General features: G+C 50.9%; 4 protein-coding genes across 9 annotated transcripts; 1 reads left to right on the forward strand and 3 right to left on the reverse strand.

Annotated features, from left to right (window-relative positions):
• Positions 1-6,982: 6,982 nt before the first annotated feature.
• IL17B (interleukin 17B) lies at positions 6,983-13,095 on the forward strand. Its single transcript, XM_005298027.3, has 3 exons — positions 6,983-7,215; positions 9,696-10,030; positions 10,520-13,095. The coding sequence occupies exons 1-3, from the start codon at positions 7,117-7,119 to the stop codon at positions 10,779-10,781; spliced, it is 696 nt and encodes a 231-aa protein (XP_005298084.2). The 5' UTR covers positions 6,983-7,116; the 3' UTR covers positions 10,782-13,095.
• A 515-nt stretch (positions 13,096-13,610) lies between these two features.
• On the reverse strand, positions 13,611-24,073 carry PCYOX1L (prenylcysteine oxidase 1 like). Its single transcript, XM_008179555.4, has 6 exons — positions 23,649-24,073; positions 22,093-22,299; positions 20,805-20,979; positions 20,390-20,601; positions 20,022-20,162; positions 13,611-15,531 (listed from the first exon to the last, which is right to left on the reverse strand). Exons 1-6 carry the CDS (start codon positions 23,767-23,769, stop codon positions 14,873-14,875), a joined length of 1,515 nt encoding a protein of 504 aa, XP_008177777.2. The 5' UTR covers positions 23,770-24,073; the 3' UTR covers positions 13,611-14,872.
• Positions 24,074-30,768: 6,695 nt separating this feature from the next.
• On the reverse strand, positions 30,769-58,286 carry GRPEL2 (GrpE like 2, mitochondrial). Of its 3 annotated transcripts, none has more exons than XM_005298029.4 (4): positions 57,826-57,986; positions 40,408-40,564; positions 36,539-36,620; positions 30,769-34,808 (listed from the first exon to the last, which is right to left on the reverse strand). In XM_005298029.4, exons 1-4 carry the CDS (start codon positions 57,900-57,902, stop codon positions 34,453-34,455), a joined length of 672 nt encoding a protein of 223 aa, XP_005298086.1. In that variant the 5' UTR covers positions 57,903-57,986; the 3' UTR covers positions 30,769-34,452. The 3 variants fall into 3 exon arrangements, with proteins under 3 accessions (XP_005298086.1, XP_065411006.1, XP_065411005.1); XM_065554934.1 differs by having other exon boundaries at positions 40,408-40,543; positions 57,826-57,970; XM_065554933.1 differs by lacking the exons at positions 30,769-34,808; positions 36,539-36,620; positions 40,408-40,564 and adding exons at positions 45,860-46,471; positions 47,470-48,668 and having other exon boundaries at positions 57,826-58,286.
• Positions 58,287-60,088: 1,802 nt separating this feature from the next.
• On the reverse strand, positions 60,089-120,225 carry AFAP1L1 (actin filament associated protein 1 like 1). 4 transcript variants are annotated; one of them, XM_008179554.4, is made up of 20 exons: positions 120,021-120,225; positions 118,149-118,194; positions 86,198-86,326; positions 82,767-82,850; positions 81,956-82,053; positions 81,464-81,575; positions 80,122-80,220; positions 79,088-79,299; positions 78,110-78,289; positions 76,534-76,629; positions 76,019-76,103; positions 75,343-75,495; positions 72,198-72,409; positions 70,991-71,136; positions 70,117-70,195; positions 69,785-69,896; positions 68,897-69,061; positions 67,302-67,480; positions 66,103-66,231; positions 60,089-65,194 (listed from the first exon to the last, which is right to left on the reverse strand). In XM_008179554.4, the coding sequence occupies exons 3-20, from the start codon at positions 86,250-86,252 to the stop codon at positions 65,171-65,173; spliced, it is 2,220 nt and encodes a 739-aa protein (XP_008177776.3). In that variant the 5' UTR covers positions 86,253-86,326; positions 118,149-118,194; positions 120,021-120,225; the 3' UTR covers positions 60,089-65,170. The 4 variants fall into 4 exon arrangements, with proteins under 4 accessions (XP_008177776.3, XP_008177774.3, XP_008177775.3 ...); XM_008179552.4 differs by lacking the exon at positions 118,149-118,194; XM_008179553.4 differs by lacking the exon at positions 118,149-118,194 and having other exon boundaries at positions 86,198-86,366.
• Positions 120,226-120,937: the final 712 nt, after the last annotated feature.

Consider the following 120,937-nt stretch of genomic DNA (forward strand, 5'->3'; position numbering starts at 1 on the left):
CTCTCAACTTGGCTGATATCTAATGTCTTTTGTCCAAGGATCTCAAAGCAATTTACAAACATTCATAAGCATGAGGTCAAACCTCACATCTCTCCTGTGAAATAAGCCAAAGTTCCAGATAGGCAGAAGCAGTAACATCCCAATTGCACAGAAGCAAATTAGACCACAGGGAGGTTTAGTAATTAGGCCAAGATCATACAGCAAGTTAGTGGCAGAGCCAGAACGGGAACCCAGGAGTCCTGGAACCGAAGCCCCCTGTGCTAGTTGCTAGGCACGCTATCTCCTTAAAAGGGCATCACACACTCAACGACTACAGTATGTTTAAAGCTCTGCTACTCAAAGTTTGTGCATTAACTAAACAGCAACAACATTAAGGCCAAAGATAAAGTGATACTAAAATCCAATGGAAATCGCATGGGAAAAGCCTTCCTGTTGTGGGTGGGAAGCACTGGGGAATGCTGCTGTAGGCAACGGGACTTGAACCCCTACCCCATTGCACTGACGAATGCCATGGGGAGGGCACAGAGAGGGCACTGACCTCGACCAAGTGCCAGTAACAAATTCCTGGCTCCCCCTCCAGACGGGACATGTCTCTGTGTTTATGTAACTCAAGGAGTCGGCAGAATTAAGCGCTTTGCCTTTTTCCCTTTTTTGAGAACAGGGAGTTTAATTCCCACCAAACAATGTTCTTGTCCAACAAGTTTAAAATAAGCTCTTTTGGCCAGGGCTTCTCGCGAGTGCTAGCACGTCAAGCAGCAGTTTGTGCAAATATGGACTTGAGCAAAGAGCCCCAAGGCTACGCGGGCTAGGCCAGCTAGTACCTGCTGGGGGAGGATGGTCAGGCAATGACTGGGACAGCTGAAAAGTCTCTGCAATGCCCCAGGTCTTCCTCCTCCCCACCCAGCCGGCTGCTCCTTTCATGGAGTGGGATTCGCTCCGGTGGATGCTGCTGTTAGATGAAACATATGTGGGGGTCTGATGGATGGAAAATGTTATTCATGGAGCAGATGCGGGGGCCTCTCAGCTCCTGCACTGGTATAGGTGAGAGCAGGGCTAGGCACCTTGTCTGTTAGCCCTCTCTCATTTCTCTTCTTGTGCACTGGGAGGTTTGCGCCTTCCCCCAGTTTAGTCCTTTAACCTGCAATTACAAGTTCAAAGCCCAGAGGGGACTGACTGAGCCTTCAGTTTGCCAAAACAGAGGAGACAATTGCAATTTACTGTCGGAGGGTCTCAAAAAACACAAGGTCCTGGCCCTTGCTGTGGGCACAAACGATCCCAGCACACGTCTCCCGAGGGTGGGGAGGGAGGGTGTGCCCTGATTGCCTGGCTAAAGCTGGTGCACTGGCTGATCCCCTCATCCCCAAAGCATGAGTAAGAACATACGAATGGCCATACTGGGTCAAACCAAAGGTCCATCTAGCCCAGTACCTGTCTTCTGACAGTGGCCAGTGCCAGGTGCCCCAGAGGGAATGCACAGAAGAGGTAGTCATCAAGTGATCCATCCCCTGTCGCCCATTCCCAGCTTCTGGCAAACGTAGGCTAGGGACACCATATGTGTTTCTGCGCACTGGGTGCATAGCACTTTGGGCTCCTTTGGCGTGAATGGCCCGTTCAGATTGGGAGGCGGCTGGATTCAGATCCTCTCTCTCCCACAGCCCCCTGCCCAATAACCACCCCACAAGTCTCTCCACCCAATCTATGTCCAGCTGCTCTCTGAATTCTAGTTCTCCTGAGACTCCACACCTACAGCTTACATGCTTTTCTCAGGAATACCCTGGCCAGTTCCTTCCCGATCAGCCATCACAATGGTACTTTGCCTTCCTACCAGGGGTGCTGGAACAATTTGTATAGTGGGGGTGCTGGGAACCATTGAACCAAACTGTAAACCCTGTATATGATGAAAACCACTTCAAGCCCGGGGGTGCGGTAGCACCCCCAGCACCCGTACGTCCAGCACCTATGCTTCCTACTCCCATTGACTGAGATTTAATGTTGGAGTCTTAGAACGGCATGTGGAACTATGGTCTCTGCATGCAGAGCTGCATTAACTGCCCATGGATTCTCAGTTGGTGCATGTGTACCACAGACACTGTGCACATAACTGCACATGCAAATTACACCCAAGTATTTTTGCCCATGCAGTTCTGAAAATCTGGGCCTTCCTCACTAATACTAATCATCCTGCTGCCTGGTGGGCACTGGCCGGTCTCACTAACGCCATCTCCCTCCTCCTGGGTTGGCCATGCCTCTACGCCTTTACCCCCACTGCACCGGCTATGGCCCCATAAAGGTACCTCTGGTCTGCAGAGGTGTCAGCACTTTCTCCTTTGGGTGAACCCCCAGCTAGAACAGAGAGTCCCCAAAGGCCAAAGCCACTATAACGCCCACTATTGGTGGAGTCATCAGAGGCAGAGTTTCCCTTTCCTAGGGGGATCAAGGCTTCTGCTACCCTGTGAGGTTGAGCTAGGATGACCAGATGTCCCGATTTTATAGGAACAGTCCCAATTTTGGGGTCTTTTTCTTATATAGGCTCCTATTACCCCCCACCCCGATTTTTCACATTTGCTGTCTGGTCACCCTAGGCTGAGCAGAGGAGGCCGGGCCCAGCTCAGGGGACAGGCCGGAGAGGAGATTTGGATCTGCATGTCCCCAGAGTTATGGGATGTTCAGACCTGGGGGCCTGATTTGGGCCCCTCCCTAGCCTTGAGGGATGGTGACTTTTACCTTTCCATTGTCACATATCCTCTCAAGCTAGGCTGTCCTCAGAACTCACTAGCTAAGTAAGGGGCAGGGGAAAAGGCCAGGGTGTTTTGTGTATGAGATGGAGTGGAAACCCTAGTGCCCTGGGCAAAGACCACATTTACATCCCACCTTCCTAAAATCCTCACCTGCAGTTTCAAGTTATTCCTCACTTCCCCTTCTCAAAATGGCCATTACTGATGGAAAATGGCTGCTGCATCCTACCCTAGGGACGGCTGCATGGTAGTGGGGGGCAAGTGATTCCTGTAGACACCATTTGTAAAGTGCTTTGGGATCCTCCAGGAGAAAAAGCACAATGTGTGTGTGAAATTATTAGTTTGTTAATCACAGATCTGAAACAAACCTTTCTACAGAACTAGAACCCAGATGTGGAGCTCACCCTGGACTGTCATTAAATTAAGCGACAAATAGCACAGGCAATATGCAAATTGGGTTACAGGATGGGAGACGCACACTTGACTTTCTTTCTTCACCTCTCCTCTTTCTTCATTAAAATTCTCGAGGTTGGTTCTTTGTTTTCAGAAGGGTCATTTTAGCTGATTTCCATGGGGACCCCTAGTTTATTTGATTTCCAAGGGAACCTCAAAGGCAGCATCAGCTTTTCCACAGGCTGGGGGGAGGGGGAGGCAAATGGAAAGTCAATAGGAATGGGTGGAAACTAGGAAACCACAGTAGTGGGTGATGATGGGGACAAGTTTATGTAAACAAATTAAAACAAACAAGAGCTTTGACTGGGATCTTACGCCCCAGCTTTGGGGCACACACTGATCTCTAACTATTGGGTAGAAGGAAACTTTCCAGCGGGGTATATTACCCCATAATCGCCTTCTCTAGGTTCTCTAGGTTTGTTTATCTGAAGGACCTGGTGCTGGCTGCTCTTGGAGACAGGATACTGGGCTAGATGGACCTCAGGTCTGACCCAGTCTGGCAGTTCCTGAGAGCAATGGAGCGTGCGGCAGGACAAGGGCGGCTAAGCACGGCCTGGGAGAGTAACTGCCAGGAGTCTGGTGGCACCTCCAGAACGCTGAGTGGGCAACAGGCACCGGCAGGTCTCAGCAGAACTTTGCAAAGCTGAATTCTCCCGGTCCGTGGCCTCTTTGCTCTGGTTGTAGGGCTGTGGGGCAGTGGCGCCGCACTGCAGAAGTGGGTTCCCTCCTAGAATGCAGTAGTGGAGCAGCCCTGTGAGTCCATCCAGCCCATCTCCTTGCTGGGGCTGGGCTCAGCCCCGCTGCCCCCTCACCCATGCCTTTTAAACATCACCCCGGGGTTTCCACCACTTTTCCCTGCAGACTCTGGGCCAAATTTGGTCCTGGGATAAGCAGTGATGACTCCACCTGAGTTTCACCTGCTTACAGTAGGCCTACACTTGGCCCATTCCTCTACACTGCTGCTCTCGCTCGCTCGGGTGCAGAGAGCAGCAGACAGCCCCGCCCAGCCCAGCAGTGCCAAAGCCCTAGCCCTGGCTGGAGAACGGTCCCTCCCGCAGAGCTAGGCTTTGGCCGCGGCCAGGCGAAATGGCCCCTTTTCTTCTTTAAGGAGAGTGGGAGAAACCACCAGCCCAGCTTATCAAATTTGGCCATGTCTGAAAAGCCCTCATTTCCTTTTCACCAAAAAAGATCAAAACCGGGTAATTGGCTCCCAGTGCAGATGCCTCTGAGCCTCTCTCATGTGTAAACAGCATTTCCAAGTGTTGATACAATCCAGACTGCTGCCGCTGCAAAAGCATCCCAAGTATTCCCAAGGCGCAGATGACCGCAGAATGGCTGCAGGCTCTGGGGCTGCTGTAGGAACTTGCCCTGGGCAATGGGATGAGGAGCCTGTGCCCCGATGTGATCCCAAGGTGCCAGCGGTGGGTCCTCCTGGTGGGGCCTATTCAAACACCTCCTCCTCCAGCGGTCTTGGACAGGGATGGTGGCCGGGGGTCTGGGATCATATGCTGGAGCCTCTCTAGGGGCTAGTCCCACGAGCATCTGGGTGTTAAGAGACAGGATGCACTTGGAGCCATATCCCTGAGTGTGCTACAGCCCCGGGGACCGTTTCCTCAGTGACCTTCCTGCAGCATCCCCTATTGGTAGATACCTAGTGCTAACACCTGGTTGACATGTCACCAGCTGATGACCAGGAACAGCTGCCAGCCTTTGAGCTAGATAAGGGTTTGAGCCCCAGATTTCGCAGCGCTCCAGATTGAGGGGTGTTTGGGTTCAGGCATCTGTCTTAGCCCATTAGAGGCAGAGGGGCCCGCTACAAAGTCCGGCTCTGATTTGAGTTCAGACTCTAGCGTTTGGGGGCATTTGCTATGGGACCCAGTTCTGTGTTAACAGTCCCCTCTGCTCTTGTGCGCCTTGCAATAAGAGAGGACCACGCAGCAGTGCCCTGGCTGGCTCTAGCCCTCATGGGTCCAGAGAAAAGCTTGAACATGTGACCTGAGTGCAGCTCAGGAACTGGAAGGCAAAGAAAAAGAACAACGTGTTGCTTTGATAAAATCTCCTGACTCCTAGAACGCTTAGGGCTGGTCATGCTGGGAGAGTCCCTCGTAGCCCAAAGGCCGCAGCCTGTGTTTTGGGAGCAGGCTATCTGGGTTCCAGCCCTGCAGTTGGTACAAAGTTTGAAGCAGTCCGGGTCTGCAGCAAAGTGACAGGGGGCTCAGTTCTGTCCAGGTCCACTTGGAGCTGGGAAAGTGCTGGGGTGAAAGGTGCTTGAGGCACATCAGCTCTTGCTTATCATTGGGGGTGTGGGTGAGCAGGGAAGGAGGGAGAAGGGAAACCCCAAGGGACATAGAAGAACCCCACCTCTGCTCTCCAGCATCCACGCTAGGCTGAGGGAGAGGGCTGGGGATGATCGCCAGCGGGTGTCAAACCATTTGGCTTTAGGACAACACCATCTCGTGGCAAAACCCAGACATGACAACTGTGCACAGTTGTAGCGCTGCTGGAAACCAGACCCAGGGTCGTAGAGGGAAAGAGAACCTGCCCCACCCCAGGGTACAAATTCAGACCCTAATTCCTGGCCTGGCGGGAGCCGTGGTGGAAGGGACTCCTGGCCACGCTGCACCGCATGGCAGAGCACAGTGCAGAGACTGATACAATTGTCATGAACACACAACCAACCAAGCCAGTTCCTCCTGAAAAGGGCTGTGAAGACTTCTCACTGGGTCACGCAGCCAAGGGGGTGCTCCCACTCCCTGTGGTTGGCATTAGACATTTATCTATCATCATCCAGCATTAAACTCACTGAGGAAGATACAGGGCAGCTTTCCTTACTCTCTGTCCTGAGGCCCCTGGGGACCCCACTTCTGCCTTGCTTGTTCCCCTGCAAACAGACTGGCACGACTCTGGAGGGCTCCAGCCCTTATGCACCATGAGCGTGTGTGTTTGTGTGCTGCCACAGCCACGACGGCCCAGAACACCGCACGGGTGCTGCTTACCGGCAGCTCCAAAGCCAGCCCAGCCTCTCTGCCCTGCTGCTGGGTGCACAGACAGGCTTCTGCTGTGCCCTACAAACACCTGCATTTCCTCGGGCAGATCCACTCCATTGGCTGCAAAGCCCTGGGGGAAGGGAAGGGCGGGGAGGTTTTCAGAGAAGCCACTGATATGTGTGGTGGAAATGAACAATAATGTCACCTAGCCACTTCTCTGCCTCAACTGACTTGAGCTGGAAAGGTTGGAAGGCCTGGAGCCAGCTCTCTGCCCCTCTCATCAGTCAGCCCAGGGGGCACCGTACCTCTAGGCAGGAACACTGGTGCCGCTCTGGGACCTCTGCTCATCAGAGGAGGAAAGCAGCTGGCCGGCCAAGCTCTCGAGCTGTGTCATGCACCAGGAGCCATCTCTCCAGGCCTGTCCTTTTAGGGCAGCTGGGACTGAGCTGTGACCCCCCCAATATCTCACACAGGCCACCAAACAGCTTCCAGATGAGACCTTCCACTAGCTACTCATCAGCTGAATCCAAACCCTCGGCCTAGAGAGGAACCTCCACATCCCGGGAAGGGGCGCCATGGCTGCAGTGTCCAGAGCCAGGACTAGAACTCAGGGCACCTGCTCCCTGCCCTGTGTTCCTGCCACTGCCCTACCCAGCCTGCACAAAGCACACCACAGCCTCTCTGCATGGCACATCTACCCTTTCCAAAGCGCTCCCAGGGGACTTTGCCTTCAGCCTGCCCCGGTGCTGGGGCTGCAGGTATTTAAGCAAACACAGCCCGTAAGCTCATGCTGTCAGCAAGGTGCACGTGGGTGGCCCACGTTCGCCTGCAGCACCAGACAACATCAGCCATTGTCCCTCTGTCAACACCCGTGCTGGCACCTGGGGGAAGCTCATTGTGCTGCCAGACCCACCCCCAGGCACTGCAGAGATTAGGGGCTGATGCTTTCCTTTTTAAATCGCCTGGCTCATCCTGTTCCCGTCACACTGCGGCGAGGAGTCTGTGAGTCGCCCTCTGCCATGGACTGGGCTCCATCCCTGGTAGGTGTCTGGGCTGCTTTCACTAAACTTGGTGCTTTTTATTTACGCTCGGTTTATTAAGGGCTGGGTGGGTTTGTTTGCTTTGGAAACAGGCGCTCTGCCTGGATGAGTTATTGCTCCCCACGCCTGGCATAGCTGGGACAAAACAGCCACAGAGCCTGTGGGCTGCAGAGATTCCAGTGCAAAGGGACCAGCGCGATAGCTTCTGCCTGGAGAACGACTTGCATTTAGAGAGCTCCTTTCAGCCCCAAGGATCCCAAGCACTCTGCACATGTAGGAATCATGGCACCCAGCAATGAAATGCAGCCACCTCTGGGCTGGGGCCTGGCAGCTGTTTATCTGGGCACGCCCCATGAGTTTAGGACAGGGAGTGAAGAAGATTCCTGTGTCCAGTTGCAACTGGGGACTATATGTAGAAACGGTGGCTTTGTTTGCTGTTGGGAAGCTTGCCCTATTCTTTAAGGATGGAGCAGGCTCCTGCAGGGAGAAGTGTGAGAGACATTGCCAGAGAGCCCTGCCCTATGACTGGGCCAGAGACAGGAAGGGAGGGAGCAGAGGTGAATGGCCAAAGGGCAAAGCACTGGCTCACAACAGGCAGAGGAGAGACAACTCAGGTCATGTACTGTGCCAGGAGAATGGCATCTTTACAGGGCAGGTACCTCAGTAGCCCAGTTCCTGGGGGCTCAGGTACTCTGGCAGCCCCCTGACACCACAGGGAACAACCACGGAACGGAGTGCTGGGGAGACAAGGGGTCATGGTGGGAGGAAATCCAGGAGGGTTTGGCTAATGATTACATTATTCAGTATTTCTGCTCTAACGCACCTTTCAGTCCAAATGGTCTGCAAGCCCCTACACACATACAAGTTCCCTACAGCAATGCAGCCACCTCTGGGGTGGGGGGCAGACAAATAGTCCACCCAACAAAGCACAGCAGTAAGCTGGGGAGGGGAAGAGCATTTTAGTCAAGGGGTGGGGGGAATGGAAATACCTTCTCCTAGCGTGGCTATAACACCCATACACAACAAACAGGGGCTGGGGGGCTAGCACTGAAGACACAGGAAGCTGCACACCTTCGAGAGATGAGGGCTCTGTCAGCCTCCCCTGGGGGTGCGGGCACTGTCCCTATCAGGGTTTGCACTAGTGGCTCCAGAAGGTTGGAGTATCCCAGGCTAAGCCTCCACTCAGAATACCGCAGTGGCACAGTGCTTCAGCTTAGACACATACTGCAGCAATGGGAGGGGTTCTCCCGGAGCAAATCCACCTCCCCCCCAGGGGGTAGCTAGGTCAACAGAAGACTCATCCATCAATCTAGCGCTGGCTACACCGGGACTTAGGTTGGTTTAACTACGTCGCTCGGGGTGTGGATCCTTCACACTCTTGAGTCATCGAGCTGAGTTGATCTAATGTTCTGCTGTAGCCCCGGCAGGTACAACACCCAGAATCCCCCTCCCCACTTTTCATGACAAGTGGCCCGCTAGAGATGGCATCAGGGTGGGAATTGCAGATGTGCACCACACATCCCTGTGTCACTACCAGCCTTTGGCACGGCAGGGCATTCACCACTGACTTGCCGTGGGGGGTTTACCCTTTTGCATTTCACCAGTGAAGCTAGACTGGCCGCTGTCGCTCCATAATCATTTCCTCCTCCAGGTCTCTGCCATGCCAGCCCTGCAAACGGTGGCTAAGGAAACAAACAGACCAAAGCTCTGTTTGCATTAGTCTTAGGGGAAAAACAGAGAGAAACCTTTCTACCCCATTAATAAACTGACCCGACATGGGGGCTAGTCCCCTCCCCCCAGCCTGTCCAGCTCACTAGAGAGTTTGTCTTGACTTTCTGCAAACGGCCTCCCCCCTCCATCATTTCAACACTCAGGGCACTTGCAACAAGCAGCTATTCAGCCAGCCTAGCTTTGGAACTGCCATCATGGTGCTCTCCCCACTAGCACGCTGGAAATGCTGCCAGCTGCTGGCAATTAGGAGCAAGGCTGAGCCAGTCAGCTGCCCCATGTACCCAGCCAGCATAGGGGGCACCTGAGGTTGCCACCTTACAGGATGTGCCTACAAGAAACGCCACCCCCAGGAGCTCAGATTTCACAGGGCAATCTCCCCGCAGACGTGATCATTGCTGGAATCCCCACCTGCGAGCTGTTACAAAGGAGAACCTGTCTCATTTGCCCCACTTTACTGAAGCACAGAAAGGTTGAGGTCTCACCCAGGGTCACCCAACAAGGCCGTGGCACTTAGGAATGGAACACAGGAGTCCTGCTGCCCTAGCCTGTTTTTAGCACTAGACGCCATACTGCCTCCCTGCACTGATGCCCCTCTGGGACGTTCCAGCCCTGGTAGGGTTGGCGATTCCTACGATAGAATATTGTTCCCTTTGAACATAACCTCCCTGGGCCCCAGCCCCAGCCCAGTATGGGCTGGGCGGAAGCATTCCCAGTGCTGGCGTCACGCCCTGTCTTGGCTTCCTTCTCAGCTTCTCTTCTGCGCTCTCTCCGTCTCCCTCACGTGGGCTGCTACCACCGAACCCAAGGACCAAAGCAAGGGAGCGAAAGGGAAGAGGAAAGGACCGGCTAGGGACAAGGTTCAGCTGCCGGAGGCCCAGGCACCCAGCCCCGACCCCATGCTGAAGAGGAACTCCATGGCCTCAGCGGCGGACAGCCCCTACACCCTGCTGGAGGATTACGAACAGAGCATCCAGGAGATGGTGAGCCAGCTGCGGAACAGCTCAGAGCCTGCCGACAGCAAGTGTCAGGTCAACCTGAGGCTCTGGAGGTCCAATAAGAGGAGTCTGTCTCCATGGGCCTACAGGTGAGACTGCAGGGCAAAGCACCCCTGGGGACTGGCACTTCCAGGGTAGGGCTCTCACCAGCACCACAAAGGAACAGGGCAGGGCTCTGCTGTGAAGGGAACCTAATGGGCACTAACCAAGTGGGGAACGCTTATGGATGCTGTTCCATTGGGCAGTGATTGCACTGGGTGAGTGATCTGCATCCCTGAGCATCCATGTGTCCATTGCCCTATATGACCCTATTCCCCCATGTGTGGGCATTGCAACATGGGTGCCCACTGATTCATGCATGGGCATCCCCCCCATGCACAGGCAGAGCCCGGTGCAGGCTCATTTCTCCACGTGTGCATTATTGCAGCACGTATTCCCCCTTCCCTGTGTGCAGGCACCGCTCCCTCACAAACACACACTCGTCCAAGGCGCCTCCGAGTGGAAGTGACCTGTACTCCGGCCCGTGTCCCCGCTCCCCCTACAGACTCTGTCAGCCTCACGCTCTCCCTCTTCTCTAGTATAAACCACGATGCAACGCGGATCCCAGCAGACATCCCAGAGGCGCAGTGCCTCTGCACTGGCTGCATCAACCCCTTCACCATGCAGGAGGATCGCACCATTGTTAGCATCCCTATCTACAGCAAGCTGCCCGTCCGCCGGCTCCTGTGCCACCCCCCTGAGGGCTCGGGAGCCAAGACCCGCAGGAAGAAGAAGAGGTGCCACAAGGAATACAAGATGGTCATGGAGACCATTGCCGTGGGCTGCACCTGCATCTTCTGAGGACAAGAGGGTCCTCTCACCCTCACTCCATGCTGGCAGCACCAAACCCCCGGCCTCTGTTTATGGACACCAGCTCCCGTCTAACCAGCCTCCTTCTCTTGCTGGATCCATTTGGCAAGGGCCCCAGCCAGTGCCCACCAAGCCTCTCCCACAAGGAGGGGTGGTCAAGGCACAAGCAGTGTGTGTGTGTGGTGGTGGTGGTGGTGAATCTGAAGCAAGGAGGCAGCTGTTTAGACTAGAGATGGTTTTCCCCTTTGCACCCACATATCCCTATCTGGCTCCAGCATGAGCAACTGCTGCAAGGCCCTGCTCTTTGGGGTGCCCAGTGTGCTGTGCCAGCTCTACAGTTTGCAGCAGGGCCCTGGAAGGAAAGCCATTCTGCACCCCCCTAGCCCCAAGCTCGCTCCTCAAGCAGAAGAAGGAGGGGAAGGGGGGGAGAGAAGATGGAGATGTCTGCCATGCAGGGCTCCACTTCTGCAAGGCTTGGGAGCTGTGAATGGCAACTGCCACTCCCACTCCCCATGCCCCTCAAGACAGCACTTCAGCCCCATTGGCTGCCGCCTGTCACCTACTCCCCTTGCTCAGCAGCCGCTCGGTTCTGGGCTCGCGTCCGCACACTTGCACTGCTGCACAGCCATTCGGGCTAATTGTCCCACCAAGTCCAAGGGGCCGCCCCTTCTCACAGCCAGGCAGCATGACCAGGGAGGCAACACCTCATGGGCACCTCAGGCAGAGGCCGGGAAAGGAAGCCACTCCGGGCCTGATTTCCCCCTATAGCTCCCAGCAGTGCTGGCACAGGAGATCCACTCTGTGGCCAGGCTAGCCTGCACCCGCCCCAGGTCTGCAGGGAGGGTGGTAGTTGATGGTGAGTACAATGCGCCCTGACCCCAGCTCCCTGCAGCTGATTCCACGACTCTCTGACCTGTCAGGTATTGGTGAACACACAAGCCAGGGCTGCTGTGGGCCACTGCCGGCAGCTGATCATTGGGGAGGGGGCACGTCTGCTGAACCTAAGCCCCCAGCAGCAGATGCTGCCTGTGAAATTCCAGACTCCCTGGCCCCTGCCACCCATTGGGCTGCACCCAGCTGAGGAATGTGCCTTATCTCAGTGCCACCGGGACGGGGCCTGGCCCCACTAGAACACCCGATAGCAGCGTCCGGGTTGGAGCAGGAAGCCTGGCTGGGTGCCAAGGGCCTAAGGGCTTCTGATGCCTTCCAAGGGCAGCGCAGTGGGAAGCCCACCATAGAAATCACCCCTTGGGGAGGGGCAGCGCCCCCTGGAGAAGGCTGCCATGTCCAGCTATGCATGGAGCATAGTAGCCCCCCAGGAGCAGGGCAGGCGAGGGTGGGGTCAGAAGACAGCTGGGAGTGGAAGGGTGGGGCACAGCGTTGGTCTCTCACCCCAGGGAAGCCTGGTTCAGGTACGGAGCCAGGCAGCACAGGGAAGGGGCTGGTTCCTGGCTGGTCTTTGGGCACTACACCAGGACTGCCCTCGGCACAGTGGGAGTGTCAATCCCTCCTCCCCTGGCTGATCAGAGCCCATCTCCCCTTTGCCAGCCTCTCTAACGCCCTCTGCTGCATCCATCAACAGAACAATGGCATTGACCCTGCTACTGCCCCCTCACAGAGCAGAGGGTCTCCTGCAGCTACCACTGCTGCTCATGGAGAGGATACTGAAAAACAGACGAAATCTGGCTGGGCCTGGTTCAAGTGGCAGTGTCTGTAGGATGAGCCTGAGCTGGGCTAACCTTCAGCAGCACCACAGCCCTTCACACACACTGACCAACTCAGCCTCACAACCGGTATTGCGGTACCCATTGTACACACGGGGAAACTGAGGCAAAGAGGTGGCAAGGCTTGGCCAGTGCCCCGGTCCAGGCAGTCCTGGTACAGAGCACTAGCTCCCTCTGTTTCTACTGAGGAAAGTATTTCTCCCCCAAGGAAGGGGTGATAGTCACCACCCTATCCCCACCTCAGCCAGCCCAGCTCCTCTGGGTACAGCAAGTAAGCCGCCAACCCCAACAGCTTGGGAGCTTTAACAGGGAAGGTCAGAAGGGAGGCAGGGCCCCTCATGCCTTGGCCCTGCTGGAGCTGTGGTTGGCGGGTTACCTGCTCTGCAGTTCAGAGACAGCACTGGAGGCTGACAATAGAGCGAATCCCTCACCACAATCTGCTGGTCACCGCTCCTCAGCCAAACCAACCTGGCTCCTTGGCATTTACTTCCCATTGCACCAGCCCCAGCGCACGGGCCACCCTCCCACAGTGGGGCTGGCCATTCCTCAAGGAGCCAGAAGGGGGTGCTAATGCTTTTCTTCTAGTCCCAAAAAACTGAACTCATCACCTCCCCCCCCCCCCCACAACTATTCCTCAGCCCCCCTCCATTGGGGATGCTGCTGGCCAGTTTCCATCTCTGTTACCACAGGGCCTATCCAGCCACCCAGCAGAGCAGTCTCAACTCATCGGGGCCACAGGGCCACCATGGGCTGGTGGTTAAGACTAGGGAGGCCACATGGCTCTGGGCAAGGAGAGCTTTCACTCAGCTCACAAGCAGCTCTCAGCCAGGGGGCGCCGCACATCAAATTTCTAGGCAGCACCAACAGTCTTTCCCTTCACTCATGGGGTCACAATGCCACCGATTGAAGTCTGGCCCAGCCATCCCTGTCTGACAGAGCGGCATCCGGGCCCAATTTCAGTGCGTGTTGTGATGGGGCATACGGGGTCTTCAATGCTGAAACTGAGAAATACTGCCCTGAACACTGGGTGGATATTAAGGGACATGCTTTTAAAAGGTTTTCTAGCCTTTGCACAGTTGGACAGCAGATCAAAGGATTGATTTACTTCAAGTAGAATCCCCTTTATTGGAATCAATGTATTAATGGCCCCAGTTCCCTCTAGATTACTCTGTTGGGTTTTTTTAAGGTTCAGGGGACATGATTCAAGAAAGGTTGAAAACCCGTCTTAAACCGAGCATCAATCCCTCTGCCCCAGGGAACCTGCCAAGGACCGCCAGCCGCTACAGCGCTTCCTGAGTGTGCGTTCAATCTGTGCCCAAATCATGGGCTTAGAGAGGCTAGCAAAGCCCAAAGGGGTCAGGGTTAGCGCTGGGAAAGGGGTTTGGACGTCATGCTTGTATAGAGAAGGAGGTGAGCGGGCCTTGTGTCTGCTGCAGCGTTGGCCCCTCTAGCTGGCAGCTCCCCCCAGTCCCTGCCCTGCCTGCGTTTAGAGGGGAGCTGATGGGCTTGGTTAACAAAGCAAGAGCAGCTCTGGGTGAGAAGCTGAGAGGGACCCACTAGTCATACGGACTCACAGCACAGACATGGTCGCAGCTGGAGCACCACATACCTGCCAAGACCTGAGCGTTGGGTCCAGTACTGGCCTTGCAAGGACTGAGGACAACCCCAGCAGCTAGAACCAGGAGTCCGACTGCACTGCCAGCCAGGGGAGTCCTGCACAGGAAATGCTGGGGCCAGGCAGTTGTCTAGACTCAGCACTGCTCTATAGGATAGCTGGGTCATACTAGAAGGTCCATATCCACATCTGGATCTGTGCCCATGGTACATGGCCCCATATGGGTCAGGGCCCAAGGCACGTGGCCACGTATTTTAGGCCCCATATCTGCTCTTGCCATCATCAGGTCTTACCCCTTGAAAGTCTCATGGGATCCCACGCTTGAGTCCTAGCAGGTAAGTGACCAGAGAATGGATTTGCACATCCCACCTCCACCCCATCCTCAGCACTGGCCATTGTTAAGGATGCACAGCCCCAGCCCAATTTAGGATCTGAAATGGGCCCTGGCTGGCAGTTCCCTGGCAATGAGCTTAGGCTCCCTCCTCATCCCCCCACCCCCACCCCGGCGCTGGCTGGGTAGGGAGGAAGCCTGAGCATTGATGCCTGTAGCAGGCAGCTGGCATTAGCGCCACAGGGTGGTGCAGGGACGGCGTTACTGAAGGCAACAACATACAAGGAACTCATTGGCCAGACCCTCCCCTCCTCTTGGCCAGAAATCCAGTGGTCTCTCCCCCAACGATAAATCCTCAGCAGGCTAGTAAATGAAGAGGCTCCTGGCCGGCTCCCCAGCAGCCCCCGTCATGTCACAGTTCAGTCTTCACCTTGTGCATCAAGTCCTTCTGGTCAATCTTCTCCAGGTCCTGGTACCACCGGTTGTACGCCAGGAGCGCCACGTTCTTAGCTGCCACGGAAGCCATTTCCATGGAGCTGGCCACCCACTCCACACTGTTGAGGTAGAAGAGGTTGTCGTGGAGGATGATGGGCGGGATACTCTTGGTAGAGTCATAGTGGGGGTAAGCCTGCCATTCCGTCACCTGGACTGAATAGTAGGAGCGGAAGAGGGTCTTCAGCTGTTGCTTGTCCAGGGGCTGCTGGGAGAGGACCCGCCAGATGGCAGCCTCCTGGGGCTGCTTGCGCCGGAAGGCGCCTGAGATGTTGACGGGGCAGATGTTGTCCATGGCGTTGAAGAAGAGGTCGGGGGAGTCAGTGGTGAGGACGCTAGCGAAGGGGAAAAGCTTGGGGTCAGGGAAGCCGAAGTAGGAGGAGTTGAGGTAGCCGTGGACGACGGAGGTGATGGTGGGATGGAAGGAGCCTGGGAAGTCAGTGATGGGGGGGTCAAAGTTCTCAAAGGTGATGTTGCTCCTGCCGGAATGCAGCGGCGTGGCAATAACCACCATGTCATAAAAGGCCGAGCCTTGGCCTTCGTCATCCTCATAGCGCACCTGGTACAGGGCTTTCCCATCTGCAAAGGGACAGCACGGAGACTCAGTACAGCCACCAGCCCAAGGCCCAGAGCATTGTTTGCCAACAGCATTGGAGTCACCACTCAGGAAGGTGGGGGCACCGAGAGCACAAGCCATAGCCAGGCAAAGCATTAGGCACGCTCCCCCCTCTCCATCCTGCCCTGCAGCCCACCTCAGCTCTGCCCTGCAGCTCCCGGCTATTCCAGTCCAGCCCCCCCGGACTCCCACTGTATCTCACTATTAAACTGCAACATCCCTCCCCCGCCCCCCATGTCCCCATTCCAGTCCTGGGGAGTCACCTGGCAGATGGCAGAGCTGTCGGGCAACACAGGGTCACTGAGTAAAGGAGAAACTGCGGCTGATCAATAAACATTCCCTTTCCCATGGCAGCAGATGGGGATGGGGCAACAGTCTCCCTCCCCAGCACAGACTGGAGAAACGCCGGCTGCCACAGAGATGCCAGAGCTCTCCAGTATTTCAGCGCAGAGCTTTGGATCCACACGCTGGCCTCACTGCACCCTCTGGTGTGAGAGGTCTGAACTGCAGTCTCCCATTTCACGTCTCCCTTGCCATACACCTGTCCAGCCACACCCAGCTCGGTCTGGTTCAACAGACAGCCACAGCCAAAAGAAGGGCACCAGTGAAGTAGTAGGTCGTGCCAAAAAACCAGGTGGGAGTCAGAGCAGAGTCTCACCCAACAGGCCAGGCTGATTGTCACACTGGTAGAGCAGCTCACCTGTGTATGACCCATAACAACTGAACTAGAGGCATTACAATTGTATCAGGACAATTCACTTATATGTGAATTACAAAGGGTACATCTTCACTACCCGACGGATCGGCGGGTAGTAATCGATCCCCGAACGCGCTCCTCGTCGACTCCTGAACTCCACCAGAGCGAGCAACGGTAGCGCCGCAGCCGTCGATCCCGCGCCGTGTGGACCCCCAGGTAATTCGATCGTAGATACTTCGACTTCAGCTACGCTATTCGCATAGCTGAAGTTGCGTATCTTAGGCCTGGTCCCCACTAAGCCCCCACTTCGGACTAAGGTACGCAAATTCAGCTACGTTATTAACGTAGCTGAATTCGAAGTACCTTAGTCCGAACTTACCGCGGGTCCAGACGCGGCAGGAAGGCTCCCCCGTCGATGTCGCGTACTCCTCTTGGCGAGCTGGAGTACCGGCGTCGACGGCGAGCACTTCCGGGATCGATCCGGGATCGATTTATCGCGTCTTAACCAGACGTGATAAATTGATCCCAGAACATCGATTGCCTGCCGCCGGACCCTCCGGTAAGTGAAGACGTACCCTGTGATCGATTCCGCCCCCCCAGTGTAGACCAGCCCAAAGAGATGTACTAGACCAGCAATCACCAACTCATTCATTTGTAGTAATAGAAATCCAGGGCAGATGCTAAATGTGTTTGAGTACCTGTGCCCTGTTAGAAGTTTAACAATGTAACCAAATTAGTTTGTAGATGCTAATTCCCCTTTCATGTTGTAATTGCCTTATATTATGTACACGGCCGTGTTCAGTTAATCTTAAGTTCAAAGATGTGAGACACTGCAGGGAACTAATAATATTACTTATGTTGTCTTCAGCTTATCTGTCTCTGTTATAACGAATGATCGGCTGTTGTCTTATAGTGTAACTAGATTACCTGTGTATGTATAGGAAAGAGAAAATTAACTTCAAAGCAGTGGTTCACAAAATACCTGCATTGCCTATTCTTCGTCGGGGGAAAGCCCTGCTGTGACAATTTCTGCGAGGAGGCTTCTCGGCTTGCTAGAGAGCTAAAAAGAGAAATCTCTGGCTGATCCTTTCATCTCTAGTCTGCCGAACTTTGAACAGGGAAAGTTTAAGTCGTGGGACTTAATGTAACCAAATCACTATTTGGAAGACCCTGGAAAATGCCTGGAAAGACTATCAGACTTTACATCTAAGCTGCATTTGAATTCTAACCTTTTGGGATGATTCCAGAGAGACTTTTACAAGCCAGCAGATAACACATCACTGCTATGATTCTGATGTAGGAACACTGAAAATCACTTGAATGTAGACGATTCCTTAACCATTCAATAACTCTCTTCTTTTCTTAATAAATCTTTTGTTAGTTTACTAAGGATTGGCTGACAGCGGGATATTTGGGTAAGATCTCAATTATATTTTGACCGGAGGATAAGTGTCTGATCCTTTGGGATTGGTAGAACCTCACATATAGTGAAATGGGTTTTCAGTAACCCCTCACTATATTCGAGTTGGTTATCTGGCAGGGAGCCAAAGGGGACTGTTTGGCTTCTGGTTAACCAGTGCGGTGCTACAGAAGCTCTTGTTACTGGCTTGGTGAATCTAATTATAGAATAAACTAGGGCTGTCGATTAATTGCAGTTAACTCAAAAAAAAAAAAAAAAACCTGCGATAAAAAAATTAATCACATTGTTAAACAATAGAATACCAATTGAAATGTATTAAATATTTTTGGATGTTTTTCTACATTTTCAAATATATTGATTTCTATTACAACACAGAATAAAAAGTGTACAGTGCTCACTTTATAGTATTTTTATTACAAATATTTGCACTGTAAAAATGATAAAAGAAATAGAATTTTTCCATTCACCTCGTACAAGTATTGTAGGGCAATCTCGTTATCATGAAAGTGTAACTTACAAATGTAGATTTTTTTTTGTTACATAACTGCACTCAAAAACAAAACAATGTAAAACTTTAGAGCCTACAAGTCCACTCAGTCCTACTTCTTGTTCAGCCAATTGCTAAGACAAATAAGTTTGTTTACATTTACGGGAGATTCTGCTGCCTGCTTCTTATTTACAATGTCACCTGAAAGTGAGAACAGGTGTTCGCATGGCACCTTTGTAGCCAGCATTGCAAGGTATTTACATGCCAGATGTGCTAAACATTCATATGCCCCGTCATACTTTGGCCACCATTCCAGAGGACATGCTTCCATGTTGATGATGCTCATTAAAAAAATAATGTGTTAATTAAATTTGTGACTGAACTCCTTGGGGGAGAATTGAATGTCTCCTGTTCTGTTTTACCCACATTCTGCCATATATTTCATGTTATAGCAGTCTTGGATGATGACCCAGCACATGTTAGTTTTAAGAACACTTTCACAGCAGATTTGACAAAACGCAAAGAAGGTTGTGAGATTTCTAAGGATAGATACAACACTTGACCCAAGGTTTAAGAATCTGAAGTGCCTTCCCAAATCTGAGAGGGATGAGGTGTGGAGCACGCTTTCAGAGGTCTTAAAAGAGCAACACTCCGATGCAGAACCTACAGAACTCGAACCACCAAAAAAGAAAAATCAACCTTCTGCTGGTGGCATGACTCAGCTGATGAAAATGAGAATGTATCCGTCTGCTCTGCTTTGGATCGTTATCGAGCAGAACGCGTCATCAACATGGATACGTCTTCTGGAATGGTGGTTGAAGCATGAAGGGACACATGAATCTTTAGCGCATTTGGCACATAAATAACTTGCAATGCCGGCTACAACAGTACCATGCGAACGAACGCCTGTTCTCACTTTCAGGTGACATTGTAAACAAGATGTGGGCAGCATTATCTCCTGCAAACTGTAACCAAACTTGTTTGTCTGAGCAATTGGCTGAAGTAGGACTGAGTGGATTTGAGGGTTCTAAAGTTTTACATTGTTTTATTTTTGAATGCAGTTATTTTTTGTACATAATTCTACATTTGTAAGTTCAACTTTCATTATAAAGAGATTGCACTACAATATTTGTATTAGTGTAGTGGGTGAATTGAAATATACTATTTCTTTTGTTTTTTTACCGTGCAAATATTTGTAATAAAAAATAAATATAAAGTGAGCACTGTACACTTTGTATTCTGTGTTGTAATTGAAATCAATATATTTGAAAATGTAGAAAAATATCCAAAAATACTTAAATAAATGGTATTCTATTATTGTTTAACAGTGCGATTAATTTTTTTAAATTGAGTGATTAATTGCGATTAATTTTCTTAATCGCTTGACAGCCCTAGAATAAACCACCAGTTTTGGGGAGTGTCTGCCCTGTGTGTGGCATTCTCAGCGTGACCCATCCCAGGCACCCTCACATCGATGCTTTACGATACCATGACAGCACAGGGAGAAGGCATCCACCCAAACCTAACAGACGCAAATGGGCAGAGCAGGGGGAAACTGCAAAGGCAGAGGGCTGGGGGATGGCAGAGAAGGGAATCTGAGGCCTCTCGGCCCGCCTCATCCTGCCATCAGATCTGCTATTTTCTGCTCTCTGCTTTCCCCCATTGCTCTGCTCATGCCCCTCAATCCAGAGGCAAGAGGGGAATACACTAGTCCTAGAGATATCCCTACCCCACTGAGGCCCCTAGCCCTACAGACTCAGCCCCCCACTGGCAGATATACAATCCCCAGTGTCCACTTCCCCTCCCCACCCCCCACGCAGGTAGGAGCCAGAAGGCCCAGCTGGCTCACCTGAGCTGTGCAGAGAGACACCTGTCACCCTGGCCTGGATCACGTTGGCTTTAGTTAGCTTCAGCAAACCCGAACATACCAGCTTGTTGCCGCCTTCCACAGCCCACGTATTGCCCTGAGCCCCTGCCAGCGACATGGCCCCTGGGAAAAGGAACAGTGGGGATTAGACTCCATTTGCGGAAGGGATGCATTTCCCCAGGACGCCTGCTCCCGGGGGAGATGCATGCTTGTCTTTGGCTTCAGATGTCCCAAGGGCAGAGCGTCCCCGAGTCCACTGAGCAGCACCAGCTGCTGGCTCCAAGGAGGCTCCTGGGGCCCTTGCAGGGCAGAGCATGAAGGTGGCACTGGCATGACCAACCGGGCCTCACCTGCAAAGGCGGGCACAAGCACTGACTGGCCGTAGCTGGAGCGCAGGACGGCTGCGATGACGTCGTCAATGAAGCGCTGCGTGACGCCCACCTCCAGCAGGGACTCGGCCACAGAGCGCTGCGTCATGTTGATGAAGGTTTCGCCACCCAGCGAGCGCAGGAGCTCCTCCAGGTTGGAGAAGGCATAGCCATGTGCCTGGTACTTGTAGATCCTGCAGGAGGGGAGTAGAAAGGGAGTCAGGAGCAGCGCACACACCCATCCTGGCCCCTGTACCGAGCCTCTCTCATCTTGGCCACCTGGTGACCGAGTCCCTTGGGGGATCGGGCATAGCATCCAGCCTGGGGCCGAGAGGGGGAAGGCCACACCCGCTCCCTCCCCTCCCAGAAGCACTGATGCTGCCGAGCCGTCCCATACCTCATGAACTTCTCCATCACCTCCTCCACCCACATCTGCAGGCGCAGGAAGCTGATTCCATAGTGCCACCAGAGCCGGAAGAGGTTCAGCAGGTACCAGTCCGTCTCCTCCAGGACAAACTGCTCCCCACTGAAGATGGCGCTCTTCCCTGCCACCTCTCGTCGGTGCTTCAGGCCTGCAGAGGGCGACAGAGAGAGAAGCTAAGTGAGCCATTCAGAGCATGGGGGGGGAGGGGGGCACGTGACGACAAGCCTTCGCTGTATGCACTGATACTGCTGATGGGCCCAAGTGCTGGCAAGCCCACAGCAAAACAACCCGGGGGGGGGGGGGGCAGGGATGGTGTGAAGTGTCAGGATGTAGATCCAGATCTGGATTTTGTCACTGGCTCTTCTCTCTATCATGAGCTGAACCAAACCCTAGGTCCTAACAGCCCCAAACTCAGAGAACTAGAAATCTGGGTGGGCCCAACCCTAATTACATGCACAGTGTGAAATTCCATGGGCTCTTTTAGGATCCAGGCTCCCTGGACAGACATGACCTGCCATGAATTAGAGGCACACACTGCTTCTGGGTTGGCTGAACAGAACAGATCATGACTCTTAGCCACAGTGACAGAAACTCCTGTTCCTCAGTCCTCAAGCATTGCTCCCACTGATACTGCACCCAGAGACTGGCTTCTATCAGGTTCACTGCAATGCTCCTTGATCCTGCCCACAGCCCCTGTTCCTCCAAGCCCAAGCCCAAGTCCCACAGGGCCCCTGTCGTGCCCCTCTGCTATCCCAGTCCTGAGCCCTGTGATGTCCCTCAGGACGAGGGAGCGATAGGGCTCGAGTGTAACAAACACAGAGGGCAAGCTGTTGGCCACTCTCCGGCCCTGCAACTCCCTGGTCCTCTAGCTCAGAATGAGGGACACAGCTCACGCCAGGGTCTATCTACGCTCTGCTTTGGGTCGAGCAATCAGGAGAGCCGACGACACCAGCCCTTTCTGAAGGGGATTCAGATCATCACGTTGGGATGTCACATCGGCCTGGTGGGTTTGGCAACGCTGAGCCCCCCATCCTCACCGCACTCATGATTGGGAGCTAAGCTAGGTGGAGGCCTAGCTGTTTGGAGGGGAGGGGAATTTGTGCTGCAAACACCCCAGCCCTGCAGGCTGGAGCAGAAGGTTTCTCCTGAGGAGCAGGGTCAGCACCAAGCATCTTCTCTTCCCAAGCTCCAGGGAAGGGGTAAGGACAGAGGGGTTCCCGCCCACTCCCTGTGTGCACCAGAGGGGAGGGGCAGCACTCACCCAGGAGCTTGACGAAGTCCTGCATGTGCAGGCTGAGCGAGTGGATAGAGGCGCCACCGCACTCGTACTGCTGCTTGTTGACGATGATGGTGGCCAGTCGGCCCCCCTCACTGCCCTTCTCGTATACGTCCAGCTGCACCTGTGGGCCAAAGTGCTGCTGCAGGAAGTAGGCCACCGCCGAGCCACCTATCCCGGCGCCCACCACAGCTGCCAGGGGGGAGGCAAGGGAAATAGGCCTGTTAGACACGATGAACATACCCACAGCTTTCTCCACGGTCACAACAAAGCAGAGTAGCACATCTGCAGGAGGCTGCTTTCGCAGAGAGACGCAGCGTGGGCTATCCCCACACACCGCATCAGATCAAGAAAGCACAGCCTCTGTAACGTGAGACCTTGGGACGGGCTTGAGCAGTGGCTAGGACTCCCCAGGCAGCAACTCTAAGGTACTCAGCTCCTAGTGAGCCGGCAAGAAGGCTGGGATCAAAATAAAACTGGTCCCAGACCTGGGAAGGGCCGAGGAACCTGAGTGATGGGGATAGAGGAGGGAAACTCCATGTGAGGGGACAGCAAGGGTCAGAGGGGTCCGTTACCAAATGCCAGACACACTCAAGTGCGACAGAGCAGCATCAGCACAAGCCATCAACAGCCCTAGGGCCTTTCCCATCTAGAGACTAATTCAGCTAAACAACTGCCTGGACACATGCTACAAACCAGCCCTGACCTGGGGAGGGGGGGGACGACAGACATACACAGGAGCAAACTGCCACCAGGTGGGCATATGTCATAGGTCATCTGCCTGGGGCACACTCAGCAGATCAATCCCAATCTCCTGTACAGCTCAAGGGCTAGTTTTGCCACAAGCACAACCCTTGTGAAGGGCACTAAGCCAACCCGGCTCGCCAGGTCCGTGGCACCCTAGCCCCCTGAGAACTGGAATGCTCTGAGTTATTTCTTCTTTTACCCCACAGGTGAAAGGAGTGGATTCAGGATGAGGGAGAGACCCGCTGCCTGGAACCAAGCACAGCACAGGCGAGAGCTGGGCAGGCTTCACCCACGCATCTCAGTCCTGACCAGCTGCATCCATGGATGTAGTTTGGGTGGGGCATGGAGAGCTTTGCCCCCCTCCAAATTGAAAGCCTCAGGCAGGTGCAGAATCCCCCCCCCCCCCCCACACACACACAGGGCCCCATTGGCCTGGCTGGAGCTGCCCCCTCCATATAGAAGTCAAACTAAACCAATGGCTGCACACCCTCGCCGGACAGCTCTGAAGGCCACAGCTCTGCAATGCTTCACCACCCTGATCTCAGCAGCCCTTGTTGCTCCTGAATCCTGGCCCTCAGCACCCGCTGCTCTTCCAAGGCTGGGTTCTGTCCCCCCGCCCCCAGCATTGCCAATGCCTCTTAGCCCCCCCGACCTGCAGATTCATAAGCCCTGCCACTCCTTGGTCTCTTCTGATCAGTGGCTGGCTGGCTGGCCTCCCCACCCCATTCATCTTTTCTACTGTCGTGATCTCAGTGACTCTCCTCCATTCTCCAGGGAGAAGGAGCAGCGCCTACCTATTTTGCCAGGCGGGGCATCCCCTGCTGCAGCTGAGGAGGGACCTGCCAGCAGCACCCCCATAGCGATAGCTGAAAGGAGCCACATTGCACAGAACAGCGGCTGCGGCTCAGCCATCATGGATGCCGGGGGGGAGCAGGAGGCTGCACCTAGCAAGAGGAAGAGAATGCGAAAATACAGCGCGTGCAATCAGATCATCGCCAGCCACGCTGCTGCCGGCCCAAGGGGGAGCAGCCACACCCCAGCGGGCTGAGCACGGGGCCCTCCGTACGTCTCGCTGCTCCTGCCAGAGGCTGCGCGGCTCCAGGTGCGGGAAAGGCAGCCCAGCGCCCCCCGCTCCGTGCGGCTGATCCCAGGGTGCACTAGCCCCGGAGCCTGCGGAGGGGCCTTCTTAAAGGGACCGCGCACCGAGAGCAAACGCACTGCCGTGCCTGCCTTAGGAGAGCGCCCGGGCTCGGTCCCGCTGCAGGTCAGCTGCCAGTCCCACCGAGGCGCTTGGCTCCCTTGTGTCCCTCTCCAGCTTGCTGCGAGCCCCGTAGAATTCAATGGGGATGGAGCCGGCTGCTAGCTAGAGAAATGCACCTGTGGCCCTGATCCTGCACTGAGCTACCTGGGGACACGGGGCCATTGCAGTGGAGCTCAATGGCAGATAGGAGCCTATGAGAGAGGGCTTTCTTCCCCCCCCCCCCCCAAGCCAGATCCTGCAGCTAGATCCCCGTGGGTGGACCCCTGAGTCCATGTAGATCGGGGGACCAGCTGTCCTGATTTTATAGGGACAGTCCCCATATTTGGGGATTTTTCTTATAGAGGTGCCTATTACCCTCCACACTCTGTCGTGATTTTTCATACTTGCTATCTGGTCACCCTACATGTAGAGCCCCAGAGAAATCATTGACCCGCTATGCTGCAGCTAGCACAGGGCTCTACCTACCCACATCCAGTTGAAAGATCAGGGCCTTCTGTTCTACAGTGACATCCCCTTTCCCTTATGTGCATAGTCAGTTTCACCAATTGCACCTCTTGGTTTGCAAACATGACAGGGGAACCTGCAAAATAAATAAATCAAATTAAAATAAACAAATAAATAAATACAAAGTTTTCATCAGAATTAAGAGAAAAGGAAAAGGAAATACAGCAACGTCCAATTATCCGAATTCCCTTAATCCCCAAATTCTAGTTATCCCAATCCACAGTGCGTCCCCCATGTAGCCCTCTGTTAGTTAATAGCCCTTCCAGGTATCTGACTGCGTGGTTACCCAACAGTTTGGGATGACCCCGAGCACATACGGAGAAACGGCAGTGTACTGAATGTCTTGGGTTGGGGTCTGTACAGTCTGAACATACTTAGACCTGTCTCTTCAAAGTAAAAATGATGCAAAGAAAATGACGTGTTAAGAACGCCCGAGGCGTTGTGGGGCACTCTGGGAAGTAGCGGCTGGAGCCACCCCACACCCTCCTCTGTGACCAGCTCATGATTCCACATGCACTCCCAGCTGCTTCGTGCCTACACTTCCATTCATGCTGTGGCAAACGTCCCCTCTCCCCTTTCAGGTGATGGTCCTGGCAAGTCAGAAGGTAGAGCCAGCATCCACCTTTCCGAAGGGACACTAGGGACAGGCAGTCAGGAATTCAGTGTGTACAGCAGCAGCCCCCTAGCACCAGTCAGGCACTCAGGCAGGGGAGTTGAGAGCAACATGCATCCCTATGGGGCAGGTGCCCTATACAGCCTGTGCTCTGCTGCTGCAATTCTGGACTGATAGGCAATGCAGTAGGCTACCCCCCAACTTTTGTCTTTGGAGAGCAGCTTCTAGGCCAGCAGTGAGATGAACTGGGCCGGGTTAGTGGACATTTTATTCCCTGCCTCCACACACAATTGGGTCATTTTAGCCTGATTATCAATCTCTGCCCCAATGAGACTCAGAATGATAGTGACAGGGTGAGAGGAAGTATGGCAAGAGGGAATTATTCCTCCCTCTCTCTAAGGTATTTAGAGGCTCCAGTCTCTATAGCATCAAGGCAATACATTGAAGGTGTGCTACAATAGACAGGTTCAGATCCCTTTGTCTCTGGGAGCAGGGAGAATGTCTCTGCAGCAAACCCCACCCTTTACTTACAGCTGACTGAAAGACTCCAGCTTACTTACAAGCCTCCATGAAGGAGAGATGTCTGTTCTCAAAGCTCTGCCCAGAACAATTAGCATGTATCTGACCAGCAATGGCAGTTGGGACTTGCTGTCAGAGCAGCAGCTAGGTTAGAACATTCATCTTTCTATCTGCTATCATAATACTCCTTCCAAAGCACAGAGCATCTAGTGCTCTGCTGCCCTCTACAACCCTTCTCTGGAAGGACAGCCTTGATTCACTCCATGTCATCAGAAGTCAGAGTAGTGGTTGACAAACTTGGACATCAACCTTTAATGTTCTTTCCAAGTTGCCACACAAAAGAGCCATGGGTGGAGAGCTCCAGCTTCCACCTGCCATACTTGTAAAGCCAGATAGGGGAAGAGAGACATACCCCTAGCAACAGGCCACGCAACTCCACACCCTCCGGTCACCTTACCCATCTCTCCCATTCATGAGGCCCACTGCTAGGGCCAGAAGGAACTTAACCCAAAACCACACAAAGGAAATGGAGATTGAAAAATGTTAGATTTCCATGTCCTTCCTTCTCGGTCAGGTATGCGGCTCTGGGGGTGTGGCTGTTGGAGGAGAGTCACTGATGTTTATAGGGGGACTTGAAATGTTGAGAGGGTAGGAAAAGAAAGTTACCTGTAGTACAGAAAGCACTATCCCAAACCTTCCTTTCCCACCCCTTTGCTACTGAAATCTGGTTGAGGAAAATTGAGGCAGTTCATGTGGTGGGGCCCTGGATATTGTTTTCCCAGTCTCCTAGGGGCTGTACAATACTTTTTATCTTCAGAAAGACATGGTGTGAATTCAGCACTTTGTGAAGATGCCAGATTGACAGCCCTGGAGACAGAACAAGTTCAACTTGAAGAGGGGCAGCTTCGATCACACTGTCCCCTGCCTCCTTCCCAGCATAGGAATCAACTCCAGCTGGGCAGAAAGGGGAGTCCTGTCTCCATGGCTCATTGACCTTTGGCTTCTTTGATATTCTTATTGGCAGTCTCAGCAATCAGTGCACATTGTGGTGTGTGAACTGGACCCATGTCCACTAGCTACTAGACAGACTCCCCTGCATTACTCAGACATCACCCCAAACTCCTATTACACAGGCCATCAATCAGCCATCAGATGGGAACAACTTGGTGGGCTGGGCCTGGCAGCCAACCTGACTTTGAACTAGTGATTGAAAGTGAGTGCACCCCCCTTGAACGCCTCTATGTCACAGAAACATCTCTATGCCTTCATCGGCATGGCCCTTACACATGGAATGGTCTTCATTATGGCTGCTACCCTCTCCCCCTTTAAAATCCACTTCTACTGCTATGCTTCTAAGAAGTCAGACAGGCAATGCAGCTATCAACAACTCTGTAACTCCCGACTGTATTCTCATTCATGTCCTCCCTCCCCACTTCTCTACGGTTCGATGCATTCCCTAGAGTTATTTTTAATTAGACTACAAGCTCACTGGGGTAGGGACTGTGGGTCTGTACAGTGTCTGCCATAGTGGGACCCTGCTCCCAATAAGGCCTTTGGCTGCTACCACAACACTAATAGTGAAGGCCTGTTTGCATGCCCATTAACCCTGCAGATCCCAAAGCCCTGTGAGATAGAGTGCAAGCTGGATTCTAGAGTGACTCATGCAACAGTGGCATTGCTGACTAAGTTTCAATTGTACACTCCACCCTAGGCAAGTCAATGATCCAGTTTCTATCCCATAGATAGCTCAAGGGTGGGGGTGGGGTCGGCACTAGGAGTTGGAATTTCTAAACTGGAGCCACTGGATAGGAATCAGTGCAACAACCAATCAGGACCCTGCAGCACCATGTTTATATCATCATTACAGTGCCTAGACGGAGCAGTACACCACACTGGAGGCATGGCATGGCCACCCAGGGATAGCACTTTGCACTGAGAGGCGGGAGTCTCAAGCTCCACTCACAGCCACACCATCTATAGTCTGGGTGTTGCTCTATAGCGAGATGGTTGGTCTCTGGAAGGAAAACAGCTACAGGCAAAAGGTTTTGGTTGGAGGAAACAGGCCTGAGAATTACCTCTGCTCAGCCATATCCAACACCAGAAAGGCAAACGTATCAAGCCAGAACTGCTCTCCTAAGAACCACTTAGTGCAAAGCAAAATAGAGACGCAACATTACCTAAAGAACAGACACTTCTGCAGTCTGCTTCAGAGTTCTCTCAACCAGTGGATCTCAAACCTTCCAGACTACTGTCCCCCTTTCAGGAGTCTGATTTGTCTTGTTTCACCTCATTTAAAAACTACTTGCTTACAAAATCAGACAAAAATACAAAAGTGCCATAGCACACTATTACTGAAAAAATTAGTTAGTCTCATTTTTACAATATAATAAAATAAATCAATTGGAATATAAATATTGTACTTACATTTCAGTGTATAGTATATAGAGCATATATGTCACTGTCTGTATGAACATAAGAACAGTCATACTGGGTCAGACCAAAGGTCCATCTAGCCCAGTATCCTGTCTTCTGACAATGACCAATTCCATGTGCCCCAGAGCGAATGAACAGAACAGGTAATTATCAAGTGATCTATCCCCTGTTGCCCATTCCCAGCTTCTAGCAAACAGAGGCTACGGACACCATTCCTGCCCATCCTGGCTAATAGCCATTGATGGACCTATCCTCCGTGAATTTATCTAGTTCTTTTTTGAACCCTGTTATGATCTTGGTCTTCACAACATCCTCTGGCAAGGAGTCCCACGGGTTGACTGTGCGTTGTGTGAAAAAATACTTCCTTTTGTTTGTTTTACCTATTAATTTCATTTGGTGACCTCTAGTTCTTGTGTTATAAGAAGGAGTAAATAACACTTCCTTATTTACTTTCTCCACACCAGTCATGATGTTATAGACTTCTATCATATCCCCCCTTAGTCATTTCTTTTCCAAGCTGAAAAGTCCCTCGCCTCATATGTAAGCTGTTCCATGCCCCTAATCATTTTTGTTGCCCTTTTCTGAACCTTTTCCAATTCCAATATATCTTTTTTTGAGATGGGGCAACCACATCTGCACACAGTATTCAAGATGTGGGCGTACCATGGACTTATAGAGAGGCAATATCATATTTTCTGTCTTATTGTCTGTCCCTTTCTTAATGATGCCTAACATTCTGTTCGCTTTTTGACCTGCCATTCCACATTGAGTGGATGTTTTCAGAGAACTATCCACAGTGACTCCGAGATCTCTTTCTTGAGTTGTAACAGGTAATTTAGACCCCATCATTTTATATGTGTAGTTGGGATTATGTTTTCCAACGTGTATTACTTTGCATTTATCAACACTGAATTTCATCTGCCATTTTGTTGCCCAGTCACCCAGTTTTGTGAGTTCCTTTTGTAGCTCTTCGCAGGCTGCCTGGGACTTAACTATCTTGAGTAGTTGTGTATCATCTGCAAATTTTGCCACCTCACTGTTTACTCCTTTCCCATTTATGAATATGTTGACTAGGACTGGTCCTAGTACAGGCCCCTGGAATTTTAGTTTGTACGGACTTAGCTAATACTTTTTATGTAGCCTGTTGTAAAACTAGGCAAATATCTAGATGAGTTGATGTACCCCCTCAAAGACCTCTGTATACCCCTGGTTGAGAACCACTGTTTAACTGCCTCACTTTCACCCGGGCTGTACGTCCGAGTGACAGGGAGGCAGCATTAATAAATAGTTGTGCTAAAGATAAGGCTGGTAGGTGTTTGATTTGGAGAAACAGCATACGCTTACCTTCCTTCAGCTATGCCTGTAAAGACTGCCCCAGCCTTGTCTGTACATTCTACACCTGGGTAGGATTAGTGTACGTATGTTTCCTCATATGTACAAGATCTCCGACCTGGCTACACAGATATAGGTGGCGTGATTCTCATTTATGAGTTCTTGCTTCTCGCTATTTGACCGAACACTAGAAGAGCCATTAGCATGCATTACAGGACATCATACAGCACTTGCTGGGCTGGTTTTGTCCTTACGCTGGACCACTCTAGACCTAAGCTGCCACTCCTAGTCCCCCGGTATGGGACAACATAGAATTTCCTGCTGTGACACCCACAAGGAAGTGGCCTCTGCAAACAGGTGGGACAGGTTTTACCACCACTGTTTGGTAGCTAGGCCCCTTTGAGCAGCAGCTGCCTTTCACATAAGAACTGGGAATTCACCCCATATTGGTCACTTGGAAATAAATGGCAGAGGCCCCCTCAGGTAAGAAGTACATAGGTGTTGTATATGGAGAATCAAAGCTGCCGGCAAAATTAGGAGAGTGGGACCCACCAAAAAGGGGTGTAAGTTCCCTACATTCAGCCAAAACCAGAAGGGAGGGCAGACCTTGTACTGTATGAAGGTCTGGGGCGGGACAAGGCAATAATAAACAGGCATTTAGTCTAAGGGGGGCAGGAAGCCTGCCCAGAGACCATAACCTACTTTGGGATGACCATGAGTTCGTTAAAGAGGATTACGCTGTACAATAAAGCTATTTGAAATGAGTCGTCAATAAGGAGTAAACTTGCTCGAGTATATTGCATCCAAAAGGGCAAAATGCAACAGACCATGTGTCACATAAGGGCAGTGATCTGCAAGGTGAAGTATTGGGAGATACTGCAAAATGAACTGATGCTACCGCTTGGCATTTCTCCATGCAAACGGGCTTAGATTGGGGGGCTGTATTTATGGAAATGGCAAACAGTCCAGGAAGCATAAGATAGCGATGATGCCATCACATCACCAGATGGTTTAGTCCAATACAGAGATCCTTGACAGCATACCTGTGAGAGCGTGACAGAGCCTGCTCAGAGCCTGTCAGAGACATGCACAATATTTCCGGGGGTCCAGATGAAGGATCACTAAAAAGCCCTGATGAATGCTGCTGATTCTATACAGCAAGAACTAGAATAGCTACAAATCTTTAACCCTACAGTACTGCTCCCATTTCAACAGCACTTGCAATGGGCAATACATTTCAACAGTCAAAAAATCCTGAAAAAAAACGTTTTTATTAATGCACACAGTATCCAGACATCTAGAATAAATCAGCAAATTCCAACATTAACTCAAATCTCTGTCATCAATCATCAGCACCATTCCCCACACTTCCATATGAATTTCCCTTTCATACACTAGAACCTTTGGGTAAATAAAAGCATAGAAACATATGAAAAAAAAAAAAACATACAGAAGGTTTCCTACCAACTACAAGGATATAACTTTTTGGAGATCAGCAATTCTTTGTTCATTTGACTCAGCAAAAGTGATATCAAAATACGTTGTGCTTTAAAATAAAAAAAATACTAAAATATAAAAACTTAAATATTTTTTAAAATCAGAGTGCTAATAGCAATTGATTTATCACAGCTGTTTCAACAGAATCTGTTAATGAAGCATTGAGAATTTGAGGTCTACATAGCAACATTCACATTTTGCACTGCATACAGACAGGCTGCCAAACTTGTATGATTGTGCCACCAGGAGCCTCGTGGAAGAATTCAACCCAAATGTGCCCCACTGATAAGATCTACTAAGGTCATGAAGTAAGGTGAATACTAACAAAGGAGGGTTGTCAGAGTCCAAGAGCAGAGAGCCATTTCTACTGACCAACACCACATAACAACGGCCATACGGGGTCAGACCAGTGGTCTACCTAGCCCAGTATCCTGTGCTCTGACAGTGGCCAATGCCAGATGCTTCAGAGGCAGTGAACAGAACAGGGCAATTTATCGAGTGATCCATCCTCTGTTGTCCAGTTCCAGCTTAGGGCAGTCAGAGGTTTAGGGACATCCAGAGTATCAGGTTGCCTCCCTGACCATCTTGGCTAATGGCCATTGATGGACCTATCCTCCAGGAACTTATTTTGGTCATCACAACATCCCCTGGCAATGAGTTCCACAGGTTGACTGTACAATGTGTGATGTACTTCCTTGTGTGTTTTAAACCTGCTGCCTATCAATTTCATTGCGTGACCCCTGGTTCGTGTGTTATGTGAAGGGGAAAATAATACTCTCCTGTTCACTTTCTCCACACCATTCATGATTTCATAAACCTCTATCATATCGCCCCTTAGTCTCTTTCCCAAGCTGAACAGTCCCAGTTTTTTAATCTCTCCTCTTATAGAAGCTGTTCCATGCCCCTAAATCACTGTTGCCGTCTCTGTGCTTTTCCCAATTCTAATATACCTTTTTTGAAATGGGGCTACCACAACTGCACACAGTATACAAGGTGTGGGTTTACCATGGATGATAGTGAGGCATTAGGATATTTTATGACCTATCCCTTTTCTAATGGTTCCTAACATTGTTAGCTTTTGACTGCTGCTGCATATTGAGCAGATGTTTTCAGAGAGCTATTCATGATGAGTCCACGATCTCTTTCTAGAGTGGTAATAGCTAATTTTGTATGTATAGTTGGGATTATGTTTTCCAATGTGCATTACTTTGCATTTATCATTGAATTTCATCTGCTATTTTGTTGCCCAGTCGCCCAGTTTTGTGAGATCTCTTTGTAACTCTTCATAGTCAGCTTTGGACTTAACTATCTTGAGTAATTTTGTGTTGTTTACAAACTCTGCCACCTCACTGTTTACCTTTTTCCAGATCATTTATGAGTATGTTGTACAGCACTACTCCCAGTACAGATCCTTGGGGGACCCCATTATTTACCTCTCTCGACTGTGAAAACTGACCGTTTATTTCTACCCTTTGCTTCCTATCTTATCCCATGACTCCAGCTGAACACATATTTGTTATCCAGTCATCTACATTAAGTGCTCAAGTTCCAAGGTTCATGGGTGTATTAAAGTGGAAATGATTAGTGTTTTTGTGACATTTTCCCTCCTCCGCCAAACCTTCCCTTCTAATACACTTCTGTGTTCAGTTCAGGCCATCATACAATGACTGGGAAGAAAAAGCCAAAGGACCCAATTCCTCCATGGTGTAACTCCCTGAAGTGCAAAAGAGTTACACCAAAGAGAAATCTGGCCCCCTGTGTTTAGCGTGCAAGCTTTATGCAAACCATGGAAGACAGTAAGGGGACTGGAATCTCCACAGAAGAAATTCAACCTAACCATAAACAACCTCGGCCACATATGAGAGAGAGAGACAGAGACATACACACAGACAGACAGACAGACACACAACAGGACCAAAGTTAGCCTAAGTGAAGCAGAAACCTAGGAAGAACAAGTACTATGTCAATGTACTTCACTTGCTCATAATTGCTGCTGCAGCTGATTCAAGGACACTTGGAGCTTTTGCTAAGACTTCTCTCCTTCCATCTAAAAAATGAAATAAAGCCTAAATTTGATGTCTATCCACAGCCAGGCAGAAATAGGCTCTGAATTAGGGTTGGGAAAGTCAGCGGTGTTAATTGTGTATCAGTTAGCTGGTGGCTTGACAAAATAAGAGATCATATTTCCCTTTTCGGGGCTAGTAAAGAGTAAACCGTTTCTGATGCTTGAAAGCTGCGGCACAAATGATCTAGAGATAGATTTTCCTTCTCTTAAAAATACTTCTTGTTTGGAGAACAGGCCTAGATCTTTGCTCGGTGGCTGAGACTTGAGAATAGCTCCTGCTCCCCCTGCCTCATGTCACTCCCACTGTTTAACTTTAGTGAGAAGTGGATAGGTCTGCAGGGCCGTCCCTAGGGAGGTGCGGGGACTGGGGCAGAAGCGACATCACTTCCGGGACCGACCACGCTGGGAGCGGGTTGGGGAGGCTGTGCCTCCCCAAACAGCCAAGCGTGGCTCTCCCTTGGGTGGAGGGCTCTCCCTCCCCCAGCCAGTGGTTCACCCGCTGCCCAATCACGCCAGCCCACGTGGTCCCCCAAAGTGCAGGGCCGGTAGTGGTTGCCCTGGTTCGCTGTCCCCTAAGGACGGCTCTGCAGGTCTGAAGTCTTAGCTGGAGAGCAAACTTTAATCTGATCACGTTTCAGCGATTATTATTATTAATTATTATTATTATTATTATTTTTAAAACCTCATCCATACTCAAATACAAGATGATTAAGGCTTTGTTAATTCAGAATTGCTTTCTGAAGAGAGATGAGAAGAGTCTGGCTGAAAATGGCAGATGCTTTCACAGCTCCTTCTGCCTAAAAAAAAACAGGAAAAAAAAAAAAGACCACACAAGAGTCTCATAATAATACTTTGCACTTAGCTAGAGCTCTTCATCTCTAAGGTGCATCTCAAATATTATTTAAACCTCACAACACCCTGGTGAGGTGGTTAGTAAGTATTATTATATCCCTATTTTACATATAGGGAAACTGAGGCAGAGTGGCTAAGTGACTTGCCGAAAGCCACAGAAAGAGTATGTCAGAGCTGGGATCAGAAGGCAGAAAATTCCTGGCTCTCAGAGTCTCTCTCCCCAACTCCCTCTTCCCCCAGTGCAAGTTTTAATAGAGACCTGAATCCAACAGAGAAGGGGGTAGCAGTGCCACATGCTTAAATAGCAGGATTCCCAGTATTACAAACACTCAGAAAAGGAACATTAAATAATTGAGCCTCTTGGAATTAAAGCCAAGATTACTGCACATGTTGTGAAGAAGCCAATGTACAATACAAACCTAGCTTAATAAATAAAGAAAAGACATGCAGCTGCTATCGCCACTGTGTGACCGAGTCCTCCGCTCATTAAGGTCCCAGATCCCAATGGGTGCACCCACCACATCACTCCTGCGACTCTACTGCCACACCAACATGTGCGTGTCTGATAGTGCGGCCGTGGAGTTTATAGCCATCCTGAGTCACTAGTGCCACTGTGCCCGGCTGCATTCCCTCTGCTGGCACATGGCAGACTATTTCATGGTCGTATGGATCATATTTGCCACCGACGGGGTTCATCTTCTGAAGGCCATGCTTGGCAAATACACTTTGCAACTTGGCCTCTATGAGGAAGAGGCCTTCATAGATCTTCTTGAGGGTTGGTTTTGGGTCACTAGGCTCTGCTTCTCTTGCAGCGCTCTCCGTAGTCTTCTCCAAGATATCAGCTACCTCCACCAGGTCCTTGCAGAAACTCTGGATCCCTGCAGCCACACACACAAATAGGCAGGATGTTAAGCAATGTCAGTTCAGTGGTAGATAGTGCAAGGCTACAGCATCAGCCCTGGGCATGTTGCCATGCCACACTGGAAGGGACGGATCCTAAGAGATGACTGCCTTCAGCTCCCACTTCAATGGTAACTGAGGGCATTCGGCATCTCCTGAGACTGGGACCTCAGTATTGTACTTAGGCATGGTATACAATCCAAAGCTTGTTGCCATTTAGGAAACCTGGCTCAGTTTGTACAAATTTTGGGCAGCTGTATATTTCTGGCTGCAGAGAATCCGATATGAAGATTGACAGAAACCTTCCCCCTCTCAGGTGGTAGGGACATGTTCACTGAGTAACATAACAAAAAGGGATCTGAGATAGATGGGAGGGGAAAGGGGAAGACATAAGCAACAATTAAATGCTGCATACTCCTTCATATATAGGTTTGAGAGCTATGTAGAGAACCAATAAGTAGGAGGAGGAGAAAGAAGAGAGTTACAAAGAAGCATCCATAGCAGATCAGATATTGGTCTATGTAGTCTTGCATCTGGGCCTATTCCAATTCCAACAATGTAGACGGACCCTGAATGTAATAGCTACTTCCGAGCAGACCAGGCAGGCACAAAGCAAAGGAAATATAGGCACCCTAACCCAGGATAAGCTCCAGCAGCCTTCAGATAAGCGTTAACTAATGAGAAAAAAGAAAACTCCTAGGACTGATATGGGCTACAGAGCTTTCTACCCTTCGGTTTCAGGTTTGAATCAAAGTCATACCAGTAGGATCCTAGAGTGCTACCATTTGATGATTGCTTGGCAGCCTAAGTGATATGAGATGGTGGACCCAGCCCAGTTCCAAGCTGACAGGTGCCCACATCACATAAAACCACAACTAGCATTTCTGAGGATGACAGTCTAAGCAGAGGTGCCCAGGACAGGACTCTCCATGGAGACTGAACTATCCTCTCACCCCTGGAGGTGGTCCCTTCACAGAAGGATTAAAGTACATTGACAGGACAGAGTGTGGAATGCTTGCTCTGCCGTTTCTCATGTTGCACCTGCTCTGTGATAATCAAGGATATCAGTCCCCAGGGCTATCAGTCCAGCCCATTTCACCAACACTAAGTTTACTACATATATTTTAAGAAGAATACGTTAATTGAGAAAGTGATGGCCTCTATCCCCGCATGCACTACATCCATTAATTTCATAATGGAGGTGAAGGGAAGAACGGGATCTCAGTACTAGAAAGGAGATCGCAGCTTGATGACACTGCATAGACCATGGAATAAACTCAACGTGCCAATTCTCAGCTGGTGTAAATCGTCTTCAACGAAGTCAAGGAAGCTATGCTGGTTTACACCAGCTCAGCAGCTGAGTGTCAGCGTTTTACGTGTACATTCCCAAAATCCACAGGGTGGTATGATTTATTAGTATAGATCATTGTTACAAAACCAACCTTGGAAAAAAGAAACAAGCCATAGGGCTATCTCCAAAATAAGCCCACAGGATTTGGCTGACCATGCAGACACAACAGCTAGCAAGTCCAGCCACCAGTCACTTCAGGCCAAACCCCACAACAGGCTTTAAAAAGAACAAGGGCAGAAGGACGGGGAGGGGAAGCAGCTTATCTGTACTTTCTGCTCTGTTTCCCAACTGTGCTGAGCCAAGCAAGTCACGCTGCAGCAAACAGCTCCTGGATAGTGCCAGCAGCACTTCACTTACCAAACAGCTTGGCATCTTCCACAAACTTCTGTGTTCTCCTCCGGACATTTTCCGAATCCGCCAAGGCTTTCCGGTATCGCTCCTGCACACACAGCAACAGGCACAGGCATTAGACAAGGGGAGTGACCCATCACAGGGCCACACCGATTGCTGTAGAACCTTGCATCCCCCTACATAGACAGTCTATTTAAAGAGATACTCCCCCTGCAAGTTACTGGCTCATGCTGGCCCCGCCACCCCAGTTAGGAAGAACACACGTGCCCAAAGGCCTCTCCCATTGCTTAAGGCAGCAAAACTAGGAGCAGATTAACAGTACCCAAGTCACTGGTCAGGAGGGTTTTGGGCCCAGCTGAGCAGACCACTCTGCGCTATCAGATCAGTCTGCTGTTTTTGGACCATTCAAGGTGCAGCTTTTGATGGATTCTTTCCCTTAGCAGCTGACTGGGTACTGAATTTGCAATCAGCTGATGCTTTGCTAGTGCAGAAGAGAGCTGCTGTCAGGGTGATAATTTCTAGAAAGGCCCTGCCTCTTTCCCTCTTCTTTAGCCTTTTCTACTCAAGGGAGTAGCTACAAAAAAAAAAAAAAAAAAAAAAAAAAATCTCACCAGTGCAGCTGAACCAGTGTTAGCAGAGGTAGCACCCCTAGGGAAGATTAGCTCTTTTTAGTACCATGTGAATCAACCCTGTTTGGAACAAGTCTAATCACAGTGCTCAAAATAGTTGTGACGCTGGTGGCTCCTCAATAGAGGGCTGCCAACGTTGCTCACACCACAGGAGCTGAACCAGTGTTAGCCAGGGTGGCATGTGTGTACAAATTCTCTAGTGTAGACAGCCGTAGAAGGCTAACAGATGCTCTCCCCAATGATAACGTAGAACTGGTGACCCACCTCTCTCTTCCACACCCACACACACACCCACACCCCTCTGTGTGTTTGGGTGAGGAGTAACATTTCTCAGAAAGTACGTCAGCAGGAGTAGAGTCTTTTGCAATATTTCAAGTTCTGTTTTCACTTGCCACATCGGTACATTTGCCACCCTATTGTAGAGACAATAGAGAAGTCCAATAAAATGCATTTGTTTGTAGCACCCTTCATAAAGTGATGATGCGCAGGCTGATCTCAAGAGAGGGCTCTCAACTCTGCTGTTTGCCTGCCCTGTTAGTCTGTCAGACCAGAGTCTGTTGCCCTTCAGGGACAGCATATCCATGAGGGAGCATGGAGCCTTCTTGGGGAGGAAGTTCATATAGTTAATACATTAGTGGTGTGCTAATGTACTATTTGCTCGGGAACTTATAGCTTGATGGATAAACCCATTTTATAAATGTAAACAATACAAAATCATAAACGGGGTTCAGAGCATCAGCCAGTAATGGGGGCTATGAATTTACCTTAATTGTGAGATCAACTGTAAGGAGTGAGTGAAAGCTCATAAAATAGCACAATCTATAATAATATAAGTTGATGGGAAAAGATGCAAAAGGGAGACAAAGGCTGAATTAATCCAAACAAAAAGACCTACTGATGTAACTCAAGGACTGGGTTACAATCTGGCCTGATAAACAAGAGAAGTTCTGAACTGGAAATCAATTAATTTTCAGCACCTGGATTTTGGTTAAGCCTACTTGGCAAACATAAGGGGTTGGGCTATTTTGCCCATCACTCCCTTTTGAGATCCTTAAAAGAAAAGATTTTTGGAGGAAAACAATATCAAGAAGCAGCAGCTGTTTGCCAGCAACTGCTGAAGCGAGCTTTACCATCATGGTCTCCTGGGATCCCACGATCTAATGTAACATCACTGGGCCATCCTGATCCTGAGAGATGCCCCGACCAGACTGGGCCGGAGAGATGGACCCAGATGACATCATCACCTCCATCTGCTCTGCCTAAATCCCAACCACCATCTGGGATGTGACACTGTTACATACCTCCAGACCCACCCCATGTGTCCTTTTCATTCCCCACTTTATTTCTTCTCTTTCCTACCACTCTCCTTCTAATAAGAGTCTGGCTTAGCTGGCCAAGACTGTGTATTTTGCAACACCACTGTAAACCAGAGAGGCAGATAAAAGCAATGCCCTAAACAGCCCGATGCTGGTACAAGTTTGCCAGATCTCTGTCTAATAAGACAGTGTACAATGCCTCTGGTTTCTCCAATAGTGAGGTTGCAAGTGAAAGTCAATATCAGAGATGGAAGTTGCATTGTCTATCTTTGTTGTTCTCTTTTGTGCGTATCTTATTTTGTCTTCTTGAAAATGGGACTGGACTTTAACAATAACAGCAGCAGCTCCAGCCCATTTCAAATTAACTTTCTCTCTTTTCCCTAAAAAAGGACAGTTATTAGGATCTTTAATACCATCTAAGAGACTGTCAGACATGGAATTTTCCCCACTAAAGACTCTATGGCAAAAGGGAAAGGGAACAAGACAAGTTGTTACAATGAAAGCCTTATATAATACTATACCTGTTTTCCTTTCTTTTCTGTATCTTTAACAAAAGATAAAAATTTCATCATGTGTTTGCCATAAAACAAAGCAGGCTGAGATCTGTTTAACGTTGGATTACGACAGGGTCACATTAACATCTCTGACCCCATTAATTCCCTTGAAATTAGTACAATGGGGGCAGGGTTACAGAACGGAAGTAACTCATTGCTTTGAGGTGGAAGTATGAGGGCGTTCCAATTAAGATGATGCAGCACAAATGAAACATCTCTTTCAACTGTGGAGAGTCCGAGGGAGAGGACAGGGAGGCGGCCAAGTCCAGAAATGCAGAAGGAGTGGGTGAGCTAGGAGGTGATTACAAGTTCACAGAGATGGGATGAGTGATTCCATTCCATGAGTGATTCTGTTCTAAAAATGGTGAGCGTGATTAACTGGTAAGATGAAGGAACTGAAAGGGATAAAGGCGAGGGTAGAGGCATCGACTTTGGGATTTCCCCAGGGGTGCAGGATCCCCACTCCGCCCCTTCTCCCAAACCTCTCCTGCCCCCCGCTCCTCCCCCCTACTGCCTCCTGCAAGACGCTGAACAGCTGATCGTGACAGCCAGGCGGGAGGCACTGGGGATAGGTGGGGTGGGGAGGGCTGATCCGTGGGGCTACTGAGCACGCACTATTTTTTCCCTGTGAGTGCTCCAGACCTGGAGCATCCACTGAGTTGGCACCTATGGTAGAGGGAATGGAACACTGCTTTGCTACCTAAAGCAAGAGTAACTTGGCCACAACACCTTGTACCTAGAGTTTAGAGAGCAGGATTTCAGAACAGATGCCGATTTCCAAATGTATAGAAAACCATCTCCTCAATTAAGAAAAGCAGCTAAATACATTCTACACATCAGGCCTGCCTCAGCCGGATCATTTTGCACATTTATCTGAGTTGTATAAACCCTCCTAAGACCTGGTGATCCTTGAATGCCATAAGGCCAGGCTAATCAGGATCATCATTTGAATTCTCACTAGACCTGCAGTAATTTTGCCTGTGTCTTAACAGGCAACACTCAAAGATTTGAACAGGGAATCTCTAATAAACACAGTATTTGCTAGCCAGGATCAGACTACTCGGTTCATCCAGTCTGGTCTCCTACTTCCAGCAGTAATCAACAGCTGATGTTTTGGAGGAGGACATAAAGCACTTTGCTAACTGGGCATTGCCTCCTCATGTTACGCAAGGGTAGCTGGTTGCCACCCTGTAGCCCAGAGATGGCTGCCTTTCTGTGGTGAAGTTGGTGAAAAGCTTTGGGATAAAAGATGTCATCTATAATGTATTCAGGCAGGTGGCTTAACAGTGAAATGAATGAGCCCTCCCACTTTGAAGGGACTGAACCCTGAGGACGTGGGGATACCTTGGCTAAGATGCTGCTAGTGGTAGACTCACAGTTAAATCACGGACTTGTTCTTCCAGTTTGCTGGCTTTGAGCTCTATCGTTCGCTCAGAAAGGGGATGTCTCGGCTCATCGCGGGGATCCTCTGGTCCACACTCATCTCCCGTACTCCTCTGCTGGGCCGCAGTGCTGAAGACACACAGGCAATCTCTAAAATACAAGCCAAGGGCAAAGAAGAAAGAGAAACACGATGTTGTTTTGTGCCCATCACCAGTGTTAAAAGCACATTCTCTTTGGAGACACCTAGGTAGGATCTTAACTCATGTAAAATAAGCAGATATGAAAGGCAGATACTACGCTTTGGTGCTTAGATAAGACAGTGGCTGATGCCACCCAGACATGTCTACATGACAATATAGGGGAGGTGTCCACACTACAAAGCTACTTTTGGCAGCAAACCTCTGCTGTTTCTGCCAACAAAATAAAAGCACCTCAACGACAGCATAAAGCTTTTTGCGGCAAAGTTAAGTCTCCCCCGCCCCAGATACATCACTCTCCTCTCCCTCCCCCTCACACACTTCAGTTGAAAAGCAGCTGACAATGTACTAGGAACTGGAAGCCCCTGGAAGAATGGGATTGAGAAACCTGCATCATGGGATGCTATACCTGCCCCCTCATGAGGCATTGCAAATCCTTCCCAAAGCACCCTGCAGCCAGTTGCATAGTGGGATAGCTACCACAATGTTGCACTGCTCTCTGTGTCGATGCAAGAGCTGTTCGTGTGGATGCACTCTGCCGACAAACGGAGCTACTGTGGACATGCAACAGCGGTTTTAATTAGGGCTGTCGATTAATTGCAGTTAACTCACACGATTCACTCGAAAATTAATTGCGATTAAAAACATTTAATTATGATTAATCGCACTATTAAACAATAGAATACCAATTGACATTTATTAAATATTTTTGGATGTTCGTCTACATTTTCAAATATATTGATTTCAATTACAACACAGAACACAAAGTGTACAGTGCTCACTTTATATTATTTTTTATTACAAATATTTGCACTGTAAAAATGAGAAACAAAAGAAATAGTATTTTTCAATTCACCTCATACAAATACTGTATTGCAGTGGTTCTCAATCATGGGTCTGCCCCCCCCCCGGGGGGGGGGGCGCAAACAGGTTTCAGGGGGCCCGCCAAGCAGGGCCAGCATTAGACTCACTAGGGCCCAGAGTAGAAAGTTGAAGCCCCACTGCATGGGGCTGAAGCCCAGGGCTCCTGAGTCCCGCTACCCAGGTCTGAAGCCGAAGCCTGAGCAATGTAGCTTTGAGGGGGACCCTGTGGCATGGGGCCCCAGGCAACTGCCCTGCTTGCTACCTCTTGACACCAGTCCTGGCTTTTATATGCAGAAAAACAGTTACTGTGGCACAGGTGGGCCATGGAGTTTTTTATAGCATGTGTGGGGGGGGGGGGGAGGGGGGAAGAGGGGGGAAACTCAGAAAGAAAAAGGTTGAAAACCCCTGCTGTATTGCACTCTCTTTATCGTGAAAGTGCCACTTACAAATATAGATTTTTTTCTGTTACATAAGTGTACTCAAAAACAAAACATTGTAAAACCTTAGCGCCTACAAGTCCACTCAGTCCTACTTCTTGTTCAGCCAATAGCTAAGACAAACAAATTTGTTTACATTTACAGGAGATAACGTTGCCCACTTATTTACAATGTCACAATAAAGTGAGAACAGGCGTTTGCATGGGACTTTTGTAGGTGGCATTGCAAGGTATTTACATGCCAGATATGCTAAACATTCGTATGTCCCTTCATGCTTTGGACACAATTTTTTTTAATCGCGTGACAGCCCTAGTTTTAATTAAAACGCTTTAATTAAAGCAGCATAACCTTTGCAGTGTAGACAAGGCCTAAGTTACTTGGAATATGTAAACAGAGTTCAAATGCAGAGAGCTGGTGGACAATAAACCTTATAACCATACAACTTGGCATGTTAGTATCTAGTTCAAAATCTTTTCCCTCTGTAACAAATGTTTGAGAGGAAGGTGACACCCCCCACCCCTTAATGAATCTAGCCAAGGGGTGGGAGAACCGACACGCACATTCCTGCTGAAAAGATCATACACGAAGTGTGAGGATCTTGTTCGTGGGCACAGAAATTCCCCAGCTTGTGAAACCTCTACAGAGGCAGTTCAGATCTTATCTGTGAAGCCTCTACACAGGCATGTCAAGATGTTCTGCAGGACAGAGCTTCTTTGAAAAGCCCCAGCTCTCTTAGGGATTTAACAGCAGATCACATATCACTGAGTTTTGCATCCCATTTCACAGCCATGCTGAATTCACTTGCTTGGGGGAAGAGTCAGATTTTTTGACACCCAAGTAACCATTGGTGGATATCTGTTAGCCTCCTGGTACCAGTGGGTGAGCTGAGTTTGTGCCCTGGGATGATAAATTCTAAAGGCAGTTTTGCAAGGCAGATCTATTACCTGCCTTCTTTACAAGGCTCTTTCGACAGCGGCTTCAGAGAGCTAACATTTCTGAACTGAGTCCACACATTACATCTGCAAACCTACAGCAGCTTCAGAGATTCCTAAGCACTGCAAGGCCTAACATCACAGGGATTTGTGTCTGCCAACCATTGACTACACACCAGAACCGACCCAGGCCAGCTGATCCCCTCCAGATATGGACTTCAGCTAGCAGATTCAGCAAACCAGGGAGGAAGTGCGTACACATCGTGCCAAGTCCCAAAACAGCTCTGCTCCCTCTGACAGAAGCCACTGGCCTGCTCTCTTCTTACTGGCCTATTAGCTATCTTCTCCTTCAGACCTATCAGCACTTTCTGGGGCCTGGCCAGTCCTCCACTTAGGGTATGTCTACACTACGAAATTAGTTCGAATTTATAGAAGCCGGTTTTATAGAAATCGGTTGTATACAGCCGATTGTGTGTGTCCCCACATAAAATGCTCTAAGTGCTCTAGTCGGCGGACCGCGTCCACAGTACCGAGGCTAGCGTCGACTTCCGGAGCATTGCACTATGGGTAGCTATCCCACAGTTCCCGCAGTCTCTGCCGCCCATTGGAATTCTGGGTTGAGATCCCAATGCCCGGATGATGCAAAACAGTGTCGCGGGAGGTTCTGGGTACATGTCGTCAGGCCCCTCCGTCACAGCAACGGCAGACAATAGATTCGCGCCTTTTTACCTGGGTTACCTGTGCAGACAACATACCACGGCAAGCATGGAGCCCGCTCAGCTCAGCTGAGCTCACCGTCACCATATGTCCTCTGGGTACCGGCAGACGTGGGACTGCATTGCTACACAGCAGCAGCTGCTAACTGCCTTTTGGCGGTAGACGGTGTAGCATGACTAATAGCCGTGGGGCTGGCAGCCGTAGGGCTGCATTGCACCAGCCCCTTGCCCTTTGGTAGAAGATGGTATATTACGACTGGTAACCGTCGTCGTCATACTGCAGTGGCTGTCAATCATGGCCACCTGGGCAGACATGCTACTGTCTCGATGATGATGGCTATCAGTCGTAGTATACTATTTTCTGCCAATTGCCCAGTATTGTCTGCTAAGCACCCAGAAGAGGCCGAGGGCAATCTGGGTGCTGGCAGACGTGGGGCTGGCAGACGTGGGGCTGCATTGCTACACAGCAGCAGCCCCTTGCCTTTTGGTAGAAGATGGTATATTACGATTGGTATCCGTCGTCATCGTACTGCAGAGGCTATCAGTCATGCTGCACCGTCGGCTGCCAGCTTAAGATGTAAAAAATAGATTTGTTCTGTATTCATTTGCTTCCCCTTCCTCCGTGAAATCAACGGCCTGCTAAGCCCAGGGTTTTCAGTTTAATCTTTGGGGGGACCATTCTGTGTGACAGTTGTTTGTGTTTCTCCCTGATGCACAGCCACCTTTCTTGATTTTAATTCCCTGTACCTGTATGCCATGTCGTCACTCGGCCCTCCCTCCCTCCTTCTCCTGGTCCGTCAGATACTAGTTTCGCGCCTTTTTTCTGACCAGGCGCCATAGCTAGCACTGGGATCATGGAGCCCGCTCAGATCACCGCGGCAATTATGAGCACTATGAACACCACGCGCATTGTCCTGGAGTATATGCAGAGCCAGGACACGCCAAGGCGAAACCCGGACCAGCCGAGGAGGCGATTGCAGCGCGACGAAGAGAGTGATGAGGAAATTGACATGGACATAGACCTCTCACAAGGCACAGGCCCCAGCAATGTGGAAATCATGGTGTCACTGGGGCGGGTTCATGCCGTGGAACGCCGATTCTGGGCCCGGGAAACAAGCACAGACTGGTGGGACCGCATCGTGCTGCAGGTATGGGACGATTCCCAGTGGCTGCGAAACTTTCGCATGCGTAAGGGCACTTTCATGGAACTTTGTGACTTGCTTTCCCCTGCCCTGAAACGCCAGGATACCAAGATGAGAGCAGCCCTCACAGTTGAGAAGCGAGTGGCGATAGCCCTGTGGAAGCTTGCAACGCCAGACAGCTACCGGTCAGTCGGGAATCAATTTGGAGTGGGCAAATCTACGGTGGGGGCTGCTGTGATCCAAGTTGCCAGGGCAATGAAAGACCTGGTGATATCAAGGGTAGTGACTCTGGGCAACGTGCAGTCAATAGTGGATGGTTTTGCTGAAATGGGATTCCCAACTGTGGCGGGGCCATAGACGGAACCCATATCCCTATCTTGGCACCGGAGCACCAAGCCACCGACTACATAAACCGCAAGGGGTACTTTTCAATGCTGCTGCAAGCCCTGGTGGATCACAACGGACGTTTCACCAACATCAACGTGGGATGGCCGGGAAAGGTACATGATGCTTGCGTCTTCAGGAACTCTGGTCTGTTTCGAAAGCTGGAGGAAGGGACTTTCTTCCCGGACCAGAAAGTAACCATTGGGGATGTTGAAATGCCTATCGTGATCCTTGGGGACCCAGCCTACCCCTTAATGCCATGGCTCATGAAGCTGTACACAGGCAGCCTGGACAGTAGTCAGGACCTGTTCAACTACAGGCTGAGCAAGTGCCGAATGGTGGTGGAATGTGCATTTGGACGTTTAAAAGCGCGCTGGCGCAGCTTACTGACTCGCTCAGACCTCAGCGAAAAGAATATCCCCATTGTTATTGCTGCTTGCTGTGTGCTCCACAATATCTGTGAGAGTAAGGGGGAGACATTTATGGCGGGGTGGGAGGTTGAGGCAACTCGCCTGGCCGCTGATTACGCACAGCCAGACACCAGGGCGGTTAGAGGAGCACAGCAGGGCGCGGTGCGCATCAGAGAAGCTTTGAAAACGAGTTTTGTGACTGGCCAGGCTACTGTGTGAAACTTCTGTTTGTTTCTCCTTGATGAACCCTCCAAACCCCCCCCCCCCCGACCCGGTTCACTCTACTTCCCTGTAAACCAACCACCCCAACCCACCCTCCCCTCCCCAATTCGAGCACCGCTTGCAGAGGCAATAAAGTCATTGTTTTTTCACATTCATGCATTCTTTATTAATTCCTCACAGAAGTAGGGGGATAATTGCCAAGGTAGCCTGGGATGGGTGGGGGAGGAGGGATGGAAAAGGACACACTGCATTTTAAAACTTTAACTCTTATTGAAGGCCAGCCTTCTGATGCTTGGGCAATCATCTGGGGTGGAGTGACTGGGTGGACGGAGGCCCCCCCACCGTGTTCTTGGGCGGAGGCTATGGAACTTGGGGAGGAGGGCTGTTGGTTAAACAGGGGCTGTAGCGGCGGTCTCTGCTCCTGCTGCCTTTCCTGCAGCTCAACCATACGCTCGAGCATATCAGTTTGATGCTCCAGCAGACGGAGCATTAACTCTTGCCGTCTGTCTGCAAGCTGACGCCACCTATCATCTTCAGCCCGCCACTTGCTCTTTTCATCCCGCCATTCAGCCCGCCACCTCTCCTCTCGTTCATATTGTGCTTTTCTCATGTCCGACATTGACTGCCTCCACGCATTCTGCTGTGCTCTATCAGCGTGGGAGGACATCTGCAGCTCCGTGAACATATCGTCCCGCGTCCTCCGTTTTCTCTTTCTAATGTTCACTAGCCTCTGCGAAGGAGAAACATTTGCAGCTGGTGGAGGAGAAGGGAGAGGTGGTTAAAAAAGACATTTTAGAGAACAATGGGTACACTCTTTCATTACAAGGTCGCATTTTTCCTCTGCCTGCCAGTTTGTTATGAGAGATCACTCACGCAGTGCCCCAGGCAACATATTTCGGCTTGCAGGCAGCCATGGTAGGCCACAGTCTTTTGGCTTTTTTAATCTTCTTAACATGCGGGAAATGTTTCAAACAGCAGCGCATTTCCCATATCAAGGATGAATTGGGTTGGCCATTTAAAATGGGTTTTCAATGTAAAAGGAGGGGCTGCGGTTTCCCGGTTAACATGCGGCACAAACCCAAGTAAACCCCCCCCCCCCCCCCCCAAACACACACACACGATTCTCTGGGATGATCACTTCACCCCTCCCCCCACCGCGTGGTTAACAGCGGGGAATATTTCTGTTCAGAAGAGCAGGAACGGGCACCTCTGAATGTCCCCTTAATAAAATCACCCCATTTCAACCAGGTGACCGTGAATGATATCACTCTCCTGAGGATAACAAAGAGAGATAAGGAATGGATATTGTCTGCATGCCAGCAAACACTGGGACCATACGCTGCCATGTTTTGTTATGCAATGATTCCAGACTACGTGCTACTGGCCTGGAGTACATGAAGGAGAGCTTTCTGGAGATGTCCCTTGAGGATTTCCGCTCCATCCTCATACACGTTAACAGACTTTTCCAGTAGATGTACTGGCCGCGATTGCCAGGGCAAATTAATCATTAAAGTATCAGAGGGGTAGCCGTGTTAGTCTGAATCTGTAAAAAGCAACAGAGGGTCCTGTGGCACCTTTGAGACTAACAGAAGTACTGGGAGCATAAGCTTTCGTGGGTAAGAACCTCACTTCTTCAGATGCATCTGAAGTCTCAAAGGTGCCACAGGACCCTCTGTTGCTTTTTAATCATTAAACACGCTTGCTTTTAAACCATGTGTAATGTTTACAAATATTTACAAAGGTACACTCACCAGAGGTCTCCTGTGTGCCCTGAGGGTCTTGGGTGAGTTCGGGGGTTACTGGTTCCAGGTCCAGGGTCACAAACATATCCTGGCTGTTGGGGAAACCGGTTTCTCCGCTTCCTTGCTGCTGTGAGCTACCTACAGTACCTCCATCCTCATCTTCCTCGTTCCCCGAACCGTCTTCCCTGTGTGTTTCTCCATTGACGGAGTCATAGCACACAGTTGGGGTAGTGGTGGCTGCACCCCCTAGAATGGCATGCAGCTCCGCGTAGAAGCGGCAAGTTTGCGGCTCTGCCCCGGACCTTCCGTTTGCTTCTCTGGCTTTGTGGTAGGCTTGCCGTAGCTCCTTAATTTTCACGCGGCACTGCTGTGTGTCCCTGTTATGGCCTCGGTCCTTCATGGCCTTGGAGACCTTTTCTAATACTTTGCCATTTCTTTTACTGCTACGGAGTTCAGCTAGCACTGATTCATCTCCCCATATGGCGAGCAGATCCCGTACCTCCCGTTCGGTCCATGCTGGAGCTCTTTTACGATCCTGGGATTCCATCACGGTTACCTGTGCTGATGAGCTCTGCGTGGTCACCTGTGCTCTCCACGCTGAGCAAACAGGAAATGAAATTCAAACGTTCGCGGGTCTTTTCCTGTCTACCTGGTCAGTGCATCTGAGTTGAGAGTGCTGTCCAGAGCGGTCACAATGAAGCACTGTGGGATAGCTCCCGGAGGCCAATAACGTCGAATTCCATCCACACTACCCCAATTCCGACCCGCAAAGGCCGATTTTATCGCTAATCCCCTCGTCGAAGGTGGTGTAAAGAAACCGGTTTAAAGGACCCTTTAAGTCGAAAGAAAGGGCTTCGTCGTGTGGACGTGTCCAGGCTTAATTCGATTTAACGCTGCTAAAGTCGACCTAAACCCGTAGTGTAGACCAGGCCTTAGCCAGTTGGCCCACTTTACTTCTCAATGAACCTGACTCTTTTTACTAGAAGCTTGTTGTACATAGCAATAAATGGTAGATGGTTCCAGTGAACATGCTGTGTGTGCATCCTGCATATTAACATAGCTTCGGCACCTTCTGCAAGGACCCTCACAGCCCACAGTTAACAGCTCTATTAGTGGAGAGAGAAGGAGCTGAAACTTGTCTCTGCAGAAAGCTGCCCCTTTAGTCACTGTCCAAGCTGGTTTTAGCCACAGTGGCAAAAGCAGGAATCCTGAGGGCAAATACAAAGCAAGAGCAGAGCTTAGAGCACTTGCTTCCAGGTTGCTTCCCCTGCTGAAAAGTGTGTGCGCCTAAAAAGCCTGGAGACTAAGCTACTGTGGTTCATGCTGCAACGGTCAGGTAACTCACCTGAGAGAGAGATTCTAGAACAAGCTGGCTCCTACATTGGCAGCTGAAAGTACACAACCACCAGAGTCAGGGAACTGGACTAAGCTGTATAAACACTAAGTACTACCCAGGTTCATAGGAATCTGTCCCAACACAACTTGGTGACTCTCTCAAAAACTAGTTAAGCAAATAGAAAAAAAATCAATCAGGATGTGAGATGTTTCCATCAATACTTGATAAAACAGGCAGCAGGTTGCACAGCCTGCAAAATAATTAAAACATTTAGCACTTACATGGAACTTCAAAGCCTTTGGCTAACACTAACCATAATAAGAACAGGAGTACTTGTGGCACCTTAGGGCTGGTCCACACTAACGCCCCAGTTCGAACTAAGATACGCAGCTTCAGCTACGTGAATAACGTAGCTGAAGTCAAAGTATCTTAGTTCGAACTTAAAGGTACTTAACAAAGGTCCACACGCGGCAGGCAGGCTCCCCCGTTGACTCCGCGTACTCCTCTCGCGGAGCAGGAGTACCAGTGTCGACGGCGAGCACTTCCAGGATCGATCCGGGATCGATTTATTGCGTCTAGACAAGATTGCTTACCGCTGAACCCGGAGGTAAGTATAGAGGTACCCTCTGAGACTAACAAATTTGTTAGTCTCTAAGGTGCCACCAAAGAAGTGGGCTGTAGTCCACGAAAGCTTATGCTCTAATAAATTTGTTAGTCTCTAAGGTGCCACAAGTACTCCTGTTCTTTTTGCGGATACAGACTAACATAGCTGCTACTCTGAAAACTAACCACAATGCCACCCTGAGAGATGAGTCACTATTTAACATTCCTAGTCTACAGATGGGACACTGAGGCAGAGAAGCAATATCTTTCGAAAGGTCACAGAAAGAGTTTGTGTCAGAACCAGGACTGACACTCAGGAATTCGCTGGCTCCAAGTCCTGTGCTCACCCCAAGCCTGCCTATCATTCTCTCAAACTTCACACCAGATTAGGATTACACTCGTAGTTTGGGGAAGTGTTCCTCCAAGAAGGCTCCATTCAGAAAGCATACTGGCATCTGCTGAACAAAAGAGTTTCTAAATTCTTGGGAGTGCCTGTTGAGCTCTCCCCCAAACCAAGATTTTCAATATCTCCTTTAAAAAAAGGCTTGTTGACATGGTAACCAAAAGCTTTACACGAACCTATGACCATCAAGCCTAACTATTAGTTAACAGCTAATAGTGTTACAATTCCCCACCCAGCAGGCCACCTCCTCCTCTCTTTTGTCTTTGAAAGGAGGTTGTCCGATGTCCCCACAAGACCAACAACAGATATCCAGAAACTTCCTTACCCTTCCAAACTACATCTGCATATAAATATCTGCTAATTAGGTGCTTAGTGCACCATCTGCATGGCAAACTGCCCCTTTTAGTGCACGGCAAGCCAGGGTATGAATCTACAGCACACTAACTTGCACAGTGAACCCTGCTACCGAGACGTGGCTTTCCTTGCACTAGGCGATCCTTACATAATAACCCAAGAATTATCTAAGGCCTGTCTACACTAAGCTGTTTTCCAAAAAAAAATTACCCATTATTGCAGTTCTATCTGTGGGAGTACCAGCACAGACAAGGAGCTGATGGCTGCTAGCATTTTAACCACCACAGCATGGAGACCTGTTCTGAACAGAGGGATGTGATCTGGAGCACTTTTAAGGAGCCTATAGCGATGGTATCTAAGTGCCAGCCAAATCTATGTTGGTGACGGTTTCCCCCTCAAATCTATTATTAATTATTATTATTATATGGAGATATACTTACTCATAGAACTGGAAGGGACCTTAAAAGGTCATTGAGTTAAGTCCAGTTCCCTGCCTTCGCAGCAGAACCAAGTACCGTCCCTGAGATCCTTAAATGGCCCCCTCAAGAATTGAACTCACAACGCTGGGTTTAGCAGGCCAATGCTCAAACCACTGAGCTATCCCTCTCCCCACAAATCTATTATAATGGCTGAAGACTGAGCAAGCTTTTGCACTATAGAATACTCTTCATGATGCAACATTAAAGAGATAGATTGAGGATTGGTGTCTTACTTGCTTTATTAAATTTAACCACTATTGAACAGAGTATCAACGGTGGTTTAAAACTGAACCAAAAGCTGAGAACAAGCATAGCTTGCATTTCTTATGTAAATCCAGAAACAACTCTTGACAAACAATTCCTATTTCTTTCAAATTTACTCTAGCTAAATGAATGAATGAATGTGTGCGTCTCTCTCTCTCTCTCATTACTATTGTTTAGCAGGGCTGGCTCTGGCTTTTTTGCCGCCCTAGGTGGAGCGCTGGTGGAGGGTGCCGCCCTAGGCAAAAAAGCCACCCGCCCTCCCCCCCCTCCCCCCCAAGCGCGGCAGGGGAGGGCGCCGAGCCCAGCCGCGGGCCCGCAATCCCCGACCGGCCGGAGCGCCCGGGGGAGGGCGGCAAGCCCGCCGCGGCCGCCGCTCTCCCCGGCAGCCAGAGTGCCGGGAGGAGGGCGGAGAGCCCACCGCGGCTCCCCGCTCTCCCCGGGGGCCAGAGCGCCGGGAGCAGGGCGGAGAGCCCCCGGCAGCCACAGCACCGGGAGCAGGGCGGCGAGCCTGGCCGGGGCTCTCCGCTCTCCCCGGCGGCCAGAGTGCCAGGGGGAGGGCGGCGAGCCCAGACGGGGCTCTCCCCGGCAGCCAGAGTGCCAGGGGGAGGGCGGAGAGCCCCTGGCGGCCAGAGCGCTGGTGGAGGGTGGCGAGCCCGGCTGGGGCCCCGCTCTCCCTGACCGGCCGGAGCGCGGGGGGGAGGGCGGCAAGCCCGCTGCAGCTCCGCTCTCCCCGGCAGCGGGAACGCCGCGGGGAGGGCGGCGAGCCCAGTCACGGCCTCGCTCTCGGGCCGGAGCGCCCCGCCGCGCCGCCCCGCTCCAGGCGCCGCCCCAAGCAGATGCTTGGTGGGCTGGTGCCTGGAGCCGGCCCTGTTGTTTAGATACATAAAGTTGGTTTAACTCAGTGGTTCTCAAACTTTTGTACTGGTGACCCCTTTCACATAGTAAGCCTCTGAGTGCGACCCCCCAATATATATATTAAAAAGTGTTTTTAATTTAACACCATTATAAATGCTAGAGGCAAAGTGCGGTTTGGAGTGGAGGCTGACAGCTCGCGACCCTCCATGTAGTAACCTTGTGACCCTAAGGGGTCCCAACCCCAAGTTTGAGAACGCCTGGTTTAACTGGTGAATTCAGCTGCAGGGTGTATTTTAGTCCAGATCTCCTGGGGTCCTGGACAGGGTGGTTTCAATACAGATTACTGGAATCAGAAAGTACAACTCAGTCAGTCAGATGGTTTTCTCATGCAAGCATCCTAAACTGCAACTTCAGTAACCTGAACTGTAAAGACAGAGGGAGACTGGAGGAGAGGAACCTCGAGTAGGGAGCAGAGAGGTTGTTTTATTGCTGTATTTGGCAGTGATACAACCACTGCTGGAATACTTGTCCAGTTCTGGTGCCCACAATTCAAGAAGGATGTTGATAAATTGGAAAGGGTTTAGAGAAGAACTACAAGAATGATTAAAGGGTTAGAAAACATGCCATATTGTAATTGAGCTCCTTGAATCTATCTATTTTGTTTAACAAAGGGAAAGTGAAGCAGTGATGTGATTACTGTCTATAAGTACCTACATGGGGAACAAATATTTGATAACGGGCTCTTCAGTGTAGCAGAGAAAAGTAAAACATGATTCAGTGTCTGGAAGTTGAAACAAAACAAATTCAGACTGGAAATAAAGCATCAATTTTTAACAGTTCAGGTGGTAATTAACTACTGGAAAATTTACCACACGTGTTGGTGGATTCTCCATCACTAGCAATTTTTAAATCAAGATGGGATTTTTTTTTCCTCAAAGATATGTTCTAGGAATTACTTTGGGGGAAGTTCTATGGTCTGTGTTATACAGGAGTTCAGACTAGATCAGTGGTTTTCAAACTTCGCAACCCAGTAGTGGGTCGCAGAATGTAAGGCACTGGGTTGCAGCAGCTCTGGTCAGCACCGCTGACCGGGCCGTTAAAAGTCCCGTCGGCAGTGCTGCCCAGCTAAGGCAGGCTAGTCCCTACCTGGTCTGACACTGCGCTGCGCCCTGGAAGTGGCCAGCAGCAGGCCTGGCTCCTAGGCAGTGGGGGGCTTCGCACGCTGCCCCCACCCTGAGCACCAGCTTCGCACTCCCATTGGCCGAGAGCTGTGGGGGGAGGCGGGGGAGGCGAAGAGGGTGCCCACGGGCCAGAGCCTCATGGAGTTGCTTGCGCACCTAGGAGCTGGACCTGCTGCTGGCCACTTCCGGGGCACAATGCGGTCCATGGTGCCAGGACAGGCAGGAAGCCTGCCTTAGCACCCCTGCTGCGCCACTGACTGGGAGCTGCCTGAGGTAAGCCCACACCCCAACCCCAGCCATGAGCCCCCCCAAACCCAGAGCACCTTCCTGCACCCCAAACCCCTCATCCCTGACCCCACCCCAGAGCCTGCACCCCCAGCCCAGAGCCCTGACCCCATCCCACACTGTCCCAGCCCAGAGCCCCCTCCCACACCCTGAACTCCTCATTCCCAGCTCCACCCCGTAGCTCTCACCCTCGACCCCCAACCCTCTGCCCCAGCCCTGAACCCCTACCATACCCCGAACCCCTCATCCCCAGCTCCGTTGGTTTGTGGGCATCAACAATTTTTTTCAACTGGGTCGCCAGAAAAAAACGTTTGAAAACCACTGGACTAGATCACAACAGTGCCTTCTGGCCTTGGAATCTGTGAATGAGATTCTGTGTCTCAGTGGAGACTATCCCACTAAGAGAGAGATTAAAAAGATAGGATGCAACTGTCTAGCCAGTCATGCCACAAAAATGCAGTTTACTATCACAAGACAGAGAGAGGTGGAGACTTAGAAATAACTAGGGTGTGTTATTTTAGAATTAAAAGCTGCAAACAGCAAGCAGTTAATTAAAAGTTGCTCTTTTAAAAGAAGATAACAATATTAACAGGTCACTATTTCCCAAAATTAAAAAGAGAGATGTGAACTGTGGGGAGGGAAAAATTAGCTTAGATTTCTAAACAGATCAGTGCAAGTTTGGAAAATTTTAAGTTTTGTAAAAGAGAAAAAAATGTGTGTGGGTTGAGTGTATCAATTGTAATTATGACTTTTGACCCATGAACTTTTCACACCTAATTTACCGTACATAACTTCAGTCACTGAAGTTAACAAACATGCAGCAGAGGAACCATTCAGGCAAAACAGCCTTGAAATGCAACTGGCAGCCCAATCACCTAGTTTTATAATCCACAGATCAAGACAAATTTTGCTTTAAAACCCTAAATGGATATTTCCAGGTGTTGCTGCTCATTCACTTCCCAGGAACGGAAGTTTAGTGAGCTGTTTACATGTGACTCATAGTGGGTGTGGGTGTGTACACACGCAAGAGTGAGAGAGGAATAAATGAGCTAGTGCTTCAGCCAGAGAAACCTGCCTACGTGAAGCAGAGAGCTGCCTGCATGGACTCCCTTTCCCAGCTAGTGAAACCAAATCCAAGTCCCAAAACACACCCTCATGCTAAATAAAGTCCCAACTCCCACATGCTGTTTGGATTAGCCTGCCTCATGCGGCAGACGAGGAACAAGAGCTCTCTCAGAGCGATGTTTAAAAGGGGTCTGCTCAGAACTGCCATTTGCTCAGAACTGCCATATGGAATGGAACACAAGAACAAGCTGCATAGTTTGCTTCTTCTTAAGAGATAGGAGGTGCATACTATTATCTGCAGCTAGTGTAATACAGTCCCACCTTCCAGATACAGTGTTAACCCCAGATTTCCTAGGAATAGAGAGACAAGGTGGGTGTGGTAATATCTTTTATTGAACCAACTTCTTTGAAGATAAGTTCTGTCTAGCTCAAAAGCTTGTCTCTTTCACCAACAGAAGTTGATCCAATATCAACATAGCCACATCAACACTGCAAACAACTATGAATAGATAGTAATTACATGCCAGGAAGTTAGGAAAGTCTGACATGACAGTGACAGCACTGGGGAAATCCCTGAAGGAGCGAGCAGATTATTGAACTGGATGTGAAAGACTCTGAAACCAGTGCCAGAGACGGGCAGATCAATGGGGGTAGAAAAGGATTTAGGGGACAACACCCAAATCTATCCATATAGTTTAAGCCAGTTATCCTTAAACCTCAGACTTTAAATTATGAGAAGGGTTGGTGTGTGATAAGATACATAGCACCATCTCTCCTTCCGCCATACAGGATGTATACAACAGTCTGAAGTTCCCTGATTCACTTTCTGAACATCCAACCTGTCTCATCTCTTCTCCCAATTCAAGCTTCTCTCCATGTCCCCTTTTTGGACTTGAGGAAGCCTGCTTCTCTAATAATAATCAGTTACACACCGCAGGCTCACATCACAAAGACCCAGGACAGACAATCCAATTTGAATGTCACTTTCTGCAATGCGATCATCCACCTAACGGTCATTTTATTAGCATGACACATGTGCAATTGGAGGATACATTTAACACTGTGCATCTATGGACTGGTTTCACACTGCTGATGGCGCTTGACTGTCTGTCATGAACTATCCCAATGATACCAACTATAGATCAGAGGCCACACCTATTTCAAGCTGACAGCATATTTACAAGGATAATTACCAGTACACAAAAGAGTGCATGAAGGGGAGGATTTCTGGACATAACATGCTTTTACTACAAGGCCCAAACCCAGCAGTTCCCAAAGCACATATTGGAACCCATCATTTTATTGTGCTTAAATTTTTTTTCTAATTTCCCTTTAGAGTGATAAATCGAGAATAAACTTGTGAGTCCTTTGTCTTTCCCCTTCTCTGCTGTCTGCATTTCAACCAAGGAACCAACTAGTAGACATCAGTTGTCTTTTAACACATGGTCTGAAGTGGGACTCAAAGAATGGACACTCCAGGTTAAGCCTCCTTCTTCCGTGACCACACAAAACACGAGTCAATTGCCCCAATCAGATACACAGTACAACTGTATTCAAATCTTGCTAGAAACTAAGCCCAAGAAACACTTCAAGAATATCAAATATTAGGTTATGTAATTGGCAAAACAGCAACACTACACTAATTAACAAATTTAAAAGCCTTTTACAAGGTTTTTAGAGAGGCACAGAACTGTATTCATAACCCCGCTTGTCTGCTTTTCTAACACTGAGATATTGCACATAAAGTCAGTGGGAGGCGAAGGCAGAACTTGGCCCATTGCATTTACTATACAACCACTTCCTTTTAGAGGCAAGCTCAACTGTTCTCAGAAAGAACCTGCTTTTCAAAATACATCTTGCTTCCACTTTCTGCACTGAGTTATTTCTGATTATTGTTTGTAGTGTTACTGTAGCGAAGCTGATGCCAGGATATTAGAGAGACAAGGTGGGTAAAGTAATATATCTTTTATTGGACCAGCTTCTTTCGGTGAAAGAGAAAGAGGAGAAGCACTAGGCACCTGCCTGAAGAAGAGCTCTGTGTAAGCTTGAAAGCTTCCTCTTCCACCAGCAGAAGTTGGCCCAATAAAAGATATTACCTCTCCACTTTGTCTCTCATTTCTGATTAGTCATTTGAAAATCCATTTAATAGACATTCAGATTCCATTAAGATAGCTATGTCTATACCCGGGATGTTTCACCAACATTTTCCAAAGGTTCATTGCACCAGTGGGATCCCCTGCATAAGCAAGTTTCCTGTGGCCAAGACTCACTTTTAAAACCATTTTAGTTAAACTTTCTGTAATCTCATGTACTTGGAAGAGTTTTTACAACAGGTTCAGCCACAGGGAGCCTGTCCACACTAGGCCCCCCATCAGTGCAGCGGAAGCAATGGGAACTTGTGTACCATTTTCCTAGTGTAGCCAAGACTGTGTTTTTTTGATTCCAGACAATGATTTGCTTTCTATATACACACTGCAACAATTCCATACCTAGAGCTTTATCAGCATATATCAACTTCTGCACTCCTATGCCCCAATATTATTATTTATTTGTGTTATTGCAGTCTCTATGTGACCCAGTCATGGACCAGCTGCAGTTGGTTTATTTCTGGCCTCAAAAAGAAACAGGGGCCACCCACATTCTCATTGAAAGCCTTAAAAATGACTGCAGTGAACACGCCTCAAACAATTTCTAGGGTTGGACCTTTCCTGAAATACACAGACTGAATTACTAGCCCTTGCTCCCCAGAAGTGATTAACACCTGTTTCTCACTCTCAGTATGAGCACACAGCAATTGTTCTTCCTTTTAGGGCTAGAGATTACATGAAATAAAGTCCATTTACATCTGATTTAGGAACAGGAAGACCAAGCTGAAAACACAAGTGAAAGTCAAGTCAGGGATGGTGGGCTCCTTGCTGGGAGGGCCTCTTTGCGGGCCAGGCCAGCACTCAACAGCCGCCCTGGCTCGGGGAGCGGCTGGAGGGCTGCTCGCCCTGCTCCCCCGCGGGTCCGAGGCGCACAGCCCCAGGTGAGCCACGGGAGCGGCCGGGTCTGAAAACCAGGCCCAAGGCCCCTCCAGGTGGCCGCCCAACACGGAGGAGCTCGGACCAGGGGCCGCCTTTTAAGATTTTAGGCTGGCTGCGCTCCCGACACCTCCCCCCCAGTAGCGCAGCTTGCAACGGACAGACCCCCGCCCCGCCGTCTGGGGCGGCCCGCCCTGTCTGCCTGGGCAGGGTACCAGACCCGGGCAGGGTACCAGACCCGGGCCGGGCCCCCCACGCCCCAGCAGCCCTGTCTGCCTGGGCAGGGCACCGGAGCAGCAGCCGGGCAGTACTTAGCAGGTGGCACACAGCTCACCCGAGAGTGCAGCCGCTCGGGCTCCTTCGCTAGCCCGCGGTGGCTCAGCGCCAAAGCCCCCCATGCCCACCTCGCTGCACAGCGCGGACAGCCCGGGCACCACGGTGAGGGGCACAGAGAGGGCAGGGGAGCGATCGGGGCCCCTGGGTGATGGGGATGGGTAGCCAGCTCCCCCCGCCTTACCTGCTGGGCCGCTGAGCGCCCAACGAGAGCAGCGGGCTAAGGTGATGCCGGGCCGCCCGCAGGGACCTGCCAGCCATGCTCCCGCCTCCCTCCCTCAGTCCGCTGGCGTGTGACTGAGCGCCGCCCGCCGGGAACTGCGCCCGCCCCCGGCAGAACTACAGGCCCCATCGGCCACCGCGCCGCGGCGTCATGGACTGCAACTCCCATCAGCCCCCGCGTCATCGGGCACGGGACTGTGTTACACCCTGCGGGCAGCACACGGCGGTGGGGACTACAACTCCCATTAGCCACTGCACACGCGGTGGTGCTCCCAGTCCCGGCAGGCACCGCGCGGAGCTGCCCTTTCAGCCAGTGTCTGGGCGCCTCTCGCTGGAGCGTGGCGCTGGCAGGAGGATCGTCCCTGCTCCCACCTCCGGGTCCTAGTGCCCCCACCTGCTGCAATGTTACACTCTGCCGCTGGTAGCGGTCCCTGGCGTCTTAACTCTGGTCCCTTGGGCTGCCCAGCCCCGGCTCTGCTCAGCCCCGGCTCTGCTGCAGGGCGTGAGAGGTAGCCTGTCCCAATCTGCCGCCTTTGTGACATAGCGGTAGCCAGCCTGGCATAGTCTGCTGGCTCTGCCCTCCCCCATCCTCTGGTGGCGGGTAGGGTTGCCAACTTTCGAAGTGCACAAAAACCAAACACCCTAGCCCTGCCCCAGGCCCCATCCCCCATCCCCACTCACTATGTTCCCCCTCCCTTGGTGGCTCACTCTCCCACACCCTCACTCACTTTCAGGGGTCTGGAGCAGGGGGTTGGGGTGCAGGAGGGGGTGAGGGCTCTAACTGGGGGGTGCAGGCTCCAGGGTGGGATCAGAAATGAGGGGTTAAGGGTGTGGGAGGGGGCTCTGGGCTGGGGCAAGGGGTTGGGGTTCAGGGTGGGTGAGGGCTCTGGCTGGGGGTGCAGGCTCTGGGGTGAGGCCAGGGATGAGGGATTTGGGGTGCAGGAGGGGGCTCAGTGCTGGGGGAGGGGATTGGGGTGCAAGCTTACCTCAGTCAGCTCCCAGTCAGCAGCGCAGTGGGACAAAGGCAGGCTCCCTGCCTGTCCTGGCTTTGCGCTGCGCCCCAGAAGCAGCCAGCAGCAGGTCCAGCTCCCACGCAGGAGGGCTAGGAGGCTCCACACATGCTGCTCTCACCCTCAGGCACCACCCCGCAGCTCCCATTGGCCATGGTTCCCAGTAATGGGAATGCCGAGCTGGTGCTCGGGGCGGGGACAGCGTGCTGAGCCTGTGGCCTCACCACATAGGAGCCGGACCTGCTCGCTGCTTCTGGGGTGCAGCGCGGTGCCAGGACAGGTAGGAACTAGCCTGCCTTAGCCCTGCAGCACCGCTGACCAGAGTTTTAATGGCCCGGGCGGCAGTGCTGGCCAGAGCCACCAGAGCTGCCAGGGTTGAAAACTGGACACCTGGCAACCCTATGGGTGGCATGTGCCCATCACACTGAACTAGATGACCTATTGAGGTCCCTTCCAGTCCTATACTTCTGATATTTAGAGTGCTCCATTACTTCACTCCTCTTTGGAGTCAAAAAAATCACCTCGACTGTACCACATTTTAAAAGTCTTCAAGAGGGGTCAAAGGTCTGATGATTAATAGCTGTGGGGAAGAACTCCTGCGATCTGTGCTTACCCTGACTGCTAGTCTCAAAACGAAGACCACTTTACTTCTGAACGAACGTGATCACATAGGAGTTTAAGGCGCTGTAATTTATGTGCATCAACTCTACAGCTGTGTCACACCATCTGCAGGCCCTTATAAGGGAAGGGGATAAGGGAAATTGAGGGGGGAAACGCCTCTGTTAATTCCTTTAGTTTAAAATGCTTTAATTGGTTTTCCATGACATCCACACGATGGCAGGCTGCAGACGCAAACACCTCTGGTGGCGAAGGAGCAGTGTTAGCCACAATCCATATGAGATTTGTCAGGCTCTGAATAATAATTGAACACGTGAGTCAGCATTATAGTCTCTGTTCTCAGTGTTAAAAAATGTGTTTTTTTTTTCATGGGGTAACTTATGCATTATGTAAAAACATAGTGGAGACAAGGCACTTTGGTTTCTCCAAAAGGCAGCCAATACAAAGGGAGGGGGGAAATCACATATTACTGGAAATACAAAATGGTATTGAATGTTATACAAATGTACAACCATTTTAGTATATGGATTATTTGGGAAAGGTAACAGCAAAGTATGAAGCTTATGTGCCCTAAAGGCTCAGAAACAAAAAGGCAAATTAAGAGGACTCCAAATGTATTTATTTATTTTAATTTAATGACTTTTTGGTGTACAACATGATTTTTAAATACTTATGGTTGTCAGTCTCTCTCAGGGTTGTAAATTTATATTTACTAAACATCACAGTAGAAGTATGCCTTTGAAAAGGATTACTTACAAGATAGTATAATGCCCTTAGGGCTGGATTTTTAAAGGTATTTAGACAACTAGTAGGATTTTCAAAAGCATCTAGGTGCTTTCACCCTTTAAAAATCTGGCCTGTGGTGAATATTTGGGAACCAAGTTCCACACACAAGTGGTGATATGAAAAAGCACTAGGGTGCTGGATAAAGATGCAAAATAACTGTTGGCAAAGGCAATCCCCATTGGCGGCTCAAAGGCATCTGAAAAAGGGAAATCAGTCAGCCTTGATGTCATATGATCCCAAAGAATAAACTTGTGCATAAAAAATGAAAAAAGAACAAAACTTTAGAAGTAAAAATGTTGCCATACCAACCGGAAGTGCTCTACTAGAAACTGTGTGAGATGTCATTGCTGAAGCTACTAGTAACTATTACTATTTTCAATGATTATTTGCTATTAAAATATCACTTAACTAGCACAATGACATCCATCTGCACAATGTTAATGAAGGTAAATGATGAAGTGCTAGGAGTAATTAAAATAGCATTTTAAAAAGGAAATCCTTGTAAATGGTGTGTCACTCCTTTAAATTGAGTACAAGAAAAAGGCAGTCCAATTCAGGCAAAGTGAACAGCAGAAAAGAGGTTTCAGAGTAGCACCCGTGTTAGTCTGTATCTGCAAAAAGAACAGGAGTACTTGTGGCACCTTAGAGACTAACAAATTTATTTGAGCATAAGCCTTTGGATGCCCACGAAAGCTTATGCTCAAATAAATTTGTTAGTCTCTAAGGTGCCACAAGCAGAAAAGACAAATTTGTGAACTGCTATGAGGCTTTATACAGACATAGAGACTGAGTTGGATTATTTTAAACACTAAAAACCTGTCTGACAATTACCATTATTGGAAGGGGGTGTATGTAAAATATTTCACTGACTTAAGTCTCCTTCGGCAGCTCAATACATTATTTCAGACAGAGAAGAGCTGCCTTGTCTAGGCATTGGGATGCACGATGCTTTTAAGAACACAGCCCTGGAAAGCGGGTGCTGAGCTGTACCATCCTCTGCCCCCCCCCCCCAACACCCTATTTTTGCAACCACTGCAGATGGCTTATTCCCTTGTGATGACAGGGGCTTCAGCAGATGTTACTGAGCAGCCCCACTTCGTATCAGCATGCTGTGTATCAGCAAAGCCACAAATTCTGATGGCCAGCAGTTTGTAATGTTACACCTGCCCAGCCAGGGATCAGGCTGTGGGGCCCACCCATACCAAGGTCCCAGTGTGCACACCGCCAGCTCTGCTCTGGTGACCCTAGGGCAGGAGCAGCAAGCCCAGCCGGTGCAGCAGCACGATGTCAGGCCGCTTTTGGATTGTGGCACCAGGCCCCCAGTGGGAGGGGGCAGCTAACCCTCCCCTTACCTAAATCCAGCCCAGGCACACCCCTTGCTGAGCTGAGTAAATGCGCACAGCCTGGGTTCTGTACAGCAGTCTCTTTATTAGGGGAAAGGACACAGCTCCATAAAATGCAGATGGTTCTTACAGAGGAAGCATGGGGCACAACATGCTGAGCCAGGCACCTTCCATCCCCCACATCCAGAAGCAGGTGGTACAAGTGGCATTGTGCTGCCCAGGCAGCAGGGATGCCTACCAGGCATGACTATGCCCAAGCTTCTGTCTCCCCGTTCCTGCTGGTTTCCCTACCCCTCCCAGCTTCGGTTGAGGCAGCAGGGCGGAGAGACACAGAGACCGAGCCCCCATCCTGTAATCATAGGGCACTGGGCAGGCACTGTCCGGTGAAAGCCTTAGTTTCTTTATGGGAAGTAGCAGCATATGTCTTGGCTCATTAGTGAGGGAGCACACCTGTGTCCCTGCTGGGCTGAGTTATAGGAGAAAAACCCTACTGCAATACAGAAGGGATGTTTGGTTTTGTTCTTCAGGCTTGTCACCAACAGATGGTTTGCTCTCTGTACACTACAGAGCCTTTGGCATGACACATCTGCCCCTGGGATTATGAAGCCATTACAGGCACGCGAGCAGAAGATTAGCACAGATACACAAATCGCTGGCTCCAGTCCTGCCAGTATGAAGGGAAGAGGGTTATGAGGAGAAAGCAGCAGGATTTTGACAGGTTCGACTTTCAAGCAGTTCTAGCCCCTGTTCAAAAATTAGAGACTAGAAACCTGGAGGAACCTATGGGGCTGAGGCTGCAGCCCGTCCTAGCTAAGTGGTCTGAGAAACCCTCCTCTTGAGCTAGGGCTGGAGAAGGAATTGTTCTACCTAGGAGTGCGCTAGAATGACCCTAGTGCAGCTTGAGTGCAAAGCATACAGTTACAGCAGGGATGCCTTTGGCCTAAGGTGTTTGACTGTGGGCTACCCAAAGATAACTTGCAGCACGCTGGTGGGCATCTATCCCCTAAAACCAACTTGGAGCCCTGCTTCAATTCCGTGCTGACAGTTCATGCCTTGTTGTCTTAGTGGAGAGCACTAGAGCGGTGGGGGGAGATGAGGATGGCTGCATATCGTGAAGTGACACCTGCCTTGAGCCAGGAAGACCACACAGAACTGAAGGAGACAGAGGGAGCAGTCTGCAGTGGCAGGGACATGCTGAGAGATGCGCTAGCATATGGCAGGAACAGCTGTGGGTGCTGGGAAGGTGACAGTGTTTCAAGGAACAGAAGCATCCAGTTCCCCTTCTTCCTACATCGTTGGAGACAAGGCCCAGCCTTCAACCAAACTGTGGAGAGGCAACAATCCGCTAGCACCAATCACAGCATAGGCTTGGGCATGGCCAGGGCCACGAGATCAGAAATGTTCCTTAGCAGCCACAGCATCCCACCTTGGCTTGGAGACGACCTAGGGGCCAGGTCAAGGTTACTGTCGGGGGCAGGGGATGGGGAGTCTCTGCAAAACTAGACTTTTATGAAGGAGCATAGGATTATCCAAGTGCATCCTTCTCTTCTGTTCACTGATGCGGACTGCCGCCAAGGCAGTGAAAAAATCCCACTCAGGCACCTACCCCTGCAATACTCTGGTTTGACACTAAGACAACCCAGGCTAGCAAGAGGGAGATTGAATCAATATTAACACTGCTGCAGCATAATCTATGCTGAACTGTATTTAGCCTGACTGTAAACCAGCTTGAGCTCTTGTGTATGTGGACGTAGGGTGCATTCAAATTGGATGAAGAGCAAGTGATACTGCTTCCCCTCCCCCATGTATTTCTTTAGTGTGGACACTAGCTGGGGGTGGGGGATTTACAACTACTGAACAGCTCACGGCCTGCAGCTGCAGGGAGGAACACACAGATGGTTTTGAGCCCAGCTCATTTACCTGCAGTTGCTATTTTTATTAAAGGTTGCTTAGCTAGTTATCATACAAATACCCTGAGGCAGTGAGTTCCACAGGTTCTGTTGTACTGAAAGCTTACTGGCACATTACCCTTTGGTGCAGTCCAGGAACAAAGAGGAATGCCTTGTGCTTTCCCTCTATCCCCCAGGCTTCCTGGCTCTGCATACTCTTCTCCATACTACATTGGCTGAAATTGTTTCCTCTGTTCTTGCCCCCTTCTCTGGTCCTTATCTTCCAGAGGCTGTTGCTGAACTGGAGGTGTCCTGCCCTGCATGCAGTGTTGAGGATGTGCCATTAGTTCAGGCAATACCCTTATCTCCCCCCCCCCCCGCCCCGCCCCCCTTCTCCACACAGCTTACCATCCGACAGTGCTTTGAGGCAGCGGCTCCATATACCACCCCTCTGCCCCCCCCAAGATGCTGAGCAAGGCCCAATGAGGGTGCTTTCAAATGTTGGCAGCAGAGCTTCCCCAGCGTTCATTCTCCAAAGGCACTCAGCCCTTGCCCTGCACTGGGCAGCATTGCCCTGCAGCAGAGCTGTTTCCCGCAGGAAGGAGACTAGAATTAGATAAAACAGTTGAGCCAGAGGCAACAAACTTGAGACAACCTGGCCCCCCACCACTCAGAGGTGCTGAGAAGTCAGGAGACACTAGGGTGGAGCAGCAGCCAGGGTGGCTCATGAACCCCAAAACAGAAACATCTAAAATCAGTGGCCACTTTAAAGTATAGCTTCCCAGCCTTCCTCTTCCCCCGTTGTGCTGAATTTACCTGATGTATAAAAAAAAATAATACAAAAAGGACAACTGCAATGTGACAGAAGAGACGGCAACAGGGCAGAGCACACCCACTAAGTCAGAAGCTCTAAGGGTCAGATCTACCAAACAATGCACAAGAAAGCACCATGGCGACAAGGTCTCCTTCTAGGGCCTGTGGGCTTGGCCGCTGCAGAGGGAGGAGACTAGGCTAGCTCCACACAATCTCTGCTCTGGTTGGGGATAGTGGACTAACTACACCAATGGCCTGATCCAGTAAAATCGCATGTCAATAGCACCACTTCCATGTAATGCCTCTAATGAAAGCTGACCCCACCCCTCGGTGGAGGCTAGATCATACCGACCCACATTTGACAGAGGGAGGAAACTGAGCAGCAGAAGGTAAAGCACAATCTAGTCACAGACCACCTGTGGTGCAATCAAGAATAGAAGCCAGGTGCTCTGACTCTAAGTTACCTGAACCGTCCCCTAGCTCACGCTCCCCCTGGTTCTGTTAGTTACCAAGAGCAAAATACATCAATGGGGATGGCCAACGTCCCAGTCCTAGTGGGGTGCTCCTCCCCAGAGCTGGGCATTCCAGCTGCATGGGAGCCTTACTCTTGACAGATTCCCCCCCATTCCCAAATATCCCTCCCCTCTCCCCAACACCCAATCTTGTCTGCTTGCCAAACGTCCCCACCATTAGAAGGTGGGTGCTTTCCCCATGCCCCCATCCCCCTGCTGGAGATCCACGCTTGCCAGAATCCTCTTCCACTCTCCCTGGGGAAAAGGGGCTTGCGGCTCTTCAGTGTGTCCCAGGGCCCAAGTCTGTTCGCTGCAGGTGAGGCCTGGCTGCCCCAGTTAGGTTTGCTTCATCTCCCACTCCTGCAATGCAAGGCAAAGAGGGGGGAAAAGAAAAAAGTTTCAGGGCCTGTTGGCATGAAGAAAGAATCAGGCCCAACGGGTGCAGCTACTGAGCCCCATGCTGTAGACCCTCAGGAGCCAGCAGGGGTACGTCTACCCTGCAGTTGAACGCCTGCAGCCAGCCCACAGCAGCTGTCTCAGGCTCGCGGGATTGGGACTGTACAGGGCTGTGTATATGTTCAGACTCTGGCTGGAGCCTGGGATCTGGGACCTTTCTCCCCTCACGGGGTCCAGGCTCCAGCCCGAGCCCAGATATCTACGTGGCAGTTTTATAGCCCTGCAGCCTGAGCCCAATTCAGCGGACATGGGCCAGCCACAGGCATTCAATTGCAGCACAGATGTACTCTGGTGGGCCAAGGTTTAGCTCTGAGTAGCTTCTTTAGCTTGTGCAATACTGTGTGGAAATCAGAGATGGGGAAAGCCTGATGAGGCCTGATCTAGCTCCGCCATTCAGGGACCAAGCCAGGCCAACTCCCTACGTTACTGCCTGCTACAGGGCTTTGGTCACTCTAGATTCCACAGTCTTCAGTGACTGAGCCACCACCATTGCCCTGGAAGTCAGGTCATGAGTTGCCACTTCCATGATCTCCCCCAGCCAACCTGATGACTCCTAAGTCCCAAGGCTTCCCACCCCCTCAGCAGCCAGAGGGCAGTCACTGGCAGGGGGCTCTGCAGAACCTGGCAGGGGGCTCTGCAGAACCTGGCAGGGCTGCTGATGCATTAGAGTGGTGTTGGGGGCAGGCAGGAATGGAAGGGGGAGGGGTGACCAGCTGATTCCCCAGCCTCAGGGTCTAGGGATGGTGCAGTGTCCAAACACCTGCTGGCAAGGCTGAGGAAGATGCTGCCAGGCTGGGCGGTCAGAGCTGTACCTTGGCCTTCTGCAGCACTTTCCCCTTGTTGGCAGGGAGGATGGAGGGGCTCCTCTTCCTCATTTCCGCTGCACAGTTCACTGGGACCAAGTGCTCCATGGGGTTCCCATTTGGCTTATTTCCAGTCTCCTGGGGGTGGGGGAAGAATAATCCTTTAGAGACCCAGAAAGCAGTGACAGCAGGAGACAGCCAGAGAACCCAGATTAAAGCACACTCCACAGCTTCCAAATGTGGCAAGAAGCATTTACCGTCCACTAATGGACTGCTGGGACCTGCTGAACACTGAGGGGCACTGGCAGAGCTGGTGGGAGCCCAGCACTGGAATAGCAGAGGGGTCACTGCACAGCTGGGGAAAATCCTAGGACTGGAATGGCCAAATAGCAAGACAGCCGGGGGCTGCAGGGCAGGGCTGCCTCGGGTAGGATGGGGTGAGCCTAGCAGAGGGGAGGCTGCGGGTCTCAAGGCTGAGGTGCATTGGCCCTCCACTTGTATCCCTACGTCTCCCACCTGAAGCAGGCACAAGCCAACAGAAAAAACAGAGTCCCACCCCTCTGCATTAGCAGGAGCATTGCCAGCAGATCGAGGGAAGTGATTATTCCCCTCTATTTGGCACTGGTGAGGCCATATCTGGAGTATTGCATCCAGTTTTAGGCCCTGCACTACAGAAAGGATGTGGACAACTCCGAGAGCCCAGCGGAGGACAACAAAAATGATTAGGGGGCTGGGGCACATGACTTATGAGGAGAGGCTGAGGGAACTGGGCTTTAGTCTGCAGAAGAGAAGAGTGAGGGCGGATTTGATAGCAGCCTTCAACTACCTGAAGGGGGGTTCCAAAGAGGATGGAGCTCGGCTGTTCTCAGTAGTGGCAGATGACAGAACAAGGAGCAATGGTCTCAAGTTGCAGTGGGTGGAGGTCTAGGTTGGATATTGGGAAAAACTATTTCACTAGGAGGGTGGTGAAGCACTGGAATGGGTTACCTAGGGAGGTGGTGGAATCTCCATCCTTAAAAACCTCTAAGGCCCGGCTTGACAAAGCCCTGACTGGGATGATTTAGTTGGGGTTGCTCTTGCTTTGAGCAGGGGGTTGGACTAGATGACCTTCTGAGGTCTCTTCCAATCCTAAGCTTCTATGATTCTGCAGGGGAACAGGAACCCGAAGGAAGACCGGGGCCGTGGAAAGGAAGGTGGTGACTCCATACCCCATTTTCAGCTTTACTGGTCACGGTGAGCCCCAGAGCCGGCCCTCCTGCTAGCGACTGTTTCAGCCGGTCCTTCACCTCCGTCAGCTTGAGCTCTAGGTCTACGCGCTGCTCCTCCTTCCCTTTGCACTGCTCCTCCAGGGCCACCACCTGCTCCTCCAGCTCCTTCAGCTTCCTCCCTGATTGCAGGAGACAAGGAACAAGACCAATCAGGTCCTGTCAACTCAGCACAGAGCCATGGAGAGATGGGATGGGGTTTGTAGAATGAAGGAGGCTCCCAAGCCCAAATTTACCACCCCCTCCAGTGAGTGTGGTTTGCAGGGGGCAGCAGTGATGTGCCAGCACCTAGGAGGAGATCTCAGATCAGCCTGTTTCTAGTGTCTGATATCCATGAACCACACCCTGCTGCAGCCTCTCTCCTTTGCTAGGATTTATTAGTACAGTAGAACCTCAGAGTTACGAACACCAGAGTTACAAACTGATCCGTCAATCACACAATCAGGCAGCAGCAGAGACAAAACCCCCAAGTACAGTACAGTGTTAAATGTAAACTACTAAAAAAAAAAAAAATAAATAAAGGGAAAGCAGCATTTTTCTTCTGCATAATGAAATTTCAAAGCTATATTAAGTCAATGTTCAGTTGTAAACTTTTGAAGGAACCCCAACGTTTTGTTCAGAGTGACAAACATTTCAGAATTACGAGCAACCTCCATTCCCGAGGTGCTCCTGTGTAGTACTAGTACGTTCTCTGCTCTGACTTTTCAACCTTAGAAGCTGAAAAGGAAACAATACAAGGACCTGCCTTTTTTACTGGAGGGACACACACCTATTTGGCCACTAGGTGAGGCTGTTGTGCACAGTTTGAGGTGGCCGCAGCAGCAGGTGCACCAGGTCCCCGCTGACTCAGCTGGGACCCAATGTTCTGCCCAGCAGAGTGGAAAGCACAGCCCCGGCCCTGAGAGGGGGTGCCAGGAACAAGGAATACAAAGAACAAAGGAGCACAGCAGCTCCAGCAGAGGGCATTCCACTGCGTCCATGCTGGGGCTGGACCAGCAGGGAGTCAGCAGCACCAGGGCTGGGAGAGAAGATGGTACAGTCATGTGCAACCCCCATGGGGGAGCAGGGGAGGGTGGGAGTAGGAGTTTGCTGCTGAATAATAGTGGACGCCTAAACTCCTGGCTAGCAAAGGTGGGAGGTGGGCCTGTCTGCACAGTCGGGGGAGAGAAGGGGCTTTCTCGGGTTCAGGGTGCGGCCAAGGAGATGGCAGGACTGTCATGCTCATGAGAAATCTGGAGAACTGGACCAGCAGGGAGCCTTACCAGTGCATGGCCAGAACTGGGACCAGAACGGGTGAGCAGCAGCAGGTCAGGCTACAGGGCATTGGCAGAGCTGGATAGAGGAAACTTGCACCGTTTTGCTGGGTTTTATTCACCCTGGCTCATCCCTGCTTTGCTGGGCATTAAAAATCCGCCAGCCTCATCGCTGAGATGTCCGCTGGTCTGGTGACTGTTGCCATGATCCCATATTGGGGGGCTGGGGTCAGAACAGTCAGGGGGGTATTTCCTCTCCTGCCTGGGCTGCAGCAGGCTCCATACCTGTGCTACTTTTCATGGCCTCCCGGAGCTCCCTCTTTTCCTTCCGCAGGGTCACCAACTCATTCCGGATAGAAGCTCTCTCCTTCTCCAGCTTCTCTTTCTCCGTCAGGAACATCCGGGCGTCCTCCTCAGCCCGGTTCTTCCCATACTTGTACTGGGTGGCATCTACAGAACAAGGGCACAGCTGGTCAGGCAGGGAGTTGGCACACTAGCCCCTGCCTCTATAGTGGAGAGCAAAATGCAGGCTCAGCGAGACGAGTTCAGGACTCGCAGCTTGATGTCTGTTTCCATGATGGGAGTGTCACAGATGAGCTGGGTCAGCTCCCAAGGCTGGACTAGGCTGTGGCAGGGAGAAGGAGCTGCCTGTGGGAACAGCGGCATCACACCAGTCTTCCCAGGAAGACGCACTGAAGTCCATGCAGGCTGAGGGTGATCCTGGCACCTCCTTCCCCATTGCCTGCGGAGGGGTCGCTTTTCATTAGTGAATTCAGGGCAGGTGAAAGGTGCCAGAGGAACAGCAGAGTCCCCACTCTGTCCTTAGTAGGGGCAGTTCACGCTTCCCACTCATCACAGCAGTCCAACATACCAGAGCCCCGGCTGGGAAGGAGAAGCTGCAGGTCCCTCAGATCAGCCTACCAGTTACTCCAGTTCCTAAAGGACACGTTGCCACCCACGACCATCACTAGCCCACACGGGACTAAGACCCCACCAACTCCTCTCATGGAACAGCCAGCGGCTGGGAACGGCTTCTGCCATTAGTAACCTGGGGCTCGATAGGAAGAGGTGACCAGAGATGGGAGGCCCCAATCCCTGAGCCAACTGGTTCCCTCCCATGTGGCTGAGGTTTGACCCCATAGCACACCTGCTGGTGGGCGAATCTGAACCTACTTGATGCATGTCTTTTGACTTTGACTTGCGGGTCCACGCGGCGTGACGACTCACTGCAGGACGAGGCATGCCGCTTCACCTGGGCCCCCGACGGCCGCAGTGGCTCCTCTGCCTGCATGGATGGACGCAATGAAAACAGATCCCATCAGTACTAGGCAGGAGCAGAAATCTGCACTCAGGGCAGGGAGGCTGCTGAGAAACCGTGGGCCCCAAACGCCACTGAGGGGAAGGGGGCGCCTGTCTCCCCAGCATTCAGTTACTTGGAGGTCGCGTGGGAGAAGGACCATGGCCTCTCTAGGGAGAGTGTGATAGGAAGCAAGCCACATTCGTACCTGCACCTTCTCGTAGGGGACGTCATCATACACCACCCGGGAAGAGTCAGCCTGGCTCTCGTGGGAGGTGCTGGCCCACCTGGGGAGGTAGAGAGTGTCAGCCCCTTCCCGCACAGCAGCAACATGCCGTCCTTCTCTAGCTCCTTCCACCCAAAGATCTCAAAACACTTTGCAAACTTTCATGAGTTAGCCCTGCCTCCCCTCCCCCATGCAGTCCCCAAACCACTACGAGCCGAGCCCTGCTTCAGGGAAATGAAGCCAGTTGGGCACTGCCCCCCCCAGCCACCAGATCTCATGTGCTGATAAAAGCCTCCCCGTCTTCAATTTGTGTGTTCCACACCTCCCCGCCCCCAGCTTGCCCTTTGTACACCCCCACTCCCCCCCACGCCTCCTCCCAGAGGCAGGTGCCCCACACTTTTGTAAATGTGGTAATAGGTATTATCCCATTCCAGGAGCAAACGAGGCACAGAGATGCAGTGACTTGACCAAGTCCACTTAGCATAGCCAGTGCTACCAGGTCCCAGTCCTGAGCTCCAGTCCCTAGCCAGCTTTTAGAAGGTGCACACAGCTCAGGGCCCCACAAATCATAACCCCCTTCTGCTTTTCCCACCACATGTCCCTACCCCACAACACTACTCATGGGGCAGGTGGTTTATTCTGGCTCTGAGGCCACATGCAATGACTTGGGGCTGTGTTGCCACCTGGGTTTGGAGACAAGATGCATCCATGGTGGAAGTGCTGCTGGCTGGGATGGCCTCACAGGGAGTTTTGCTCTCCCAGGCTCAGCCGGGGGCACCAGGTGAGCCTCATGCCGGAGTTCGAACACACACACACTTAACGAAAGCTTTGGAACGATGGGAGGAGAGCCCCTTACAGATAGGAGTGTCTCACAGCGGTGACTATGTTGGCTATTGTCTCTACATCCACGTAGTCATAGTGCAAGGCCTCCGGGGTTTTCTGGGAGCCAGTCTCAACCAGCAGGAGGCCGAGCCAGCGGCCCAGATCTTCAGAGCAGTTTGCCTAGGGGGTGAGAAAGCCATCATCATGAGCACCTGGCCCCTGGATATGCATCTCCCCTTCACATCTCTCCAGGTAGATGACCCATATCCTGCAGAGCATGGGCAGGGAGTTACGCCAATATTTCCCCTGGCCCCCCAAAACCACCTTGCTTTGGGTCTCCCCACACCAGCCCAACCCACCCATGCCACACAAAAAAGCACAGGCATCTGCTCATATGCAACACATGCAGAACGTCTTCAACTCTGCGTGGGGTTGGGTAGGGATGGGCTTCCCAGGGGAACTGGGAAGAAGTTACCCTTCCTAGAGAATGAGCTTGCTATTAGCTGGATTCCATCAGCCCAAGCACCTGCCAAGCTCTGCTCCTGTGCAGGTGAGCCGTTGGGTTGACGCTAAGAGTCAAATGAGTTCATTCACCTGCCGTGATTTGCCTGGTTCAACGAATCCAGCAGCTTCTCTGTGCTGATACTATCAGTATCTGGGCTGCTGCTATACAGTCATTCAGACCCAAGTGAAATTACTTCGTATATTTCATTCACTTGTCTGAAGCACCTTAACAGGGTGCTCCATGCATGCCTGCTTTAATCAATCATGGAATAAAAACGTCACATAGCCTAAGGGATCCTGCCAAGATAAAGATTAGATTTAAAAAACCCCAAATCCCTTGTCTGTGTAACGAGGTGCACCACAGATTATTAATGAAAATTTCAGAGGCTGCTCAGCGTGGTTTATGTGATCGCCCGCATTTGGCTGGGCTCGGCAGCAAAACAGGACTTTGCGTTTTGGTTCTAGACAATTTCACTTGCCTGGGCCATGCACCAGCCCATCTGGCTGCATTTGAGGTCTCAAAGCACAGCTGGGGAAGGGGTAAGTTAAACTGTCCCTGAAGGTTTCCATTTAGAATCTATTCTGGCTCTCTGTTCAGTTCTGGGTTTGGTTAAACCCTTAAGGAAACAGACCAGGATTTGGACCCAAACTGCCCATCCACATCTTCCAGAGTGAGGCAGGAAAAGCCTCTACAGCCCACATGCGTCACTCAGAGCCGCTGAGAATGAAACACTCACCTCCAAGGCAGAGACCTCCTGCCCACTGCGAAGGATGCGGAAAGCAAGCGGGTGTTTAGGGCCCAGGCCTGGCACCACCTCACAGCCACGCAGGACGATGGCATTCATGTGCGTCCGCAAGTCAGAGCGGTCCTTGTGGAAATAGAGCGTGTTGCCTTTCAAACAACACCAACGCTCCTTCCAGCACTGGTTAACCAGGACATTCAGGTAACCTGCAGGGAGAGCCGGTTCCCAAAGGGAAGAGAGTCTCGGTTCATTAGGTTCAGCTGATATGCACGAACAAGCATGATGCTAGAGGAAAGGTGGAAAGCGAGAGCCAATAGGGGCTGGGCGGGAGGCTCCAAAAGGTTGTCTTGTCTCGCTCTACTTCAGTCAGTGGGTCTGTCTATACTAGACACTCACGGCTGGCCTGTGCCAACTGACTCAGATTCGTAGGATTCGAGCTAAGGGGCTGTTTAATTGCAGTGTAGACATTCGGCCTCAGGCTGCAGCTGGGACCCTCTCACCTCACAGGGTCCTAGAGCTGGGGCTCCAGCCCAAGCCTGGACATGTAGACCACAGTTAAACAGCCCTGCAACCCAAGGCCCACGAGCCCGAGTCAGCTGGCACAGGCCAGCCGCGGGTGTCTAACTGCAGTGTAGATATACCCAGAGTCTGAAATGCTGCTCTGCGGTATCCTACCAAGATATGTCCAGGCCTGTCAGAGATCTGCCGATCTCCCTACCTCTGGGTAGGCCTTGTTCCCCCACATTGTTCTGGCAGTGGAAGCACCCCACAAAGAACTGCAGAGGGGCAGAACCCTCTCTCTGGAGACCAGCAGATCTGCCCCTTAGAACTGCAGAACTCAAAATCAAAGGCCCAAGTGCAGTTTGGTCTTTAGTAAGTTCATACTCTGCAAAATCTCTGCTGAAGTCAACGGAACGTTTGCCCAAGTAAGGACATTAGGATTTGTCCACAGAAACTGTAGATGCAGAAGCCTTATGAGGTTACCATGCTCATCCCCTCTGTTTTGGGGGCAGGATTCATGAGGTAAATGGTCCGGTGGTTAGGGCACTAGTCTGGGACTAAAGAGACCCGGAGTCCGTTTCCAGCTCCACCACAGACCACCTGTGTGACTGATCACTTGGTCTCTGTGCCTCAGTTCCCCATGGGAGAAGAGCACTTCCCTATCTTCCAGGTGTGTAGCAAGGATAGCTACATCCCTTGCATCTGAAGAAGTGAGGTTCTTACCCACGAAAGCTTATGCTCCCAATACTTCTGTTAGTCTCAAAGGTGCCACAGGACCCTCTGTTGCTTTTTACAGATTCAGACTAACACGGCTACCCCTCTGATACTTGACATCCAAGATTGTGATGCTCTCGGGTGTTATGGGAATGGGCGCCAGTATGAGTCTCTCAGACAGACATATGGGGCTTCATTGATTTTCTTTAGCAGCATCTTATCTTAGAGGGCAATTTGAGCAACTTACAAACTCAGAGTCATGGGGCTGGAAGGGACCTTGGAAAGTCATGATGTCCAGTCCCCTGCACAGAGGCACGACCATGTAAACCTTGATCATCCCTGATAGGTGTGTGGGTGTGGCCCATCTGTTCTTGAAAGCCTCCAATGACAGGGATTCCACAACCTCCCCTGGAAGTCTATTCCAGAGCTTAGCTACCTTTATAGTTAGAAAGTTTTTCCTAATATGTAACCTAAATAGCCCTTGCTGCAGAGAAGGCAATTACTTCTTGTCCTACCCATTCAGTGGATATGAGGAGCTACTGATTATCACCCTGTTTATAACAGCTGTTAACATATTTGGAGACTTATTAGGTCCCTCCTTAGTCCTCTTTTCTCAGGACTAAACATGCTAGTATTTTTAATCTTTCCTCATAGGTCAGGTTTTCTAAATCTTTTATCATTTTTGTTATTCTCCTCTGGACTTTCTCCACTGTTAATAAACCCCAGAATAATTATAGCCTGTTTTGCAACTGCATTACATTGTCGACTCATTCAATTTGTGTCCACTACAACCCCCAGATCTGTAGTACTACCATCTAGCCAGTTATTTCCCCTTTTGTAGTGGTGCGTTGCACTTGCCTTTATTCAAATTTCATCTTGTTGATTTCAGACCAATTCTTCAATTTGTCAAGGTTCTTTTGAATTCTAATCCTGGCCCCCAAAGTGCTTGCAACCCCACCCAGCTTGGTGTTATCTACACATTTTATAAGCATACTCCCCACTCCATTATCCATGTCATTAGTGAAAATATTGACTAGTACTAAACCCAGGACTGAGCCCCGTGGAACCCCACTAGATACACCCTCCCAAATTTGACAGCAGGCCATGGAGAACTACTCTAAGTGACTATTGTCTTTCAACCAATTGTGCCCCCACCTTATAGAAATTTCAGTTAGATCACATTTCCCTAGTTTGCTTATTAGAATGTCATGTGGACTGTGTCAAAAGCCTAACTCAATCAAGACATATCACATCTACTGCTTCTCCCCATACACTAAGCCAGTAACCCTGTCAAAGGAGGAAGTTAAGTTGGTTTGGCATGATTTGTTGACAAATCCATGCTGGCTGTTCCTTAGAACTCGCCTCCAGGTGTTTACAAATGGATTGTTTAATAACTTGTTCCAATTGTTTATGTAACTTGCAGGCTTTAGCTCTACCGCTCTAGCTTAGAAGAGAGAAAACCAAATCACCCTGTTCACATGGCACTTAACACAGAGCACCTGACAGCTGTGTGGTCCCCAGCACCTCCCCAGATGTGTACCCAGAGTGCTCTGCCCTGGGTGAAATAGTCTGGTCCTACAATCACAGTCTGGGGACACTGAGCTAGAAAAGAGGAGAGGGAGAGGGAGAGGGGGAGTGTGTCAATCCCAGGCTACATGCCTGTAGCCGGAAATCCCTTTCCATGTCATGGCAGAGTCCCTGATGCTGTTGTGGGGCTAGTGAGCAATGGGTGGAATTCAGAGGAAACACTGAAATTCCCTGTGTCTTGTGTCCCCATTCCCCTTCTGGGTGGTCCGTCCGATGGGCAAGAGAAAGGCATTGTGGCACAACTTACACCTGGCACCAAGTCCCCTAGAAACAACGTCCACCTAGATCCAGAAAACCCCCTTCTTGCTCCCATCTCCCCAGAGCCCTAGGTACGAACCACAGCAGGGGATGTCCTCCTCGGTGGAGGATGTCTGGGTGTCCTCAGGGGATGGCTTCTTTTTGGAGAAGCTGATGATCCTGGTGATTTTCCTCCCAGCTGCCCGGCTCACTGAGCCCTTCAGTTCAGCCAAACCGCTCTTCTTGCCTTTCCCTGGGAACAGGGAGGAGAGCTCAGCTCAGGAGTAAATGGCAACCCCCCAAAGGCTGGCCAAAGCGGAGAGGTCACTATGGTGCCATCTCTCAGGCTGGGATTTGCAATGAGAGCAGGAAGGGGTTTCGGGTGTCAGACAGTGGCAGGGAGAGGAGGGCAGAGGGGGAAGAGATACACCGACGGGGCAAGAGCAGGACATCCCCACCCCCAGCAACTGTTGCACTTCAGAGAACTGGTGCGTGGAGCCAGGGGCAGATTCAGACAGAGGCTGCAAATATTCCTCTGTGGCAGAGGCCTCAGCAACTCCATCACATGCAGCAGGGCCGCATGGCAGTGAGGGGAAGTTGTGCCAGCAGGCATGGGTGACCCCTTCCCACCTCCCAGCAGCAGGCGGCTTATTGAGACAGCTGCAGAGAGGTGATGAGGATGCTTTCTGCAGTGGGGTGGACCCTCCCCCCACCCCTCCCCACAGCAATGCCAGACCATGGGCCCACAATGGTCAGAGTGGGGCTGGGGCTCTCACCGCGCTCCCTTCGGCTCATGGGGGTGCAGTTCTCCCCTGCTGCCATGCTGTCCGAGTCAGACGTCTGTTTGTCTTGCGATAACCTCTGTGGGGAGGAGGGCAGGCATCCATTTCAGTGCAGTCCCTCTCTCCATCCCTTCCTCCCCCCCCCATGGCTTTTAACCATGTCAATGCCGCACTGAGTGACCATCCCTGACCGGAGTTCTGCGGGTCTGGCAAAGCTCAGTGTCCAGCCTAGCTCCTGATATGCCCTTTCCTGTCCCCCTGCCCCTAGAGGAACCCCATCTTCATTCCAGGGCTGGCTGGGGAGATGGTCTTGGCTCTTTGTTGCCCATTGGAGGGGGTCCCCTTCTGCTATGTAAGGGGTGCCACAGATGGGCCATGCAAACATTGAGAGCAAGGCTTATCTTGCAGAACCCAGCCTTCAGCTGCCTGATTCTGGAGAGTTTAGTCACGGTTCCCTTCTGCTGTGTATCACTAACCCCCAGCCACCCACACTGGCAGGGGAGAGACACCTTGTCAAGGTCCATCTTGCAATGCAGCACGGGGGATGTAGGGGCTTCAGTCCCACCTGTTCCTCCTCCACTGGCACTGCTCCCTTCCTTTATCACCTGTGGAGACAGACCACTCAGCACCGGCCTCTCACGACCCATTGGGAGCGACTGAGCCCCCAGTCATTACCCCAGTAACAGAGGAGCTCCGACCACACTGCTTGACCTGACCACAGCAAACAGCATTTTGCCGTAGCTATTTATGAACTATCCCTTCCTGGAATGATCCAGTTCCCTGCTGCCTTCCAGAGGGGACAAAGCAGCATGCTGCACCCTGAAAAGCTCCCTTTGGAGCAGGGACTTCTTAAAACTCCCTCCACAAAGTCCTGTTTGAAATAATAAATAGTTTGGTCGTTAAAAAGGTTTAGGGACATTTTACGAGGACTCAGACTACAGTCACAAAGGCCCCTTAGGTTCCAGCTAGCTGATCTGGGAAGCTTTGTCAATCTCCTACAGGGGTTCTGCCCAAGATACCTATACAAACCCATCACCATAGATAGCATCTGAGCACCACAATCTTTTATGTACTGACCCCCCCAGGAAGGCTGTAGCAGAGCAGGGAATTGAGCCTGCGTCTCCTGAGTCCCAAACTAGGGCCTTGACCATCCTTCCTGTGAGGTTGTGGTGAGCCTAGGCTCTCTGGGGAGATGCCCGTCAGGATGGCCACGGCATGAGGACAACCCACCCTGCACTACTTCAGCCTTCCTGCGTCCCATCCCTGCCAGCCAGCAAAAGGAGAGGGGTGTCGAAAACCTGCTACAATCATAATGTGGGTGACCAGAACTTCTTGCTAATCTCCACACAGGTTCAGCCCAGGAGAAGTTCTCCCATCCCTCCTCCTCCCCCACATGACCCTTGACCAAGGCATATGCAGTAGCCTGGCTGGATAGGGAGGATCTGACAGCACCAGGAGCCCTGGAGTGCAGTGTAATGGGGCAGCGTTGGTGTTCCAATCTTTCAGCAGTGAAATGCCCCACATCAGCAGATTTGAGGTGGGCAGGGGCTCATGCTCCCCAGGGGCGAGGTGGTGCTATTTAAATGCGCTCCTGTTTCAGGCCTTTACATGCTGCCAGCTCAGACGCAGACCTGGTGACTTCACAAACAGCTTCCAAGCTACACAGCCTCCCACTGGCAGACAAAGGCAGGAAAAGGAGGGGGAGGGTAAACAAACAGCTCCCCTCTCCCTTTGCCTATGGGACTCCAGCCTATCACACAGGGAGCGGAAACGGGCCAGGGCTCCCTGGGCCTGGTAGCTCGCCCCACAGCTGGTGTCCCAGTCTGGCAGGAATGATAAAAGATGGGTGGAAAATCTCCTTCCCTTCAGAGATAAGGCAGCACTGGACGCTAGACCTTTCCCATGAAGGCAGCTAACCTGCCTAGCCATTACGTCAGACAGGGATCACAGGCCATGTACTGAGACGGCACCAGAACAAGGAGGAGGTTCTACCAGAAGGACAAAGGCTGGTCACACGGGGAAAGGAAGCCTGTGTGGCCAGTGGCGTGGGCTAGGGAGAAAGGCATAAGCTGCAGTAAGAGGTACCTTCAGCCACTCCTCAGCCTGCTCTTTGCTCTGCACTGCCAGCACCAGAGCCTCGGCCCCTGGCAGAGAGAAGCGCAGCTCATGCTTCTTGCGGCGCCCGTCCTTGGGCACATAGTTGACGCTGCAGGCGCTCAGGGGCACCTCCAGGTGTGGCTGCCGGTCCTTGGAGCTTTTGTAGCACTAAAAGAAGTAGAGACAACCGTTTCCCACAGAGTCGAGGCCTGCCTGCATCTCCTGCCAGGCTGCGGAGAATGAGCGTGCTAGCTCAAAGGGGGAATATCCCTGCTGAAGCTCTGTCTGCCCTTACACGGGGCTTCATCTAGTGACCTCGTAGCAATTCACAGAGGTGGCGCAGTATCATTAGCCTCATTTTACAGAGGAGGAAGCTACAGGGAAGTGACTCAGCCAAAGTCACAGAAGGGGCCAGGACCCAGGAGTCCCTGCTCGCACCACTAGACAACACTCTCTTCCCAGAACCAGGAACAGAACCTGGATAGTCCTGTACCCTACTCTCTGGGCCACAAGGTCTCCAAGGTAACTGACCTGCATGATGACTTTGCATTAATTTTTCCAGTGATAAATATACAGGATGAACCCTGATGGCTTCTGGGTAGAGACCTGGACTGTGGGCCTCACAGTATAAGTGCTTCCGAGGTGCTGTTATTCTGCACAGCAGGTATGGATTAGATATGCAACATTGCCATGAAAGGCAGTCTCAGCCCTGCTCACACCCCCATGGAAGACATAGCCTTTCATTTACTCAAACAAGTCACTGAACATGCATGGTTAGTCCACTTGTAAGCAGGGACTGGCATAGCTGCTGCATGTCCTTTGGTGCACTTGGTTCACTTGCACCCTATACACAGGAGGCTCCCCGTTTCTCCAGCCTAGGATCTCTCAGACTCCAGATGTCCGCAAAGATTTCCTGTATCCTGGGACCCCCTGCACTCCCCAGCACTCGGGAAGCTAAAGTCTCACCAGGAGTTTGTTGTCCTTGATGACTGTCAGCTGCTTGGCCCACTGCCCAAAGCGCTTCTTACGCAACAGGAAGGCACAAATCCTGCAGTCCTTCACCAGGTTCATAGATGCTTCCTCTGACGGCCATTGGTGTGTCAGCCGCTGGCCCTTCCCATCCTCCTCCTCTTCATCGTATGACTCATAGGAGCTGCTCATCGCATCAGAGTCATTGTCTGGAAGGAAGCAGAGACCCTCCCAGTCACCTCAGGATGCTACTGACAACAGAGCTCCAATGCCCTGCACATGGAGTGGGACTTCAGCCTGGAGGATCACCTTCTCCTAGCAGTGTCTTGGGAAAGAAAGCCTTTGTATGTGTGGGGCAGGGAAATCAAACTCTGGAACAGCAGCAGGTCAACACTAACAATTTTCATTTTCCTCCAGCTCTTCTCCAAGTTGCATTGGCATTTCCCTTTATGAAATATGCAAAGCATGGAGGGCTCCAAGTGACCTCTTACGTGTGACAAACCTTCTCTTTAGATGGAGAGAGGCTCTTGGAGAAGTCACTGGCTAGGACATGCAAGAGGCCTGACTGTTTGCTGAGCAGCCTGTGTAAGATCAGCGTACATGTCTGAATTGCTCAGGGACTACTGACCTCCAAGGGATACTCCAGGATGCAGCTCTTTGCCCAGGCAGCTGAAGCTTTTCTCAGGCTGCTGTCTTTGTTTTCATTGCATGGTGACTTTAGTTAAAGTCAAGGGCTCCCAGAGCAGCAGGTGGGTGCCTCTTATACCTGGTTATAAACTGCCAGAAATAGACAGACCCTGGCTCTCTTCCTCGCTCTCCTTGCAACACCTAGAGCAATTCCTGCCTTGAAGGCCACAGAACTACCATTGATGGTTACCACAGGGCTGTGGTCCATGCAGACTCCTAGGTACCCTTTGGCTCTGTGTAGGATTCCCCATCCAACCCCCATCCACCAGACTGATGGCTCATCCCCTTTGGCTCTTCCCCCTGGTTAGGCACCTGTCTTGAAGAGCCTTTGCCCTGGTACCTACAGGAGTTTTTCTGCTCCCCATTCATCCTGGTAACAGGGTAGTTGCTGTCTGCATCCTCATAGTAGCCATCCTCGATTGAGTTGGGGGGACTGGAGCTATCTGCAGAGAGAGCAAAGGGTGTGAAATTTTTGATGAAGGAGACCCCTGCACAGGGACTGGGATATTAACAGGGCACATGCATGGCACAGACACTGTGACAGGGCCCATCAGAAGGCTGCGCTGAAGCAAGTCATGCCACAGCTTGGAGCTCTCACAGCTGCCAACATCAGCTCCAGCTCAGCAGCAAGGCCACGTGTAACGATTAGACATGGGTGCAGTTATAGCTGGATGGAAGCACAAAGTGGTGGGAGAAGGGGAAGGACTTTGTCCACAGGCTAATCTGAAAAGGCCTCAGCAGCAGAAAACCTCCCTTCCCTCCTCTGCCAGCTCCCCAGGAGCCACCGGACAGCCCCGCCCACAGGAGGAAGGAGACCGGCTGCCAAGTGACACGGTTTGGGAAAAGCACCCTGCTCCTTTCCTGACATTCCTCCAAGGTCACAGCCACTCCCGGAGAGGCTCAGCACACACTCCCCCTTCACATACAGGGCCTGGGAGCGCTCCCTCCCCCTCCCCTCAGGCTGCCCTTCACACAGGCATTGAGCTCAGCAGCTGGGAGAGGAGGGAGCATTTGAGGGGCTGAATCCTACACCTGAGAGAAACACAAAGCAAAACCTCCCACTTTGGGGAAATCTCTTCCTTCCCTTGGGGGAGGGGGGGGTCTTGGAGCCCCTGCCCAAGTGTGCTCAGGGCAGCTGCCCCACATCAGGCCCTGGATAGAAGCTCCTTGGGAGCCCAATAATGTCACTCTCAAAGGGGCTGGCAGGTTTTGCTACTGGGTGAAAGATCCCCTTCTCTCTCTCTGCACACAGCAGGAGCCAGGACTGGGGCTTTGTTCATTCCAAAGGCCTCAGAGAGACCAGGACTTGAAGCAGATCAAATCCAGCTCCCAGTGAACCTGCTGCCCCTTAGCCCCACCTTCTCCCTGCCCTAAGCCATTAGGCCAGCTGTGGGAGAGGTTGTCTTGCATCAGGATGTCAACATTCCTGGTCACTGAGCCCTGACTGAGGCGTTTTGGGAAGGCAGCAGGGACAGGAGTGCCACTGCTCCCACCCCAGGTCATTGCTTTCCCCAAGACAAGCCAGTGAGGGTCAGCCCCCTGTGGGATGCTGGCAAGGGCTCCTGGTTTTGATTGGCTCCGCAGCTCCCATGCCAGCCTCCGTTTAGACATGCCCGGGGCCAGTCTGCTGGGTGTTCTCCAGTCCCCTCCCCATAGGTGCTTCCAGTTTACTAGGGTCAGACTCACTGCGTGAGGTGATGTATTCAGGGGCCTTGCCTGGGCACAGAGGCAGGGCCTCCTCGTAGTAATCTTCAGGTGGGGGGGTTGTGGGAAGTGGTGGAGGAGGGTCCCTGGGAGCCTACAAAGGAGAGAGAGAGACCAGTGTGAATTAGAGTGAAGGAGCGGGATGGGGCTGAGTTACAGGGTGTCCAAGGGGCCATCAACAAGAGCTGTTTCCATAATGGCAAGAGAAGGGTAACAAGTCTCCTCCCCAGCCTCCTGGATCTGCGTGTGCCTCTCCCCATCCAAGAGATTATCAAACCCAGAGACCAGACCCTCCCCTTTCGCGGTCTGCTTCCACCCCCTCAGAGCAGACAGGGACCGTGGCTTGAGAAGCCCCAGCCCAGCCATAGTCACATTCCAACCCAAATGCTTCCAATTCTTGTCCTTTCACTACCACGTGACTGTGACAGGGCCCCAAGAACCTGTGGGGATGGAGATTGAGGTGGCTGGACTCACATTTTTAGATGGATGGCTCCTTGTGACCTCCAAGCCAATGCCCTCGCTGGTGTCCCCATCATCCTCCTGCATATCCTGGAGATCCCGCAGATCACAGTCTGGAGGGGGATTAGAGAAGAGATGCTAAGCCAAGCAATGATGCCGGGGACAGGGCTCCCCAAACAGACCTTCAGGGAAGGTCTCTCTCTTTCTCAGTGCCACACACACTGACCACCCCCAGCCCGCACCAGAATTAGCCTGTTGTCACAAGAACGTCATTTGTAGTCCAAAACCAACAAGGAGTCCTTGTGGCACCTTAGAGACTAACAAATTTATTTGGGCATAAGCTTTTGTGGGCTTCACACCACATCTTCCCAAGTGGAACAAGCTTTGGCGTTTCTATAGGCGCGTTCGTATTTGGGTGCCCCAAAGTGAGCTAGATATTGGGGGGGAGGGGGTGAAGAAACTGCATAGACCAGTGTGATGGCAATGGGGTCACACCCCGCTTCGGGAAGTGGATCTGGTTTTATTGGTGCGGTGAATGTTCCCACTACACCAAGGTTATATCCTGCTCTTTCCATCCCTGCCCTGGGAGCAGTCACCTGGGTAGCCAACAAAGAGGGACTAGAGCCCTTGAGTAACGGGTCATCCAAAGGATGGGGCTTCACTCCCAGTGCTGAGGGAGTCGGCCCTCTGCCTGGGGTTGCGGGAGTTGAGCTCTGAGCCTTGTAGGCTGGAGCGATAGCTAGAGAGTCACAGCAGTTCAGCTGTATGGCCAGCAAGGTGTGGCGGGATCTCCAGACTGGTGATGAGCTGGTTGAGCTGTACGTACCAAACTCTTCAAAGAGGGACTCCACGAAGCTGGTGCTGTTCTGCAGGGCTGCGGTGTTCACATACATGTAGTCCAGAGCCTTCTCTGAGAAGGAGAAAGGACATTACCACTGCTGGGGAGGAGCAAAGTCAACTTCTGACTGCATGGGCAGGGCAGGATGGCATGGCCAGCCCAGGGAACTCTTAGAATCATAGAAGATTAGGGTTGGAGGAGACCTCAGGAGGTCATCTAGTCCAACCCCCTGTTCAAAGCAGGAGCAACACCAACTAAATCATCCCAGCCAGGGCTTTGTCAAGCCAGGCCTTAAAAACCCTCTAAGGATGGAGTCAAGTATCAGAGGGTTGGCCGTGTTAGTCTGAATCTGTAAAAAGCAACAGAGGGTCCTGTGGCACCTTTGAGACTAACAGAAGTATTGGGAGCAGCATAAGCTTTCGTGGGTAAGAACCTCACTTCTTCAGATGCAAGTAATGGAAATCTCCAGAGGCAGGTATAAATCAGTGTGGAGAGAATGAGGTTAGTTCAATCAGGGAGGGTGACCGTGAATGGCTATCCAACTACAGAAGCAGTTTCTCCTCCCTTGGTGTTCACACCTCAACTGCTAGCAGAGCACCTCACCCTCCCTGATTGAACTAACCTCATTATCTACATACTGATTTATACCTGCCTCTGGAGATTTCCATTACTTGCATCTGAAGAAGTGAGGTTCTTACCCACGAAAGCTTATGCTCCCAATACTTCTGTTAGTCTCAAAGGTGCCACAGGACCCTCTGTTGCTTTCTAAGGATGGAGATTCCACCACCTCCCTAGGTAACCCATTCCAGTGCTTTACCACCCTCCTAGTGAAAAAGTGTTTCCTAATATCCAACCTAGACCTCCCACACTACAATTCAAGACCATTGATCCTTGTTCTGTCATCTGCCACCACTGAGAACAGCCGAGCTTCATCCTCTTTGGAACGCCCTCCTCCTCACCCCCCTTCAGGTAGCTGAAGGCTGCTATCAAATCCCCCCCACTCTTCTCTTCTGCAGACAAAATAAGACCAGTTCCCTCAGCCTCTCCTCCCAAGTCATGTGTCCCAGCCCCCTGATGATTTTTGTTGCCCTCCGCTGGACTCTCTAATTTGTCCACATCCTTTCTGTAGTGGGGGCCCAAAACTGGACGCAATTCTCCAGATGTGGCCTCACCAGTGCCGAATAGAGGGAAATAATCGCTTCCCTCAATCTGCTGGCAATGCTCCCAATATGCCGTTAGCCTTCTTGGCAAGAAGGCTACACTGCTGACTCATATCCAGCTTCTCATCCACTGTAATCCCCGGATCCTTTTTGGCAGAACTGCTGCTTAGCCAGTCAGTCCTCAGTCTGTAGCGGTGCATGGGATTCTTCCATCCTAAGTGCAGGACTCTGCACTTGTCCTTGTTGAACCTCAGATTTCTTTTGGCCCAATCCTCCAATTTGTCTAGGTCACTCTGGACCCTATCCCTACCCTCCAGCATATCTACCTCTCCCCCCAGTTTCTTGCAGCAAACTTGCTGAGGGTGCAATCCATCCCATCATCAATAAAGATGTTGAACAAAACCGGCCCCAGGACCGACCCCTGGGGCACTCCGCTTGATACCGGCTGCCAACTAGACATCGAGCCATTGATCACTACCCGTTGAGCCTGACAATCTAGCCAGCTTTCTATCCACCTTATAGTCCATTCATCCAATCCATACTTTAACTTGCTGTCAGGAATACTGTGGGATACCGTATCAAAAGCTTTGCTAAAGTCAAGATACACAACTCTGTCGGACCCCACTCAAATGGGCACACACCCAGCTCCCCAGGAGTAGTAACCCAAGAGACCACTGCAGCCAGGGGGCAGCCAGCCCAGCTAATCAGACCACGCATGCGCATCTGCAGCACCCCTCACAAGGGCACCTGGTTCCCAAGGGCAGCAGCCCGAGAGGGGGGAGGGAGAGCAGCAGGGAGGTGGCTGACGAAGAAGTTGGAGTGCACAGAACGACACAGAGCAAGGATAAGGAAGCAGAGGGGGTGGAAAATCTACAACTCTCCATCCCCCGGAGGGTCATTTCAGAGGGTCCCCCGGGGATATTTTCACTCTGCAGGGTGCCATGGGGAGGAGGCGGCCCTCCAGGTGTGAAGCCTATCCCCGCTCAGCAGAAACGGTCAGCAGGAAGGCCAGTGGGAATGAGTGTTTCCACAGGAAATGCAGAGCAATTCCAGCCCAAATCACAACAATTCCCTTCCCTGGGCTGGGCCTGTTTGCACAGGAGCTGCCGGTGTCAGTGCGCAGAAGTGTGCCAGTCGGCCTGATGTACACATGCTGTGTAACTCTGACGTCCGGCAGCTGGAGAAAGGGGAAAAGAGGTCTCATGGGGGTCCTGCTGCAGCAGGGATCTGCCAGGGTTTGCCAAGGAGCAGTGCCAAAGGACGATACAAGCAAGCGCTTCAGCGGTGGATACGGAGACACATCGCACTGAAACCAGAGAACTTGCCATCCCAGAGCGCCTGCAGCTCCCATTGCACGGCAGGTGAAACAGTAATAAATACATAGAATTCGTCGGTATCCAGAAGGCTTGAATAAATCAAAAGGGTAGAGCAGTGGGATCTAGCCAGCTATTGTTTAATGCCGGTATCTGCTACTCAAGGTCAACTGGAGGACTTTCTTTGCACGAAAAAGCCACCAGAGGGAGTCATGCATCTCATCAATAAAGGGGTCGGATATGCAGCCAAGCAATAAATGACTCTCTAGAGAGATATCCAAGGGCTGGGTGCTCCACCTTCCTGGCTGAATGCTCTGCCTCATGAGCTAGAGGAGAGCCAGTGCTAGTTCATTCATGCCTCACCTCAGTTTTCTGTATCCCCATTTTATATTCACTGCACTGGATGAAGGAAAAGGCAGTTTCTACGGCTGCCCATGACGGTTACTCCAAATTCCCTGGCTGCTGCAGAAGAGTCCAGTCCTGACGCCTGAACTACAATCTCCCTCTGCCCACAGCCAGGAGACCGCACTGTCCGTTTGCCACGGAGAGTCCTTGGCTGAGACAAGCTCTTCTCCTCCCCAGCTCCATGGACAAATCTGCGAATCCCCCAGGAGACAGACAGCTCCCAGGCCCTCACTCCTGCAGCCTAGGGGAAGGCTTTACCACAGAGCACCAAGAGGGGTTCTGACATCCAGTCTAATTTAGAACCAGGCTTCTCCACCCAGGGCATCCTCCCAAACTTAATGCTGTAAAAGCAAGCGTGCTGCACAGACCAGATCTGTGCTGGGGCTGTGCAGACTGGAGGCATGACACTGCCCCTGCGCCTAGGCGGGGGCAGAGCCTCCTTTGCAAAGCCAGTTAAACCTCAGGGCAGTCCTGGAGAGAAGTGGGGGGAGAAGAAGCGGAGCGAGGCGCTGTACAGTAGGGGCCAGGAGAGCTTACTGACCTGCAGGGGGCTGCAGCTTTTGCAGGATAGTGGAGACAGCCAGTTTCTTCTCCATGGTGGTAGCGCTCAGGTACTCATGATCCAGCAACTTGAGCAGCACGCTGAGCTCCGGGAGGAGCTGGTCCAGCACTGGGGAAAGCAGCAGAGAGAACAGGAGTCAGGGAGCCAGCTGGGGGAGGAGAGAACAAAACGATCCAGGCTGAGGGGTTTGGGCTACTACAAAGGCTGGAGGGGAACTAGGAAAAAGCAGCCTGGGGGCAGAGACTGTTTGTGTTCCGAGTTTGTACAGTGCCTAGCACCATGGGGCCCTGGTCCAGGATTGGGGCTCCTAGGTGCTCCGGCAATACAAATAATAAACACACACCACCACCTACTGAGTGTTTGGACAGAGATACAGCAGAGCCTACGAGGGAGCTGGAGAAACAATAACTCCATTTCCAGCTGATCCTGCAGGAGGGCACCCACTCGGTCAGGTCATCTGAACATCACCTGCAGACAGGGGACCCTGCTCACTGCTTTTGGATACCCTCTATAAAAACCCCTCTCATGGGGGTCAGTCACATACTGGTTTGGAGCCAGCGTCCATTTTTCAGACCCCCCCCCCCCCCGAGGTTTGGGATCAAAGGGGACATCAGATAAAATAGTCTCCGATAAACTAAACACACTCAACCCAGAACTAAAACACATTGTGAATTTACAAGCAGAGGCAACTGCAGGCAAAGAGCGAAGGGGAAGATGGGCGAGCAGAGACTCTAAGGGTACGTTACACTGCCCATGTCACAGCGTGGCCACGGCAGCATTGTGACGTGGGCAGCACAGTCACGCTTTATCGCCAGGGGAGAGCTCTCCCAGCAATAAAATAACCACCCCGAAAGAGCGGTGGTAGCTTTATTGCCAGCAGTGCAGCTCCCAGCGATAAGGTGTTGTTTATACTGGCGCTTTTCAGCGCTAAAATTTTTGTCGCTCAGGGGATTGTTTTTTTCCACACCCCTGAACGACTAAAGTTTTAGCGCTGAAAGTGGCAGTGTAGACACAGCCCAAGCCTTGAGACTGAGCAGGTCTTAACCTGATACCCGGCTGCCAATAAAGATAATGTCCTTGACACTATTTCCCCCTATTCCTTGACCCGATCCTCAATTCCTATCATGTTTTTTTAAAAGAACCCCCCTCCTTGCAAGGTTGGGAATTACGTTCCTTATATTTTTTTCTCTGCTCTGTCAGACACGGACACAGCACTGTTATTGTAGGGTAGCTCTTGGGTGCTGGCAGCCATTTTCAGAGGAAGAGCAGGAGAACATATGTTTTGGAAGGAAAACAGAGCTTCCCGAGGACTTTGCAGGCCTAGCGTTCTGCACCTCCCCACTTTGGTGCAGAGAGGGGCTGCTTCAAAGAGTTCCACATGATTGGTGTTGTTTTAAACCCCTTTTGCTTTGTGACTCCTGCTTCAACAAGGCCGGCTGGCCAGAGACCCCCTCAAGCCGCCTCTGGGCTCCTGCAGCTTTTCACACCCCTGCGTGGAATGCAGCAAAGGCCAGTTGGTATCTTCAGAGGTGCTAAAAATCAAGCTGCTGCTACAGAGCAGGGAGGGAGAGGGAGAGATAAGAGGAGCTGAAGGGCGAGGTTGACATTGTGCAGAGCACCCTTTGTCATCCGGAGAGTGGCTGCTCTCCTGTCCAGACACCTCTTGGACAGTGTTCACTATGCAAACACACACATACAGACTCTTCTGACCTTGCGTCACAGGCAGGAGACAGCTGGCCACCTGCTGAGCTCACTGGGGAACACTGGCCTATCAGATCATAAGAATGGCCATACTGGGTCAGACCAAAGGTCCATCTAGCCCAGTATCCCGTCTACCAACAGCGGCCAATGCCAGGTGCCCCAGAGGGAGTGAACCCAACAGGCAATGATCAAGTGATCTCTCTCCTGCCATCCATCTCCACCCTCTGACAAACAGAGGCTCGGGACACCCTTCCATACCCATCCTGGCTAATATCCATTAACAGACTTAACCTCCATGAATTTATCCAGTTCTCTTTTAAACACTGTAATAGTCCTAGCCTTCACAACCTCCTCCGGCAAGGAGTTCCACAAGTTGACTGTGTGCTGTGTGAAGAAGAACTTCCTTTTATTTGTTTTAAACCTGCTGCCCATTAATTTCATTTGGTGGCCCCTAGTTCTTGTATTATGGGAACAATAACTTATTTACTTTCTCTACATCACTCATGATTTTATATACCTCTATCATATCCCCCCTTAGTCTCCTCTTTTCCAAGCTGAAAAGCCCTAGCCTCTTTAATCTCTCCTCATATGGGACTCGTTCCAAACCCCTAATCATTTTAGTTGCCCTTCTCTGAACCTTTTCTAATGCCAGTATATCTTTGAGATGAGACCACATCTGTACACAGTATTCAAGATGTGGGCATACCATGGATTTATAGAAGGGCAATAAGATACTCTCAGTCTTATTTTCTATCCATTTTTAATGATTCCTAACATCCTGTTTGCTTTTTTAACCACCGCTGCACACTGCGTGGACATCTTCAGAGAACTATCCACGATGAAGCCAAGATCTTTTTCCTGATTCGTTGTAGCTAAATTAGCCCCCATCATATTGTATGTATAGTTGGGGTTATTTCTTCCAATGTGCATTACTTTACATTTACCCACATGAAACTTCATTTGCCATTTTGTTGCCCAATCACTTAGTTTTGTGAGATCTTTCTGAAGTTCTTCACAGTCTACTTTGGTCTTAACTATCTTGAGCACTTTTCATTATCACTATTCAAATAGCTCAGCAGGGCATTCCTCAACCTCTATCACCCCTATGACCATAGAGCCTAATGGTCCCAGCCAGAGTGGGGCCCCATTGTGTCACCTACTGTACAGGCAGACAACCCCTGCCCCAAAGGGCTCACAGTATTATTGAATACCTACAGGAGGTCTCCAGGAGAGCTGACAACGCAGCATAGACTCAAGTGCCAGCAGCACACAGAAGACACTCAGCTCTATAGTCTGTGTGTCAAATGGGAACTGCACCAGTGCCTAGTTTTCTCCATGCCTGGCCAAAGTCAGCAGCTGGGTGAAGAACAGCTGGCTGAAGTGGATCCTAGGCAACATTGGGTGGGGTGGTGGGGGAATACTAGCTAGATCAAAACAAACCGAAACTGCTCCACAGAACTTGCCTCCCCTCTAGGTTTGTCTTGGCTAGGATTTAAAGGCGACGCTGTTAGAAGGTGTTAGTAACATGGTCTAGTGGAGACAGGCAAATTGTTAGAAGTCCACACTGCCCTGTTTCCAACACACGTTTAGGTATGTCTTCACAGCACATGAAGGCGCGACTAGCGTGGACAGGTATACCCTTTAACCTAGCTAGCACCGATAGCAATAGCAGGGAAGATGCGGCAGCACGGACGTCAGCACAGGATAGCAAGTACAAGCTCGCTGGGGACCGGAGGTAAATACTCAGGTTGTGAGCCCACGCTGAAGCCTGTGCCACCACATCTATACTACTCCTGTTGGTTGTACTAGCGAGATGCCCACGCTGGTGTCAATGCCTACCTATGCTATAATCACACCTTCACTGGTGGTGTAGACATACCCATCAAATGTGTGAAAGAGTGCCAGCTAACACTGTACCTTTAAATCTTAGGCCTAGCAAGCCTAGAACATCTCCCTCTTTTGAGGGCCTCTGCCCTCAGACTGGTAAGTCATTACACTGCTCAGTGCTACTGGATACCCAAATAACCATGTGGTGAAACGGGCACACTTCTGTCTGCACCTGATGAGAGGATTGCAACCCCTCCTACAAGACACAGGCCTGACTACCTTGATCTATGCAGTCATGACTTCCTAGCCATGCGTTTCAATAATTAAGTGGAACAAAGCACTAGATCCCAAAAGGGATTCCAACTAGAACAAAACATGGCAGCCTGTCCGTTTAGCGATACAGATTGGCATGAACTTGCTCCTGGCACTGGCTCCCCATGGAGCACAGAGCCCAGTTCCAGGTCTCTGGTCTCTTATCCAAAGCTCTCCATGGAATTGGCCCAACTACTGAGAGATTGCCTCTCTGCCCATGACCTTAGCCGCCAATGGCAGTAATGTTCCACTGGAACAATGAATCTGTTGACCCTCAGATTAGTCCAGGAGGCAGAGCTGGATTTGGACTATGGAACTCCTGGCCACAAAGTACAAGAATGACCACAGAACTAACGGTTTCAGAGTAGCAGCCGTGTTAGTCTGTATCCGCAAAAAGAAGAACAGGAGGACTTGTGGCACCTTAGAGACTAACAAATTTATTAGAGCATAATATAATGTCACCTTCAGCCCCCAACTAAAACCTCTCCAGCGCATCATCAGAGATCTACAACCTATCCTGAAAGATGATCCTTTACTCTCACAGATCTTGGGAGACAGACCTGTCCTCGCTTACAGAGAACCCCCCAACCTAAAGCAAATACTCACCAGCAACCACACATCACTGAACAAAACCACTAACCCAGGAACCTATCCTTGTAACAAACCCCGATGTCAACTCTGTCCACATATCTATTCCAGTGACATCATCATAGGACCTAATCACATCAGCCATACCATCAGGGGCTCGTTCACCTGCACATCTACCAATGTGATATATGCCATCATGTGCCAGCAATGCCCCTCTGCCATGTACATTGGCCAAACCGGACAGTCTCTACGCAAAAGAATTAATAGACACAAATCTGACATCAGGAATCAAAATACTCAAAAACCAGTGGGAGAACACTTTAACCTGTCTGGTCATTCAGTGACAGACCTGCGGGTGGCTATATTACAACAGAAAAACTTCAAAAACAGACTCCAACGAGAAACTGCTGAGCTAGAATTGATATGCAAACTAGACACAATCAACTCCGGTTTGAATAAGGACTGGGAATGGCTGAGCCATTACAAACATTGAATCTATCTCCCCTTGTAAGTATTCTCACACTTGTTATCTAACTGTCTGTACTGGGCTAGCTTGATTATCACTTCAAAAGTTTTTTTTCTCTTAATTAATTGGCCTCTCAGAGGTGGTAAGACAACTCCCACCTGTTTATGCTCTCTGTATGTGTGTATATATATCTCCTCAATATATGTTCCATTCTATATGCATCCGAAGAAGTGGGCTGTAGTCCACGAAAGCTTATGCTCTAATAAATTTGTTAGTCTCTAAGGTGCCACAAGTCCTCCTGTTCTTCTTTTCACAGAACTAACCACTTCCACAACTGAATGCAAGACTCATTTCTTCAACTTAGCTTTCCTTCTCTCTCTCCCCCCTCCCCCTCCCTCCTACAGGCTGGGAAGAAAGAGACATCATTGTTATTTCTGCTTTGAGGGACTTTGGACCTGCTCAGATAACGTGCTGAGTTATGTGGGGGTGAAGGTGGGGAAAGGGGATACAAGAATCTAGATAGCAAGCAACATTCCAATAAGCAGGTGTACATCTCATAGCTGTTAACCCAATTCCTCACTGAGTTCCCATCTCCATGCACCCCAAGGCAGACGTTACCCATACCAGCCATATATACTACAGCATATACTAGAAAACACACCCTGCAGCTTTCATAGCTCTTCTCCTCCTGCTATGCTGGGCTGCACTACACACTCTCCAAGTATCCCTGACGCTGATCAGACTGGCTTCTCCCTCCCCAGCACAGAGCTACCATCCATGGTTTTGGCCTGCATAGGAAGTGCAGGTTTAGGCTTGTCAGATTAGGGACATGACAGCTGGGGTGGATAAGATCCAGACAGGTTGCAAATATCACACACAGCCTGAACCGAGCTGCTGAGAGTTAAAGTTTGCCCCTCTACTTTGTTCCATTATTTTTCATTTTCATGCTGTCCCAGGTCCTAGTGGGACCAAGTGCAGAAGTGCTGCGTGACTGGGTCAGCCTTGCTGTACTTCTGGCCCAAATGGAAGCAACATCTCATAAGAACAGAACATAAGAAAGGCCATACCGGGTCAGACCAAAGGTCCACCTAGCCCAGTATCCTGTCTACCGACAGTGGCCAATGCCAGGTGCCCCAGAGGGATTGAACCTAACAGGCAATGATCAAGTGATCTCTCTCCTGCCATCCATCTCCACCCTTTCACAGACAGAGGCTAGGGACACCATTCCTTACCCATCCTGGCTAATAGCCATTAATGGACTTAACCACCATGAATTTATCCAGTTCTCTTTTAAACTCTGTTATAGTCCTAGCCTTCACTACCTCCTCAAGTAAGGAGTTCCACAAGTTGACTGTGCGCTGCGTGAAGAAGAACTTCCTTTTATTTGTTTTAAACCTGCTGCCTATTAATTTCATTTGATGACCCCTAGTTCTTGTATTATGGGAATAAGTAAATAACTTTTCCTTACCCACTTTCTCCACATCACTCATGATTTTATATACCTCTATCATATCCCCCCTTAGTCTCCTCTTTTCCAAGCTGAAGAGTCCTAGCCTCTTTAATCTCTCCTCCTATGGGACCTGTTCCAAACCTTAATCATTTTAGTTGCTCTTTTCTGAACCTTTTCTAGTGCCAGTATATCTTTTTTGAGATGTGGAGACCACATCTGTACGCAGTATTCGAGATGAGGGCGTACCATCGATTTATATAAGGGCAATAATATATTCTCAGTCTTATTCTCTATCCCCTTTTTAATGATTCCTAACATCCTGTTTGCTTTTTTGACCGCCCCTGCACACTGCGTGGACATTTTCAGAGAATTATCCACGAGGACTCCAAGATCTTTTTCCTGACTTGTTGTAGCTAAATTAGCCCCCATCATATTGTATGTATAGTTGGGGTTATTTTTTCCAATGTGCATTACTTTACATTTACCCACATGAAATTTCATTTGCCATTTTGTTGCCCAATCACTTAGTTTTGTGAGATCTTTTTGAAGTTCTTCACAGTCTGCTTTGGACTTAACTATCTTTAGCAGTTTAGTATCATCTGCAAACTTTGCCACCTCACTGTTTACCCCTTTCTCCAGATCATTTATGAATAAGATTGGTCTGAGGACTGACCCTTGGGGAACACCACTAGTTACCCCTCTCCATTCTGAAAATTTACCATTAATTCCTACCCTTTGTTCCCTGTCTTTTAACCAGAAATTAATGGAGATATTCTATCTCCTAGAACTGGAAGGGACCTTGAAAGGTCATTGAGTCCAGCCCCCTGCCTTCACTAGCAGGACCAAGTACTGATTTTACCCCAGATCCCTAAGTGGCCCCCCTCAAGGATTGAACTCACAAGCCTGGGTTTAGCAGGCCAATGCTCAAACCACTTAGCTATCCCTCCCCCCATCTCAATGGAAATCTCACATGCAAGCCTCACACAAGATCTCCAGCCCAATTTTGCAGACTCAGGGGATTCTGAGGAGGTCTGGAAATGCACCTGAACTTATGGGGGCTAGCTTAGATCTAAAGGAACAGTTTAAGGTTGGCCCAATGCTAATTATGGCACAGCAGAGGCTTTGACACTTTCAAGAAAAGGCAGGTCTTTGAGAGCAGAAGCAAGTCAGATGCAGAAAACCCCAGGGACAGGAAAAACCTGCCGATAGAGAACAGCAAAGGGAAGAAACATCAGAAGCCAGAGATAGAGTCTTTCCTTAGGCATGTTTGAGCAATCACCTGTTGCCAGCAAATCTGGGAGGACAGGAAAGTGTTGGCTAGGGAGGGAAAGGCGGAGGACCCAGTGGGAGAATTGCAGTTGAGCCAGCCACTGATTCTCTGTGTAGACATTAGTGTAAGTCGTAGGACCCCTTGCACCACAGTTACCCGATGGTAAAGAACAGGCAGTGAAAAGAAAACAAACAAACAACCAGGCTCAGCATTAGCCGAGATCCCCAGGGGGAAAGCACTGAGGAGGAGGAGGAGGAGGGGAGAAGAGACTTGCACTCCCCAGTCACTGCAGCTTGCTCGGAGGTAGAGAGCAGCATTCCCAAGTCATACAGCTCAGCAAGCCCCCCACCTGGGACCCTGTCCCGCTGTGGGAACCTTCTCTCTCTCTCCAAACTACCTTCAGCCCAGCCCTTCCCCCGCTTCCTCCAGGGAATCAGTGCGTCATCAGCACAGCAACAAGATACCCCTGAACTAATCTGCCACTGGTGGGATGAGTTTCTCAGCTGCTGTGACCCTCCCCGACACAACCCAGTTCTTGTCTTGCCTGTGGGAGGTCGGGAGTGGGAATAGGACAAGAACAAACTATACCCAAACCCAAGTTCTCCTTTGATTTCATCACAGGTCCTGGGGACCCAATAACAATCCCTGCCAGCTGGTCACCATACGAGGCAAGAGTGTATTGAGTGCATCAGTGGTGGGTGCCAACCCAGGGTCAGGCTCTGAAGGAAGGCAGAGATTTGTGAATTCCAGTTCAGGGGGCCAGGAGAATGCCCAGTGAACCCCATTCCTGCAGGGGTTGCCAAAGTGATCGTGCATCAGTACAAACATCAGCCAGACCCTATTCTGAGAAGTGCATGTACTGTGAGTCAGCAAAATCCGAGCAGGCACGGTTCACAACGGGCTCCAGGTCTCCTCAGCCAGAGTGGTGGGAGGCGAGTTCCTGGGGCTGACCACAGGGGGATTCGAATGTGCTGACGAGTGGAGTGGGGTGGAGGGTCGAGATATACAGCATGGGCATGCACCAGCCCCACCAGAACAAAGCTTCAGTTCTATGGCGCGTGGGAGGCGAGCGATCCGGTACCTGACAGGAGGGTGCCACCCCCTAGATTGTGATGCCTGCACAGCAACCCCCAAACCACACAGGCCTCATTGCCATTCGTAATGGAAGCCTGGTGAGCCACATGGCCGGGGGGGGGGGGGGAATTTGGTGTTGTTTTTAAACAGGACTGGCAGCGTGACCTGCTACAACACCATGCCATCTGCGTTCAGGAGGTGCTTGCTTGGAGTGGCTCGCTGCTCTTGAGCTCAGTGAGGGACGCTCCACCTCCTACGGGGTGAGTATCAAGGCAATGCTCCCGCATGGTGCGAGAGGGTGCTGTGCTGCAGGAGGCATTGGAAAAGAAGGGTCCTGATTGCTAATGTTCATTAAAGACCTGTGGGTGTCTTGCAATAGTTGGGGGCAAAGCCCACATCCTGTCCAAATGCCAATTCAGACAGCTGTCTAAATTCCCCCTGCAGCTTCCATGGAAAACGGCTTTGCTGCAGATTCAAGACAAGAGTCTCCTTCGCTTGGTGTGGTGTTGCTTTATGGCTGATGGCACCTGCCACCTTCCATCCCAGAGGCAGCTGCATTTCAACAGAGCTCGAAGGGATGCTGGTGTATAAGCGCTTGCGGACGGAGTCTAGGCTGGCTTCTCAGGAGTTCAGCCTAGGCGAGGTAAGGTAAAGATGGCTTTAAGCCACCCTGAGCAGCTCAGGCTGCAGGCTGAACTGGGGGCCACAGCACGGCCTCCAGAGCTGCTCTCACTTACAGCAGCCTTACGCAGCGGACTCTAGGTGCTCTGGCCACTTGCATGCCTGCCCCCAGCACAACCCTCTGCCATTGCCAGAACTGGAGGGAGGTGGCGCAGGATCAGGTAGAGCAGCTCTGCATGGGAGGGGGGGAAATTCCCCCAGGGGCCATTCCAACCCCTTTATGCCCCAGGAGATGTAGACGGGGCCTTGCGAGTTCGTCGTTGTTCAGCTGCTGGGTGAAGATGTCTGCAGCTCACGTTCCGGCAGGTTATGTCTCTCTCCGGGCGAGGCTCTGCTCCTGAGGAAGGATGGAGAACTGAGCACTAAGCAGGGGGCAGTGCTGGCCCAGCTCAAGGGGGAAGGACCCTGTAAAGAAGCCAGTCCAGCTGCTACTCCCAGTCATGGCGAGAGAGACACTGGCTTCTTCCAGATTTATTTCCAAAGATGCTCTGGTCTCAGATGGAGTCTGTCCGTGACTGATGGGTTCATCAGCCTTGAAACACGGCGGCTTTGATAAATGGACTGACAGGCAGAAGCCCTCTAGTTCCATGGTCATGCTTGTGGCCTCTGCAGAAGTGGGAGCATGTCGTCTCATGAAGCAGCCCCCCGGGGTCAGCCCATGGCTGTAGGAAGCAGCAACGCTAAGCCGGCAGCCCTGGCCAAGCTGGAGGGAATACAGCGGAGGTCCAGCATTGCCAACTCTTACGATTGTCTCTTGATGTTTGGGGGGTTCTCAGAGCCCCAGCTCCTGGTGCCAGAGGACTAGGTGAGAATCCAGCTTTCTTTTTAAAGTGAGCCCATGTCTAGGCCTCAGGATTGCAGAGAACAGCTGGAAAAATGTGAGCTTGAGAGGCTACGAACCAAAGACAAGAACCCAACATTTTCAAAGTCTGTTTTTGGGGGGCCTGACTGGAGTTTTGTTCACTTGGGGGTGGCGAGTCTGCAGGCCTAGAGCTGATGCGGACTCTGAATCTGGTAGAGATGGGCCCAGACACACCCAGGTTCCCCCTACTCTCTCCCCACCTCTTCTCTGGCTGGACCTGAAGCCCCGACAACTCTGGTTTCTGGGGGCAGGTTTCTAGCCCAGGTCACTGCCTGTCCAGGATGCAGGCAGGATACAGCCCTCACAAGCCTCTTCCTGCCTCCTCAGCTGATGCACTTCTATCTCCACAAACCTTCTGTTTCCTTCTCCCTCACCAGAGCCAAGCTAGACATTAACCCCTTAGCACCTTGGCGGAGATGGATTGGTCAGCGCCTCTCCCCCCCAGTCTACGTGCAGGGGGTTTGCAGACACCCTGCTCTATTGCTGGGCTCCAGACCATGAGGGGCTGGGAATCAGACCTCCACCCCTCTCCGGAAAGCTTCAGCAAGGCTTGGGAGCAGGCCCCACCCAGCTGGTCTGTGATGGGAGAAGGAGGTGTGTGACCCTTGGCTGAGAGACCAGGGCTCCTGTGCACTGTAACACAGCTGAGCTCCTGAGCAGAAAAGAACAGAGACCTGGGACCAGCCTGCTTAGTGTCAAGCTACTGCAGGAAACCCCCTCCCCTGCTAACAGCTCCAGAGCCACAAGGCCCAGTTTGGGTTGCCAATTTTGGTTGGACGTATTCCTGGAGGTTTCATCATAGGACAACCTTTCATTAAAGATTAATCTTTAATCCTGGAGGGTTGGCAACTTGGGCTCCAAACACCACCAACAAAATAAATGGATTTCTTCAAGCACAGAACTTGGGGTAAGGGTGAATGAGGTCAGACAGTATAATGGGCTGGGACAGTGCTCAGCTGCCACCTAATCAACCTTTCATTGTCCTCATTCTCCAGGAACCTGTGGATGATGCGGGGGAAGGGGTGCCTCCCAGTGGGACAATCTCTCTTCACAATCCCTTGAGGTCTACACTGGAATATCCCATCAGGGCACTGAACCAACAAACTGCAGCAAAACCAAACACCCCCATCCAGAAATACAAGGATGTTCCATGGGCCAAGAAAGCGAATCACCCCTTGGGGGAGGAGGGTGCCATTCCTCCATAGCTCAGGAGAGGTGACAAGCTGGTGGGGCACAAGGGTTGAATGAAGTCTCTGGGATCCCCTGTCCATCGTGTCCACTTGTCTTTCGGCACTTCGGCTCTGGTGGCAGCCAGGGAAATTCAGTCCAGCCGGTGTAGGGAGTGTGTCATCCATACACACACACACACACGCGCACGGGAAGTTTCCTGTCAAGAGCCCATCTACCTGGCATCCCCAGCTATAGTCCTCTTCTAGCCTTCCCAATTCCTCCTCCCAGTCACTGATCCTGTCACTCGCTCTGTGGGTTAACAGCATTTCTGAAAAAAGGACACTCACAGCTGCCCAATACCTCTGCCCTCAGCCACCTTTAGTTATTAGCAGTTCACTCAGCTAATGTGACATTGACACGGTAAGTTAACATCACCCAGACACATGAAATTCACTGTTCGCCTGAACGAGCCCACATCACCCCCACATCCCACCACCGGCTGGGGTAAAACCAGGCTTAGGGAAGCAGCCCAGAAGCATCAACTCCTCTGGGTTCCCCTACTGCAGAATGACCTGTATGTCCCCCATAGCCATACTTCTAAAGCTGACCTTGGCGGTGAAGAAAAAAAAGCAATGCCCGAGGGCACTAAGAAACGCCCTCCTCCTATGCAAACAGGCCACTCTAATAAGTTGTCCTGAACCTTTGCATGCCCAGACTAGCCACCCATAGCAGATGCTAGACCTCAGTCTGTGGTGCAGGCCAGGCCCTGTCCTCTTGCCAGCCTGAGTCACAGCCACCAGTTCCTGCCCGAGGGTCTCACCCCTTTGCCCTCAGTCAGTCCAAGTGGCTGGTCTATTAATAGTCACAAAGCAGGCGTGATGTGGTAAATGGGGGTGACGGGGAAGGGTCAGGAGACCCCGGCGCTTACACAAACGACAAGCAGCGTCTGCAGAAGAGGCAAGAGCCCTGATAAGCGAGGCCTGTAACGCAGCATTGCAAGCTGGTGAGCTCATCCAGTGCCGCCTTGACGGATGGCCCTGGAGTTGGGGGGCATGAAGCTAGGATCCAGACTGGCACTGAGGGCTCCTTTGTTTTCCCCTCAGCTGAGCTGTCCCCTCCTGTCTCCCTTGTTAAACGCACACCGAAATACAAATTGAAGGGAGAAAAAAGCCAATCAAAGACGCCTGTGATCCCAGCTGGGGGCATGTGAGTCGCTGAGCCAAGTCTGCCCCGGGGGAGCGGAGGAGGGGAAGGAATTAATTTCCGACCTCGTTAGGCTCCCAGCCCAGATAAGGTTAATGTATGGTGGCTGCAGGAAATGAGAGAGGAGATTGTCTGCGGCTTGACTCTCAAGAGGCTTCCCACCCCCCACCCCTCCATTGTGCCAGCAGCTTTTGCTAGAGTTTGGGGTGCTAGGCAGGTAACCAACCTCCACTGATAGTGGGGAGTCCCATGGTCACCCCCACCTTCCCATTTACAGTGGGGTGGTGCATGGTAGCAGGGAAATGCCGAGGCAACGCCTTTCGCCAGGACCTTCCTACTCCTCCAGAGGGTACAGCCACGCCACGGGGGGAGGGAGAGGGGGGGAAACAGGATAGGATATGGCACGCTGCTAAAGGAGAGACGCATCAAGGGAAGTCCCAGTTAAGGCAGGGAAATCTGAGACATTAGGGGTGTCTTGCAGCTCCCCTCCCAACAATGCAGAATTGCTCCCTGCACTGTGTTCTCCAGTCTAAAATGCCTCATCTCTTGAGCCTTCTACCAAGTCCCCTGGCCAGGCCCCATGGTGAGCACTAAAACCCTTTCCCTCCCCTGTTTCTGGAAAGCACCAGCACTGATCCATACAGCTCTATTAATGCTAAGGAAACCCAGGGCAGCCATTCGCTTCACCCCACACACCTGCAAACCCTGTTCCCTTTAAAGGGTTCCCTTCTGCTCTCATCGTATAAATCCTAGGCAGGCCCCCCACAATATTGCTGTGCACCACTCAGCACTGTACAAGTGCTCTGTTCAGCCATGGACAAGTCCTCTCCAGCCAGTAAGACTTGGAGCACTGGAGGGAGTAGAGGGAAGAAGAAAGGATGCCAGGTTAGCAGAAATGGACTTTGCATTAGCATAGTTCTGAGTCTCACCTCCCAGCACCGACGTCCAAGTGACTAGATGGTCACCCGGAGGCAAATTACTCAATGGCAGGATGGAAACAGCTTCTAGACAAATACCACCAGTTAGCAGAGATCTACTTTTGTAAAACAGATTGTAATAGTTTGCCCTTCTCTAGCACCATCCATCATAGGAGCCGAAGCTCTGTACAGACATTAATTAATCCTTCTACAACCCTGTCAAAGTAGGCAAATATTTTTATACCGATTTTGTAGATGGGGCAACCGAGGCATAGAACAATCACATGAGTTGCTCACGATTGCACAGCGGACCAGTGAGACTAGGAAAGGGAATCCAGGAATCTTTCTGATCGGTAGATCACTGTCAGAAGTGGTCTTAGCTGTTTTGCCAGCAGGGCAGAAAACATTTTCACCCCTTCCCTCCCCAAACAGCAGAGCAATCAAAAGAGCTGGACAATCAAGAGCAGAGAGGAAAAAAAGCGCCAAGTGGCAAGCAGTTCAGTGCCCCCTGGAGGTTGGTGCCCCAGTCCTGACTGCACTCCCTCGTGGAGATTAAAGAAGAGAGATAAGCAAATCCACCTTTGAGATTTCTCTTTGCCCAAGAAATTGAAGACTCAGGCCAGAGGCCGCCTGGGAACCAGAGCTCAGAGGAAGGGGCTGTGCAGGGCTTTCCAAAGGGCCTGGTGTTTTGGGGGTTTAATGTTCCGAGTGGCTGGGTGTCTCGTGCTCTTCCTTGAAAGCATTTGTGTCAAACAAACAATTCTGGCCTTGGGGGCTCAATCAGCCGCAGCCGTGAAACCACAGAGCCCTGGAACAGAAACAACAACTGAGACATCAAAGGGCCTCCCTGCTCCCCAGAGGAGAAACTGAACTCCACATCAAAGCTGGCCAGAGGGTCTGAGCAGGTGAATGCAGCCAACAGGAGACCCCACACCCTCACCACAGAGCAGTAGTCTAGCTGATGAGGCATCTATAGGGGGCTCCCCCCTTATCTGGCTTTAAGGGATGGCTCTCACCTGTTTGTTTCTTCAGGGACTTCACTAACTTGCAACTGCTTGTGTTTAACCCCAGACATAGTTACCTGGAGCGCTGCTGGGCTGAGAGGCCCCTGGAAGCTGGTGGGTGTAGGATGGAATAGTGACAGAAGCCTTTCTACTGTAATGACAGCCTGGTCCCTCCTTTGGTACCCTGGGCCTTTCCCAAGAGGGAACTGGTTTCCAGCCACTGCTTTTGAGGTTTGGAAAAGGGAGGGAAGGATTTTTAGTTTGCAGGAGATAGGGGTTTGTGGAAGCAGCTGGTTTGGTGCTGGCTCTGCTACAGTAGTGGGGGAGTGGAGGTGACTCAGCTGAGCTGTTGTGGGAAGCCCAAGCCTGGAGTAGCGGAGGTCAGGACTGAAGTGCATTGGCAGAGACAGTGAGGTGGGATGGCACTGCTCTGCCCATACCCTGCCTGGCTCTTGCCAGTGCTATCAGCCCCTCGCTTTCTTGAATGCTAAAATTCCCCACCAGAAAACAGATGCGCTGGCCCCCTGCTGGCTGTGCAGTCAGCCCAACCCCAGTGTGTATCAGGGGGAATTCCATCCTCCTGTGCAGAAAGGAGATATTTGACCAGTCCCGCCATTGTGGTGTACCTCCTCTTCCGCTTTGTTTCTTCAGTATGGAGAGCTCTATGTTTGGAGCACTGCTATTTCCTCAGGGGGGCAGGGGGATTCCCACATTGCCGTGCCATAAAGGGATTGTTTGGTAGCAGTTAGCAGCTGCTGGCCCTCCTCTGTCCCACACGCTGGCACAGGAGCAAGATGTTGCTGCTAAGTGAACTCCCATCCAACCTGCAAAAAGCAGGGCACAGCAGAGCTTTTGCAGCAGTTTCCCAACCAGCAGAGCCTTGGGGAGGTTTGTTTCACGTGGAAAGGACAGTGGCCGGACTCGTAGCATTGATCCATACTCATGGGCTGGTGAAACGACTACGTGATAAGGCCCAGCCACTTACAAGGACAGGTCCAGGCCGGTGGCGAGGAGTCTCTGTGGGTTAATGCACTGGCCTTTCATCTTGGTTCTAATCCTGCCCAGAGGTCACAAGCAGGATACAGAGGCCCTCACCTGCTGCCACGTAGGACAGGTGGGCATGGTGCCCCCTCCCAAGCCTGATTGGCAAGGGAAGAGCTGAAATGAAAGTTGATGAGAAAGCATCTCTGGAACCCCCTGCATCTTCTCTGCGCTTGGACCCCCATCCCCAAGCCTGCAGCACCAGAATCACCGAGCTGCCGAGGCCCTGACGTCCTGTCCCTTCCTTCCTCTGGCTGGACATTACAAGCATTTCCTTCCGATCCCAGGTGAAGGCCAGGAGGGGGAGAGTGAGTGGGGGAAAATGATGACCATTGTTTGTAGCTAAAATAAAATACACACTTCCTGTTACTGTAGGCAGGGCCCCAAGACAGTGCAGCTGCCAGTGGAGGGCTGTTTAGAGCAAACAAACCAGCAATAAACAGAAACATTTATAGTGCTACTGACCCTTGGAAAGCCATAAATAGGCAGGGAGCCCAGGGACAGCCATGGAAGGGGTGAAGATTGGGGAAGACCAGGGGAAAGGGAATTCGCCTGCTACATTGCACTTTTACAAAGGTGAAAACTCACCCTGGCTGGAATTGCTCAGCTGCCTGGATAGCGTAATGCACAGAGAGCAGCTCTGATAATGCAAGATTTATTTGCTTATCATTTATTCAGTGAAATGTGGCCAACTTCATCAGATAAATTATTCACAACGAATAATCCCATCGGCTCTGCACCACGGCTAGTGCTGAACAGACAGCCTGAGGGCCCATATGGGATTCCTCACACTAGAAGCAGGTTCTCCTAACTCCTAGGAGCCCGTCTGTCACACCGTGCCTGGGTTTGGCTGTGCAGGCCACTTCAACTGTAGCTCACATAAAGCCCGGGAGCCTGGTTTACTACAGCCAGGAAGGTAGGTCAGGACACCAGGGTTCTTCCTTAGTGGTTTGGGAAGTGCCCTTAGAACTTTAGTGTGCACCTGGACAGCTCCCCAGAGAAGAGTCATGTTTGGGACCATGCAGGCCCCTGCAACATGCTCTCAGCGGCACTTACCCAGTTCTGCTGCCTCCCTCCCTCCTTCCTAACCTGTCCACAAGCCAGCATTCAAGGTCTTGTTTATTCACTGTAAAAGGCTGCGGTTGCTGGAGCAATTTGGTCAGGGCCCCTGCTCGTTCCCCACGCCTCTTCCATTCACCAGCTGCTTTCTTTTCAGTGGGGAAGGAGGTGGAGTGGGTGGAAAGCACAGGCCCCAACAGGCGAGGAAGTTCCCTGGCGTAGGGAAGCTCAGCTCTCCCACCATTGTTCCTTTGTATTGGCTGTATTTTGTACTTCCAGAAGAATTGTTACGAAGCTGGGAAACCTGCAAAGTTTGCTGCCCCTTAGGCCTCTCCCACTGCCTCAAGGGAGGTCCATTGGCGCATGCTGTAGTGGGGATGGGTGTCCTAGGAGGGCTAGGTGCACGCAGCTGGGACAGCAAGAAACATGGCAGCAAAGAGGCTGAGAAACACAATGGGGAGAAGGAAGGACTTTCAGAATCCCCCACCTTACCCATTACCCCTGCAGCGTGTGGTGGAATGGCAGGGCTCCCTGCGGTGCCTGCTCCCCACGAGATAGCGCTCAGGCTGTTGGCCCCCCCACTCCCCGATGCGGCTGCGTTTCAGTGGTGATGTGTGCATGCAGGTGATGAAGCACCTTTGGATTGACTCTTCTCTAGAGTGCTTTGGTCACTAACAAGCCCACTTAGGTCTTATAGAAGGTTTCCAGAACTGAAGGCCTTGGGGGATTCATGCAAACCTAGTACCCATACTCAAGCTCACCCACATTGTCTGGCTAGAGAACACCCCAACCGCCCCCCCCTTCTATTATTTCAAATGCTGAATACGCTGAGGACTGGGTTACTAGAGGCAGTTTGCCCTGGAAGAGCCTCTGCTAGGCTGAGGTGCTCCTTGCGCAGCCCCGACCCAGACACAGTTGTTGCATTCTAGCACCCAATTGCTGAGCAGGAGCCAATGGTCTTTTAGGAGAGCTGAGCATCTCCCCTCATCCCCACCCATGTGTGGGTTACAAGCCTTCTGACCTCCTACTGCCCCAGAAGGGAATTTACCCATCCCACACATGCAGCAATCCTCCCTGCAGCCTCCCCCAACAGGGCGGGCACTCTAGGATCATAGACTTGGCTTTGCCTTTCAGAACAGGTTAAAAATCTCCACCATAAGCCAACATCATGTGAGTCAAAAGAGGGAGGAGTGTCCCCCTGTCCCATTGTGCTGATTAATAGCCTTACCGGATAACCCTAGACAAACTAGCCTTGAAGGATTAACATGAGATGCACTCAAAGGCAGGGGAAAGGGGGGCGGTGCGGTCTCAGTTCAATTACTAGCTGGCTTCTCTTTTTATACAGGATGAAGGAGCCTGCAGGTTTCAGAAAAGGTCCACTGGCTCCCTTGAACTATCCCAGTGCAGGGGGAGAAGACACAGGAGAGCCAGAGATAGTGAAAAGGCTGCACACACCAGCAAGGCTGCTGCTCCTTCTTCACCCTTGGCTCCACCGCGGACCGTGACCCGCTGCTGAGAGCGGCTGGCAGCAATGGGGTCCCCTCTGGGCCAGGTTGAAATGCTAGTGTAGATGGACCCAGACCCTTTTCAGTAGTGTTACAGCTGCCTATGTTGCTAGCTGCACTGGGTTCAAGAGGGTTTGGCTCCTGACCACACAGGCATCCATGCTGTTTTCAGCACTAGTTGAGGGGACCAGGAGTCCCCCTGTTGATAAAGGATTGCCTAGAATGGACCATTTTTCCTGCCATAAATAAGAGCTCCATAGCAAAAGCCCTAACACCTTATCAGTGGCAATCCTCTCAATTACACAGGAAGATGCAGAGACCCTGGCCCTGATTCTCAGTTATGAACTTGTAGCAGGAGCAAGGAGTGGGGGGCAGGGCAGTGCAAGGCAAAAGTGCAGGTGGGCCCTGGGAAGCCCCCAGTAGCTGTCATTCAGTGTGTCCTACATGGCCTAAACACTTCCTCCCCCTACACCATTTTCTACACCAGGGAACAGCGCTGGTTTAGAGCCCTTCCATCAGCTCAGCCCCTTCACTAGCCAGAGGCCCACAGCACAAATGGTATTCTCAGGGAGTTCACTCTACCCCCTTTAAGAAGCCAGAGCAGCAAAAGCGGGCCTTAGTGTAACAGGACGGGGCCTGCTACCTCCAGTTCATAAAACTGAGTGCATGTGCCAATGGTCCAAGACACAAGGAAGGGGCTGGAGGGAGAAGGAACCCACAATTCTCCATTACGGTAAGGGATTCCAGCTCTGATCAAGCTTATGAGGCATTTTGCTTTTAAGGTTGCCAACTGGCCCTTAGGAAGCAAAATACACATCTTGATCATGGGGTCTGACCCCTACCAAGCTAGAGAACAGACCCCAAGTGGAGAGAGCTGGAGTTACAAACCATAACTGATTTAGCACAAAAAGCCCTCCCACTTTTGGACTCTCCAAGAGCCAGAACACACTGGATTTAGGGTAAATCTACAGAGCAATTGGGAGATGTGATTGCAGCATGCATAGACACACCTGAGTTAGTTTACATCTGGCTACCTCTAACAATAGCAGAGAAACCACAGCAGCACAGGCTCGCTACTTGAGTACATAAATCAGGGTCCCAGGCGGGCTTGTACTCAGACAGAAAGCCTGAGTCGACACCCACATTGCTGCGGCATCACTGCTATTCGAGTTAGCTGAGGTATGTCTACATATGCTGCAGTCACATCTCTGACTGCAGCAGCTCCACTGGAGTCACTCCTGACTTATCCCAGCATGCATGAGAGGACAATCTGGCCCTGAGAGGGGTCTGCTGACCAGGGGTTTTACCAGCTGGCTCTTTAGCTCACACACACAGTGGGGTTCACTACCTGGCATTTAAATACTGTTTGTGTATACAAATAGTGAGGGAATAAAAACCAAAAAACCCACCATTATGCTTCTTTCCTGTTCCCCATGGGTTAGAGAGCGACATTGGGAAAGCCCTGCAGCATGTGGGAGCGTCATGACACCGCTGCTGGGCAGTTTGGAAGCATTTGCACCCCTCTGCTCCCCACTTTGGCACTACTCAAAGCAAGGATTTGCAGATTATGGCAAGAAGCATAAAGGTGCTTGTGTTATCCTTTAACTAATCACTTATGTATCTTCATCGTTAAATGGATGGAAGCAGCCTGTGCATGCACCTCAAATCCACATCAGTGACAGTAGGGAAAAAACTCCATTTGACTTCAGAGTAAGTCTATACTCACTTAGACCAGGGTTGGAGACCAGCAAGTTCTCCCCCAGACTGAATTCTGTCAACTCTTTGCACCTCCAGAGGTAAATCTTCAGCTCTATGGCGGAGTTTCCGTTTACCATCCCTTGCACCACACACGAGCCCCTTCAGTTCAGTAGTCAGACTGATCTCTCATTTGTGGCACGGTAGCGCCAATTAAGTCTGGAGTCATGCCAGGGATGCACTTGGCTGAAGGAGTGGCGTGTTGACTAGCTTTCAATATTCCAGCTACTAGGATCATTTTCAGACAAATGAAATTCCAGGCCTAGAGCATCTGGAGGGAGAAAAGTGCTGCTCTTCACAACAGCATAACCAAACAATGGCTCAAACCCAAGAGATTCAGAACTATACCCTGGCATTTCTAGTGCCTTTCTCTGAACTTGCTGGAAGAGGGACGTCTTGTGGTTGTCTGCTTCTTATAGAGTCAATAGAAATGGGAGAGAGGGGATGGGTTATGGTCACGGCTGACCTGTATTTGTTCAGTATACAGTTTGTACGTGCAGCTAGTTTGCAGTTCCACATTCTATCTGGGGAGTTGCACAGTTGTGCATGAATTACGTGGCTTAAAGAAATGCAAAGAGCTGGTACTTACTATCACCTGTAGGGTTCAGAATTAACATTCTATCAAGGTAAACAGGACACTTTGTGCTGCTCCAGACAGATGTTCTGAGCTAAGAAACCCCAGGGACTCACACTGGGAAGCTTCTTCACAAGCACAAGGCCTACATTTTTAAAAAAAGGCAAGCTAACATTTTGCAGAATCAGAATCTGCTAAGGAGGCTGGATAAATACACAGATGGGAGTGGCCAGGAATAGGACACCCCAACCTAGTCCAAAAAGCACTTGTAGCTTTTACCCACACTAAGCTTCCTCCCTAGAAAAGCCAGACTGAAGGCTCCAGCATCTTATTTGGATGGGCAACATACCTTTCCTCATGCGAGTAGCCACACTGAAGTCAATGGAACAGATCACATGCCTAGAGACTAACTGCATAAGCAAGGGTCTGCTCTTGCAGACCTTGATTGCAGTTTGGTTGTGGAGTCAGCTGCTATCATATTTAGAAGTGAATTTGGAGCAAGACTAAATTTAAGACATTTTAGTGACTTGAGTCATTTTTCAACAAATGAAACTCCAGACTAGCAATTAGAGCACAGGTCTGGGAATCAAAATCGCTAGATTCTACACCGACTTCTGCCATTGGCTCAGTGAGAGATCTTGGGTAAGTCACCCCCTGCCCCCAGCTCCGTGCCTCAGTTTCCCCATTGCTAAAAAAAAGGATAATACTTCATGTCTCAAGGATGTTGTGAAGCTTAATACTCTTAAAATGCTTAGAGGTGTGTAGATGAAAGATCCAGGAGAAGGGCTAATTACATATTTTCTAGGGTTCTCAAATTAGGTTGTTTTCACTGGCATGAGCATCACACACGTGGACAGTAGGGATGTGTGGACACACACACACACACACACACTTTCTTTAAAGTAAGTTTTAATGGATGTTAACAAGAATAGTGAATAAAAATGTATGCAGTGATGGGTGGTGTAGTCATGTTGGTCCCAGGATATTAAAGGGACAAGGTGGGTGAGGTCATATCTTTTACTGGACCAACTTCTGTTGGTGAGAGAGACGAGCTTTCTAGTTTATACAGAGCTCATTCTTCAGGTCTGGGAAAGGTACTCCGAGTGTCGCAGCTAAATACAAGGTGGAACAGAAGGATGCAGCTGGGGGTCATTGTTAGTGGGTTACCGATTGTTGTAACAAGCCATAAACCCAATGTCTCTATTCAGTCCCTGATTTTTAGTGTCTAGCTAAATTATTAATTCAAGCTCCCAAACTCATCTGTTGAAGGTTTCTTTTGAGGAGGCGGCGAGACAGAAAGTGATCGCTTTGTGAAAAAGTGTTCACCTACAGGTGACAGGGTGTTTTTCTCTTTTATCATTTTCCTGGGTGAACTCATTCAATAGTCTAGTGCAGGGGTCGGCAACCTTTCAGAAGTGGTGTGCCGAGTCTTCATTTATTCACTCGGATTTAAGGTTTCGCGTGTCAGTAATCCATTTTAATGTTTTTAGAAGGTCTCTTACTATAAGTCTATAATATATTACTTTACATACAATAATTTAGTTAATAAGGTTTTTAAAATTCTTAAGAAGCTTCATTTAAAATTAAATTAAAATGCAGAGCCCCCCGGACCGGTGGCCAGGACCTGGGCGTGAGTGCCACTAAAAATCAGCTCGCGTGCCGCCTTTGGCACGCGTGCCATAGGTTGCCTACGCCTGGTCCAGTGATTGTCTGGTTTTCTCCAGATTGAAGGGGTGAAGTAGCCTGTTAACATCTATTTCAAGGGATTGTGTTTAACTACTCAGGCTAAACTCTTTTCCACCCTGTATTTAGTCCACCCTGTATCGGTCTACACTATGGACCTTACAGTGGCACTGCTGTACTGATGCAGCTGCACCGGTGTAAGATCTCCTGTGTAGCCACTCTATGCCAGTGGGAGAGAGCTCGCGTTGACATAATTAAACCACCCCCAATGAGCAGCAGTAGCTATGTCAGCAGGAAAGCATCTCCCATTGACACAGCGCTGTCTACACCGGCACTTCTGTTGGTGTAACATGTTGTTCAGAGGGGTGTTTTTCCACACACAAATTATACTGACAAAAATGCTAGTGTAGACAAAGCCTCACCCACCTTGTCTCTCTAACAGAAATACAAGAATACAGCTGCCTTCACATTGAGTCATAGAAGTGGAAAAGCCCCATTAGGTTACCTAATCCATCCCCTGCCATTGGAGGCTTGTTCTCATCGGTATATTCTCCAATGTGTACTAGAGAATAGCTGCACAAATCCAAAACATGAGCTATCCAGATAATTATTAACAGATCATTTAAACTCACACAAAACAACCCCAGTAATTGAATTGGATATAAAAAATTAAATCTACACAGCTAGATACACAAGGGTTTGATGGTTGCTTTAGTGCTATACTTTGTATTATAGACCTTGAAGTCTGAGGATGGGGAGGTGCCAGAGAAAGGAGAATATTAGCAGACTCTCCGAAAGGTTTGTGTGGTTTGTTACAGTTAAAGCCAGGAGAAAAAGCAAACTGAACTCTCCTGAAATGGACAAGTTGCAGCTGTCGGTCCTCTGGTCAGAAGGGGGCTATTGCTTGGGATTTTCTTTGGATTAGTAAAACAAAAAACAAAGAAAATAAAGGCACCATGACTACTGCGTATATTCATGAACAGCAATGCCATGCCTGAGTGCCCCCTGTGCAACGTAGAACAGGTCTGCTCGCCTGCGGTGGGAAATCCCTGCAGCTCAAAGCTATAGTGTGGCAAGTGGCTCCATCAGTGTTGAACTGCCCAACTTTGATCAGTTCCTATACCAGCCTTTGCCCCCCTTACCTCATCTGCCACACACACACACACACACACACACACACACAGAGTTTCCCAACCTGGTTACAAACATGGTTCCAATCTGTGGTGTAGACTGGATTGTAACCATGGCCCATAGCTTTATAGGTAAGGATTACAGGTTTGGGTCACTTGATTAGAGACTAAATTATAATCTCATTATCACGGAGTGTGGGAGAGTTAGGGCTCTGCACCCCCCACTTTCTGCGATTTACCATGACTCTTAGCCAGCCAGTAAAACAGAAGGTTTATTAGATTACCGGAACACAGTCCAAAACAGAGCTTGTAGGTACAGACAACAGGACCCCCTCAGTCAGGTCCGTCTTGGGGGGCAGGGAGCTTAGACCCCCAGCTCTGGGGCACTCCCTCCATTTCCCCAGCCAGCTCCAAACTGAAACTCTCCAGCCCCTCCTCTTGCCTTTGTCTCTTTCCTGGGCCAGAAGGTTACCTGATCTTTGTTCTCCAACACCTTCAGTTGGCACCTTTGCAGAGGAGGGGCCCAGGCCATCAGTTGCCAGGAGACAGGGCATCAGCCATTCTCTGTGCAGACAGCATCAAACTGGCCCCCTAGGGCTCTGCAACAACCACACACCCTTATCCCACCACCTAGATACTTAAGAACCGCATAGGGGAAACTGAGGCACTCACACAGTATTCAGAAAAAACATTAAGAACATTCCCACTTCGTCACACTCATGTGGAGTATAAATCTGGAGTATCCTCATTGAAGTCAATGGAGTCACACCAGTGTAAATCTGGTGTAAGAGATCAGAATCTGGGTGTATACACCTCTACCCCCATATAACGCGACCCGATAAAACACGGGTTTGCATATAGCGCGGTAACCCCAGGGCTCCAGCAGCGGGGCTTGGGCGGCGCTTTAAAGGGCCCGGGCTCCCTGCAGCGGCTGGAGCCCGGGGCTCTTTAAATCACCACTGGAGCCCTGCCGCTGCTACCTCGATATAACGGGGTTTCACCTATAATGCGGTAGGGATTTTTGGCTCCCAAGGCCCCCATTATATCGGGGTAGAGGTGTATTTACAACCACTCTCTTGAGAGCACTTCATGATATCTTAAACAATGAATGAAGAGAGGGCTGAAATGCCCTTTTAAAGGAATAGCCAGCCAGGGTGCAGACCTGCTGAGTAATGTATAAAAACAAACTTAAGACCAAAGGAGCGAGTGTTCGGATTACTCAGACCCCAGAGTAAACCCTCTTTTTAAAGCCAAGTTCTGGCATCGGTCTCTTCAAAACAAACCCTGTGGAGTGCAGAAAGCAGCGTTTGCCTGGCCTCAGTGCATGGCCCTCCCCTTAGATAGGAGACAAGGAGATAAGGGCCCAGGAGACCACAGAGACTGGAGCGGGGAGCTGCTCAGTGGCACAGTTCTGGAGGGCAAGCCAATGCAGAGAGCCAGACCCCCTGTCAGGAGGGAAATGCCCCCCCTTTGTAGTCCCTTTCAAGACCCCAATTAAAGCTGCCCCAAGGGACATGCATTTCCTGCACTGGGGTTTTCTTTCCTGGATTGGTATTGATTTTGGGAAATGAAAGGATGCAAATAGCTCATGAATAAAACCCACAGACGAGGAGGCTTCAAAGAGCCTCCGGGAAGCTGCAGCCGAACAGACAAGGACAGAGGTTTCCATCGCCTCCTCTGGGAGGCAGAGGACAAACACGCAAACAGGAAGGGCCCCGTGGTAGGGTAACAGCTATTTTTACCTTCAAAGCACTCAGTGACCAGCTCCCTTGTGAGCGGTCACAACCCCCGGCCCAGGAAAGATGGGTCAGTATCCTTAGCCCCATTTTGAAGATGGGGAAATGGAGGCATACAGCTGTGTGTGATACTTATACAAAAGATTGGGTGCAGAAGATGAAAAGCCATCTCTACAGGCACTACAAGAACCTGGAAGCAACATCAGGAAATCCTCCCAGGCCGAAGCTTCCCCACTGCCAGAGCCATTAGCTCACGATGCTGGGAGAGGATCCAAAATACTGGGTTTGTCTTTGCTTACCCACCTCTCTCTCAGAAACCCGTTGGCTCCACCGTGCCCTCCCCCCCCCCCCCCATCAACCTCAAGCTCCAGAACAGCTAAGATCATCGCTAATTGTGTTCACTGCGGTAGAAATTCTGCACACTCAGTAGTCCAGGGCTCAGTTACTCCAGCCAGCATTACAGCTGGCCCCCTGGCATCACTTACTGCTGAACACTGCAGAGACAAGAGTACAGCCCCGATGGTTAGCAAGGCACAAATGGGGGGTCTCTATAAAGTAGATCTCTAGAGATCCTGTAGGGCCTGAGTATCCTCTGGAAGGGGCTGGGGACCCTCCACTCCTGTTTAGTCAATGGGAGCTGAAACCACTCACAACCCTGCAGGATTAGGCTCAGATAGATGTCACACAATGTCCCAGAATACTTAGGGGTAAATAATTCAGCTTCAGCAGAGAACAGCCAAGGAACGGGGAAAAATAAGACAAAGAAAAAATATGTTTAGATATGGTAGAGTCAGTGAGGGGACATGGGGAGACTGGCCTAGACTTCCATGAGCTGCAGAGCAGAAGGCTCTTTCCCTGGCTGTGGCCAGAATGGGTGAACAGACAAGATGAAGCTGTGGCTGGAGAAGCAGAGGATGGAGCACAGTGAGATCCAGCCCATGAGGTCAGCAAACCCACAGAGAGCTTAAAAAACCTGCACCCTGGACAGTTTTGACCTAGAACCTGAGAACGCTGTTTGTGACTTGTCTGAGCACCACAGGAGTCTGTGGGTGGCTCAATCACCCTCAATAGCCCAGAGTGGGAGCTCCTTTTCTGAATTCTTTGCCAACCTGATTTTTTCCTGAAGCGAGGAGTTCCCGGTATACAGAGTCTCAGTTTAAAATAAATAAATAAAATGAAAAACCAAGATGAAAAAGCTCTCCAAAGCACTACTTTCTGTGCCTGGCAAAGGCTGGCATGTGCAGCAGGCATGCACTACCACTGCACCCAACTAAACCATGTTAGCAAGTGACCACGAGCCTAAGGGCTGCTCTTAGTTTACACAACCTGGATCTAATTGCAGCACAGCCACCGCAGCACCCTGCACCTTGATCCAAGCAGCTATTGAAGAGCAGGATGCTGTGGTGAATGTGTGCGGGTAGCACTTTGCCCACTATCAATGCACAGCATTGGTGTTTCACAGGGAAAGTTGACATACTAGAGCAGGGGTAGGCAATCTATGGCATGCGTGCCAAAGGTGGCATGCAAGCTGATTTTCAGTGGCACTCATACTGCCCGGGTCCTGGCCACCAGTCCGGGGCGCTCTGCATTTTAATTTAGTTTTGAGTGAAGCTTCTTAAACATTTTAAAAACCTTATTTACTTTACATACAACAATAGTTTAGTTATATATTATAGACTTCTAGAAAGAGACCTTCTAAAAACATTTAAATATATTACTGGCACGCAAAACCTTAAATCAGAGTGAATAAATGAAGACTCGGCACACCACTTCTGAAAGGTTGCCGACCCCTGTATTAGAGGGCCACAGAGAAAGCAAAACTTCGCGCCCGGGACAGCAGTGTGGTAGAAGGAGACTCTCCCATGAATGACTGTGCACACTGAAGGGATACCATGGCCTGTGATTTGTGTTCCCAGTAGGTTCCTTCCAGCCCAGCTGAGAGCAGGATAAGGGTATTTTCTCAGCTGAGACCAGCCCTTCCCTTTCCGCCCATTGCGGAATGCCATCAGGAGAATCAGGTGCAGCATCAAGGTCATGGATTTCCTATCAGCTTAACCCTTCCTGTGCTGGAGAGGACAAGCCAACTTAGAACATTAACCAGGGAAAAAAGCCAAACAAAAAATCAAGACACCTTACAGCCTTGGACACATGTGGAGATTTCTGATTGGCTGTCAGTGATGTCAGGCAGGTTTATAGAAATTCTCAGATCTGTTGTCTAAGTCTGCATTTAATTTCAGGACACAGTGGCTGCTCAGGGGACAGGAATTGGGGTTGATGGGAGATTATAGATATAATATATGTGTGTGTGTGTGTATGGTAGCTTCTATTCCTGACCGCAGCAAGTCCTAGGCAGGTTTCTACCCCATGCTGTGCCTCAGTTTTCCCCATCTGTAAAATGATACTAGGCCAGTACAAAGTACCGGCAACGAAATTCAAGCCCTTTGAAATGAGGTGTTGTCACATTTTGGTTTATTTCATTCAGTTTTACCAAAAACTTGCAAAGTTCCAGGATTTTAAAAGTTCAAAAAAATCCAGAAACCACCCCTCCCCCGCACACACAGTTGAACCTTCCTTTCTAATGAATTACCAGGATGTCTCCCTGCTGTACTGACGCTTGATTAGCAAAAGACATTTGGTGTCACCCAGCAATTGGGTTCACTGCGATTCTGCTTTCAGGACCGAGTGTGTGAAAACAATGCTGTTGGAGGAAAAAGACCATGGCATTTGTAAGATGTCTAATTGCAAAATTAATTACAGCAAAGTTTAATTTTCATATCAGACTATGAAACATCAATGGTCTCACTTGTTTCCAGCAGAAGCCTGCCTTTTTTATTTTATTTATTTTTTTTTTTGAGAGAGAGAGAGAGAGAGAGAGAGAGAGAGAGACAAATGTCATGAAAAGCAAAATGTTGGGGCCACAGTGACTCAGAACTAAACTGCAAATACAGGGGAGTGGGAGGGTTGGGTTGGTGAACCTTCTTAAATAATACACTTATTTTCACAGTCCTGGGCAATCCTTTCCTAGTGCCTAGAGGGAAGGATCAGGTTTAAATGAAAAGCACTTGGAGCTCCTTGGCTGGAAGGCGCTACAGAAGGGCAAAAAGATTTTAGTACTAGACCCGGATGAAAGCCAATGCAGTCTCTGTGGCCTCATGTGGGTATCCACCAGCCCCAGGTGGTGTGGATGAGCCCTGCTCACCACACTTTTTGCAAGCTTGAGGGGGTAGTCCACAGAGCTGTTTGTTCATGCTGTGTTCCAGCACGGCTGGGCTTGCGTCATCTACTGCATCTGAACAACAGAGAGTCAGAGGGCCTTGACGCTAACAGAGTGCTCACTCTGGAGAGTAGCATTTCCAGGTTACAGTGAGCTCTGGAAACTGGGCACGGTTTCCACACCACACTGTATGCAGGACAGCCCTCTGAGTGACAAGTTGCCTGCCCTGCAATAGCCTGTGGAGCGTGGAACAAAATAGATATCCATTGCCAGTGGAATAGTAAAGTGCACAGGTCTACTTGTGGCTTTTCCCCATCCCAAGTAGTCACCCTCTATTGATGTGAGGAGGCTGGCAGTGTGCGGGATGGTATCACTCCAGCTATCCAGGCTGAGGTGCTGGGGAGGAACCCAGCCACTGGAGTCACAGCTGTTCCTCTTTTCCCAGGATGGTCCTTTCTGAAGCTTATTTGAACGTAGTGCTCTAGCAAAAGGCACCCCACTCATGTCAGAAAACTTCGTCCTAACTAGAGAAGCCTGAACCAGAACCCCAGATCTAAACACCTCCATACTTGGGGCTCCGTCACATCTCTAGTTACAACCTCCTCTGATCCAGCAGATGCAAAGTAAGAAGCAGATTATGGCTCAGGGATCTGGAGCCAGACGAGCTTGAACTCAGCACAAGCTGAGTGGCTGGTTGCTGTTGGCCACTGCTGGGGTGGTTTGATCAAGGATTCAGGAGTGTGAGTAAACCTGGTGAGGCACTGGAAGATGGAGTCCCTCCATGGAAGTGCAAGGCTAGCAGGGCCAGCTTCATGGGTGGGCAATGCAGGCAACAGCTCAGAGCACTGTGGCCAGGGGCACCATGGTCAAGAGCAGTGTTTCTCAAACTGGGGGTCCCAACCCAAAAGGGGGTCACAAGGCTATCGTAGGAGGGCAGTTGGGAGAGCAGCAGCTGGTGGCTGGGCACCTGGCTCTGAAGGCAGTGCCGCCACCAGCAGCAGCACAGAAGTAACAGTAGCATGATATTGTAAAGACATCACCAAAACACAAGCTCGCCCAGGGCACCGTTTCCCCTAAAGCCAGGCCTGGCAGGAATTCTGGTTTCCAGAATGAGCTGCTGAAGTTATTGAAGCTCCTGATGTCTGGGTGACTGGGGGCTCCTTGTTGCCTGCAGTTCCATTCACAGTGCCTGTCCTATTACCTTTATCTTCCCCTGGAATTGCTGCACTCCAGGCTGATGTTCTACGGGTAGAGTGGTGGGGGAAAGGAGCATATGCAGCAATGGAAACCCACCCAAAAGGAAGGGCTTCCATTGCTCTTCTCTGGTTTGCACTGAGCTATAAAAAGCTGCTGCCTTTTAGTCCGGTTAGAATTGCAGCAGCTTAGTTTCCAGAGGAAGGAATGGCTGCAATGTGGGGGGAGAGCTCTCCACTTGCCTCGGAAACCAACAGCTGGGCTGATACGATATTTCTCACCCCCTCACCCTCTCCACACACCCGTCTGCTGGGCTGCATTTTAGTAGAGGCTGGGATTCCGGCAGCAGAATTTTAGGCAGCAGATCAAGTATGATCCAGGATCCCTCCCACCAAGCCCAGCGCTTCCTTGTTCCTGTGGTGAGATGAAGTCAACTTTAGCCCTGGTGCATCTCCATTGGCATCAGTGGATTTACACCAGGAGGAATTTGGCCTGAGAGCTGGAATTTTAGAGAAGCCAAAGAGTCAGGAAAGAGCAAGTAAAGGCAAGGAGCAGTGGGTCCATGAGGGCTGTATCCATAGCTATCTAACACAATGCTCAGATTAGTTGCTTGAGCTGGCCTGTCTCTTGTTAAATTAAACGGCCCCCTCCCCACACCACTCATGGCTTGTTGCTAAAGGCTCAAAAATCAGAACCTGTCAATAAGGGAGATCAGTGCAGACACAAGCGCGCACATGCAGAGCATTATTACACAAATCACAAGAGTTTTCAAGTTCCACTGCTCAGGAGCTTACAGGAGGGAGCAGGAAAGCTGGACCCTTCCCTGGGGACAAGAGTTTTCTGCACAACCTCACCTGCAAAGCATTCGGCTCACCCGGAGAATGAAATGCAGTAGGGCTAAGGGCCAGAGAAGCACTAAGCAGAGATAAGGGGCAGAGCATGCATGGTGTGGAAGTAGCACTGGATGTGGCTAGAGGGCAGAATATAGGCAATGCGGGGGGGGACATGGACTTTTCTATCCAGTGTGAAGGACCCAGCCCTGCAGTTAGGAAAGGGGAGCCCCAGGACACATCTGAAGTTTCTCTCCAGTCACTGATGCTCCTTCCAGAAACCACACGAAGCATAGAGGGCTCCCAGAGCCTGCAGATGATAAACAGAAGGGCAGCAAGACGTTTAGATTAGCACAGAGCAGTCCGGGTGCCAATGGCAATTTATTGTAAACATGAAAGGAGAGTGTGCAATTGCTGCTGAAGTTACCATAGAAGGCACCTAGGAGAGAGAAGCAGCAAAGCAGAGCTCAGCACAGGCAAACATCAGCCCTTACTTGAATAGTCACAGCTAGTCTACACTGAAGAGTTACATCGGCACAGCTACGTCTCTCAGTTAAACAGGCCTTAGCACAAGCCCCATGATGAGTCCGAGTCAGTTGGCACAGCCAGCCATGGGTGTCTAATTGCAATGTAGACAGACCCTCAGAGCACCCAACTGGAAACTCATCTTACTAGGGAGCCCCCGGGATGCTGGCATTTCAGACATATTAAGACACATATTTAAGAGGCCACTGATTTCAAGTGCCCATTCTGAGATGCCTGAAAAATCAGGCCTCAGGTATCTCAAGTTGCACACCCAGGATCAGTGGCCTCTTTTGGAGGCTTTGTGCATCAGCCCTTTAATTCCTTCAGCCCATTAGTTCGTTAACATTTGCACTCCTGTGACAAGCAGATTAACACCCAGCACAGGCTTCACACACCCAAATAAAATGGCCACATACAAGAGGTTACAAGCACAGTGCTGCATCAGCTGCATACACCTTAACCCCTTCCTTTCCTGTGAGGTTAGGATTGCTCCATTGCACAGGTGGGGAAACTGAGGCACAAGAAGCAACATGACTCTTCCCCCAATTCCCAGAGGAAGTTAGGATACAGAAAGCTCTGCCACTGATTCCCAGTTCCATTATCTGACTCCCTAGACAGACATGTGGTCCAAGTGGCCAAGGAATGACCCCTGAGCACCATTCTCAGTACTGTCCTGATCACCACGCACCTGGCAAGGCTCCCTCACCTGAGAGAGTGCCCCTACCCCAGCTGTGAGAACTAGTCCCAGCCCCTTTGCTGGCTAGAGCAGGTCCCTATGCCAGCTGGCTGTGTGGCTGGCAGATAGGGTGACCTGTGTTAGTTAATGAAGGAGAGGGCTGTCGGCCTTCCCCTCAAGCCCCATCCTTCATGGTGGATAGGCAACCAGCTCTGAACACTGAGCAACCTTGCAATGAAAAATAATAATAAATCCCCACACAAGTTTCCACTGAGGAAACACCACCCATCCTTTTACATAAAGGGAAGGGAAACATTTGACCCTCAGAAGATTTATCTGCTGCTAATGCAGGGCTGACAAGCCAGCTCAGAGCATTCCCACTTTTCACAGCAGAAGTGACCCCTTTGGGTGGCTCATTCTCCTAGTCTCTCCTTCATCCCATTGGCCCTGTACCAATGCACTACAAATGCTAGCAGTGCTTACATTGGAGTCATCTCTCCTTTCCAGTCCAGCGATGCTCCTCCCAGATCTGAAAGTTGGGATCTTCATTACAAGTTGCTGGGTCAAGCAGGATTATTTATAACTACAAATCAAAGCCCTGTAGCTAAAGGAGATTGGCTCCATAGACAGATGTAGGAATGCATATACATAGAGGAGGTATGTATAGCACTTCCAGACAGGAGCAATAACACTCCTGTCTGAGAGCTACCAGCACCCCTGCTCTGTCCTGGGCTAGGAAGTACCTTCCACAGATGGTCTCGGGTGGCACTTCTCTCCTGGGCTGATTCACTCAATGCAGGAACACAATCCTAGATTACAATGTAATTATTTTCCTTATTGTTCTTATTCATCCCTTAAATTGTTAAAACAGTCAGATTTTTTTTTAAACTAGGCTACTTTCCGTCATGAATTTCTCCCAGTTTGGACAGTGAAACATGGACCCCAAAGTCACTAACTTTTGTTTCTAGTCAAGGTTGCTCTCAGCTTCTCCAGCACTAGAACAATATTGTGATATTTGTATTGCAGACACCAAGGGGGAGGGAGGGTTATTAGTTAAAGATGCTGGCTCTGTAATTTACAAAACATTTCAAGGAAACATCCCTATTGATCTTAGGTTTTGTTAAAAATACATACAGAGCCTGGGCCAAATCTTGAAGTCCTGCTCAGGCAAGAAATGCCTATTGACTGCAATGAAGGTTTTGTTTGAGTAACGCCTGATTTAAATCCATTTAAAGAACTTCAGGATTTGGACCCGTTAATTTGGGGATACATTGGGCCCAACAGCCTATAAACGAAGTAACCTTCTCCCGCCCAGAAGTGGAGCTGGTTTACAATCCACTGTGCAGTGAGACTGTAGGGCCCAGTCCTCCAACACTGCCATGTAGCTCTTGATCCGTGAGCAGCCCCATTGACCCCAGGGCGACTACCCCCGTCAGCAAACTCCACAGCCGCTAGGCAGCACTTGGCGAAACACAGGGTGACCAGACAGCAAATGTGAACAATCGGGAGTGGAGAGGGGATAATAGGAGCCTATGTAAGAAAAAGACCCCAAAATCGGGACTGTCTCTATAAAATCGGGACATCTGGTCACCCTAGCGAAACAGGGCAACGCGGAGGGATCCGCCGCTGGGTTAGCGAAGGCCATTCAGTGCACAGGTGCCAGGCAGCGCCACCTGGCCGCAAGGACACTGCTAGGGGTTCCCAGCCATTCCTGGGGCCCTAGGAAGCGCCTTAGCAACGAGAGACAAAGACAACGGGTCTGCTGCTGCATGCCAAGCGCCTCAGCCCCCCTGGAGTAACTGCTCCCCACAGCTCCCTGGCTGCAGCCCCTGCTGCCCCAAACACGCACTAGGGCCCCTGGGACGGGACCAGCCTCTCAGAAGACCCTGGCGAGTTCCCCCCAAGCCAGATGCTCTTCCCAGGCTCCCGCACACAATGGGCTGCCCCCCAGCCCCCCGCGGAGAGCAGCGGTGGGTGTGGCAAGGCCCTTTCGGACCAGGAGATGGGAGAGGATCGGACCTGTTCTGGGTAGTTATATCCTGGCCTGCCCCCTCGCTAAATCCCGGGGGGTCTGCCCGGGCTGGGGCAGGCACCTTCCAGCCCCTGGACAGCAGGAGCGGTGCCGGGCGCACGCCGCGCTCAAAGCGAGGAGCAGGCAGCGGCGCCCAGCCTGCGATCCCGCCGGGCTGGGCACTAGGGACCGGGTCTGACCCTGCTGCCCCCGGGAGAACCCACCGCAGCGCCCAGCCCGTGCCCGCAGCCCCCCGGCCCGGGCAAACACACCCAGCCCGTGCGGGGAAGCGCGATCCCAGAGCCAGGGCTGCCTGGGCACAGCCCCGAACGAGCCGCGCTTACCGCTCAGCCTGTCCATGCTGCCGGGGGTGGACGGGCGCGAGGCGGCAACGAGGGGCGCAGGGTCCCGGCCTGGAGCGCCCGGTGTCCGGCCAGAGGATGCGCCTGTCTCGTCTGGTACAGAGACGTCAACCTTTAAACCAGCTGCCCCGCCCGCCCTGCGCTTCCCCGGCGGGGTGCGGGGTCTTAGCGCCCGCCTAGCCCAGGCGCCGCCACACCAGCGGCACAGCCCTGCGCTAGGCTCAGCTGGGAGGACACCTCTGCCGCCTCCTGCCCCTCCTCTCCCCCCCAGCCAGCCCCCGCCCCTCGCTCCTGCCCCCCACATCTCCCCAGCCAGCCCCCACCCCGCCCACCTCTCCGGCCTCCCAGTCAGCCCCTCGCCTTGCTCACTGTTCCTGCCCCCCACATTCTCCCCAGCCAGCCCCCCACTCCAGCCACCTCTCCGACCCCACATTCCCCACTGCTCCTGCCCCCACATTTCCCTAGCCAGCCCCTCATCCTGACCACCTCTCCCCCCCCCCAGCCAGCCCCACACCCTCCCGTGCTTCTGCCTCCCAAGGTCCACCCCACAGCACACCTTACATCCACACACCTCTCCTGCTCCCCCACAGCTAGCACCTCACTCCACCCACACACTCCCCTCACACCCAGAGCCTCACCGCAGCCACCCAGCTCTCCTGTTCCCCCCTTGCCTCTGAGCCAGCAGCACCTCACCCACCCCAATCCCTCAGCCTCTCACCCAGAGATCCCTAAGCACTGTGCTGCAAACCCTGTTCCTCTATTTGCCACACACACACCAGCTTTTCTCCCCCTCCCCAATACCTGTCCACCAGCAAAGCTCAAATGTGGTGGGGCGCTGAGCAAGCCAAGAGGAACACAAGCAAACCGCAAATCAGGCAGAGCTGAACAACGGGATACTT

Source organism: Chrysemys picta, chromosome 8, assembly GCF_011386835.1.
Source record: "Chrysemys picta bellii isolate R12L10 chromosome 8, ASM1138683v2, whole genome shotgun sequence".
NCBI lineage: Eukaryota > Metazoa > Chordata > Testudines > Emydidae > Chrysemys > Chrysemys picta.

What these genes read in the sequence shown, in the direction of transcription:
- IL17B (XM_005298027.3), top strand. Translation starts at nt 7,117, where the DNA reads ATGCTTTCCTTTTTAAATCGCCTGGCTCATCCTGTTCCCGTCACACTG. An exon ending in TGGACTGGGCTCCATCCCTG is followed by an intron (nt 7,216 to 9,695) that starts GTAGGTGTCTGG and finishes CTTCCTTCTCAG; the next exon opens with CTTCTCTTCTGCGCTCTCTC. An exon ending in CTGTCTCCATGGGCCTACAG is followed by an intron (nt 10,031 to 10,519) that starts GTGAGACTGCAG and finishes CCTCTTCTCTAG; the next exon opens with TATAAACCACGATGCAACGC.
- PCYOX1L (XM_008179555.4), bottom strand. Translation starts at nt 23,769, where the DNA reads ATGATGGCTGAGCCGCAGCCGCTGTTCTGTGCAATGTGGCTCCTTTCA. An exon ending in GCTTGTGCCCGCCTTTGCAG is followed by an intron (nt 20,163 to 20,389) that starts GTGAGGCCCGGT and finishes TCCTTTTCCCAG; the next exon opens with GGGCCATGTCGCTGGCAGGG. An exon ending in TGTCTCTCTGCACAGCTCAG is followed by an intron (nt 15,532 to 20,021) that starts GTGAGCCAGCTG and finishes GTCCCTTTGCAG; the next exon opens with ATGGGAAAGCCCTGTACCAG.
- GRPEL2 (XM_065554933.1), bottom strand. Translation starts at nt 48,007, where the DNA reads ATGGAATCCCAGGATCGTAAAAGAGCTCCAGCATGGACCGAACGGGAG. An exon ending in GGGCACACAGGAGACCTCTG is followed by an intron (nt 46,472 to 47,469) that starts GTGAGTGTACCT and finishes CTCCTCCACCAG; the next exon opens with CTGCAAATGTTTCTCCTTCG.
- AFAP1L1 (XM_042850810.2), bottom strand. Translation starts at nt 106,183, where the DNA reads ATGGTAAACGGAAACTCCGCCATAGAGCTGAAGATTTACCTCTGGAGG. An exon ending in GTCCCTCTTTGAAGAGTTTG is followed by an intron (nt 82,054 to 82,766) that starts GTACGTACAGCT and finishes ATCCCCCTCCAG; the next exon opens with ACTGTGATCTGCGGGATCTC. An exon ending in CATGAGCCGAAGGGAGCGCG is followed by an intron (nt 75,496 to 76,018) that starts GTGAGAGCCCCA and finishes CCCTGTTCCCAG; the next exon opens with GGAAAGGCAAGAAGAGCGGT.